At 41.7% G+C, this 105,202-nt stretch overlaps 1 protein-coding gene across 1 annotated transcript; it reads left to right on the top strand.

Moving 5' to 3' along the window:
• The first annotated feature begins 266 nt into the window (after positions 1 to 266).
• On the top strand, positions 267 to 81,848 carry LOC132836032 (sphingosine-1-phosphate transporter MFSD2B-like). Its single transcript, XM_060855238.1, has 14 exons — positions 267 to 368; positions 4,325 to 4,450; positions 28,258 to 28,382; positions 50,256 to 50,379; positions 57,293 to 57,371; positions 62,512 to 62,690; positions 65,404 to 65,494; positions 67,925 to 68,046; positions 70,785 to 70,868; positions 72,240 to 72,323; positions 73,243 to 73,355; positions 79,400 to 79,543; positions 81,297 to 81,473; positions 81,794 to 81,848. The coding sequence occupies exons 1-14, from the start codon at positions 267 to 269 to the stop codon at positions 81,846 to 81,848; spliced, it is 1,605 nt and encodes a 534-aa protein (XP_060711221.1).
• The last annotated feature ends 23,354 nt before the right edge of the window (positions 81,849 to 105,202 follow it).

The raw sequence follows: 105,202 nt of genomic DNA, 5'->3' as shown, positions 1-105,202 counted from the left end.
CCTCCGTTAAGGTGCTGACGGTGGTCTGGAGTTTGTCCTTTGAGTTTGCACATCTGTAGACATCATCCACATACTGTAGCTCAATGGCACTGGTTGAGATGACTTTGGTTTTTGCTTTTGAAGGTGGTGTGAGGTTGAATAATTTCCCACTGGTTCTGTAGATCAGCTCCACTCTAGTGGGGAGCTTGTTGGTGGTGAGCTGAATCACTGCAGTGAGATAGATCAAGAAAAGGGGTGATGCGCAGCCCTGCTTGACACTGGTCCAAATGGCGAATGGGTTGGTGGTTGAGCCACTCACCGTGGAACAGGCGAAGGATGGTAACAGACTTCATGGTGTAACCAAAGCAGATAAGGTCTTCCCTGTTGAGGTATTGAAGTGTGGAATGAAGAGCTCCTGCTGCCCAGAGGAGAACATCCCAGGACAGCTCTGATATGCCACAGTAGCAGAAAGAAACCCCAACTGCTAGCTGAAACCAAGAGAAAAACTGCCTATGACAGCAACTGCTTAAAGCTAAACCTAAAAACTAAAGAAAGAAAGCCTGGTCTGTTAAAGCTGGCAACAACCAGCAAGGCTGCCTCTATTTTTCTAACTTTTAAAAAAATTCTGAGGCTACACAAGCTGTTTACTTTCTTACAGATAGGTTGTTACATCTCATTCAATCTCTTAATAATAAAACCCAGGATAAAATAACCTTTGAAAACTACAGCATCATAATAAGTGGAAGTCTTTTGTAACATGCATGTTTGGTGTTGAAAAACGAAACCACATTCTAGTTGAACCACTTTAATAAGAAAGCTTCTATTCTTTCCGATGTTAACCTAGAAAAATGAACACAAAAATAAAATTATCTCTTTTGCGGGCTGGAGCAATAAGCCGTACAAAATATAAATGGTTGGTGTGTTGCCTCCCAGGTACCAGGGTTCGTGATGTCTCTGATCGTGTTTTTGGGATCCTTGAGGGGAAGGGGGCGCAGCCCCAAGTCATGTCCACATAGGCACCAGTGACATAGGTAGGAAGAGAGATGGGGATTTAAGGCAGAAATTCAGGGAGCTAGCTTGGAAGCTTAGAGCTAGAATAAATAGAGTTGTTATCTCTGGTTTGTTGCCCATGCCACATGCTAGTGAGGCGAGGAATAGGGAGATAGAGGAATTGAACATGTGGCTACAGGGATGGTGTAGGAGGGAGGGTTTTGGATTGCTGGATAATTGAGGCTCTTTCTGGGGTAGATGAGACCTTGACAAACAGGATGGTCTTCATCTGAACCAGAGGAATACCAATGTCCTAGGGAGGATATTTGCTAATGTTGTTCAGGAACCTAAATTGCAGTTCGAGTAGACAGGAGGTTAAAAGTAGCGAGGTCCGAAATAAGGTTTGAAGGTCGCGAGAAGGCACCAGCAAACAAGAAGTTGGCTTGAAGTGTGTCTATTTCAATGGCAGGAGCATCCGGAATAAGATGGGTGAACTTGCAGCATGTGTTAATACCAGGGATTTCAATGTTGTGGCCATTTCGGAGACATGGGAAGAGCAGGGACAGGAATGGTTGTTGCAGGTTCTGAGATTTAGATGTTTCAGTAAGAACAGAGAAAATGGTAAAAGGGGGTGGGGGAGAGTGTGGCATTGTTAGTCAAGGACAGTATTGCTGTTGCAGAAAAGAGATTTGAGGACTCGTCTACTGAGGTAGTTAGAAACAGGAAAGGAGAGGGCATCCTGTTGAGAGTTTGCTATCGGCCTCCGAATCATTCCAAAGATGTAGAGGAAAGGATAGTAAAGATGATCCTCAATAGGAGCAAAAGTGACAGGGTAGTTGTTATGGGAGATGTTAACTTTCCAAATATTGACTGGGAATACTGTAGTTCAAGTACTTTAGGTGGATCAGTTTTTGACCAACGTGTGCAAGAGAGTTTCCTGATACAATATGTAGACAAGTAAACAGTGGGTGAGGCCAAATTAGATTTGGCACTGGGTAATGAACCCGACCAGGTGTTCGATTTGGAGGGAGGTGAGCAGTTTGGTGGTAGTGACCACAATTTGGTTATGTTTACTTTAGTGATAGAAAGGGATAGGTATATACCATAGGGCAAGAGTTATAGCTGGGGAAAAGGTAATTACATTGCAATTAGGCAAGGTTTAGAATGCATAGGATGGGAAAGGAAACTGCAGGGGATAGACACACTTGAAATATGAAACTTATTCAAGGAATAACTATTGCGGATCCTTGATAAGTACATACCGCTTAGGCAGGGAATATGTTGTCAAGCAAGGGAGCTGTGGTTTACTAAGGAAGTTGAATTTCTTGTCAAGAGGAAGAAAATGGCTTATGTTAGTATGAGATGTGATGGTTCAGTTAGGGTGCTTGAGAGTTGCAATTTAGCCAAGAAAGACCTAAAGAGAGAGCTAAGAAGAGCGAGGAGGGGACATGAGAAGTTGTTGGCGGATAGGATCAAGGAAAACCCTGAGGTTTTCTATAGCTATATCAGGAATAAAAAAATGACTAGAGTAAGATTAGGGCCAATCAAGGATAGTTGTAGGAAGTTGTGTGTGGTGTCAGAGGAGATAAAGGAAGCACTAAATGAATATTTTTTGTCAATATGCCCACGAGAAAAAGACAATGTGGTCGAGGGAATACTGAGATACGTTCAACTAGACTAGATGGGATTGAAGTTCACAAGGAGGAGATGTTAGCAATTCTGGGCCGGATAGGATTTATCCTAGGATTCTCTGGGAAGCCAGGGAGGGGATTGCTGAGCCTTTGGCTTTGATTTTTATGCCGTCATTGTCGATAGGAATGGTGCCAGAGGACTGGAGGATAGCAAATATTCCCTTGTTCAAGAAGGGGAGTAGAGACAACCCTGGTAATTATAAGCCAGTGAGCCTTACTTCAGTTGTAAGTAAAGTGTTGGAAAGGGTTATAAGACATAGGATTTATGATCATCTAGAAAGGAATAAGTTGATTAAGGATAGTCAACACAGTTTTGTAAGGGTAGGTCGTGCCTCACAGACCTTATTGAGTTCTTTGAGAAGGTGATCAAACAGGTGGATGAGGGTAAAACGGTTGCTATGATGTGTATGGATTTCATTTAGGCATTTGATAAGGTTCCCCGTGGTAGGCTGTTGCAGAAAATACTGAGGCATGGGGTTGAGGATGATTTAGCGGTTTGGATCAGAAATTAGCTCGCTGAAAAAAGACAGAGGGTGGTGGTTGATGGTAAATATTCATCCTGGAGCTCAGTTATGAGCAGTGTATTGCAAGTATCAGTTTTGGGTCCACTGCTGTTTATCATCTTTATAAATGACCTGGATGAGAGCATAGAAGGATGGGTTAGTAAATTTGCGGCTGACACTAAGGTTGGTAGAGTTGTGGATAGTGACAAAGGATATTGTGGGTTACAGAGGGACATTGATAAGCTGCAGAGTTGGGCTTAGAGTGGCAAATGGAGTTTAATGAGGGAAAGGTAAGGTGATTCACTTTGGAAGGAGTAACAGGAATGCAAAGTACAGGGTGAATGGTAAGATTCTTGGTAGTGTAGATGAGCAGAGAGATCTTGGTGTCCAGGTGCACAGATCCATGAAAGTTGTCACCCAGGTTGATAGGGTTGTTAAGAAGGCATACGGTGTGTTAGCTTTTATTATTAGAAGGATTGAGTTTAAGAGCCATGAGGCCATGCTGCAGCTGTACAAAACTCTGGTGCGGCCGCACTTGGTGTATTGTGTGCAGTTCTGGCCACCACATTATAGGAAGGACATGGAAGCTTCAGAAAGAGTTCAGAGGAGATTTACCAGGATGTTGCCTGGTATGGAGGGAAGGTCTTATGAGGAAAGGACTTGAGGCTGTTTCATTAAGGAGAAGAAGGTTGAGAGGTGACTTAATCGAGACATATAAGATAATCAGAGGGTTAGATAGGATGGACAGTGGGAGCCTTTTTCCTCGGATGGTGATGGCTAGCATGAGGGGACATAGCTTTAAATTGAGGGGTGATAGATATGGGACAGATGTCAGAGGTAGTGTCTTTACTCAGAGTAGTAGGGGTGTGGAACGCACTGCCTGCAGCAATAATATACTCAATCACTTTATGGGCATACAAGTGGTCATTGGATGCTCATATGGACGAGAATGGAATAGTGTAGGTTAAATGGGCTTTACATTGGTTCACAGAGCAGCGCAACATTGAGGGCCAAAGGGCCTGTACTGCACAGTAATGTTCTATGTTCTATAAACAAATGTACAGTACGTTGAACTGAATAATAATTGACTTGCATTGTGTTTCATTTTTTTTTCAAGGTAATAATGGCAAGAATAAGAATAATTACATTTGTCTGCTTTAGGATGAAGAAACAAGTAAATTGACCATATGTAACAAGTTATCCTTTGGAATTGGAGGTGTTCCATATGAGATGGTTAGAAGTATTTTAGGATTCTTCCTGCAATTATTTCTACTTGATGTTGCACAGGTATATATACAGTATTCAATAGTTGTCATAAGTACATTTTTAAAAATCTTTTTGAGAACTGTTATTTATGGTTAACCATATATATTAATTGAGTTGATTGAGTGAGTCTACCAAGCAACATCCTAGTAAATCTCCTCTGAACTCTTTCCAAAGCTCCATGTCCTTCCTATAATGTTGTGACCAGAACTGTACACAGTACTCTAAGTGCGGCCATACCAGAGTTTTGTACAGCTGCAGCACGACCTCATGGCTCTGAAACTCAATCCTTCTAGCAATAAAAGCTAACACACCATATGCCTTCTTAACAACACTATCAACCTGGGTGGCAACTTTCATGGATCTGTGTACCTGGACACCGAGATCTCTCTGCTCATCTACACTACCAAGAATCTTACCATTCACCCAGCATTCTGCATTCCTGTTACTACATGGCTACAATGTACAAATTCTTATCACATGATGAGTTACGTTATCAACGTAAAGGTTTTGCGGGTAATAGCCTAGAATGCATGAGTAAATGGGCATGGTGAGAGGATGGGTAGGTATGCTGACGTAATGGCATGAATCAATAGATGAGTGAGGTGGTTCAGTGGCAGGGTTAGCTTGGTGATGTGGCGAATTGGTGAAGCGGCTGGTGTACAGGATGGCAGATCGGTGAGGTGTTACGTATGTAGGATGATAGGTGTGAAAAGTGTCAGGCAGGGGGGTGTTAGGTGGTTAAGTGGCAAGCAATTAGGGTGGCAGGTGGGTGAGCTGAAATGTTGGTGTTGTGGTAGGCAGATGAGTGGGGAGTGGATCAGGGTAGTCTGGGGAGAACAATAGCACAGCCTTCAGTGTGTGTGTCTCTCTCTCCCTCTCTCTCTGTTTTCTGTGTCTCTGGAACTTGTTTCCAGTTCCAACCTGCTCAGTTGGCTGAGATCCAGTCAATTTCATTTGAAAACAACTCCTCAGCTCCTCCACATCATTTCTTGATGTGAAATTATGCAGTCATCCTTGTAAATCAAAACCAGTTCTTCCTCCTTGACTCCACAGTGTTTTTTTTTATAGATGTTTTTATTGGAAATTTAACATTTTTACAAGTTTACAAAAAGAAAAAAAACTCTCAAGTATAAATATTGATATACTATTAAATCTTAAATAATAATAACCAAAATTTAACAAAAGAAAAATACCGAGGGGGGAAAAGAAACAAAACTCAACTAACTACTAATCTAACCTACAACTAACCAGAGTGTATAATTATGTCTCTTACATTATTCAAATAAAAGAAAGAAATAAAATCAACGGATAACACAGAAATTGGATAGTGAGATACATGCTCGGAATGTGTTAACATCAAATATAACAAAACCTGTATTCGTGTGGGGATTCCTCTCCCAAGGGGCCCCGGACCAGCCAGGTTCGTAATCTCAATTCAATAAAAGCCCTTGTTAGGATAGCTGAAATATCTGTATTTATATAATTCAAGAAGGGCTGCCACATTTTATGAAATAATTTGGTCTTTCGGTGCACCATATTTGTAAGGAGGTCAAGGGGAATACCTTCCATAATTAATCTGAGCGAATTTGAAAGTCCAGGGGGGCCCTCAGCCACCCAGTTTAACAAAATATTTTTCCTTGCACAGAAAGAGAGAATAGAAAATAATCTCTTCCTGTGCATATCCAGGGAGGGTAAGTTCGAAAAGCCCAAAAGGAGAGATACAGGGTCCACTTTCATTTCCGTTGCTAAAATTTCTGTCAGGGTACTTGCTACGTTAGTCCAGTATCTACGGTTCTTATGACAGGTCCATAGGCAATGTACAAGAGTGCCCACCTCTATTTTACATTTGGGACACATTGGAGATGCTCCTGCCTTAAATTTTGCCAATCGATCCGGTGCTATATGGGCCCAGTGAAGTAACTTCAGCTGGATAGCCTGAGTTCTGTTGCAGATGGTGATTCTTCTGGCGTTTTCCCAAATGTCATTCTACGTTTCTATAGAGATTTCTAGTCACAAATCCTGATCCCATGTTTTAAGCAGATTGTCCATATCTCCCGATATGTAATAAATGATAAATAGTACTGACGGAAGATACCCCCATTGGCCGTAGAACTCTACATTCTCTATCTGATTTATAAAGACGATCTAATAACGTAGTCTTCTTCTGTATATAATCTCAAATTTGGAAGTATCAAAAGAGGTCTCCATTAGTTAATCCAAATTTCTGACGCAGCTGTTCAAAAGACATCAGGACCCCTTCTTTAAATCGGTCCCCTAAACATGTGATACCCCTGGATCTCCAGAGTTTAAAAGTAGTATCTGTAAACCCCGGTTGAAATCCCCATGCTCCCACTATCGGAGCATAGGGGGATGTTTTATGTGAGTTGCCCTCATTTTGCCACATTGTATTCCAAACTTTAATTGTGTTTAGTATGATAGGGTTTTTACAGTGATCCGTAATGATTTTTCTCTTGTCTGAAAATAAAAGGTTAATAAGTGGGCATTTTACTTGAGAAGCCTCGATGTCCAGCCAGATTGATTGCGGGTCAAACAAGACCCAATCAGCTATGTAACTTAATAGGGAACTTAACTGATATTTCCTAAAATCTGGGAAGTCCAATCCTCCTCTTGCCTATGGAAGCTGTAGCTTCTTCAGCTTAATGAGGGGCCGTCTATGATTCCACATAAAGGAACCCAACCAGCCATATAATTTATGTAGTGCCAGCCTCGGCAGCATCACCGGAAGCATTCTCATAGGGTATAGGACACGGGGCAGGACATTCATTTTAATTAGTGCTATTCTACCCAGCCAGGAAATTGGAAGGTCTCCCCATCGCTGGAGGTCCTGTCTTATCCTTTCCAGTAAATGCACAAAGTTAGCCTTGTATAACTGACCAAATACTGGGGCAATAAAAATGCCTAAATATAAGAAACCCTGCAGGGACCACCGAAAGGGAAAGTGTGATCCGTCCACTAAGTGGGATATCATAGCAAGGCCACCCATTGGCATAGCCTCCGATTTTGACAAATTAATTTTATAGCCTGAGAATGCACTAAATGTATTAATAACTTGAATTAAATGAGGCATGGACATCAGAGGATTACTGAGGAATAGAAGAACATCATCTGCAGAAAAGGTAATTTTATGTTTACCTGTACCAATCCTCGGGGACATTATATTAGGATCAGCCCATATAGCTTCTGCTAGTGGTTCAATTATTAGCGTAAATAACAATGGCGAGGGAGGACATCCCTGACGGGAGCCCCTGTCCACACTGAAGCTATCCGAACCTAATCCATTGGTAACCACAACTGCTTTGGGATCACTATACAATGTTGAGACCCATTTGGTAAACACCCTTCCAATGTGTAAAACAAATATGACCATTCAACCCTATCGAATGCCTTTTCCACATCTAATGAGATTACTATTCCTGGTATCTTTCCCTGATGGCAGGCTTGAATCATATTCAAAACCCGTCTAATATTATTGGATGATCTACGGCCCTTAATAAACCCCGTCTGATCCTCCTTTATGATATGTGGCAATACCCTTTCTAGTCTCAATGCTAACATTTTAGAAAGGATTTTAAAATCTACATTTAGCAAGGATATTGGTCTGTATGACGCGCAATCTTCTGGGTCCATTCCTTTTTTAAGGATAAGAGAGATATTTGCCTCTTTCAATGAAGGCGTGAGACAGCCCTGACTGTATGCGTAGTCATAAGTGGATCAGCCAATATTCCTGTAAGTTCTTCATAGAATTCAGCTTGAAAGCCATCTGGGCCAGGTGCCTTACCGCTCTGAAGTTGCCTGATTGCGTCAAGTATTTCTTGGACTGTTAGGGGAGCATTTAGGACTGATACCTGTTCCGGAGTTAGGTCCAGAAAGGTCAAATTTTTAAAAAATGATTGCATCTTCCTAGTCCTGTCTTCACAATTCTGCGATTTATATAAATCAGAATAAAATTTTCTAAAGATTACGTTAATCCTTTTATGATCATGAGTCAAAATACCCGTACTTTCCTTGGTAGACGTGATATCAAGGAGGGGCCTTTTTTTTCTTTACAAGAAATGCTAAGTATCTACCCGGTTTTTCGCCAAATTCATATAACCTTAGTTTTGCAAATAATATTTCCCTCTTAGTCGTTTGGGTAAGCGTGGTGTCTCGAGCTGTCCTAAGGGCGGTAATCCTTTGCAATTTGATAATAGAAGGTCTATCAGTGTATGCTGTTTCAGCTGCTTTTAAGCGAGCTTTGAGCAGACGCTGTTGTTCTCCCTTTAAGTTTTTCTGGGTCGCTGAGTATGAGATGTTCAAACCTCGTGCGTTAGCTTTGATTGTCTCCCACATTATTGATGGGTTGCTAGCCGTACCTAAATTATTTCTAAAAAAGTTTTAAATCCTTGAGAGAAGTACTTTAGAAATTTACTATGTTTCGTTAGGAAGGGGTCCATACGCCAATGCCGAGGGGATGTCCCATTGTTCCTCGCCTTGATTTCCATATATACAGCAGCGTGGTCGGAAATTGCTATACTACCTATTTTACAGGATGATATGGAATTTTAAAAAAATCGAGGGGGCAAATAACACATCAATTCTGGTGTGACATTTATGTGGATTGGAGTAAAAAGAAAAATCTCTGCCCTGTGGATGAAGACATCTCCATACATCTACTAATCCTAATTCTTTGTTCAAATCCACCAATTGTCTAGATCTGGGAGATACTCCTGCAGTACTCTTGGGAATCCTATCTATTTCCGGATCCATAATACAATTAAAATCTCCCCCTATAATTGTATGACAAGCACCAAAAGCTATCAGTTTTGAGAAGGCTTCCGTTATAAATTTAAAAGGATGTGCTGGGAGACAATACAAATTTAAAATCCCATATTCCTCTCCATTTATAAGAGTTTAATCAGAATATATCGTCCAGATACGTCTTTTACCTGATTTAGGATTTTGAAAGGGAAATTATTCCGAATAAGAATAACAACTCCCCTGCTTTTTGAGCTAAAAGAAGAAAAAAAGGCCTGATCAAATCCACCCTGTTGTAATTTTAAGTGTTCTTTATCCAACAAGTGTGTCTCCTGTAGGAGAGTGAAATCAACCCTTTCTTTCTTGAGATTTGATAATATTTTCTTCCTTTTGACTTACTCCCCTTGATATTCCAGGTGCACCACTTAACCGACTGATCAACCATAATTGTCCGGGAAAATCCGAGACCCCTCGGGAGGGGAAACCTTATCCAGAACTTCCCGATCATTGAGCATATAAAATTCACAAAAATAAAGGCTCTCTAATACACTCACAACAGTATAATAAAAAACTATATTTCTAAATAAAAAAAAGTATTTAAATGGTGAATTTCCCCCTTGTTCCCAGGGGATATCACTTCCTTTCCAAAGGTCCTCTACCAACCAGTGCCCCACCTTTGACCCAGGCACTCCTCAATGGGATGAGGAAAATTCAAATATACTACAGAGCTAGAGTTAACAGTGAGCACCCTACTCCCACCCCACCCCCCACCCACATCAACACCTGGATATATTTAGTAATGTTAGTACCATGTATAAACATATATAACTATAAAATTATAACCTCAACAAATAATAATTAAATATAATAATACAAAATAACCAAGGAAAACAACCCCGCTCCTAGAGACAGAGGTAAAATAGAATAAGGTAACCACCTCCCCCCACCAACATTAACTAGACTCCCCCCGGCTTATATATATATAGAATAATTTTTAAAAAGCCAAGGGGGGGGGAAGAAAATTATTAAGTAGAGAACAAATAAATAAATCCCTCTCCTCACCCCCCAAGATAACATAAAACAGTAAGATAAAAAAAGGGGGATATAAACCGGAGTGGGGGAAGACAAACCAACATAAATTATCTCTTACAATTTATCTAAGAGAGTCCAAAAATTCCTTGGCCTTTTCCAGCGATCCGAAGTTATACACGGATCCTTCATGGTTAAAGCGTAGCGTTGCTGGGTAGCGTAAGGAGTACTGAATATATAAACACTTAAACACTTCTTCACCTCATCGAATACCTTCCTCTTTCGGACCAGAGCTGGGGGAAAGTCCTGGAATAACATGATCTTGGATCCTTTATAGATCATGGCTTGGGGATCTTTTCCAAAATTTCTAGAAACTTCTCGGAGTATCTGCCTCTCCTTATAGCTCTGCAGCTGGAACAGGACCGGGCGGGGGCGCTGGTTCAAGCCGGGCCCATGTATTGCCAGCCGGTAGGCCCATTCCACCCTTACCTGGCCTGATCCAGCCTCCAGATTTAACAGCTGTGGAAGCCACTGTTCGCGAAACGCTATAAGCTGGCCTTCCTCTTCCCATTCTGGAAGGCCCAGCAAACGAATATGTTTTTGACTCTCGCTGTTCGAGAGTCCGGACCCGATCCACGGCCGATTGCACTGTAGTTTCAGAGATCGCAGCCTTTAGCTCCGCCCCTCCACCTTGGCACTCGATTTCCTTAATGTCTCGGTCGTGCTTTTGCAGTGCGGCTGAGAATGAGTCCCATCGACTTCGGGATTCTTCAATAAAAGCGTCGATCTTCGCATCGAGTTTGGAGATGATTTCCACAAGCCTCGCCACCGTAGGTAAGTCCCCTGGGGCGGCTGCGGATGCCTCTGCTGCAGCTGGAGAGGGTGGGGGAGGGGTTCCTGCTTGCTGAGAGCTGCCATCTCCCTTCCCTTTAGTCATTTTTACTGAAGATTAAGTTGTTTAAATTCAATACCAAATAACTGATTAAATTAAACAGCTATTTTAAATGATTTGGTGAGTGTGGTGGGGGTGGGAGACCCACTTTGCCCAAGTCTTGGGAGGAGCACTCTAGACTCAGACTTGCTGGGTTGCCGCCATTTTGGATCCCCCGACTCCACAGTTTTTAAAGATGCAAAAAAAATTCTTCTACTAACAAGAGTTCAGTATAATTTTGGGATAGCATGTAATCAAAGACAGTTGTGCATTTAACGTATTCCTTTATTTTCCTCGTTTAAATTAAGAAAGACTTTAATGTTAACTATTACCTTATTTCTTTATTTTTCTACTTATTCTATGAAGTAATGCTTAACTTTTTAACTTTGTGTTTCTCTTACTACTTTGTACCTGAGTTTATGTACCTCAGTGTCTTGGTACTTGAGATGACACCTTGTGTGACAACGTTACATCCTTTTTGTATACTCCTGTACTTCTATACTTGAGTACACATGACAACAAAAATAATCTAAATCTAATACACCAAGGCAAGTTTTGAGCTAATTGACATATGTACCTACATTTAGCACCTTCTTGCAGACACAGAAATATGCTTTTCATGTTGCATGAGTATTTTCTAAATAGGTACACTGTCAATGAAAGCTGTTTACTTACTCGCATACTGGGTATTGTTTTTTATTAATGTGCGGAGTGCTTTAACCATCCGTACCTGGTTTTGAGTAATGAGCTGTCTTTTTGAGCCAAGCTGTTCATGTTGTGTCATATACCCAAGTACAGTAGGAACTGAGTTCCTGGATTTTCACCCACTCTTGGAGACAGAGCCAAAATTTGTGGTTTTATGCAAGCTGGTAAGTAGCTTGAACATTTGTGCGATAACTCTCACTGTTCTTTCCAATTCCGATGTAAGTTTATTTGTACCTAACGAAAAGAAAAGGTCACATATAATAGATGGGAACAAATGTGAACCAGATGGAATTCTTTCAGTTACCACCTGTTGACTTCCTGTGAGGAGCGAATTATCCAAATTCTGTGATGGAAAGCTGTACTCTGTTGGAAAAGAAATGAGAATTGGAGGGTTCCTCCCAACTCAGAGACAGTGTTATTTTGCTTATTTTTCCTTCTCTTCTACTCTTGCACTCATGCACTTACATACTCTACAACACAATAACATAACACAGATTGAACTTGATTGTCTTGATAGAATATTTTTTTTCTTTGGCTTATTTGTCATGAAAATGCACTGGGAACACTTTTGCGTTGCATTTTTGTTGACCTGGCATTACCAGGACTGCCATGAAGAGTCTAACTGTGGTGTTTAATTCTAACTTGTTCAATGTTACTTCATAAGGTGGGCTGTTCATCAAGGGATGAATGCAAATTTCTCCAGCTTTCTCATTTCCCCTCCCCCTACCTTATCCCAGTCCCAACCCTCGGACTCAGCACCGCCTTCTTGACCTGCAATCTTCTTCCCAACCTCTCCACCCCCACCCCTCTCCGGCCTATCACTCTCACCTTAACCTCCTTCCACCTATTGCATTCCCAACGCCCCTCCTCCAAGTCCCTCCTCCCTACCTTTTATCTTAGCTAGCTTGGCACAACTTCCTCATTCCTGAAGAAGGGCTTATGCCCAAAACGTCGATTCTCCTGCTCCTTGGATGCTGCCTGAGCTGCTGCGCTTTTCCAGCAACACATTTTTCTGGCATGAATGTTAACTGTGTTATGAAAGCTCATATTTAATAATTTTTGTGGACTTGTGTTTCAGAAGTTGTGGATACTTGGATTGAGTGCTTTTAATTTAAGGATACTGGAACATTTTTGTTTTATTAACGTATTTCTTGGTAGCCAAATGTCTTGCGATATCTGCTTATTTACTGGAGGACACTCTGCCGAGGGGTCAAGTTCCAATGTTTTCTTTGAACACTTTGTGGGGTGGTTGCTAGCGAGCCTGATGAGGGAATGGAGCTTCTCAACCTAGGTTTCTAGAATCTGGAAAAGGAGTTTGGTGCAGCGCCACATTACAGACAGCCGTGAAAAGGTGAACTTCATGGAAATGCAGAGACAGTATAACATGGAGGCAAAACTGTCTGAGTGATCAGAAGCAGAATAATCATTAATTGGTAATTTTTGGGCTTGCAGAGAGTTTATATAGCATTACTCGGGGTCATTATTGGAACCAATGCTTTTCTTAATCAATATTAATGATTTAGATCTTGGTCTACAATGGACAATTATAAAGCTTGCAAATAATATTAAGCTGAGAGGAGATCTGTGTAGAATTTAAAAAGGACAGAGACAAGTTGATGGACTGGACAGACTGATGATGTTCAAGACAGAGAAGTAAGACCATAAGACCATAAGACATAGGAGTGGAAGTAAGGTCATTTGGCCCATTGAATCCACTCCGCCATTCAATCATGGCTGATGGGCATTTCAACTCCACTTACCCACATTCTCCCCGTAGCCCTTAATTCATCGAGACATCAAGAATCTATCAATCTCTGCCTTGAAGACAGTTAGCGTCCCAGCCTCCACTGCACTCTGCGGCAATGAATTCCACAGGCCCACCACTCTCTGGCTGAAGAACTGTCTCCACATTTCTGTTCTGAATTGACCCCCTCTAATTTTAAGGCTGTGTCCACGGGTCCTAGTCTCCTCGCCTAATGGAAAAAATTTCCTAGCGTCCACTCTTTCCAAGCCATGTATTATCTTGTAAGTTTCTATTAACTCTCCCCTTAATCTTCTAAACTCCAATGAATACAATCCCAGGATCCTCAGCCGTTCCTCGTCTGTTAGACCAACCATTCCAGGGATCATCCGTGTGAATCTCTGCTGGACACGCTCCAGTGCCAGTATGTCCTTCCTGAGGTGTGGGGACCAAAACTGGACACAGTACTGCAAATGGGGCCTAACCAGAGCTTTATAAAGTCTCAGTAGCAGAAAGGTGCTTTTATATTCCAACCCTCTTGAGATAAGTGACAACATTGCACTCGCTTTCTTAATCATGGACTCAACCTGCATGTTTACCTTTAGAGAATCCTCGACTAGCACTCCCAGATCCATTTGTACTTTGGCTTTATGAATTTTCTCACCGTTTAGAATGTAGTCTACACTTTTATTCTTTTTGCCAAAGTGCAAGACCTCGCATTTGCTCACATTGAATTCCATCAACCATTTCCTGGACCACTCTCCCAAACTGTCTAGATCCTTCTACAGCCTCCCCACTTCCTCGGTACTACCTGCCTGTCCACCTAACTTCGTATCATTGGCAAACTTCGCTAGAATGCCCCCAGTCCCTTCATCCAGATCATTAATATATAATGTGAACAGCTGTGGCCCCAACACTGAACCCTGCGGGTCACCGCTTGTCACCGGCTGCCATTCTGAAAAAGAACCTTTTATCCCAACTCTCTGCCTTCTGTCAGACAGCCAATCCTCAATCCATGCCAGTAGCTCACCTCGAACACCATGGGCCCTCACCTTGCTCAGCAGCCTCCCGTGTGGCACCTTATCAAAGACCTTTTGGAAGTCTAGATAGACCACATCCACTGGGTTTCCCTGGTCTAACCTACTTGTCACCTCTCCAAAGACTTCCAACAGGTTTTTCAGGCATGCCCTCCCCTTATTAAATCCATGTTAACTTGTTCTAATCAGACTCTGCTCTTCCAAGAATTTAGAAACCTCATCCTTAATGATGGATTCTAGAATTTTACCAACAACCGAGGTTAGGCTAATTGGCCTATAATTTTCCATCTTTTGTCTTGATCCTTTCTTGAACAAGGGGGTTACAACAGCGATCTTCCAATCATCCGGGACTTTCTCTGACTCCAGTGACTCTTGAAAGATCTCAACCAATGCCTCCACTATTTCCTCAGCCACCTCTCTCAGAACTCTAGGATGTATCCCATTGGGGCCAGGAGATTTATCAATTTTAAGACCTTTTAGCTTTTCTAGCACTTTCTCTTTTGTAACGGCAACCAAATTCAACTCAGCCCCCTGACTCCCTTTAATTGTTGGGATATTACTCATGTCTTCCACTGTGAAAACTGAAGCAAAGTACTTGTTAGGTTCTCCTGCTATTTCCTTATCTCCCATCACTAGGCTTCCAGCATCAGTTTGAAGTGGCCCAATGTCTACTTTTGCCTGTCATTTGTTTCTTATGTATTGAAAGAAACTTTTACTATCATTTCTAATATTAATGGCTAGCCTACCTATAAGACCATAAGACATAGGAGTGGAAGTAAGGCCATTCGGCCCATGATGGTGACTACGCAAGTGCTGATTATCATAAAAACCCATATGGCTTACTCGTTTCCTTTGGGCAGCAAATCTGCCACTCTCACCTGACCTCGCACCCATGAGGCTGTAGATCCACAGCAATGCAGTTGACTGTTAACTAGCCTCTGGACAATTAAGGATGGACAATAAATGCTGGCTTAGCCGGAAAAGTCCACCTCATAAAAAATATTTTAAAATAATATACAAGTGTGAGGTGATGCATTTTTTTAGCAAAAATATGAACAAACAACATAAGCTCAGGACACAATGCTAAATGGATTGCTGGAGCAGGGGAATCTCGGTGTGTATACTTTTCTTTTTTTCTTCTTCTGTTCATCCCAAATAACAGCATGATGCTGGAAATTCTTACCCAGGCTTAAAAAAATGACTGTTGCGATCAAATTTATTCAGGAGTGTACTTTTCTGTTGTCACCATTTAAATAACTTCACAGAGGCTGATATTCTTTCACCAAGTTACCCTTCGTTTACATGTGCAAAGACCTTGACACTGATCCAGCTCCCTCGACACTGATCCAGCTCCCTCAGAGCCAGATCTCAGTGTGACACGATGCCTAACACCTCTTCTTTTTGCCTTTTTTAAATTTTTAAAAAATTCCTCGGTGTGTATATGCTGTAATAATGGGATGTGGAAGATTCCCCTGGTATGTCCTGTACACAGGATAAATCGAAACTGGATTACTACCACACGTTGACCTCTATCCTCAGTAGAGTGATGGAAGTTGTCATCAACAGTGCTATCAAGCAAAACCTGTTCAGCAATAAACTGCTCACTGCAGCTCAGTTTGGGTTCACCAGGGCCAATCAGCTCTCGACTTCTTAACAGTCTTGGCGCAAATATGGCCAAAGGAACTGAATTCCAGAGGTGAGCTGCAAGTGACACCCTTGACATTGAGATTGCATTCTAACCAGAGTCTTATCCTCCAATAAGGAAGATGGTCATGGTTGTTGGAGGTCAGTCATCTCAGCTCCAGGATATCTCTGCAGGAGTTCCTCAGTAGTGTCCTAAGCTCAAACGTCTTCAGCTGCATCATCAAAGACCTTCCCTCTAACATTAATTCAGAGGTGGAGATATTTGCTAATGATCAGCACCATGAGTGATTCCTCAGATACAGAAGCTGTCCATATTCAGAAGCAGTAGAACTGAATGATCTCCAGGCTTGGGCTAAAAGAAATGGCAAATAACATATTTGCCACAGAAATGCCAGGTGTTATGAACTAGGCCGGACCACTCAAAACATTCTTAAGCAGGCAGCCCAGACCATAATTTTGCAACTTGTTTCAGTAAGTGTACAGTGAAAATTGCCCGGAGTAAGTTAGTGAGGTTGACTACCAGGTTTTAAAACAGACAAAAATTTATTCACAAAATTACACAATGAAACACAAAGAATAGGATAAAGAATACCTAAAGAACTCAGTCTATCCAATCTAGACTTAATTATGCTGTTCCAAATATACACAACAATCCAAATAAGCAAACCCCTTAAACACAGTAGAAATGAAACAAAGGCTTACAGGTCAAAGTTAGAAAGGCAGAAGGAGAGAGAGTTTAGCAGCTTGCTCCAACACAGCCCACTGCTGAACTCCATAATTCATTCTGGACTGAACTTGTCAACTAGAGCTGGCCACCGCCCCTTGACTTATACAGGTTACTTATAAAAACATAAATGCTTTGGCCTAAGTCTAATCTCTTTACATATAAACGAAAAGTCCTCTAATCTCTGTACCAAACCCAGCCATTTCAGGGCCCGACCTGTTTATGGCCCCTCTGAAAAAACCCAAGGACACAGTATCCTTGAGAAAAGGAACAGCTTTTAGAAAATAGACCAGCTTTGTGACACTGGCAATGATCACTTTATTTAAGAGACAATTTAACTACTGCCCCTTGGTATTCAATGGCATTGCCATCACTCAATCCCTCACCATCAACATCCTGGGGACTATCATTGATCAGAAACTCAACTGGATTTACCACATAAATACAGTGTCTCCAAAGGCAGATCAGTGGTTAGGAATACTGCAGCGAGTAACTCACCTCCTGACTCCCCAAAGCATGTCTACCATCTACAAAGCACAAGGGAATATGATGGAATACTCATACTTGCCTGGGTGGGTGCAGCTCCAACTACACTCAAGAAACTTGACACCATCCAGGACAAAGCAACATGCCTGATTGGCACCACATTCACAGACATTCAGTCAATCAACCATTGATGCATAGAAGTGGCATTGTATATGAGTTGCACTGCAGAAGTTCACCCAACATCCTTAGACAGCACCTTTCAAATTCATGAGTACTACCATCTTGAAGGACAAGGGCATCAGATGTATGGAAACAGCATGACCTGCAAGTTCCCCTTTAAGCCACTCAACATCCTGACTGGGAACTATATCATCATTCCTTCAATGTTGCTGGGTCAAAATTGTGGAATTCCGTCCCTAAGGGCGTTGTGGGTGTACTTACACCAAATGAACTGCACCAGTTCAGGAAGACAGCACACCACCACCTTCTCAGGGGTAATTAGGTATGGGCAATGAATTTTAGCCCAGCCAGCGACACCCAGTTCCATGAGTGAACAAACATAAATAAATAAAGCATACAATATCACAGGATCTATTAATACAGTTATAGATTGCATCAGCAATGACATATTGCTAAACTTGTATATTTGTTTGACTTCAGCTGCAGTATTGTATAAAGTTCCGGGCAGCACATTATAGGAAGGATGTGAGTACATTGGAGAGAGGGCAGAGGAGGTTTGTGAATGTGGTACCAGGGATGAGAAACTTCATTTATGAGTTGGAGATGTCAATGTTGGACTGGGGTATACAAAGTTACAAATCACACATTACCAGGTTATAGTCCAACAGGTTTCATTGGAAGCACTAGCTTTCGGAGCGACGCTCCTTCATCAGGTGGAAGGAGCGGTGCTCCCAAAGCTCGTGCTACCAATTAAACCTGTTGGACTATAACCTGGTAATGTGTGATTTCTGAGGATAGACTGGAGAGGTTGGGACCAGAGAAAAGAAAGCTGAGAGGAGATCTGACAGACATTTTTAAAACCAAGAAATAGAATGGATAAGGAGGAACTGTTGCTGCCTGTAAAAGGATCGAGAACAAGCGGGCATGGATTTAAAGTGATTTGAAAAGACGCAAATTAGATTAGATTAGATTAGATTTACAGTGTGGAAACAGGCCCTTCGGCCCAACAAGTCCACACCGACCCGCCGAAGCGAAACCCACCCATACCCCAACATTTACCCCTTACCTAACACTACGGGCAATTTAGCATGGCCAATTCACCTGACCCGCACATCTTTGGACTGTGGGAGGAAACCGGAGCACCCGGAGGAAACCCACGCTGACACGGGGAGAACGTGCAAACTCCACACAGTCAGTCGCCTGAGTCGGGAATTGAACCCGGGTCTTCAGGCGCTGTGAGGCAGCAGTGCTAACCACTGTGCCACCGTGCCGCAAAAATGTTTTCAGTCAACAAGTGGTTTGGGACTGGAATACACTGTGGAAGTGCGATGCAGGCAGGTGCCATTGAAGCATTCTAGGGATAACTATTTAAAACAACATGCAAGGGTGTGGGGAAAGACAGGAGAGTTGCACAAAGTCATGTTGTCCATTTGGAGACCTGGTCCAGACAGGATAATACAGGTACAGACTGCATCATCCAAACTCCGAAGAACTCTAAAATCCAAAGGTTCCTTGTGAAGTTTTTTTCTCTATAACAAGATTGTTTGGCATGACAATCACCTGATGAAGGAACATCACTCCGAAAGCTAGTGTGCTTCCAATTAAACCTGTTGGACTATAACCTGGTGTTGTGTGATTTTTAACTTTGTACACCCCAGTCCAACACCGGCATCTCCAAATCATGACTGTTTAAGAATGCAGCCTCATCACCCAGAGCTGGGAGTTACTGAACTCCCTCCACCTGGATGCCTAGTAATGGATCTTTCAGACAATAGCTCAGAATTTGCTAGAATTGTGTATTTGGTTCTGAACTCCATAATTGAGACTGAAACACTAGGTGATTTGTCAGTGACAAACTTATGTACACTAGAATATGACACAGCAACAGCGCTTGAGAAACCGCTTGCAATCAGTTCTGATTTTTATCATTACAACATCACTGCAGTATCTGACCATTTTAATTTTCCTGGTTCACAAAAGCATCCATTCAACCTGTGATTCCAATTTTGCAAGCTTACCAAAATTCTGGTAACCAGGTTGTCCATTTTGTTTGCTGAAGTTGTTGAAATACAACTGGTTTAAGCATCGGAGTAAGGATGTCTTGGAGCAGTTATGCAGGGTTTTGGTGAGGCCAGTCCTACTGTATTATGTGGAGTTTTGGTCTCCTAGTCTGAAGAAGAATATTCTTGCTCTTGAGGGAATCCAGTGAAGGTTCACCAGATTGACTTCTGGATGGCAGGACTGACATATGAGGAAAGAGTGGATAGACTGGGCTTGTACTCGCTGGAATTTAGAAGAATAGAAGGGATCTCAGAGAAACACATAAAATCCTTAAACTGGACAGGCTAAATGTGGGAAGAGTGTTCCCAATGTTGGGGAAGTCAAGAACTAGGAGAAAGTGAGGACTGCAGATGCTGGAGATCAGAGTCAAATGTGGTGCAGGTCAGGCAGCATCCAAGGAGCAGGAGAATTGATGTTTCGGGCATAAGCCTTCATCAGGAATGAGACTTATGGGCTGGGGGGCTGAGAGAGAAACAGGAGGGTGGTGGAGATGGTTAGGGAAGGTAGCTGAAAATGTAGTAGGTAGATGCAACAGGAGAGAAGGTGATGGGTTAGAGAGGAGGAATGTCACCCACTGTATTGATTGCTCCCAATGTGGTCTCCTCTACATTGGGGAGACAGGATGCCAACTTACAGATAGTTTCAGAGAACATCTCTGGGACTCCTGCACCAACCAACCCCAACACCCTGTTGCTGAACACTTCAACTCCCCCCCTCACTTCACCAAGGACATGCAGGTCCTCGGCTTCCGCCATCGCTAAACCCTAACCACCCAACCCCTGGAGGAAAAACACCTCATCTTCTGCCTTGGAACTCTACAACCACACGGGATTAATGTGAATTTCACTGGTTTCCCCATTTCTCCTCCCCTCACCTTATCCTAATCCCAAGCCTCCAACTCAGAACTGCCTTCTTGACCTATCCATCGTCTTTCTCATCTATCTGCTCCAGCCTCCTCTCCAACCTATCACTTTCTCCCCCACCTTCATCTACCTATTGCATCCTCAGCAACCTTCCAACACCCCCTTCCCCATTTATCTCAAGCCTCATTCCCACTGAAGGGCTCATGCCTGAAATGTTGATTCTCCTGCTCCTCGGATGCTGTCTGACTCGCTGTGCTTTTCCAGCACCACACTCTCAACCCCAAAGTCTAGAACAAGGGTTGACAGACTACGAATAAGGGATAAACCATTTGGGGCTGAGATGAGAAAGAATTTCTTCATTCAGAGTTGTGAACCTGTTGCATTCTCTCCAGTGGAAAGCTGTTGAGGCTAGTTCATTACATAGATTCAAGAGGGAGCTGTTCGTGGCCCTTGTGGCTAAAGGGATCAAGGGGGATGGAGAGAGGGTGGGAATGGGATACTGTGATTGCATGATCAGCCACAATCACATTGAATAGTGGTGAAGGCTCAAAGGGCCGAATGGTGGAGTGGGAGGGGGAGTTGAAGTGTTCAGCTTCCACAGTGTAGGGATTCTATGATTCTATGAAGTCACTCTTCCTTCATCCTTCACACAGCACCAAGTGTATGGTCAGGTTTTACAATGCATAGAGAAACAGGTCACCTCATTTTGCTCCATTGAAATCAAAGTCAGGTGAAATTACGACAAGGAACACAAGCTTTCAGATATTGCCAATCCACCTTTTTTGGTCAAACCACATCTGTAAAACTTTATTTAAGTTCTTACCATGCTGTCATCTTTTGTGTAAGACAGCGCCCACTCATTTTATGAAAATAATGTATTACTCCATGTCATGTGTATATTCTCAAGGCAATGCAGATGCAATAATATTCTATTTCTATCCCCATGAGTGGACTTTGTTAACAGATAAATTACACTTTGAATTGAGTGATAAATATTATCTCATATTAAATTGAAGCCAACCACACTTGCAAATGCCCAGACATAGAGCATATGACTGGAGCGTACTTTACTGTAGATGCTGGAAATATGAAATATAAAACAGACAATTCTAGAAATACACAGTAGGTCAGGCAGGTAAAAACAATGACTGCAGATGCTGGAAACCAGATTCTGGATCAGTGGTGCTGGAAGAGCACAGCAGTTCAGGCAGCATCCAACGAGCAGCAAAATTGATGTTTCGGGCAAAAGCCCTTCATCAGGAATAAAGGCAGTGAGCTGGAAGCATGGAGAGATAAGCTAGAGGAGGGTGGGGTGGGGAGGGAGTAGCATAGAGTACAATGGGTGAGTGGGGGAGGAGATGAAGGTGATAGGTCAGGGAGGAGAGGGTGGAGTGGATAGGTGGAAAAGAAGATAGGCAGGTCGGACAAGTCCGGACGAGTCATGGGGAGAGTGCTGAACTGGAAGTTTGAAACTAGGATGAGGTGGGGGAAGGGGAAATGAGGAAGCTGTTGAAGTCCACATTAATGCCCTGAGGTTGAAGTGTTCCGAGGCGGAAGATGAGGCGTTCTTCCTCCAGGCGTCTGGTGGTGAGGGAGCGGCGGTGAAGGAGGCCCAGGACCTCCATGTCCTCGGCAGAGTGGGAGGGGGAGTTGAAATGTTGGGCCACAGGGCGGTGTGGTTGATTGGTGCGGGTGTCCCAGAGATGTTTCCTAAAGCGCTCTGCTAGGAGGCGCCCAGTCTCCCCAATGTAGAGGAGACCGCATCGGGAGCAACAGATACAATAAATGACATTAGTGGATGTACAGGTAAAACTTTGATGGATGTGGAAGGCTTCTTTAGGGCCTTGGATAGAGGTGAGGGAGGAGGTATGGGCACAGGTTTTACAGTTCCTGCAGTGGCAGGGGAAAGTGCCAGGATGGGAGGGTGGGTCATAGGGGGGCGTGGACCTGACCAGGTAGTCACGGAGGCAACGGTCTTTGTGGAAGGCGGAAAGGGGTGGGGAGGGAAATATATCCCTGGTGGTGGGGTCTTTTTGGAGGTGGCGGAAATGTCGGCGGATGATTTGGTTTATGCGAATGTTGGTAGGGTGGAAGGTGAGCACCAGGGGCGTTCTGTCCTTGTTACGGTTGGAGGGGTGTGGTCTGAGGGCGGAGGTGCGGGATGTGGACGAGATGCGTTGGAGGGCATCTTTAACCACGTGGGACGGGAAATTGCGGTCTCTAAAAAGGAGGCCATCTGGTGTGTTCCATGGTAAAACTGGTCCTCCTGGGAGCAGATACTACAGAGGCGGAGGAATTGGGAATACGGGATGGCATTTTTGCAAGAAATAGGGTGGGAAGAGGTGTAATCCAGGTAGCTCCACCAGGGATATATTTCCCTCCCCACCCCTTTCCGCCTTCCGCAAAGACCGTTCCCTCCGTGACTACCTGGTCAGGTCCACGCTCCTCTACAACCCACCCTCCCATCCTGACACTTTCCCCTGCCACCACAGGAACTGTAAAACCTGTGCCCATACCTCCTCCCTCACCTCTATCCAAGGCCCTAAAGGAGCCTTCCACATCCATCAAAGTTTTACTTGCACATCCACTAATATCATTTATTGTATCTGTTGCTCCCGATGCGGTCCCCTCTACATTGGGGAGACTGGGCGCCTCCTAGCAGAGCGCTTTAGGGAACATCTCCGTGATACCCGCACCAATCAACCACACCGCCCCGTGGCCCAACATTTCAACTCCCCTTCCCACTCTGCCGAGGACATGGAGGTCCTGGGCCTCCTCCACCGCTGCTCCCTCATCACCAGACGCCTGGAGGAAGAATGCCTCATCTTCTGCCTCGGAACACTTCAACCCCAGGGCATCAATGTGGACTTCAACAGCTTCCTCATTTCCCCTTCCCCCACCTCATCCTAGTTTCAAACTTCCAGTTCAGCACTCTCCCCATGACTCGTCCGGACTTGTCCGACCTGCCTATCTTCTTTTCCACCTATCCACTCCACCCTCTCCTCCCTGACCTATCACCTTCATCTCCTCCCCCACTCACCCATTGTACTCTATGCTACTCCCTCCCCACCCCACCCTCCTCTAGCTTATCTCTCCATGCTTCCAGTTCACTGCCTTTATTCCTGATGAAGGGCTTTTGCCCGAAACGTCGATTTTGCTGCTCGTTGGATGCTGCCTGAACTGCTGTGCTCTTCCAGCACCACTGATCCAGAAGACAGTAGGTCAGGCGGCAACTGTGGACAGAGAGAAGGAGAATCAATGCCTCAGGTTCATAACCTCCCCCTATTCTGATAAAGGGTGACTGAGTTGTGTTTATCACTGCATTTAATTTACCAGATATGCTGAGGATTTCCAAGACATTCTTTTTTTATTGGATCAAAAAAAAATCTATGTTTGTGAAAAGGCAAGTCATGGTTTAACCAAATTATTGGAGTTCTTTGTAGAAGTAACATATGCTGTGGAACGAGGATGCTGTACTGTAATTTAATGTCTAGAAGACATTTGAAAAGCTGCCATATCAAATATTATGGCGGGATATAAAAGCTCAAGGTGCAGGGTAACGCTCAATGATCAGCTGGTGTACTGGAACAGAGGGCTGGTATAAATGGGTCATGTTTTGTTGACAATATGTATTGGCCTCAATGTTTTGCAATTCATAGAAAAGACTTAGATGAAGGGACCAAAGTTATAGTTGCTACGTTTGCTGATGACACAATGATAGACAAGTATTGGTGAAGAGGACACAAGGAACATGAAGAGGATTAGACAGTTTAAGTGAGTGGGTAAAGATCCGGTAAATGGTGTGTAATGTGGGAAAATATGAGATTGTACGCTTTGGCAAGAAGAATAAACAACAATGCATTTTATTTAAATGGTGAGAGATTGCAAGCTCTGAAATGCAGAGGAATCTGGGATTCTCTTGAACGTGCATTATAAAAGGTTTGAAATGTATGCAGTTTGGCAAGTGATTAGAAAAGTTAAGTGAATACTATCCTTTCATGTCAGGGGAATTGAATATAAAAGGTTAGGCTTCAGTTATACAGAGCATTGGTCAGGCTACAACTGGAGTTTGTGCAAAGTACTTGGTCTCCTTATTTAAGGATGGATGTAAATGTATTGAAGAAAAAGTTTACCAGAACAATATTGTGAGTGGGTTGCCTTATGAGGAAACATTTGACAGGTTAAGCTTGTACCTACTGGAATTTAGAACAGTAAAAAGTGACTTCATTGAAATGTAAATATAAGATCCTGAAGAACCTTGTGAGGTTGCATGTGGAAAGAGTACGTTTTCTTGTGAGAGAATTTAAAATTAGAGATAAAATGGGTTCACCCATTTAAGATAGAGATGAGGAGATTTTTTTTTGTTTTCAGAGAGTAATGAGTCTTTGGAACTCTCTTCCACAATAGGAAGGGGAAGCAGGGGCTTTGAATCGTTCTAAGGCAAAGTGAGATGGATTCTTTCCAGAAAGGAGGCAAACAGTTATTGTTGGTGGGTGAAAATATGGAGTAATTAGATTAACCATGATATTACTGAATGATAGAACAGAGAAGGGCCCAAGTCCTGGTCACCAGGGGACAGAAGGGGACCCAGGTCTGAGCTAAGGAGTTGAGTTCGGTGAACGTTGACCTTGCATTCGGCTCTGTTGGCATACATGTGAAGCTGACCTCTGTTCAGAATTCATTTGAAAGTGGTGGCATGCAATGGTAGTTGTGAGCTAAGCTTACTTTATTTTCAGTTAAGTGCTCGTTACATTGAGTTTTTTTTGGAGAAATTTTTATTACATGGTCTAGCAGGTTTTCTCATCGTATCTTATCAGTTACGCCTCATGAACCACTTAACCCACTCCTATGGTGTCGCATTTGTTCAGTTCTAGCCCCATCCCACCAGAGCAACTCATCACTGACAGGAATAGACCAGCATCGCGGGTGTCAACTTTAAAAAGCTGCTGTATACCCAAAACTGCCCTGCACAGTCCTTGACATTATCTGCAGACAATATTGAACGATGGAACTGGCTTGAAGGAGCAAGTGATCCCTTGTTGCTCTTAATTAATACATCAATATGTAGAACCACAGAATCCCTACAGTGTGGAAACAGGCCATTTGGCCTATCAAGTCCACACTGACCTCCAGAGAGCATCCCACCCATCCCATATTTCCTATGGCTAACCCACCTAGCCTGCATTACCCTGGATACTGTGAGCAGTTTACTGTGGACAATCCACCTAACCTACACATCTTTAAACTGTAGGAGGAAACCCATGCAGGCACAGGGAGAATTTGCAAACTCCACTCAGAGGGTGGAATTGAACCTGGGTCCCTGGTGCTATGAGGCAGCAGTACTAACCACTGAACCACCAGGCCACCATATATACATTATTACATGGCCCTAAGTCTATATTAACAGGGAAGGAGAAGGGGTTTGGGTCTGAGGAGCTGACTAACTCTGCGTGCAAGCCCCTTGACTGGTATCAGGGCTTACAATAGCGGGAACACCTCAGTGAAGACTATCCCTCATGACCTCACTGTGGACTGTTGGCAAGCAGGACAAACTTCCCGGTTTGTGCCTATACTAAACAGTACAGTAATATGGCAGGGCAGAGGCACCTGAAGGACCATCAACTCAGTGAAAGATACTCTTCGGTCTGCCCGAAACTTGTTGGCCTTCCAGAGCAAGGAGCTGACCCTGACCAAGTGTTGCAGACTGGCACATTTGGGGCAGCTGCCACCAAGGCACAGTGGGGAAAGACCACTGTCTGAGGTCCTCCTGCTGAAGGTAAATTGGAGTCCATTCAGTTATTGGAACCTCCCACTACTTCAAATATATGTCAATATAATCTTGCATAAGTCAGAAATGCCTTGAGTCTGTTTGTTGCTTAGAGTCATACTCCAATGTTTGTTTGTTCCTTCATATGCTACTGTACAGCACTGAACTGCTTCAGTGACCATGTATGTATGTGAAGATATTTTTATGAATAAAGTATATTTTTGAAATTAAAAAAAAACCTCTGCTGGAGAGGGGAAAGTGCAAGATGGGAAGACAAGGAGGGAATACCATGACCAACCAGGTATGCTCCGAGTGAGTGTGCACTTAGGTAGCAAGTGATTAGACCAGGCCTGCAGATCGGTGCAGTGCATTAGCTGGGAGCATGCCCCTGAGCATGCACTTAAAAATGTGTTGCTGGAAAAGCGCAGCAGGTCAGACAGCATCCAAGGAACAGGAAATTCGACGTTTCGGGCATAAGCCCTTCTTGATTCTCCTGCTCCTTGGATGCTGCCTGACCTGCTGCGCTTTTCCAGCAATATATTTTTAAGCTCTGATCTCCAGCGTCTGCAGTCCTCACTTTCTCCTGCGCATGCACTGTCAAGAATCATTTTACTGATGTTTTGTCTTTGTGGAACAATTTTCAGTGATTGATTCTTTGAAATAAAAAGTAATTTAATTGCAATGACAGTTACTGGTGCTCTTAATGTTGAGATAAGCCTCACTGGATTTCTCACAGAATCGTGCCACAAATCTCGCCTTCACCCATTTCATCCAGACGTGTGTGTGTGTGTGTGTGTGTGTGCATTTGTGTATGACTCAGTATGTATCTGTGTGCGTGTATTTTTGTGTGCTGAGAAATGTGTTTGCATCAGAGTTGATAACTTTGTGAACTCGCATATGTGCATACACACACCTATGCACACAAACATGCAGGCAGAAAGACAGACAGACACACCCATGCACACCTACAGGGGTGAACCACTTCAGTTAGAAAGATAGACTGCAAACAGTGTGACTGTTTTCCTTGGAGAAGACCAGGCAAAGAGGAGACCTAACAGAAGTTTACAAAATCATGAGAAGTCAGGATAGAATAAGTAGGGATAGACATTTCCCACCCTTCTTTAAGGATCAACAAAACGAAGGCAGTTTAAAACAGTTTTGAAAAGAAGCAAACATTAGAAAGCACTTTCAGACATGGGTAGTTAAGGTGTAGAATTCACTGCCTGGACATGTAGTAGAGGCAGGTTCAATTGAGGAATTCAAGAGGCCATCAGGTGATTATTTGAATCAAAATAATATGCAGGTTAATGCAGGAGAATGGCTATGTCATGTTGCTTGTTTGGCGAGACAGAGCAGGTACAGTGGGCTGAATGGCCTCCCCCTGCACCATTGTAGTTCTGTGATTCTTCAATAAACTCTCCAGCTTCATACCTGCAACCTCTTCCCTCCTTCTCCTCTTCCTGGTATAGACGGCTTCTTCCCCCCCACTGCAGACACCTTGATCCCCAACAGACAATCTCTCCCTCAAAGCCTCTCTTGCCCTTTGCAGATTTGTGATGGCCCTCCATGTTAAGGCCTCAGGCTGAATGAAGCCTCTCGCCTTCACACTGTTCTGTGTTCACCCAAATGTAGACTGTTCATAGCGTCGTACAGCATAGAAGCAGACCCTTTGGTCCAACTTGTCCATGCTGATCAAATATTCCCAAACTGAACTAGTCCCATTTGCCTGTGTTTGGCCAACATCCCTCCCATATTTGCTGTTGATAGCAGAAGTTATCATTTCCCCTTCACTGTGATAAAGTGAAAAATGAATGCCCTGCCTAGCCCAATCCTGTATTTCTATTTTGTGAGCTGAAATACTGTATTCTATTTACAGTTAAAGATACCTTTTGTTCTTGTTTTCAGATATCTCCATTTCATACTTCTTTTATATTGTTCTTTGGAAGAGTTTGTGATGCTGTCACTGATCCTGCTATTGGATGGTTAATCAGCAAAAGCAGATGGACAAAGATTGGGAGGTTAATGCCATGGTGAGTAAGCTTTATACACCTCTTGAAACCCTAGCTCCGTGATGAGAACGATTTACTGTTGCCAGACATTTGGAGTGTGTTGTAAAAAAGAGCTTTGAGATCCCACCACTATTTGGAGTGCTACAGTCTTAGAGAAATGAAATTAAATAGACAACCAGGGCGAAAGGAAGACTCAGATTGAACAAGGGTTAGTATTTTCTTTATTATTCGCATTTGATGGGCCATGCACTCCTGAGGTACTTAATTAATACAGAAAGATGGAATCTTGAACACCTATTTTGGGTTGTATTTAAATTGTGAAATGCAGTCTGGGGCCAGACATATATCTTCCATGGTGTGAAACTCATACATGTTTTAGAGTGGGCTCATTATGACCCTGGAATTTGTGCTTTGCAAAACAAAGTCATCTTGATGTATGTGCACTGGGCGGTTACATGTTTTGTGGGTCTACATAATCAGTGGCATCTTTCAAAGTCAAGTCAGTAGTATGGCAGAACTTCACTCTGTCAACATAGAGTCCATTTAAATAAAGCTGTTGAGGTTGATCAAACTGTACCACCACCTTCTGAAAACAACTGTATAATATAGTGTGTGTGGATATATATATATTATATATATATATATGAGTCATACAGCACGGAAACAAATCCTTTGGTCCAACTAGTACATGTGACCATATTCCCAAACTAAACTAATCGCACCTGTCTGCATTTGGTCCAGATCCCTCCAAACCTTTCCTATTCATGAACTTATCCAAATGCCTTTTAACTGTTGTAGCTGTACCCACTTCCATCACTTGCTCAGGAAGTTCATTCCACACATGAACTACTTTGTGTAAAAACTCTGCCTCTTGTGTCTTTTAAATCTTTCTCCTCTCACCTTAAAAATACACCTCCTGGTTTTGAACTCAACAACCCGAGGAACAGATGCTTGCCAATCACTTTACCTAAACTCCTCAAGATTTTATAAACCTCATTAAAGTAACCCTTCAATGTCCTATGCTCCAGTAAACAGAGTTGCAGTCTTTTCAGTCTATTTATAGAACATAGAACATTACAGCACAGTACAGGCCCTTCGACCCTTGGCATTACGCCACCCTGTGAGACCAGTTTGAAGCTCATCTAACCTTCTCGTCCACATGCCAATCCAATGACCATTTAAAAGCCCATAAAGTTGGTGAGATCACAGTTGTTGCAGGCAGGGCGTTTCATGCCCCTACTACTCTCTGAGTAAAGAAATCCACTCTGACATCTGTCCTATGCCTATCACCCCTCAATTTAAAGCTATGTCCCCTTGAGCTAGCCATTGCCATCCAAGGAAGAAGGATTTCACTGTCCACCCAATTGATTATTTTATATGTCTCAATTAAGTCACCTCTCAACCTTCTTCTCTCTAACGAAAACATCCTCAGCTCCTTCAACCTTTTCTCATAAGACCTTCCCTGCATACCAGGCAACATCCTAGTAAATCACCTCTCCACCCTTTTAAAGCTTCCACATCCTTCCTATAATGTGGTGACCAAAACTGCATGCAATACTGTGTTTTGTACAGCTGCAGCATGTCTGCATTCCTGTTACTCCTTCCAAAGTGAATTATCTCTCACTTTTCTGCACTAAACTCCACATGCCACCTCTCAGCCCAGCTCTGCAGCTCATCTATGTCCTTCTGTACCTTCCAGCTGAGCGATCAATGTGGTTTTTACCAATTTCCTCATTTCCCCTCGCCCCCACCTTATCCCAGTTCCAACCTTCCAGCTCAGCACTGTCCTCCTGACCTGTCCCATTTGTCTATCTTCTTTCCCCCCATCCACTCCACCCTTCCCTCCTACCTATCACTTTTACCAGCACCGCCATCCACCTATTGCACTCTCAGCTACCTTACCCCTGCCACACCCGCCCCCCTCCCCTTTCATTTATCTCTCTACACCTGAGGTTCCCAGCCTCATTCCTGATTGAGGGCTTTTGCCCTAAATATTGATTTTGTTTTGTTCCTGGGATGCTGCCTGAGCTGCTGTGTTTTTCCAGCACTACACTCTAGGCTCTAATCTCTAGTATCTGCAGTACTCACTTTCACCTATGTCCCTCTGTAACCTACAACATCATTCGGCACTATCCACAACTGTACTGACCTTAGTGTTTTCTGCAAATTTATTAACTCATCCTTGTATGCCCTCATCCAGGTCGTTTATAAAAATGACAACAGCAGTGAAGCCAAAACAAATCCTTGCAGTTCACCACTAATAACTGAACTCCAGGATGAACATTTACCATCAACCACCACCCTCTGTCTTCTTTCAGCTAGCCAATTTCTGATACAAACCACTAAATCGCCCTCAATTCCATGTCTCCATATTTTGTGCAGTAGTCATGGGGAATCTTATCAAATGCCTTACTGAAATCTATATATACCACATCAACCACTTTACCATCATCCAGCTGTTTTGTCACCTTTTTGAAGGATTCAATAAGATTTGTGAGGCACGACCTACACTTCACAAAACCATGTTGACTATCCCTTATCAACTTATTCCTATTGAGATGATTATAAATCCTGTCTCTTATAATCCTTTCCAACACTTTACCCACAACCAAAGTAAGGCTCCCTGGTCTATAGTTACCAGAGTTGTCTGTACACCACTTCTTGAACAAGGGGACAACATTTGCTATCCTCCAATCTTCTGGTACTATTCCTGTAGACAATGACGACATAAAGATAAAAGCCAAAGGCTCAGCAGTTTCCTCCATGGCTTCCAAGAGAATCCCAGGATAATCCCATCTGGCCCAGGGGATTTATCTATATTCATACTTTTCAGAATTTCAAACACCTTCTCCTTGTGAACCCCAATCCCATCTAGTCTAGGAGTCTGTTTCTCAGTATGCTCCTTGACAACATTGTTTTTTTCCAGTGTGAGTACTGAGGAAATCATCGTCATTTTATTATCATCTAGAAAGGAATAATTTGATTAGGGACAGTCAACCCCTTGTGAAGGGTTGGTCATGCCTCACTAACCTTATTGAGTTCTTCGAGAAGGTGACAAAACAAGTGGATGAAGGTAGGTGGTAGATGTGACATATATGGACTTCAGTAAGGCGTTTGATAAGGTTCCACATGATAGGCTATTGCACAAAATATGGAGTTTCAAGATTGAAGGTGATTTCGTGGTTTGGATCAGAAATTGGCTAACTGAAAGAAGACAGAAGGTGATGGTTGATGGGAAATGTTAATCCTGGAGCTCATTACCAGTGGAGAGCTGCAAGGATCTGTTTTGGCGCCACTGCTGTTTTTCATTTTTATAAATGATCTGGATGTGGGCGTAGAAGGATGGGTTAGTAAATTTGTAGATGACACAAAGGTAGGCAAAGTTGTGGATAGTGCGGAAGGATGTTGTGGGTTACATGGGGACATAGATAAGATACAGAGCTGGGCTGAGAAGTGACAAACAGAGTTTAATGCGGAAAAGTGTGAAGCAGTTCACTTCAGAAGAAGTAACAAGAATTCAGAGTACTGGGCTAATAGTAAAATGCTTGGCAGTGTAGATGATCAGAGATCTCGGTGTCCAGGTGCATAAATCCCTGGAAGTTGCCATCCAGGTTGATAGGGTTCTTAAGAAGGCTTATGGTGTGTTTGCATTTATTGATAGGGGGATTCAGTTTCGGAGCCATGAGGTCATGCTTCAGTTGTACAAGAGATTGGTAAGGCCACACCTGGAGTATTGTGTGCAGTTATGGTCACCGCATTATAGGGAGGATGTGGAAGCTTTGGAAAGGGTTCAGAGGTGACTTATGAGGATGTTGCCTGATATGGAGGGAAGGTCTTACAAGGAAAAGTGGAGGGAACTGAGGCTGTTTTCATTGGAGAGAAGAAGGTTGAGAGATGACTTAATCAAGACATATAAGACAATCAGAGGGTTAGATAGGTTGGACAGTGAGAGCCTTTTTCCTTGGATGATGAAGGCTAACACAAGAGGACATTGGTATAAATTGAGGGGTAATAGATTTACGACAGATATCAGGGGTAGTTTCTTTACTCAGAGAGTAGTAGAGGCATGGATCGGCCTACCTGCAACATTAGCAGACTCGCCGATGTTAAGTGCATTGGACATATGTATGGATAATAATGGAACAGCGTAATTTAGATGGGCTTCAGATTAATTTCACAGGTCAGCACAAAATCAAGGGCTGAAGACATTCTATGAAAAATATTCACTTAGCGCTTCCCCTAACTCCTCTGACTCCACGCACAACTTCCCATGACTGTGCTTGGTTGGTCCTAATCTTAAGTAAAAACAATGGCTGCAGATACTGGAAACCAGACTCTAGATTACAATGGTGCTGGAAAAGCACAGCAGTTCAGGCAGCATCCGAGGATTAGGACCCCTTGGTCCTAATCTTACTCTAGTCGTTCTTTTATTCCTTATATACCTATAGGAGGTTTTAGGGTTTTCCCTGATCCTGTCCTCCAACAATTTCTCATGTCCCCTCCCCGCTTGTCTTTCGGTCTTTCCTAGCTACATTGTAACTCTCAAGTACCCGAACTGAACCATCACATCTCATTCTAACGTAAGCCTTCTTCTTCTTCTTCTTGACAAGAGATTCAACTTCCTTAGTAAACCACGGATCCTGTGCTTGACAACTTGTTCCCTGTCTGTCAGGTACATACTTATCAAGATGCGCAGTAGTTGTTCCTTGAATAAGCTCAATTGTGCCTACCCCTTCCTTCCTCATCCTATGCATCCTAAATCTGGTTTAAACACATTATAATTGCCTTTCCCACAGCTGTAGCTTTTGCCCTCCAGTGTATACCTATCCCTATTCATCACTAACGTAAACATTACTGAAATGTGATCACTATCATTCAAAATGCTCACCTACCTCCAAATCTAGCACCTGGCCAGGTTCATTTCCCAAATCTAATGTGGCCTCACCCCTTGTTCGCCTGTCTACATACTGTGTCAGGAAACCCTCCTGCACACAATGGACAAAAACTGGCCCATCTAAAGTACTTGAACTATAGTATTCCCAGTCACTATTGGGGAAGTTAAAGTCTCCTATAACAACTACCCTGTCTCTCTCACTTTGATCAAGAATCATCTTTGCTACACTTTCCGCTAAATCTCTTGAACCTTTCAGAGGCCTATAGAAAACTCTCAACAGGGTGACCTTTCCTTTCCTATTTCTAATCTCAGCCCATACTGCCTCAGTAGAGGAGTCCTCAAATGTCTTTGCTGCAACCCCGTAATACTGTCCTTGACTAACATAGCCCCACCCCCACCTCCTTTACTATTTTCACTGTTCTTACCAAAACATCTAAATCCCAGAATCTGCAACAACCATTCCTGTCCCTGCTCTTCCCATGTCTCTGAAATGGCCACAACATCGAAATCCCAGGTACAACTCATGCTGCAAGTTCACCCATCTTATTCCAGATGCTCCTGGCATTGAAATAGACACACTTTTTAAACGTACGTTTTGCTTGCTGGTGCCCTCTTGCAATTCTGAAACCTTATTTTGGACCTCCCTACTCTCAACCTCCTCTATACTCCAATTACAATTCAGGTCCCCAACCTCCTGCTGAATTAGTTTAAACCCACCCAAAAAGCATTAGCAAATATCCCCCCAGGACATCGATACCCCTCTGGTTCAGGTGAAGACCATCCTGTTTGTAGAGGTCCCACCTATCCCAGTTATCCAAGAATCCAAAACCCAATTATCCAAGAATCCAAAACCCTCTCTGCTGCACCATCCCTGTAGCCATGTATTCAACTCCTCACTCTCCCTATTCCTTGCCTTGCTAGCAGGTGGCACAGGCAACAAGCCAGAGATAACAACTCTGTTTGTTCTTGCTGTAAGCTTCCACCATAACTCCCTGAATTTCTGCCTTAAATCCCCATTTCTCTTCCTACCTATGTCATTGGGGCTGATGTGGACCACGACTTGGAACTGCTCCCCCTCAAGGATCCCAAAAACATGATCCGAGACATCATGAACCCTGGCACCTGGGAGGCAACACACCAATCAAGAGTCTCTCCCATTCCCACAGAACCTCATGTCTATGCCAGAGACCTGTGGCCCATTGCTTATCCCTGGTAAGTCATCTCTACCCCCCCCCCCCCCAACAGTATCCAAAATAGTATTCTTGTTATTGAGAGCTGGGGAAAAGGTAGCAAATGTACAGTAGGTAAATGGGGTTGGGGGTGGACGTGATAGATCAGAGAGGAAGGTGGGGGAAAGTAGCAAAGAGTACAATGGGTGGATGGACGTGGGGATGAAGATGATGGGTCAAGGGGGAGGGTGGAGCAGACAGGTGGGAAGGGAGATTGGTAGGTAGGACAGGTCATGCGGACAGTGTTGAGCTGGAAGGTTTGAACTAGGGTGAGGTGGGGGAAGGGGAAATGAGGAAACTGTTGAAGTCCACATTGAAGTGTTCCGAGGCGGAAGATGAGACGTTCTTCCTCCAGGCGTCGGGTGGTGAGGGAGCAGCGGTGGAGGAGGCCCAGGACCTGCATGTCCTCAGCAGAGTGGGACGGGGAGTTGAAATGGTGAGCCACGGGGTGGTGGGGTTGATTGGTGCGGGTGTCCCAGAGAATGCGCCTGATGAAGGGTTTTTGCCCGAAACGTTGATTTTTCTGCTCCTTGGATGCTGCCTGACCTGCTGTGCTTTTCCAGCACCACTCTGATCTAGATCTGAAACTACTCTGGTTTATCTTGACTCCATTTATGACAGTAGCTGGATGTCATGATTCACGTTCCCTGGTCATCAAGAACTGTCAGATGAAACTGTCATGTTTGTATGGGATTTTGTTCCCACTCTCACCGAGCACCCTTATGAATAAATCGTCAGGTCCTGAGAAGTTATTCGGTTTCACTTGTTGAAATTGCTTTTGGCGTATTAATCAGTTTACAGGAAGTAAATGTGATAATATCAGCTCTCAACCAGTTAGGTGTTTTTGTTTGACACAAGTGTGGCCACAAATGAGAAGCATGATCAGTCTAAGTTGATTATGCACAGAAAGTAAAGCTCACCTATCTCAATAGTATCATGTCTCTATGGAAACAGTTGTCCCCGAACAACAGACATAAATGTCAATAAGGAAAAATTCCACAGATAATATATGAATTCGATAGAAAGCGAAGCTGAGAGCGTAAACAGGCCATGCAAATTGAAGATTATCAGATAAAGGCCAGCTAACAACTGTTACTATGCTGGGGATGAATAAAAGCATTGGGGAGAACTTTATCAGGGCCTGAACAATGTTGGATATGGTGAGAAGCATGGCAGAATCATGTGAGAAGTCTGATGAGGCCTTTCTCAATAAAGGGAACAACTTCTAAGCAGGTTCCAGGTGTTAAGGTCAGATTCTCACTAGAGGGTTGAGGAGGATTATTGTTTGTCTATGACCTTGTTAACTGCATATCTCCCCTTAATAATAACCAGCTTTCCATTTTACCAGCTGTCCATGAGCAGATGAGACACCGGGAATTCGCAGTGTGGTTATCAGAGCAGCCGTCTAGTGACCCCAGCTCACTGCTTGCACCGAACAGCCCCAAAACAGCATCTCAGGGCACAATACACGGGCGTCAGTTACAGTCCTGTCTGTAGTCACTGGCATCTGATATTTGCCAATGCCTCAGGATCCTCATGGCACCTCTCTCATCCAGTGGAAAAGATAGATGTTGTACATAACTCTTTAAATTGTCTTGCATTGGATCCAGAGAGATCACTGAACCCAGTCTAAAATCCCAAGTCACTGAACTAAAGAATCTGTACATGATTGACTGTATGTATGAATCTTACTAATGGTGTGTGTGTGTGTGTGTGTGTGTGTGTCTCTGAATTGGTGTTTTAGTTTATTATTTTCAAGTAATCAGATAAAGTGTATAATAAATCCCATTCCCTTTTCTCCTGGGACTTCCAAGAAAGCCTGTTTGTGTCTGTCTGTTGGATTCACAGCACCTAAACAGTTAAACACTTGCTAAGTATTAAATGCTTTTGGAATTGCCTGTTGCTGACTATTGAGAGGAGAGCCGGGAAGGCACCAATCCCCTTACCTGGATGTAACAAGGGTGCATTACATTGTGATGCATTACTGTAAATGCCTCTTTCTAACCTGAAATATTTTAACTAACCTTAAGAAACTGGACCAGAGTAGGCCATTTAGCCAAGTGAACTCGCTGACTGTTTGGTAACATTAGACAGACCAGATTGTATTTTCCTTCTCTCTCCACAAGCATCTCAGTGAGTCTGACTCTCACTGCAACCTCCAGGTCATCTCCTCTGCCCTGAAGCTCTTAATCTTCCTTCACACCTATCCGCTCCACCCTCCTCTCTGACCTATACCTTCATCCCCACCCCCATCCACCTATTGTACTCTTTGCTACCTTCCCCTACCCCGCTCTCTGAGCTATCACCTTCATCCCCAACCTATCCACCTTTGTGCTCTTTGCTGCCTTCTCCTTAGCCCCATCCCCCCTCCCATTTATCTCTGCACCCTGGAGGCTCCCTGCCTTCAGTCCTGATGAAGGGCTTTTGCCCCAAACATTAATTTTCCTCCTCTTTGGATGCTGCCTGACCTGCTGTGCTTTTCCAGCACCACTCTAATCTAGACTCTGGTTTCCAGCATCTGCAGTCCTCACTTTTGCCGAGTTGATTTTAACCTTCCTGCAAATCCTCTTGCAAGCCTACCTTGAAGAAGTTCTCCTTCTCTCTCCACAAGAATCTCAGTGAGTCTCTCTCTCTCTCACTGCAACCCCCAGGTCACCTCCTCTGCCCTGAAGCTCTTAATCTTCCTTCCCATCTATCTGCTCCACCCTCTTCTCTGACCTATCACCTACATCCCCATCCACCCATTGTACAGATTGCAGATACTGGATACTGCAAGGACCAATGCCTCCAAACCATTAAGTTGTATTTTTGTCTCAGAACTTATTCTGGATAAACTTAATTTTACACTGTGGTGACATATAATAGGCGATATCAGGGAGTCTGCTCATTATATAATCTCCTGAGGCTCATTCATAATAGAATAAATCTGGTGGGGTGTAGGTACCTGCTGAGATTCCTGAGGCAATGTAGCAGATTTTCTCTTGGCTAGTTTGGCTGATTGTGTCCTGGCTAGGTCCCAGCAGGTAAAAGCAGTCGTTTAAATATGGCATTTATGCATTTGCAGATGGTTCTGTAACAAACATCAAGCAGCCAATTAGGAGATACAAACCATCAAATATGTGCTAAGGTGTGCTTGAATATCACTCAAACCTGTATTATGTCAGACCTAGAGTAATAAACCTGTATTATGTCGGACCTAGAGTCATAGAGCTGTATAGCATAGAAACAAACCCTACAGTTTTATGTAGATGTGACCCACAAAATTGATAGTTCTGGGCATGGAAAATGGACAATATAAGGTGCAATCTCACCTGAAAAATAAACTTCATCTTCTGCCACTGTTCAGTAACTGGTTAAAAACTGAACCTATAACTTAGAATGCACCCAAAAACAGAATAAGGCATCTGACTGTGTCCAAATGCAGACAGACTTCTGCAAGAGCATGTTCGTTTAATGAAGACGTCAGTGATTCAGATTTCTGCATCTTGAGTTATAAGCTTTGATCTGCTTAATGCAGGATGAATGAGCTATTGGTTGTACCGCAGCCCAGGTCTCTGATTCGCTATCATGCTCAGTGTGGCCTATTCAAATGACTTTTCTAGGAAATGTTGGAATGATTTCTGATGGAATCATCTGGGCATGAAACAGCAGAATTGACAGCTTTAATCGCAACATTCCGGGAAATTCTGGGTAAACACTCAGCATTGAGATTGTCTTACCATAATGAGCATTCTGAGGGCAGTAGGTCAAGCTTAATGAAGATTGAGGGAAAATAAAAGGCGAGAAATATCCATCCTACCCATTGGAAAAATAGATTGTGTCAATATGTATAACCACACCCTGCCAATGTGCTAGCCATCTCCCTGGATCTGCCTCAGCCATTTTTCTTATGTATTTATGGCATCACTGGCTAGGCCAGCATTTACTGCCCATCCCTAATTGCCCAGAGGGCATTTAAGAGTCAACCACATTGCCATTGGTCTGGAGTCATATGTAAGCCAGACCAGGTAAGAATAGTGGTTTACTTCCCCAAAGGGCATTAGTGGACTGGATGGGTTTTCCCAACAATTTCCTGGTCATCAGTTCTAGATTTTTATTGGATTCAAATTCCACCATCTACCATGGCATGATTTGAACCTGGGTATCCAGAACAGGTCTCTAGATTAACAGTCCAGCAATAACACCACTAAGCCATCACCTCCCCTGTGAAGGTGTTGGAATAATGAGGAGGATAGCATGGCATTGTGTGACTTCAGTACAGCATCTTGTGAGCAAGGAATTGACAGCTGTTGTATTGTATGCTGTGTAAACATTGTGTCACTGCGTTGTTACTGTTTAATTCATATTCCGGTATGTGTTATTGCAGGATGCCTGAACATATGTTTCAGCTGAATCAGAATAACATGCTGTCCACCACGTGAACTCCTTTTTCCCATCTGGCTATCCTAGATGACTCTTGATTATCTGGAAGAATTACAAGCACTTTGGGATTGCAGGACTGAGAACTATAAATAGATTCCACTGGTCCTACAAACAAAATTGTTTTCAGTTGTTTTTGCAACGTCTCCATGATAGTGTCCTTTAAAGACTTCACTTTACATACATACCTTTTTTTTCAAAGGAGTCACATGATTAAACACATTTTAATTAGTCCACATTACAATGTTTTTTCATTTCCCGAAGTATGTTATTGGCAGGACTCGTTGCAACATAATTTTGCGGCCAAATTGCTCTTGTTAAAAAAGCAAAAATATTGGTGATCAAAATATAGTAAAGTATCAGCATAATTCAAGCAAACAGTTCTGCATGAGAGTTTGATGATGGGAAATTAAAACAATAAAAAGAGAGGAAGGAATATTTGAAAGAAATGATTGAGCTTGAAAAGAACCATATGGGTTAAACTCAAGACAGAATAATTGCTGTGAGTGAAGGAAAAGATCTGATCTCAAATGTGGATGAATTGTTGGGGCTGTAATGGTGCAGTGGTAGTGTCCATGCCTCTGAACCAAAGGGGTTGGGTTCAAGTCCCACCTGCTGCAGAGGTGCGTAATAATATCTCTGAACAGGTTGATTAGGAAAAACATGTTGAGTTTAAAAAAGATCTAGATGAATTGTTGGGGTTCTTATAATGCAATGGTAGTGACCCTACTTCTCAGCCAAGAGGTCTGGCTCATGTCTCACCCGCTCCAGAGGTGTGTAATAATATCCCCGAACAGGCTGATTAGAAAATAACTGGAGATTAATTGTGTGCTGGGACAGATGCTTTGTTCACAATGATAATCAGAAAGGATTAACAGCCCTTGTCAATCATGTGGCATACCATATTCTGCTCATCAGCTCCTTGTGCAGTGGTTGGCACACAACAAGTTTTCATTCTGAATGATTGACAGCTCAAAGGTCAAAATCCTTTTGGCTTAATTAAATCCTGGAGAATATTCTCGAGGTGCTAGTGGAGCAAATTGAAGCTGACCACTGGATGCAAACAGAGGCACGGAGCGAAAATGAACCATGTTAATTAAGGGCCCAGTTGCCGTGATCATGGTTTTTCTTGGCTCAGCGTCAACAAACTCTATCATTAAAAATGCTGTCATCGATGGCCACAGACAACATCGAAAAGATCCCAGTGGAGCAAACCTAGCTCCTGCTTCTCTTTATTGTCAAGCATTTTCACCAGCAGAGCCTAAAACCCTACAGCCTGCATTTATACATGGCAACCTTGATTATCTGAAAGCTATGGATGGGGAGTATTTTGTTCAGATAATCGAATGTTTGGATAACACACTTTACCCAAGCATGAGATCTTGTTCGGATAATCCAAAACTCAGATAATCGATGTTCGGATAACTGAGGTTGTTCTGTACATGAGAACTGCCTGATACCATTATTCCTGCTGAGGTGACAGATTTCTTAAATATACCGCCAACAGATCTGGCTGTAGCTCAAATGCATTTGAGATTACTCACTGTTACATTGTTAAATATTCTGCAAGAGTTAGGAACTATCTTGTTATGCTTATGTATACAGAAGTCTTTTATGTATTGTAACCTCCTGAAGATTGTTAATTTTGGATCAGCACTGAACCATTCAGATGTTCTGTTTATATACCAGTGGTCATCTCTCACAACTGCATCACAGTCAGCACATTAAAACAACTTTACATCACTTCCCAATTTACAACATCAAAAATGGAATATTTCTTTCAACACAGGAGATAGGGTGCCATTATTAATCCTGGCCATTGTGATCCATCTGCACGTGTGCAACTTTACCATGGTCAGATTATCCACTGATGGTTTTCTCAACCGTTAAGGAATAAGTCTTCAGAGGTTTTATAGCAGAAAGGAGAGAATGTTCCCTTGTTTTATTTCCAAACAAATAAAGAGAGGGAGGTTGGACAATACAAACAAAGCATTTCCTATGAAGTTAAAAAAAGTTAATTGAGAAAGTTGAAGGTTTTTTTAACTCACCTCTAGGATGTGGGCATCACTGGCTAATCAGTATTTATTGCTCGTCCCTAGTTGCCCTTGAGAATGAGGTGGTGAACTGTTTTCTTGATCCGCTGCAATCCACGTGCTGTAAAGAAACCGATATTGCATTTAGAGAGAGAATTCAAAAATGTTGACACAGCAAACCTAAAGGAACAGCATTAGATTTTCAAGTCAGGATGGTGAGTGGCTTGGAGGAGAGCTGGCAGGTGGTAGTACTCCCATTTATCTGCTGCCTAGTACTCGTGGGCTTGGAAAGTGAGATCAAAGGATCTTTGGTGAACTTCTGTAGTGCATCTTGCAGATAGTAAATACAGTTGCTACTGAGTGTTGGTGTAGAGGGAGCGGATGTTTTGGATGTGATGCCAATTAAACAGGCTGCTTGGTTCTGGATGGTGTCAAGTTTCTTGAATGTTTTTGGAGCTGTACCCATCCAAGCAAGTGGGAGAGTATTCCATCACGCTCCTGACTTGTGCCTTATAGATGGCTTTGGGAAGCCAGGAAGTGAGTTATGTGCCACAATATTCCCAGCCTCTGGCTTGCTCTTGTAACCACTGTATTTATGTGGTGAGTCCAGTGAGTTTCTGGTCAAAGATGTTGATAGTGGGGCATTCAGTGATGGTCACACCATTGAATGTCAAGGGGTGGTGGGTAGATTGTGTTTGATTGGAGATGGTCATTCCCTGGCATTTGTGTGGCATAAATGCTATTTGCCACACAATTCTTAACACTGTCCAGATTTTGCTGCATTTGAACCTTCATCTACAGTATCTATTGCATCCGATGTCGTCTCCTGTACATTGGGGAGACAGGATGCCTACTTGCGGATCATTTCAGAGAACATCTCTGGGATACCCGCACCAACCAATCCCACCCCCTCCCCACTCCGCCAAGGACATGCAGGTCCTGGACCTCCTCCATCACCAAACCCTTACCATCCGAAACCTGCAGGAAGAACGTCTCATATTCCGCCTTGGGACGCGGCAACCACATGGATTCAATGTGGATTTCACAAGTTTCCTCATTTCCCCTCCCCCCCGCATTATCCCAGTCCCAAGTCTCCAACTCAGCACCGCCCTCCTCACCTGTCCATCACCTTTCCCACCTATCTGCTTCACCCTCCTCTCTGACCTATCTACCTATTGCATTCTCAGCTACCTTCCCCTTAACCCCACACCCCCTCCCATTTACCTCTCAGCCCCCTGGCCCACAACCCTCATTCCTGATGAAGTGCTTATGTCTGAGACATTGATTCTCTTGCTCCTTGGATGCTGCCTGACCTGCTGCGCTTTTCCAGCATCACACTCTCGACTCTGATCTCCAGCATCTGCAGTCCTCTCTTTCTCCTCCGCATTTGAACCTTGACTGCTTCAGTATCTGCTTCACGTTTGCTGTGTCAGCATTTTGGAATTCTCTCTCTGAATGCAATGTTGGTCTATCTATAGCATGTGGATTGCAGCGGGTCAAAAAGGTAGCTCACCACCCCCTTCTTAAGGGCAACTAGGGACAAGCAATATACTGGCCAGCCGGCAATGCCCATGTCCTACAAGTGAATGTACAGTGCGGAGCATTGAGCGATCATCAGTCAACATCCCCACTTATGACTTTCTGATGGAGGGAAAGGCATTGATGAGGCTGCTGAAGATGGTTGAGCCTAGGATACCCCCTGAGGAATTCCTGCAGGAATGTCCTGGAGCTATTATGGTACACCCTGCAATGTTGAATGTTTAATGTGTCCAATGTTTCAAAGTTTCAAATAGATCAGAAACAAATGGAAAAGCTCAGCAGTTGTGGCAGCATCTGTGCAGGGAAATCAGAGTTAACATTTTGGAGGCGCAGTGACCCTCCCTCAGAACTTTCTATCAACCTTAACTAATGGATGAAAAGGTGATAAATCACTGATACTGATCCGTCTGAGGATTTGGTTTATAAATATTCTCCAATATTGTGCATTGGTATGCAGTACTCCATCTAGTGGTGATATTTGGCTACTAATGCAGCCCACCAAAGCTAAGTTTACAAGTTACTTGCATCTTGTTTTTTCTAGAACCTTTGTTCTGTTCAAATTGCTTTCTTGTTTAGATGCTTAACAATAGTGTTTGCACTCTAAAAGTAATATTGGAAAACTGCTGAATGTGCATTGTACTTCATATGCACTCATTCTTTCTGTTATGAGTCACATAGCACCAAGCTATAGTCCAACAGGTTTATTTGGAAGCACTAGCTTTCGGAGCACCACTCCTTCATCACTACATGAAGCTAGTGCTTCCAAATAAACCTGTTGGACTATAACCTGGTGTTGTGTGATTTTTAACTTTGTCCACCCCAGCTCAACACTGGTACCTCCAAGTCATTTCTGTTGATAACATCACAAAGGAGCTATATAAAATACTTTCTTATCCAAAACTCTTGAATACAATAAAAGTGCATGAAAATAAGTGTTCAGAAAATAATGTAATCCCTTGGACTGACTCTATTTTTGTTATTTTCACATATTGTACCCTCAAGTCCCTGGAAATCGTGTCATGGCTGTCTGATGGGAAACAAAAGAAATCTTTGGAGATGATGGGAAAGATAGTTAACAATAGCCATTTGCACCAGCCTTCTGGGGCTTTCATCAAGTTGTGATGGGAAATTGGAAATTCAGGGTCAGTGTCTTCTTGGCATTTTGAGTCTGACTACTTCTATTATTCAACTTGTAAATAAATCTGACCATTACATTTCCCTGTCAGCATTGATCTGCCGGTTTGAATCATGACCTTGTGACATTCCAATGCACATCTTATCAAATAAAATACTTTTGCAAGTACAGTTACTGTTATAATGTTTGGCATTTCCCAGAAAACATAGCAAATGCATATTTAATTAATTCAGTGTCATTGACGCAATTAAAGTGCAGTTCTTAATTCCTCGGGCTCTATCGCATTCCTACAGTGCTAAAGTCTCTAACTTTAGTTCATAGGAGGTTTGTTTTGCAAATAGAACTTTATAGACATGGGAACAAAGCAATTTGTTGAAAGAGCATCAGAATTGTAATTCTTTAGAATACCAGAGTTTGCAATAGATGTAAGGTGCAAAACCATATAAATATTTTTAAACAAACACCATAGTTTGTAATTGATCTGCTGGGAAATCAGTGAAGTTGGGAATGATAGGTAAATGTAGAACTAATTTTGTTCTAAATATCAAAGAAATCTTTATATAAGTGCTTCTAGATAAATTAGCTCCGAACTGACAGGATATTTCCCAGTGATTGTGTAACTCCATTTTCGAGTGTGGTATTTTTAAATCATCAGATACAAGGAGAAAACTGAGCTCATAATGAAATGTTAATTCTGAAAGCTTAAATTTGGCCTGGTTTGGTTTTGCTAAGTTTAAGTCTAGTTAAATTTATACAAGGGGTGCTTTTGTCATGCAAATTGAAAATGGGGATGGACATAACACACAGGGGGCAGAATTAATATGAAATAAAATACTGATATTTTTATAAATTACATTTCGAAAATATCTTGTCCTCACATCTGGTGAATGAATTGAATTATTAAATCATTGCTTCCTTAATTGTGAATTTCTTTTCTGAAATACGCCCATTGTTGTTGTATGGATAAACATTCTATGTTTTGGCCTCAACTACTTTCTGTGGTAGCAAATTCCATAGGCTCACCACAGTCTGGGTGCAGAAATTTCTCCTTATCTTAGTCTTAAATGGCTACCCCATTTCCTTAGACTGTGACTCTTGGTTTTGGACTCCCCTGTCATCAGAAGGACCTTCTTGTGTTTATCTAGTTCTGTTAGAATTTTATAAGATTCTATGAGATCCACTCCCACCACCACTACCACCAGCCCCCACCAGCCACACTGCCCATCATTTTTCTAAACTCCAGTGATTATAGTCTTAACTGATCTAGTCTCCCCTCCTGCCATCCCAAGTGTCAGGGTAAACTTTTGTTGTACTCACTCCACATCTCAAAATTATTTCCTTAGATAATGAGACCAAAAATGGATCACAATACTCCAGGTGTAGTTTCAACATGTCCTTGTACAAATGCAGAAGGACATCCCTAATCCTGTACTTGAATCCTCTCGCTGTGAAAGCCAACATACCACTTGCTTTCTTGACTGCCTGCTGTACTTGCATGCTTACTTTCAGGAACTGGTGTACAAGGACACCCAGGACCCATTACACCTGCCCTTTTCCCAATCTATTATCATTCGGATAAGGATCTGCTTTGCTGTTTTTGCTACCAAACCCCACATTTATCCACATTGTACTGCATCTGCCAGGCATTTTCCCACTCACTCAACTTATCCATGAAGCATCCTCGTCACAGCGCATCCTCGTCACAGCTCATCTTCCTCCTCACTCTGCAAGCCTGGAGATACTACATTTAGTTCCCCCATCTAAATCTTAATATATATTGTGAATAGCTGGCATGCAAACAAAGACATCAGGGTACCCCCACAAATCACTGCCTGTCACTCGGAAATGCACCCCTCTATCCCTACTCCTTGTTTTCTGATCTGTATCCATGTCAGTACACTACTGCCAATCCCATAGGCTTTAATTTTCCATGCTAATCTTTTATCTGGGGCTTTTCAAAAGCCAACTGAATGTCCAAGTAAACTACATTCCCTGGTTCCCCCTTATCAACTCTGCATATTTGAAAAATCCAAGTAGACTTGTCAAGCATGGTTTCCCTTTCGTAAACCCATGCTGACTGTGTCTGATCCTGTCACTGTTTGTCAAGTGCTCTGCTTCATTTTAGTGGACTCTAGCATTTTTTTTTCCCACTGACAGGCTAATAACTCTAGAATTGCTTCTTCTCTATCTATCTCTCTTTTTTTTAACATGGTGTGGTTACAATAACTGCCCTGTAATCCATAGGAACTGTTCCAGCGTCTATAGAATCTTGAAAGATGACCACCAATGCTTCCACTGTATATGGGATCACTGCCTTCAGTACTTAAGAATAAAGAAGAGTGAGATTAATTGATCTGCCCTAACATAGCCATGATAAACTGAATGGCCTCATTAGACCTTTATAATTCTTTTACTCTATGATAATCTTATTTTAAAAAGAAATTTTATTTTAGTATCATCATCTGTTTCTAAAGAAGTAAGATGCTTCTTTTATTCGGTATCCATTAAAATGGATTACTGGAAAAGCGCAGCAGGTTAGGCAGCATCCAAGGAACAGGAGATTCGACGTTTTGGGCATAAGCCCTTCTTCAGGATTCCTGAAGAAGAGCTTATGCCCGAAACGTCGAATCTCCTGTTCCTTGGATGCTGCCTGACCTGCTGCGCTTTTCCAGCAACACATTTTCAGCTCTGATCTCCAGCATCTGCAGACCTCACTTCCTCCCTGTATGGATTACACAGGAATGAAATAAGACATGCTCTAAGTTAAAACGTGCACACACTCTGGGAAGAAGTTCCAAAAGAACACTTATACTTTTCCACCGTAATCTCACCAGAAATCTCGAGTGTGGCATAGTGCTCCATTTGCACCATCTTTAGGGGCATCCACAGCTCTCATGCCGCAGATCCAATGAACAAGTGGGAGAATCCCCAGAACAATTCACTCACCAATTATTTCATCAGTGAGGAATCATTTTGAAAGTTCTTAGCTGTGAAATCCACAGAGCATAAACAAAATGTTCAAACATTTTTAATTTAACACGCCCCCTGATTCATCATTCACACATCTCTGTAATTGACACAGTCACACATCTGTGTTTTGCAAACAGAACATGTAATTTCACCTCTGAGCTATGGACATCTAATAGGATGCTGCATGGGCAAGAACAATTCAAATTCCATAATGTAGCTCAAGAAGAATCAGTTTGTCTGTCAGAACAATTGTTGCAGTCCAAATTTCACCTGGATCTTCAAATCATGGAACTTTTGTTTTCCATTTAAAGTATTTTCACCATGTGAAATTAAAATACTCATGATTCAATGCATGATTCAATGTGCGAAGCTTCAACTCAAAATAAAGATGGTGAGGGATGTAAAGGCTAGTACCTTTGAGCTGAATCCCAAAATATGCTTTAAGCAAGTAATATGATTGTAGCAGCCATTTAGAGTAAAGAGGCCTGATTAGATTTCCAGTAATTTTCTTTGCATTTCTTGTATTCCTATGATCCACTTCAAAGCTATAATCCATCTTCATTTGTGGCAGCCTTTCTGGCATCAACACTGCATGGAATAGCCCCATTAACCAAAGAACAAGCTGAATACCTGTCTCTGCAACATGAGATTTGGGATGGTGTATTGTTAGACAATCATAGTTTCATAGCAGCTTTCAATGTAACTAATATTGGCGTGCAAGTTAAGATAATTAGTATTAAATATTCATAGAATAGCATACTAGTTATAAAATTAAAGCTTTAATTCCATGTGCTTTCCATGAATTATTAGCTTTTTAAAATCTGATTCCTTTGGGATGAATATACATTGTGTTGCACTCTTGAAAAGATCATTGGAAACTTGCTTAATACAGTCATCTGTCTATTGAGGCAAAGATCATTTGATTCTTCTTAGAATCACTTAATGCTAAGAAATTGATGACTTTGAATTATTTTCCTTTTCATTTATGTGGGTGTCGCTGGCGATGTCATCATTTATTGCCTATGTCTAGTTGCCCTTAATCTAGTAGTGAGCTGCCTTCTTGAACAGCTGTAGTCCACGTGCTATAGCTTGACTCAGGATGACATTAGGGGAGGAATTCCAGGATTTGGACCCAGTGACAGTGAAGCAACACCAAGTCAAGGACAGTGAGTACTTGGGGTGAAATTTTAATTGGGTGGTGTTCCCATGTTTCTCCTACCATGTCCTTCTAGATGGTAATGAATATGGGTTTAGAAGGTGCTGACTTAAGAACCTTTTGCAAGTTCCTTCAGTGCATCTTGTAGACAAAACACACTGCTGCTACTGAGCGCTGCAATTCTGTTTTTGTACTATATGGTTAGTCCTGTTCAGTTTCTGGTCAATGGTAACTCCCTGGATGTTGACATTGGGGATTCAGCCATGGCATTGCCTTTGAATGTCAAGGACAATAGTTACATTTTCTACTTTGGAGATGGTCCCTGTCTGGCTTGTATCTAACATGAATGCTACTTGCCACTTGTCAGCCCAAACCTAGATGTAAATGTGTTGCTGGAAAAGCGCAGCAGGTCAGGCAGCATCTAAGGAGCAGGAGATTCGATGTTTCGGGCATCGAATCTCCTGCTCCTTGGATGCTGCCTGACCTGCTGCGTTTTTCCAGCAACACATTTTCAGCTCTGATCTCCAGCATCTGCAGACTTCACTTTCTCCTCAAACCTAGATGTAGTCTGGAGTCCTGATGCATTTGGAAATGGACTGCTTCGTCATCTGAGGAGATGGATATAATTAATGCTGTTTTGATGTTGAATGTAAGTTGCTGATTTTCATCTAGCTGGTGATACATTGCTGCAGTAACTTTTAGGGCAAGATAAAGCATTATGCAACCCTGTAAAACACTGGCAGTCAGGAAATTCTAAAAAGGCCATTTTGATTCTGGTAAATGCATAAGACCACATGTGAACCCTGGTGCTTTTGGATGCTTGACTCCAATCAGTTCCATATCCTTGTCTTCCTCTACAAAATATGAAAATAGAGATGTTTTCATGAGAAATTGATGTTATGTGCAAAGCAGTACTTTCTGCAGAGATGATTGAGACTATCAACAAAAATTCTGACGAAATCCCATGAGAGTTTTCAAGGGATTTTCAGACAAAACAGTATCAGCCTGCAGTGATGCCCTCAAATTATCAATAATTATTTTGAGTGGATTTGAGATGGAATTTAGGTGAAAAGTGTATTAGAAAATTAAGCATGCTGCTTGACCTCATTTATGTGTGACTATGTGAGACAGATTGAACCATCCGTCAATAGAGGAACTAATTGGTGCTTTTGACAGGGAGAGGAGTGCAGAGTATAATCCAGTAGATTTTTTTTTGGTCATTTTCACATTATTGTTTATGGATGAGTGCAAATCAGCAAATACAAATATATTCTGTATTGCAACAGTGACCTGTGAAAATATCAACATCACAAAATAATTGTTATTGATCTGATTCGCTTTACAATATCACATGTACTGAGATACAGAGAAAAATATTGTTTTGTGTGCTAACCCGACAGACCATACCTTCCATAAGTACATCAGGGTAATAGAACAGAATGCAGAATATAATGTAACAGCTACAGAGAAGGTGCAGAGAAAGAACAACTCTAATAAACAAGAGGCCCATTCAAAGGTTTGTTTGATAACAGTGGGGAAGAAGCTCTTCTTGAATTTGTTGGTACATGTTGTTTTGTTATAACACGCATTTCGTCAATGTGAATTCATTGTTACTCGACTGATGAATTGAGGGGGCACTGTTTCTAAAGTGCAGAGTTTTAAAACGTGTGTTGGCTATAACGCAATTACAGCACCATCACTTTAAGTGCTGTTTCTAAAGCGCGACCTTCTGCCCCGATGCGAGAAGCTGGAGAAGAGTATAACCAGGGTGGGAGGGGGCTTTTACTTTCCTGAGGCAGTGGGAAGTGCAGATGGGAGTCAGTAGAAGGAAGGCTAGTTTTCGTAATGGACTGAGCTGCATTCACAATTCTCTGTAATTTCGTGTGGTCTTGGGCGGAGCAGTTGCCATCCCAAGTTGGGATCCATCCGGATAGGATGCTTTCTATGGAGCATCTATAAAAATTGGTAAGAGTCATTGTTATCTGCCTATTATTATATTGTTAACCACAGTCATAATAATAAAGAATAATTGACAGAATATGATACTAGATCATGATGTTGACACCACCAAAGCAGGAATGCTTTAATGTTTTAACAACTAATAGCAAAGCTAAGGTCACCATTTTCCTGATTGCAAACACTAGACATCAATTCCTGCTTGTTATGTTTTGGGCAAGGTAAAGGTTGCTTCTTGTGCATCTGTTATTGAAATACAAATGTATAATAAAACAGTATATTAATTTACTTCATCAGATAATTTGCAGTAAATCTTAATAAATATTGTCTGGACTGACACATGTAGCTGTTTCTTACATTGAACAGTTAAATTGAACCTAGCTGCAGATCATATTCAGTTGGTAGGCTTCCATTGAAAGACATATGAGCCAAATTAACATGGTCATGTCCAAGAAGTGACCTCTGATAAGAGGAATACTGGATGTTAGGTTCCACTGTGATTGTGAATTTTCTTCTAAAAAGTGTTTTTTTAACTAGTTATTAACTTTTGTCCTTTCTTTCAGGATAATTGGGAGTGCCCCTTTTGCAGTTTTATCCTACTTTCTTCTTTGGTATGTGCCACCATTTGGAAGAGGGAGATTTTTGTGGTATATATTCTTCTACGGTCTGTTCTCTACTCTGCTCACAGTAAGTACCCAGAATATTCAGATAATGTTGATTGAGTTATTAAAGTGTGATCTATCAATCGGATTGTTACTAGTTCTTAGGATGTAATGTTCTTCAGAATCTCAAAATATGATGTTTGAGCTAAGTGAACCATGAATTAAGTAAATTTAGAATATAACTTGAGCATTAGTAATTATTCAATTATGATTATTTCTAATTTACTTATAATAATTGCTTAAACTATAATAACTCAAATATTGTGTTGAAACCAACACTGAGAATTAAATGTACAAATTGTGAACATGAAATGTTGCTAAGAGAGACACGAAGTAAAAGCTTTTAGTCTTGCACTTGTCAAGACTAAAGCAAAAGAAAACCAAACTCAGACAATGTGCAATTTTCACAAATTCCTTTTGCACTGGGCCCTGTGCTTGAAAAAATGTAACTTCTAGTGAGCACAAATGAATGACATTGCAAATCTGGCTGACAATCTTAAATTACCTAGCACAGTCTAGATTATTTATTAAATACTGTTCCATTGCAGAATAATCTAATGCTGATTAATATCAACATAGATTATAGTCAAAGGAACTTGGATAATTAAATAGTTGATGGTGATGAATTTTGTGGAGACTAATGTAATGTTGACTGTAATAGAAAATGTAAATTTTGATAAGTTAAACAATTATTGACTTCAATTGAGCTACTTCTAGGTTTATAAACTGATAGTTGTTTTTCAGTACATTGCATTGCTATGTTCTCAGAAGATAGTCTCTTTTCCGAAACTGCTGATTTATTCAAAAGGAAAATACTAATGATGCTGGAAATCTGAAATAGGAATAAAAGGATAAACAACAAGTTAAAAGAAAAGAATTAACATTTTAAGCTTGAGATCTTTCATCACAAGTAGGAAAATTTAGAAAAGTAACAAATTTGAACAAGTCAAAGGGTGTTGGTTGGAAAAATGAACAGAAGGGCAGATTTATGATTGGGGAGAATGGCAGAGAAAATAAATGCCAAAACATTTCATGGTGCAATGCCAAGCCAGTAGAAGTAAAGAAACAAAGACTATATCTTGAGAAAATGTGATTTACAGGATCCTCAATAGCTGCTAAAAGCAAACAATGGAAGAACAATAGACAAAAATATAGAACATAGCAATCGAGGCTGTAATCAAAAGTGATTGAATTTAGTGTTCAGTCCAGAAAGTTGTAAAGCACTCAGCTGTTAGATGTCGACATGTCCCCCCTGAAGTTTCATTAATCTTTGTTTGAACAGGACAGGTAGATCAGGTGAGAAAGGACAGGGTGTGGCAGCAGGGGAAAGAATTAAAACTTGAAGTGACTTGGCCTCACACTTGCAAACTAAACAGATGTTTTCTACAAAATGGTCAAACCCAGCCTGTATTTAGTCCCTCCATTGTGGAGGAGCCCATGCTGTGAGCCAAAAAAAACAATATACTAAATTCTAAAAAGTGCAAGTAAATTGCTATTTCCCTTGAACTGATAATTGGGGTCCTGGACAGTGAGAAGGAAAGAGGTGAAACAGCCATTGTTTCATCTCCTGTGTTTGGATGGAAGGGTTCTGCAGGAATAGGATTTTTTTTTAGAGGTGATGGAGTACTTTGCTCTATGATAGCCAGGTCCATTCCTCAGTAACCATTAACTCCCTTTGCTTTATCCGATATCAGCAATTTGTGCGATGGTGTATGAATAAGAAACTCCTTTGCTGTAAACATGCAGTTGATGCATTGAGAAATGGATTATAGCAAGTTACTGTGAAATAACAGGAAACGTCATATTATCCCTTCATTATTAGCCAGGCTTGCGTGCTTTGTTTGCAGAAGATCCATTTTGACTCGAAAATTGTCATTCATGGGAAAGCATACAAAAAAATGATAAACATATTGTTTAGGCTATCAACTATCACACATATGCAACCTTTTCATTGACATCTTTAGACTGTTTTGACAGAAAGTTGAACTAATTTTTGCTTGCTTCACAAAAGTAGCAGGAATTGAGAATGGTTCCCATCTGCAGACAACATTCCAAAATCATAGAAGAAATTACATCCAATGGAATATTTAATTATCTCTGCCCTTTAGTCTCAATCCTTGCAAGGTGTTGTAGTTGAAAATGGCTGGATGTCAAAGGTTGCTTAATGATGTTCCTATGAAGCACCTTAAGATGTTTTACCGTGGTATAGGCTCTATAGTAGTCCAAGTTGTTGTTATGTAATAAGCTAAATTTTTTGATGTTCAGCAAAAATGAAATGGCAATCAATGATAATTTTTTCATTAAACAGGTAGAAGTTAAACCTTATGGTATCAAACAGTTCGGTATTTTTTTCTCCAAGGTGTAGTTATTTCTATTTTAAACTCTAAAGTCTACCTAAGGTCCCTCCACTGGACTCCATTTCCTAGGTATCTCATTTCCTAACTGTGCTTCTCTCCATGTTCCCTCCTTCATCTTTGATCTGCTCCTCACTTTCTGCAGCTTTGTAAACCTTCTGTCTCTATGCTCTTTACCAACTGTTTCCAAACTGCACCATGTGAAAAAGTGAAAAATCATAGATAAAGTTACCCATGGTTGGGTTGGGTGTGCAGCTCGGAACTATTAAAAATACACACATTGCATTTTCCTGAATCTCTGACTATACTCTGTTCCCTGCCTCCAGCTCAGATAGAACCAAAATAAATATCCAAGTGACATTACAGTCTCAGTTATCCAAGAACTATGCTTGGGAGATCACTTACTTCTGTGGGCACAATTTTGACAGAACATGGTGCCATACAGCAAGATGGCAATTTCCTGGACTGATCTTTACTGGCAGGCAGCCTGGCTTAGTTTCTGTGCTAAAACAGAGCAAGCCAACATAGCAGTTACGTAGCTGATGGACTGACTTGCTAAAAGACACAGTGTGACAAAGCAAGGCAGAGATGCAGTGAACATACAGAGTGGCACTAAGTGAGCGAGCACTGATAGAATATGTTAGCAGCCCTGAGATGGAATCTGGGAACTAGACACCTGTCCTGACCCACCAAGTGTTCATTTCATTGTTGGTCGCCAATATGCCCCAAAGTGCAGTCTCGAAGTGTGAAATCATCCAGTGAGTAAATCAGAGATGTACTTTGAGGAATTAAACAGGCCGACAGGTGTCAGATGAATTTGGAGTTCATACAGTCGCTGCCTATGGAGTGAACCCTTGAGATGTTGGTACCAGATTCCAAGTTGGAGGAGCACAGGAGTAAGTGGTGAGTTGGAGTTGCGAGCTATGAGGTGTGATCTGCATTAGTTAGTCTGACAGCAAGAAATAATCTCTGTTAATAGGCATCATGCTGCTCTCCACAGTGACAATCTCATCTCAGTGCCTGGAGCTCAGCTACAAAATACAAATAGTTCTTCCTGACATTGAGATATGTCTCATTTGACCTTACACATAAATTCTCACCATCCAGATCATTCAAGACTCCTGTAAAGTTCTATCTGAGTTTCAAGATCTTTCAAATTGTGTTAGATACAAATGGTTTGGTTTGTTCTATTTCATGTTCACTTCTTTTGTGTAGTAAACTGCTGTTTTATTATTAAAACCAGCATTGTGTACTTTTGTTTCAGTGAAAGATCAACATGTTAAATAATAGAAAACAAAGTATGATCTATTCAGTCATATTTCAGTTTGGCATCAACCTCGTCCAGTTGCAACACCATCCAGTGGCATGGTGGCTCAGTGTGCAGCACTGCTGCTTCACAGTGCCAGGGACCTGGGTTCGATTCCAGCCTTGAGTGACTATCTGTGTGGAATTTGCACATCCTCCCTGTGTCTGCGTGGGTTTCCCCCAGGTGCTCTGGTTTACTACCATAGTCCAAAGGAATGTAGTTTAGGTGAACTGGCCATGCTAAATTGCTCATAGTGTGCAGGGATGTGTAAGCTAGGTGCATTAGTCAGGGGAAATATAGAGTAATAGGTGGAGGGGAATGGGCCTGGTTTGGATGCTCTTCGGGGGGAGGGAGGGGGGTTGGTGTGTACCTGTTGGGCCAAATGGCCTGTTTCCACACAGCAAGGGTTCTAATCCTAATTCTAATATCAGCTGGGATCAGAATATAGGTCTTCAGGTTATGAAGAGTTTAGGTTGGAGGATGAAAAGGAGATGTCTCATTTTTTATAAAGGATGCCAGAACCAATGAAAACTACAGGGCAAACTAGGTTGCCACTAGAGGGACAAATGGTGGTAAAAGTAAGCGGATGCATGAAGAAGAAAGGCATAAAAAGCTGTGTTGGTGGGATTAGATGAGGAGGTGTGATTGGAGACTCATGTGGAGCTTAAACATTGACACAATTTATTGGGCCTTCCTTGCAGCTCCTGTGCTTTAAACACAATGCAGTGCATTGCCATCACTACCTACCGCTAACAGTTTTGTGAAGAAATGATTGCCTCTCTATAGTATCTGCAGCATCTGCTTTAGTTTGAAATGTAATGTTTATTTCAAACCAAATGCTGGAAGTGAATGTTTTGTTAAACCTGTATGTTATCAGTAAGTGAAAGTCAAATTACTTGAAAATATTTGGACACATGGTTGTGATAGTATGCACAATTTCTGCCTTACACAAACACACACTTTCTTGATAACAGAAATTGCTGGAAAAGCTCAGCAGATCTGGCAGCATCTGTGGAGAGAAATGAGAGTTAACATTTTGGGTCAAGTGACCCTTCCTCAGACCCATTCGGAGGAAAGGTCACTTGGCCGGAAATGTTAACTCTGCTTTCTCTTCACAGATGCTGCTAGTGAAGCAGAGTTAACATTTCCGGCCAAGTGACCTTTCCTCAGAATGGGTCTGAGGAAGGGTCACTTGACCCAAAATGTTAACTCTCATTTCTCTCCACAGATGCTGCCAGATCTGCTGAGCTTTTCCAGCAGTTTCTGTTTTTGTTTCTAATTTATACCATCCACAGTTCTTTCAGTTTCCCTTTATTGAGAATCTGGTTTGTCTGTCTCTTGGTCATCTTATTCTTACTCACTACTGATTAGTTTCTAGAACGCAATTCTTCTTGTCTGTATTCAAATTTCATTCCATCCTAACTCTCTAACACAAGACTTCTTCCTGCTTTTTAGACATAGCCGTTTCACATTGCTTCATCCAGAAAATATTAGCAGTTACTTTCAAAGTTCTTGGGATAATTTTCATGCCAGATTGTAACTTATTCAAAACCTCAGTTTCTATTCCATGGGGCATGGGGTGGGGTGCTCAATGTTCCTGTTATCACCAAGTGAACAGTGAGTGATGATACTGCAGCCTGTTTTAAATCCTGCCCGATACAAGGAAGCTGGGGACTCTATTCTAGAGTAATCACCAGACCTGCGTGTAAATCCTCAATTAAATATTGTAAAGAGAGAAGGAGGTTAACGGTTCCTACTCCAAACTTCATACCCTAGCTACCTACTCCATCCATCCCACTGGCAGCAATCCGAGATTAAAATCTATTCATCCTAGTGTCACATTTCATCCTAAGGTGAGCTCCAGTCTCAATCACTAACCTCTGTAGCATCAAATGGCCTTGTCCCTGCTGCTGATCCTCTCACTTGTGCCTCTGTTATCTGTAGACTTGACTATTCCAATGTGCCTTTGACTGTTTTTACCATCCGTAAACCTGGCCAACCAAAACTTTACTGCTAACTCACAGCAAGTCCTATGCCTCGATCACCCCTGTGCTCACTGCATACATTGGAACCACATTACTTGCATCCTTCATTTTAAACTTCTCCACAGCCTAGCCCTCTCTGTCTCTATAATCTTTTCCAGGCCCCCACACCTCTGAGATATGTTTGCTGCTCATATTTTGACCTCTTTTGAATTCCCAGCATTAATTGCTTCACTGTTGCTGGTTGTACCTTCAATTGTTTAGGTCCCAAGCTCTGGGATATCCTCCCTAAAATGTCCCACGACCTCACTTTCCTCTTTAAGACATTTCTTAAAAGCTACTTCCTTGGTCAAATGTTTGACCAAAGGGTTCAGAAAAGATTTACTAGGATGTTGCCAGGGTTGGAGGGTTTGAGCTATAGGGAGAGGTTGAATAAGCTGGGGCTGTTTTCCCTGGAGCTTTGGAGGCTGAGGGGTGACCTTATAGAGGTTTATATAATCATGAGGGGCATGGACATGATAAATAGGCAAAGTCTTTTCCCTGGGGTGGGATAGTTCAGAACTAGAGGGCATAGGTTTAGGGTGAGAGGGCTATAAAAGATATAAAAGAAACCTAAGGGGCAACGTTTTCATGCAGAGGATGGTGCGTGTATGGAATGAGCTGCCAGAGGAAGTGATGGAGGTTAGTACAATTGCAACATTTAAAAGGCATCTGGATGGGTAAATGAATAGAAAGGATATTGTTTGGAGGGATATTGGCCAGGTGCTGGCAAGTGGGACTAGATTAGGTTGGGATATCTGTTCGGCATGGAGGGGTTGGACCAAAGGATCTGGTTCCATGCTGTACATCTCAATGACTATATGACCATTTGGCCGAATATTTCCTTGTGCCTTTTGGGACCATATTTTGCTTTGTAAGCTTCTATGAAACGCCTTGGGACATTTCAGTAGGCTGGTGGCGCTTTACAAATGTAAATTGTTGCTATTGTTATTGCCATCAGAACTTGCTTTGAATAGGCAAAATACCCACTTTTACACTTAGAACTGATTGAATATCAACTGCTCTGAATGACCTTATGAAAGTATGTATGCTTTCATCTTTAAATATTAAAACAAAATCTATAAAAACGTTTGAAACCAAATAAAAATTTGTTATCAAAGCCACCTGTTAAACAATCTGTGATCTGGGACAAATATGTTTATTATAGTAACATTTCTGCTGGTAGTCGCTTTGGAATAAACTTCACTGGGATATTCTTGGAGAACCATACATGATGAGCTCTGTCTCTTCTTTCAGTGTTACCATGTGCCATACTCAACTCTCACTATGTTTCTGAGCAGTGACCTGAAGGAAAGAAACAGGGCAACTGTCTTCCGTAAGTTAAATTCTTCTGACAGAATTTCCAGTAAAATCAAATAAATTTAAGACAGATTTTCTTGGCCCAACTGAAGCCATCTGCTGGGAATGGTGAGTAGATCTATTCAGATTGTCAGTAGACTCTTAACAAGATACAATGCGGTTTCTACTTGCCTACTGTATTTATGCAAAACATCAGCACTTTGCAACTCTATGAGTTGCATTTTTTTGAATTATAAAAAATAAATCCTGTAAGTTAACACTTTGCATTGTACTTACCAGAAGATAAGCATAATAAAATCAATTGGAACCCTATTAGGTTACAGGCAGACAATGCTGTTGGTTCCAATGTCTTATTTTGAAATTGATTATTTCAGATTTAGCGTACTGCTTCAAAGAAGATAATTGTACAAGAAAAATGAACAGATGGAAAGATAAATGGTTATAATCATTATGATGAAGGCAAGGGGCCTCATTGAGATATTTAAATCAACAACTGGCTTCCCATCTCTGTTAAAACTGGCATTGAGGGAATTAGGATTTGGTTTAGGTTCCAGTTTAGTTATTGTAAGCATCCCTTCTGAACAAATCGCTTCTGAGGACTTAAACTGTACCTTCACCACTGCCCTCTTTTAGAGTCCATGTTCAAACTTATCAGAAATCTGCAAAGTGTCAGTTTTGTTGGGTTTTGAGGAGGGATTCTGTCTGAGGTCTGGCAAGTTTTCCCGTGCTGTCAATCCAAACTCACCTTATTAACTGGAGATACCACATTCCTATGGCGTGACAATTATCCATTGCTAGTCCGATTCTCCTGCTTGTCACAGCTCAAAGTACTGCTGGGATATCCCGGGATCTGAGGCTGCTGTGAAGCAGTGACAGTGCCCCTAACTCTGAGCCAGGAGGCCCAGGTTCAAATCCCACTTGCTCCAGAGGTGTGTAATAACATCCCTGAGCAGGTTGATCAGAAAATGAACATCCTGGGGTCTTCTGGTGCCGCCTGACCATGTAAAAGTACATGGTCAGACATTGGCAGTCTGGAGCTATACGGTCTGTATGGTTTGAGATATTCCTGAAGAAGGGCTCATGCCCGAAACATCGAATCTCCTGTTCCTTGGATGCTGCCTGACCTGCTGCGCTTTTCCAGCAACACATCTTTAGCTCTGATCTCTAGCATCTGCAGTCCTCACTTTCTCCTTGAGACATTGTGTGACAGACAAGGGGAAATGGACACCTTGCTTTCTTGACAGACACCCTGGTGGGTTGGGGTGATGCAAAGGAGAGGACCAGCAGAGGACAGCATGTTCCCAGAATGTGCCCGCCTTGTCTCAGATTGCCTCCCAGGTCCGTGCAGATACAAACATCTGGAAGAGCATCCAGCCTTGCCACACCTCTGCTCTGCCAGGCTAAGTGCCACCATATTCTCTCTACTGCCTCAAACTCAAATCTACCTTTGCTACTGCACCCACCTCTCAGCAAGGATCAAGTTCCACTGCTCTCATTATTGCTAGCGACATCTTCCCTCATTCACTCCATCGGCCCCACCCCAACATTCCCCAATCCACGCACACACACACACACACTGACACACTCACATATACACACACACACACATACACACACTCACTCACACAGAAAAACACACACACACACTCACTCACACATACCCTGTACACAGATATACACACACACTCACTCTAACACAGATATACACACACACTCACTCTAACACATACAGACACATACACACATTACAAACCTCTGCTCCACCTTCTCACTTGCTTTGGGTATCTCCTAATGTCCCATTATCCACATGAGCACTAACAGCTGTGCCACCCAGGTCATCTGATATGATCTGTCCCTTTGTCTCATTCCAGGAGAAGATGGCTCACTGTAGAGCCGAAAGAGGGCCGAAAGGGTGGGCTGTACCTGACCTTTAGCCCCTTGCCCCCCTCGTTTTGACTGTGCTAATGAGGACCAGGACTCATCCAGTGGAGATGCAGAAATGTCCATATTTGGGGCAACCGAGTAAGAAGCATTGTCTTCTGTTCTGCTACTTTTCCATCATCCCCCAGCATGAATGTGCTCTAAATATGACAAAATCTCAAACTCTTGTTCGTGCCACACTCTCTGTCTTTTATCTCCTGCAGCCACAAGCAGCAAGACCGTGGTCTCTGCAGCTAAGAGTGCATCACCGTGAGATATCCCCTTTCTCCAGCTCTGAGCAAGAAGCCACAGATCATTCACGGCACCCCACTCCCCCCAACTAGCTCACATACTGACAACCTTGGAGGTGGGTTTGGGGGAGGGGTACGTTCGATAGATTAGAATCGATCGACCTCCTGCTGAGTACACCACTGCCACATCTGCAAAGTTGACCAGGGAAGAAATTCCCTACGTCGCCGGCACTTGGAGGATTGTCAGAGACTGGGTACCTGCTCTGCCCCAGGCAGGAGAGGTGCCTGCGATGTTAGCAATTCCAAGCTTCGTTGAGAAGGACAAGCAAACACGGGAAGGAGCAATCAGATTTGTCGGGATACCGGATGACCTGACCTGACTGAAGAACTGCAGGCATTACCATTGGGAAGTTGCTGCCTCAGGAACTGGAGGGTCTAGTTGCCTCTTGGTGCTGTCACCGAGAACACATTCAGAGTCTGCTGGAGGGTTTGAGTTAGAAGGAGAGGCTGAATAGGTTAAGACTTTTTTCACTGGAGTTTAGGATATTGAGGGTTGACCATATAGAGGTTTACAAAATCATGAGGGGCGTGGATAACTTGAAAGCCAAGATCTTTTCCCTGGGTTACGTGACTTCAAAACTAGGGGCCATATTTTTCAGGGCAAGAGGAGAAAGATTTAAACGCAGTGGGGGGGGGGGGCGCCTTTTCACACACTCGGTGGTTTGTATTTGGAATAAACTGCCAAAGGAGGTGGTCGGTGCAAGTATTGTTAGAACATTTAAAACACATTTGGACAGGTACATGAATAAGAAAGGTTTAGAGAGATATGAGAGAAAGTGAGATGTTGGAGATCAGAGTCATAAAGTCTGGCACTGGCAAAGCACAGTAGGACTGCGAGCGTCCAAGGAGCAGGAAAGTCACCATTTCGGGCATAATCCCTTCATTCCTGATGGAGGGCTTATGCCCGAAATATTGATTCTCCTTCTCCTCGGATGCTGCCTGACCTGCTGTTCCCTTCCAGCGCCAAAGTTTTTGACTTAAAGGGATATGAGCCAAATACAGGGACATAGGACTAATTTAGTATGGGAAACTTGATCGGTGTGGATGAGTTGGACTGTCCTCATGTTGTCTGACTCTATGACCTGCCCAACATCAATGGCAAGGCGACAGCAGGAAACAACGAACCTTGATCTCAGTCCAGGTCCCATTGCTCACAAAGGGACAGGCTATTGTACAGCAATAGGCCCACCCACCAGAGGGAAGGCAGAGAGACGATGAGTATCCACGTAGGGACAAAGTGAGTTAACGCTACGAGAGAAAGTGAGGATGCTGACAGTGCAGCCTGGACCAATCAAGAGATGGATGTTTGTCCCTGTGCATAGAGGATGACAATGATGGAAGTCTCTTCACTTCACAGTGCAGCATTAAAGTAGGAAACTGCATTGTGAGTGGAGTGGGTTAGGGATAGGCCACGATGAAGCAGTGATGCTGGTACATAATAGAGGCAGAAGTGGGTACTGCAGATGCTGGAGATCAGACTCAAGATGATTCCTGATGAAGGGCTTTTGCCCGAAACATCGATTTTCCTGCTCCTCGGATGCTGCCTCACCTGCTGTGCTTTTCCAGCACCACTCTAATCTTGGTACATAATGGATGCCAGCATCTGTGGAAGGGAGCACAGATGTGTGGGCAAGTGGTCACTGTCCATGGAGTTAGATGTCAGTAGCTGCTGTCTAACATGGAGGCACAGAGGATCGAGCAATGAGCCGGAATCACCACATGCCTGCTATGTTTTTCATATCGAGAATTCTTGCCGCTTGGTTTCTCTCCATCATGGAGGACAATAGCATATCAATGAGGCAAGATGAGGTACAAATCAGCCTCTCACTGCTCAACTGACCCACCAGTGGTCACATCGTTCAGGGACTGGGAAAACTCTGGGAATAGTCTAGATATTCTGATGGCCACACAGTCACTGGAGCAGCACAGCCTGGAGTTGTATGTCAGGATCACAAGAATCCTTGATACAGCAGACTCCATGGGAAATGGCCAGAAAGTTGAAACTTGCAATGGAAAATTCCAATGCATCTGGGACACCCTTGAAGTTGTAACTTTGGGAATGCTGACTTGGCAAAGTTTGATATTTATCCAGGCAAGTTAGTCAATAAAATACCTACTCTAAATCTCTAAATTAAATTGCACCTCTCCCCAATCACTACTATTCTCCAACTATATCCCCCGAATCATAGACACTGCCGAGACCCCTGGTAATCATACTCCGAACAAATTCCACCTTCCTTTGCTAGCCGGAGTTCTCCAACCCAATATCTCCCCACCTACATTAAGGACACATTCACATATGTGGCACCCTGGAATTCCACCCATCCCAACCCAACTCACCCACCTGACACCCTGACTGCCTGACACGCGACCGACTTTACCCACTTGCCATGCTATTTACCTGGAATCCCACTTACCTTTCACACTACTCTCTCATCCACTTGCCATCCTGAACTCTTAACTACCTGCCACCTTAACCTCACCCTTACCTTAACAACCCTGTCAAAGTGACAGGATGTGTGGCTGGTTATAAACGTCACAGAATACAACACATTGACTTCACTGAAGGGGGCATTGTCTCCAATTCCCTCCACTGGTGGATTAATTGTCTCCTGGATGGAACACCTCTTTCCAGGAATCTCCATCACCAAGGACATCTCAAGGTTAGTGCAAAAGCATGAACCAAATCAGGATTGGAAATATGGTTTCCAACCACGATTGGAATCTCGGGGGCAATATGTTTGTTTGTTTCTGTAATAAATATTGTGTGAACTCTGTGAAAAAAAAATCTGTTGGAGAAAAGGTTGCTTGAAAGTAAACTTTTTCTATCAAAGTGTTAGCTTGTCTAGGCGCGAACTGGCAATACTACATTTCATTGTGATGATTAAATGGGACTTTACTTCTATTTTAATCTTTCCTCAACAGGTATGACAATGCAAGCCATCGGAACAGTGATTGGAGTTGCAGTTCAGGGACAGATTGTAGCAGAGAGTCATATCTCCCATCATTGCTTTGAACGTAACATGTCATCATATTTCATTGTTAACTCCACACTCAATGGCAACATTAGTAATCAGCATACACTGGAGTCTATCCTTGAAATGGTAAGCAGTTCATACTAGAATTCCAGATCATTTACGGTGAATTGATATGAGATGTAAAAGTGGAATTTGTGCCTCTAGTGATGGATTGCTGAATAATGACATTGCTCTAAGAGTATGGTGTCAAGTGTACGATTGATGTATCCCAACCAGTAGAGTTTGTTTTTAGTTACCAGTGGTTCGGTGATGGGCATGTTTTGCCCACTCTCATAATTTAAAAATTACCCTGCCTACATTATCCCATTCTTCTTTGTTTCTTCTGCAAACTTGGACAGATGGCTGGCTTATCAGTGTGTTTACCAGGTCATTCCTAAAGGTCATATCGTTACCTGGGGCTACTAGTGTCAGTCAGTAGCAAGCTCTTCTCTGCATCACAGCATCATGGGTTCATATCCCACTCTCGCAATTGACAAAAAGATAATTAAAGTTCGCACTGCAATGTAGGACTAAGTAAGTATTACGTGAAACTTAAACTTTGTAGAACAACACAGGAGTCATCTCCCAAATCCTGGCATTGTTTATCCCTGGATCGACATTGAAGAAATAGGTTCTCTGGTTATTGATAAATCCTTTCCTAGAAATCTAAGTGCAGTACATCCATCAGTTCACCTTTATCTGTTGTTTGTTAGTTCCTCAAAATACTCCAACAAATTAATCCAATATGACTTCTCTTTCACTAAACCATATTGACTCTGCCTGATTGAAGACAGTTTTCTAATTTCCTTGCTATAACCTGCTATGATCGATTCTAGCACTTACCTATCATAGATTTTAGGCTAACTGGCCTGTAGTTTCCTATTATCAGTTTCTGTCCTTTCTCAAATAGAAGTCATGTTCTTTATTTTCCAATCAGATGGGACTTTCCAGAATTTAGGTAAGTTTGAAGAATTAAAATCAATGCACCTACTTTCTCATAGCTACTGCTTTTAGTACCCCAAAATTATATTCATCAGGACCAAGAAACTTGGCAGATTTTAGTTCTTTGTAAGGCTGCCCTGGTGAATGTAATTGTTTTAAATTCCTCAGTCAGAATCTCAAAGTAGTTATGATGTAGAAGGAGACCATTTGATCCATTGTGTCTGCAAATGAACACTCTAGTTTACCTTCTGATTCATGGTTAGTTCTGTGCTGTTATTTGTATCCTCTGCAGTGAATGTTGTCATAAAATCTCTGCTTAATTCATCCGCCATCATTCTATTTTCCTTCAATAATTTCCCAGACACTCTCAAGAGGACTAATACTCACCTTACTCTTTTCTTGGTTAAATACCTTTACAAACTCTTATTTTTTGTTTTAATATTTCCAGCTTTCTGTCATAACTCAACTTTCCCTTTCTTACTAAACATTTAATTATTGACTGTCCTTCATATTCCAACCGATATTTCAAATCGGCTACTTATCTTTAGGGAATGTGTTTATTTTTAATTTGCTATCATCTTAGCTGATGATATTACAAGTCAGATGACAGAGTCAACCCTAGCTTAATAGATCATAAGTTTATTGTTCTCTTTCTGTTTATGGTGGGTATCCATTACTGGATATATACAAAAGAGGCTGCTAATGTTCTTTACATGACATCATTTCTTGAAAATGCTGTCTTTAGTTTACTATTAAAAAATGATTTCTTGACCTCTCAATAAAGGTCAGATCTTCACATAACTGAAGACTAAAACCCATGCCTTCCTCCATCTCATAGGAGAAAGTGAGGACTGCAGATGCTGGAGATCAGAGCGTGGGTTTCCTCCGGGTGCTCCGGTTTCCTCCCACAGTCCAAAGATGTGTGGGTCAGGTGAATTGGCCAGGATAAATTGCCCGTAGTGTTAGGTAAAAGGGGGTAAATGTAGGGGTATGGGTGGGTTGCGCTTCGGCGGGTCGGTGTGGACTTGTTGGGCCGAAGGGCCTGTTTCCACACTGTAAGTAATCTAAAAAAAAAGCGCAGCAGGTCAGGCAGCATCCAAAGAGCAGGAGAATCGACGTTTCGGGCATAAGCCCTTCTTCAGGAAATCTTCAGGAAAGCCTCCATGAAGGCTTTCCTCCATCTCATAACCTCAGTTTACCAAAAATAATGTATTATGAACCTTTATTGCACTTGTCCATAGAAAAGAAATTAAAGCATTTTAGTTCTTCACAGAACTGAAAATAAAAACCCTTTTTTATTTCTCCAACTTGTAACCTAAGTTTTCAAGAAATATATTATGAACCTTCATCACAAATTTCTTTATTTAACTGGAGTTGGTGTGTCCTTCCCTTAGAATCTCTTATTTTCTCTGTCTCACTTTTTCTTTTCTGAGAGTTCTTACATATGTCACTGTATCTCTGCTGACCTATCACTTAAACTCGTTTACCTTTCACTTGACCAACTCCTCATACCATGATAATTGCTGCCTACTTATGTTTTAACCACCTGTGTCCCTTAACCCCCTTTAGTAATTTAGACATTTAACCCCTGGAGGATTTAAAGCTAAAGCATATTGTTTCAGCTTTGTTTGAAACAACAGAGTCATTCCGAATTTTAGTGGTAGTCGATGGCAATTATAATCATGAGAAATACATAATAGCTATTTGATCTGATATTACCCATTTTAAATTACCACCTGAAATAAAATTATCCTTGATGTATATCAGATGCATGTTAGAAAATGTAAATAGCTTTTGAATTCCTTGTTTCTGATGTCTTGATGGAATGGTTTTAATATTATCGTTTCTCCTTTTACAGAGGGAGTTATACATAATTGCGAGTGGTGCTATAGGCAGTATTTATCTCTTTTGTATGATTATTCTGTTGTTTGGTGTGAGAGAGAGAGATGGTGAGTAGCTTAGCGCACGTGTGGAGTACATTCCCACAGCAAAAAGTTTTTTGAAGCACACTAATAATTTAGTTTCAAATGAGGATGCTTTGTAAATATGCATTATTGCCTCAAGATGGAGCTTTTTCAGCAAGTGGGGTTCCTGAAGTAGCATGCTTTGAGATAACTGCTGCAGCTCATTATTTTGATCATGGGACAAAGCATAATCCATGGTTACATACATTCTCCTGTGCAGTCCTAGAAATTTACAGAATAGCCTCCCATGACCAGTTAATTATGGCAGCTTGAAATACCTAAATTCAGAGCTTTAATAATGCACATCCTTTGCTAAACTATAAATAGGATGTTCATGAAGCAATTTCTTCCCATTTATTTTAATAACTGATTAGATAACGGAGAAAGGCAATGACATTTCAATGAGTACAAATTGATAATCCTAGAATTGCACAACGGACTGACATCTCAAATGCAAATTTATTCTTTCTGTTTACAAATATTTTTCATTTAATTCTCTGTTTTATTTCACATTCCCAGCAGTTTTGGGGCAGTACACATGCAGAACAATGGATGAATAAAGGACATATGCAAACAGGAATTCAAAAGAATAGTGTAGATATTCCTATAAGGTGAAACAGATCCACATCCAAATTCAAAGTTCATAGGAAATTTAAATGCCTTTACGCTTCAGCTGTTGCACTCTGGCCCTGATTCGAAAAGATATGTATTCATGTTCCAGTCTAGAGAACTTGATCTAGGCTAATGTGTTGGTACAGAACTGAGGAATGCTGCATTATTACCACACAGTCCTTCAAGGAAGGTGTTAATTTGAGGCCTGTTAATTCCCTTGACAGTGTGACATAAGGGACCCTCTGGTATTCTCATCAATAACAGTAACACGAGTAAAAGGTAAATAAATTGGTCAAAATGAAACTACTCTGCGAAAGGTGCGGTGGCTCAGTGGTTAGCGCTGCTCCCTCACAGCACGAGGGGCCCAAGTTCAATTCCAGCCTGAGGCAACTGTCTGTATGGGGTTTGCACATTCTCTCTGTGTCTGTGTTTCCTCCCACAGTCCAAAGATGTGCAGGTTAGGTGGTTTGGCCATGCTAATTTGTCCCATGGTGTTCAGGGTAGGTGTTTTATCCATGGGAAATGCAGGGTTTCAGGACAGAGTACGAATGTGGCTGCGATGCTCTTTAAACGGTTGGTATAGACTTGATGAGCAGAATGGCCTGTTTTCACACTGTAAGCATTCTCACAAAATATTGATGACATAGTACGTTGAGGTGCTATGTAAATGTAAGTTCTTCCTTTAAAAGGCAGCCAAAAAATCTACTAGGGAAAAGAGCACCATAAAAAATATCATGTATGTGGCTCATTAATGGAATTTGAGGAGTTAAACCTGACACTGGAAATTGAAATATTTTTTCCATTGCTGCAAGTGACTTCAGGCCAAAACGCCAAAAGATTAATGGTTTGGACAAGAGGGAGGAAGTTGAATCTATGATGTCTTCCAGACACTTGCAATTGGTTAAACTCCTGGAAGGATTTATTCAAGGTGGAGTTGAATAGATTTTTTATTGACATGGAAACCAAAAGTGATTGGGGTGAGTGGTTTTAAGACCACAACCAGATGAACTGTGAACTTACTGACTGGTTTGAAGCCAAGTGGCCTCTTCCTGCTGTTGAACATTTGATCTGGTTCTGAAATCTCAGCTTTTGCTCAGAAACAGTAGTATAGGAAGAATTCTTGAGTGGTGCAAAGAAAACAAGGTGAAATTGGAATGGGAAATAAATTCCTACAAGGGAGAAGGATAAACATTAAAGAGGTAACCTGATAAATGGGGACTAATAAGTGAGTCCTCAACACTCACACCCTGAGAATTAATTTGTGAAATTCTACAGTTATTTTTACATTCCCACACTACCCATTGCAAAGTGTAAAATGGGAAACTTGTCGGATGGGAAACTGACAGGATTGTATGAGTCAGCGTGATAAATTTTATCGCAGGAGGAAATGAGTGAACAATTGTATTCTGTCAGTTTCTTGCTGTGTCAGATAAATTAAAATTAGCCCCAAGGACTTGCATTTATATCATATTTCTTGATATTTCTGAACAATGTTTCAAAGTGCATTTTGTTCCTGAACTATTTTGAAGATTTAAATTAATGATTGATAAAAACACAAGGACATTGAAAGAGGACAAAAGATGCATTTTTATTTATTTTAATAATGTCAGTTTCATGTAGCCTTTATCCTTAAACGTTATTCTGAATGCCATACTATCCAATTCAATTTGAAGTCTGATCAATTAATGTAATGTTATCTTTTAATTAATGGGTATTTTGTTTCACTTACTAGTTAATCTGTTAAACAATCTGTTTAATGAAGTGCAAATGGTAAATAGTTTGATGTTCCATTTTCTTGGTTAGACCCCTATACTAAGAAGTCAGAAAAACCAATTCCTTTTCTGAAAGGAACCAAACTTGTGTTGAGATACAGCCCTTATGTGAAGCTGACGGCATCTTTCCTCTTCATATCGATGGCTATTAAGGTAATCCTCCCGAGCATTTAAAGATGTTTCATACGGGAAACATACTGTTCTGACACATTGAAAGTGTAAGGAGTCTCTGGATTTTACACTTTGCAATGGATAGTGTGGTAATGTAAAAATAACTGTAGCATTTCACAAATTAATTCTCAGGGTGTGAGTGTTGAGGACTCACTTATTAGTCCCTATTTATTAGTCATTGCTAATTGTCCCTTGAAAGGAATCTACAGAACTTAGTGACTTACTAGGATTGTTCAAAGGGAATTTAAAAGTTAATTGCATTGTTATGCATCTGCATTGACCCAGACTGAACTATGATGGCAGATTTCCTACTGATGGGTTTCTTTGTCTCATGTATTCATTATAGATATGTGACAATGCTGACTGTTTAACAGGGTTATGTTGTCCTTGTTATTTTCAAGAGGTGCCGAAATGGCTAACAGACACAGCCTAAGTCAACAGTCAGGGGAGGCCTTAAGGTATTTTTAAAAAACAGTTGCACAATGAAAGTGGAGTGGCCAGTTCTTCCAGTTCAGATTTTCTGTAGTTTGGTTTAGTTTTAGCAGTCAAAATGTGTGGCGCTGGAAAAGCACAGCAGATCAGGCAGCACCCGAGGGGCAGGAGAGTCGACGTTTTGGGCACAAACCCTTCATCAGTTTTAGCAGGCACTCAGCCACCTAGAAAAGCAGCGAAAAGAGGTTCCATGCTCCAGCAGAGGTCTTGCCTGAACTTTGTCCCTGAAACCTCTCCTGCCTGTAAGAACCTGTGTTTGAATTTACCTTTTGCCAAGAGGTGCATTTATGGGATGTTGCGGGAATTGGAACAGCTTTGTTGAGTTGCGATTTTAAGTCAGTTGAGTTTTCAAATTAATTTATTCTAAATTCTGTTTCCTTTTGTTCATGTTTCAACAATAGTACGTAAACAAATTCTGTTTTGCTTAAAGCAGAGTGGTTTCATCAGCTGCATCACTCTGGGAATATCCATGTTACACCTGCCTTTTAAAAAATAAAATTAATATCTGGGCTACCTTCTTAAAATATTTTGAGGGGGTCTGGCCTGGTCCATAACAGATACGGTTTTTTTTAAATCAGATTTTTGAATTATTTGAATTTAAAATTCACAACTGCAGCATTTGAACTTAAGCATCACCAATCAAAAGAGCAGGCCTCTGAATTACTGCTCCCATAATATAATCACTATGTTACTGCACTGTAGTGAAAGTATTACAAAGCAGATCTCTGAAATTGCTGAAGATTTGAAAGAAAAATAGAGAACCTTAGCAGGTCTGGCAGTATCTATGGAGAGAAAGAGGGGCGGCACGGTGGCGCAGTGGTTAGCACTGCTGCCTCACAGCGCCTGTAGACCCGGGTTCAATTCCCGACTCAGGCAACTGACTGTGTGGAGTTTGCACGTTCTCCCCGTGTCTGCGTGGGTTTCCTCCGGGTGCTCCGGTTTCCTCCCACAGTCCAAAGATGTGCGGGTCAGGTGAATTGGCCAAGCTAAATTGCCCGTAGTGTTAGGTAAGGGGTATGGGTGTGTTGCGCTTCGGCGGGTCGGTGTGGACTTGTTGGGCCGAAGGGCCTGTTTCCACACTGTAAGTCTAAGTCTAAAAGCAGAGTTAAAGTCAAGTCCAGTAACCCTTCTTCAGAACTGATAGTATGAAAATTAAGAAGTCTTACTATATTTGTGCAGAGTTTTGGTGAGAGCACATCTAAAGTACTGTGTGCTTGCAGCCTTGGTCTCCACATTTATAAAAGGGTATACTTGCATTTATAGCAAATGCTCATGAGGCTGGTCCCTGGGATGAGGGTGTTGTCCCCTGATGCGAGACAATGTTTTCTGGAGGTTAGAAGAATGAGAGGTGACCTTCTTGAGACATTGAAGATTTGTGAAGAAGCTTGATAAGGTAGATACCGAGAGACTGTTTCCAATGATTGGGGAACTTAAAACATGAGGCACAGACTCAGCATAAATGGCTGATCATTTAGGACTGAGATCGCAAGAAATTAGTTCACTCAAGGAGTTGGAAATCTGTATAATTCTCCATGCCAAAGGGTTGTAGAATTTCAATCATTGGATACATTTCAGGCTGAGATGGATTTTGTTTTATCTCTCAGGGAATCTAATAAAATGAAGAATAAGCAGGAATATGGAACTGAAATCCCAGCTCAGCCATAATTAGCTTGATGGACCATATCCTGCTCCTATTTCTTGTGTTCTTAAGCAGTTAAGTGTGAAAATCAGCAAGTTGCTATCAGTCAACCTACTCCTCCAGAAGCTTCACTATGTTGGTACCTCACTGCGAGAAATTACTATCACTTATTCGTTAGATACACACTGGACCTGTTGGAAAATGTTACAGGGTTTGTCCTTTCAAAGTAGGTGGTCCTGTAAGACTCCTTATCCATTCCTCAGTTTGACTGGTGAAGGAAATACATTGTTGCTTTCCCAGATCACGTAGGCTCCAAAATCCCTGTGGAGATTGTACCCAAATGGATTTCTAATTATTGTAAATGGTGGTGCAAAAGTGCAGTGTTTTGTGCAATAGTGCCAGTACACTGAATTGTGATTGCCATCAGTTCACTTTTGACTCCAACATCTGTGTAGATTTTTTAATTCCGCTCATTTTAATATTTTTAGTGTTGAAGATTTTTTGTATAACTATTAATTAATGAACAAGACGAATCTCTGTATGAACAGATCCAGTGTTTATTATAATAGATTTATTTTCTCACACTCAGGTTTTAGAGGGGAACTTTGCTCTGTTTTGCACTTATGCTGCTGATCTTCAATACCATTATCAAAACATCGTACTTATAATTCTGGTATGTTTATTTTTAACATTTTGTTTTCCTTTCCATGCGAACACATACACTTAGCGCTGTCACATGTTTGAAGATGAAGGTATTTATTGAAGTAGCAATGCAATAAAAAAAAATTCAATCCCGAAACATTTTAGTCAGAATCTAGGTTTTGTCTGCATTTGGAATTAATCATTAATAGAAAGCTGGCTCAGGACATGGTGAAGTGTGATCATGGAATTTGGCAGAACTACAGTCTCAGACACGAAAATTTTGAAATTGATAGTAGAATAGCAAACGTCTTTGAAATTGGTTGTATTGTAGTGAGAATTGTGAAGTTTATACCGTATTGAGTATTTTCAAAGAGTCATAGAGTCACACAGCATGGAAATAGACCCTTTGTCCTCCACCTCGACTAGTCCATGCCAACCAAGTTCCCAAACTAAACTAGTCTCACCTGCCTGCATTTGGCCCATTTCCAGCTAAACCTTTCCTATTCACATACTTATCCAAATGTTTTTTAAATGTTGTAATTGGACTTCCATACACGAGTTCCTCTAGCAGTTCATTCCACACACTAACCACTCTGTGTGTAAAAACGTTGCCCCTCATCCCAGGCTTGACCTATGAAGGCTGTGCTAATTGCTTTGTCAACGGCCTGTCTACCTGTGACACAATTTAAAGAACCCCTAGGTCTCTCTGTTCTACAACTTTGCCCAGGGCCCTACTATTAATTGTATAAATTATTCCATTATTTGTTTTACCAAAATGCAATAACTCACATTTATCCAAATTAAACTCCATCTGCCACCTGTCAACCCATTGACTCAATTGATCAAGATCTCTTTGTAATCTTAGATAGCCTTTTTCACTGTCCACCCATTACCAATGTTGGCGTCATCTGCAAATTTACTAACCATACCTCCTATATTGTCAGCCAAATCATTTATATTAATGACAAACAAATGTAGACTCAATACTGATCCCTGTGGAACACCATTGGTCACAGACCTCCTGTCTGAGAAAACCCCTTTACCACCACCCTCTGACTCCCAGTGTAAAGCCAAGTTTACATCCAATTGGCAAGCTCACCCAGAATCCTCTGTGATCTAATTTTACTAGTTGGTCTACCAATTTGTAGACATAGGAACTTAAAGGTTATAAATGACAATTACAGTGAGATAATTCATTTAGTGAATACACAGTGTTCTGAATATTTATGATGTTGAAAGTTTTTGGTTAAATATAAAATTGAAAACACAATTAGTAGTTTCTGCAAACAATATTTTTCTGAATTGTGGATTTTATTGTGGAGTGCTTTATTCATGTTTCTCAAATAACAGACCGTTGTTGGATCTGGATTAATCAAGTCAATCATTTTGTTTCCCATTACAGGTAACTGCTGTAATGATTGTTCCCTTTTGGCAGTTTTTTCTGCAAAGGTTTGGAAAGAAAATTGCTGTTTACTTGGGTACTATTGTACGTATCGTTTTTTTTTTCCATATCAACTTTGTACTTTGGGATATTGATTTCCTTTATTGAAGTGTACTAATTCCTCACTGAAGGAATACTATCGATAAAAAGACAGCATCCCCAATACCTATGGGGGGAGCAGCATTTGTATAGATTTCAACTCAGTTTCATTCTGTGCTGTTGGCAGTTCTCAGGCTAGGTTATGCCTCAGTTCCTCACCTAACTGGTGAGCATCAACAGGTAACAATATAGTATATACGAATGGGAATGGGAAACTGTGTCCCAATGACATGACCCCCTGTGCATCCAATAAATGGCAGAGAGGAACAGCAGACAAGTGCCCAGGTGATCAACCTGGATGAGATCAAATATTTCAGGTGTTAACCAAGGATTGAAATTGCGACTTTCATGGTCGTTCTGTAATTGTTCACTTAATCCATTAAGGGCTAAAATACGATTGGCCACGGAGGATACTGGTCTTAGGCCCAGTAGTGGGTGTAACGCTGGATCTGCTTGATGTCTGTTCCATGTACAATAGGGTGCAGAATTCAATTGAGGAAAGCATTGAGGCTGCCAACGTTGAATCAGTGTACATGAAAACTTAGACTTTAGCATTCACAGAGAGAAGTGACCACTGTCGTATGGATATACAAACTTTCTGTGCTGCGTAAACTGCTGCTCATGATGAAACGTGCAGCAAATACCCTCCTTCAGTCGAGAGACCTACAGGGCCTGCTAGTTCCAGTCTGGTCTTTCCTGTTCTCTATTTTGTCTGGAATGCATTAAAGGTATGAATAAGTCTTGAGCACTAAAAGACACAGGGAAACAACACTCTTAACTTACTGTGTATTAAAAACTAGAAGTTGGATCCTAAAACAAATTACAGATTTCTCTTTTATTTTGTTGTATTTTTCTCTGTTTATAGTGGTTAATTCCATTTTTATTCTTGATGGTTTCGCTTCCAAACAATCTAATTGTGGCCTATCTGGCAGGAGCTTCCTCTGGTCTGAGTTTTGCTTCATTTTTTCTGTTACCATGGTAAGTGACATTGACTTATTTCCTTGCTTTGAATTTATACATCCAATAGTTGATATTGTACCATTACCATTCACACCCTCAAATCCAAGACACATTACAACTGAGACAGGAGGAGTGCACTTTCTCTCCCTCTGATCTCATTACTCTACAGGTGACAACATAAATTTTATTGTTTAACTTAGTTCCTGATATTGCCACTTATATGGCTTCTTTGTATTGAAGTTAGAACAAAAATAGCTATCAATCAAATCTCTTAAAAAAAAGGAAAATTATAAAATCACAGAGTTTACAGCACGGAAACAGACCCTTTGGTCCAACTCCTCCATGCCGACCAGATATCCTTAATTAATCTTGTTCCATTTACCAGCATTTGGCCCACATCCCTCTAAACCCTCCCTTTTCATGTACCTATCTAGATGTTTTTTAAATATTGTATTTATACCAGCCTCCACCACCTCCCCTGGCAGCTCATTCCGTACATGCACCATCTCTGGCACGGATGGGTGCCATGAAAAATAACCACCAGGTGTTGCTGGGATCTTAGCAACCTGCAGTTTGCATTGGAAAAGTGGTATTGAAAGGTCTTCCAGTTTCTCTTCAAGAGATGATATGGAGGAAGGCGGTATTGGACTGGGGTGTGCAAAGTTAAAAATCAGACAACATCAGATTATAATCCAACAGGTGATGAAGGAGCAACGCTCTAAAAGCTAGTGATTCCAAATAAACCTGTTGGACTATAACCTGGTGTTGTGTGACTTTTAACCCTCTTCAAGAGGGCAATGATTTTCACGCTGGATTCACAAGGACATTTTTCAGAAACACAAGACCTGAGCTTGGAGCATCTTCACTTTGGCTGACTGGTCACTATATATATTCCAAATAATTTCCAAATAGTGAACTGCAGCTCAACGGTCATAAAGCAAGGCAGGGGTTCTTCAGTAAACAAACAACTATCACAAGAGTCCTGAAGAAGTGTTCATTCCCATAAAGGTTGATTTCTCCACCTCCTGACGCTGCCTGGCTTTCCGTGATCTTCTAGCCTCCTGCTCGTCTATATTACAGGAGATTTGACTACCTAGAAATGGCTAGTTATCAAAGTCCTTTCATCAATCTCTTTAAAAGGCGATTCCAGGTATTCACAATCCTTCAAAGACACCTATAAAAATGAAGTCTCCATTATAGGAAATAGGTGCAGAAGTAGGCCATTCGGCCCATTGAGCCATTACCATTCTGTAAATCACAAAGTTATTGCCTGTTGATTAATGTACTTCTCTGCAGAACTTCCTTTTATACAGAATTAATTACGATAACTGTTTTTCTATGTCTCATACCAACATGAATGAGTTATTTCACTGTAATAGATTTTACCCAAATATGGTAATTTATTTTGATCTGTTTGTAAAGAAGGCTTTAACTGCCTTGACTATAAATTTCCAACCTGGAAAGATGAGGAATTTATTCAAACAAAACCAGAAATTGCTGGAGAAACTCAGCAGGTCTTTCAGCATCTGTTGGAAGAAAGCAGAGTTAACTTTTCGAGCCCGGTGACTCTTTATCAGAATGTTCTTAAGTAGAGTTACCAGACTCAAAGCAATAATTCTGCTTTCTTCCCACAGATGCTGTCAGACCTGATGACCTTCTCCAGCGATTTCATTTTCCGTTTCAGATCTCCAGCATCTACAGTTCTTTGATTTATTTCTGTGGAATTTACTCCTGTCTTTTCTTTCCAATCATTTTTCACTCCTTCTCCTGTGTCAAAAGTGTGCGTCTTGCAGCGTTTCTAGTTCCCTGCAGGCGTTTGACCCTTTAAGCCCTCCAAGAGGGCTCAGCAGCACATGCCAGCTGAGAGGTGATCTCAGTCCAACTGATGGTAACAAAAATGTCGTTAGGAAAAGGTAACATGTACTTCAGAAGTGATTGATGGCCCTGTCAAAATCTTCCAGCTGGTGTACTGAGAGCAGAGGAACAGAAGAAGACCTGCCCTCTACCATCAAATTGGAGAGGTGCCAATCTTCATGTAGTTTGAGACAGATGTCACTTGCTGCGACTACCTCAGCCATACATTTGGGAAGGTCTGTCTGCTCTGGTCTAAGGCTGGTGGAGATTAAACTCTACAGCGTTCATGAAGCAGACACCCTGGAAATCTGTAAGCCTGAACTTTTCGTAATGTTAATTTAGTTATTTTTTAAAATCCCTCATTATTTCAGTGGGTCATTAACGTGCTCCTGTGGAACAGGTGCTATGAGCACTTGTGCACGCATGCACTGATCCTGCTCAATAACTCAATGTCAGCTGAATTGAATATTTCTTTGGCACTGGTGCTGTTTTACCCTTGACACACTGCAAATCTTGGGGGAGGGAGGATTAGTGTGGAGTTTTGGATTCTGGCCATTGAAAGCCTGCAGCTTTTCTGATATTGAGGGAGCTCTTGGTGGGGAACAGAGAAAGGAAGAATTAGGCGGAAAGCATCACTTAGAGAGATCCCTCCTTCTGCATCTATTCCAGAAAATCTGCATATTATCAGAAAGCTACATGAATGTTTCACTTCATTAAAATGTCTTGCATAGATTCTAAGCTGCAACAAACAGCTTTAAAATACTATGAAAAGTCTAATGTGAGTATCATAGAATCTCTGCAGTGTGGAAACAGGCCCTTCAGCCCAACAAGTCCACACAGACCCTCTGAAGAGTAACCCACCCAAACCGATTTCCCTATTACTCTCACATTTAGACCAGACTGATGCACATAACTGACACATCCCTGAACACTATGGATAATTTAGCATGGCCAGTTCACCTAACCTGCATGTCTTTGGGCTGTGGGAGGAAACTGGAGCATCCAGAGGAAATCCATGCATGACACTGTGAGAAAGTGCAAACTCCATACAGACAGTTGCCTGATGTTGGAATTGAACTCAGATCCCTGGCACTGTGGCAGATCCATCGTGCTGTCCCTGGATAGACTACAAACTAGACACAGGACAGGATAAAGACAAACCCAGCCCATTCTACCCTGCAGATACCTTTTCACTAACGTCATGGAGTCTGTGCCAAAATTGGGAGATCTGCCCCATGGCCATATATAGTCAAGTTCACCGAATACTCATGTCTGTGCCTGTGTTTATTGTTTCTTACTGACACAACAGGCCCTACCAGGTTGCACAGTGGGCTGTACAGTTACGAGGGAGTGACCTTTGGAGTTCTAAGCATTAATTTTAGACCCAGTGAACTCTCACTGCATTTGGTCAAACATAAGCAAGGAAACCTCATGCTGATCACCACATCCCACCTCTCTCAACTGATGATCACTATTCCTCAATTTAGAACACCACTTCAAAAAAACATCAGGGTACAAACAGCACAGAATGTCATCTGGGTGAGGCAATTCCATGTCCATGACCAAGAACAGCTTGGTAACACCACAATGACCAAACTGACCAAGATCTGAAGGACTTACCTGACGGACTGAGCCTGAGGCAGATGGTAAGAGAAACAACAAAGGAATAAATCTATTTTACCTTGTCCTCACTAATCTATTGCTTACAGATCCATTTGTCCATGACATTGTTAGTAGAAGTGATCATCGGAGGAGAAAGTCCCATCTTCACACCAGGGACACCAGTGTTATATTTCAAACACCATTATGCTAAATGGCATGAATTCAGAACAGTTCTGGCAGCCCAGAACTGGACATCTACGAGGGTTTGTGAGCTGTCGACAGCAGCAGAATTTTACTCAACCAGAATCTGTGATGCCATGTCCCATCATATCCCTCAACTTACCATTAACATCAAACCCCACAGTCAACTCTGGATGAATGAACATGTTGGAGTGCATGCCAGGTGCAATATCAAATGCCAGCCTGGGAAAGCAACGACACAAAACTACAGTAATGTGAAATAGCAGATGCAGCTTGCTACAAACAGAGCAAAGCAAACCCACAACCAATGGATCTGATCTAACCTCTACAGATCCACTCATGAATGATAATGAAAACTTAAACAATTGCTAGAGGAGGAACCTGCTACATAAACAATCCATCTTGAATAATGTTGGAGACTAGAACTTAATTGCAAAGCACAAAGTTGATGTATTTGAAACCATTTGTACAGAAGTGCTGATTGAGATGATCTAGTTTGACCACCTTCTGAGGACTCCAACATCATTGTGGCATATGAAATGTCAAAGGTACTGAAAACTGCAAGGATGTTGGGTGCTGACAATATTTCAGCTGTAGTGATGAAGGTGTGTTCTCTAAAACTAGCTTTGCCTCTGTAGCAATATAGTTACAATGCTGACATCTAATAAGCAAAGTTGGAAATTGTCCCAGATATGTCCTGTCCAAACAAAAGGACAAACCCAACCTGGACATGAACCTAAAAATCTAGTATGTTCATCCTGCAATATTTCAGTTTCTTTTCCCTCCACCTGTTTGTTCCACCACCTGTAGTGAAGCCAGTATTCTTGAAACTGTCCTGTTATGTCTGAAATGAAATCAATTTATTCTGTTGAGATTTGTTTCACTTCTCCCACTACAACTTCTCCATTTACTGAGTAACTCTTTAATCCAAGTCTGTATAGTGAGATTGGTTTGTAACCTCCATGTGTACATCCAAATAATAACTTTCTCCTTCATAGCATCACCAGCTAGCATTTATATCTCTCAATATCTTAATTGGTTTACCTTCATGATTTAAATCACAAAGAAATATCTCACTTTTGAGATAAAATATTTAGGATTTCTAATGGTCTGATTCTCCTTTGTCAATATTTGAATCAGAGCCTTCATGAATCACCTGAGCCATTGCTCCCTTCCATTTACATTCTAAGGAAACATGTTCTTTTGCTCTTCTGCTGGAGTATTAATACTTATTTCCTTTTGCCTTTTCTGAAGATTCCTTAGGCATTCCTATAACTGCAATCTACCTTGCAGCATTTGGCTTTGATATGTTGTCTTATTTCAATTGTATGTTAATTTTTTTGATTCACGTTTTGGTTTTAACCTTGCTTCATTATGACTTTAGAATCCTTCAGTCTGTTTCTTTAAAACTAGTAACTCTTCCATCTGCAAAATTTCTCTTTCTCCATTGGGGATCTGTAATTGTCTGTGTAAGAATATCATATATCTGTGTCAGAACTGCTGTTTCTCTAGTTTTTAAAAATTAGTTTTTAAAAGAGTAAAGAAACTACTTCCGACCCCTCAACTTAAAGCTATGTCCCTCATGATAGCCATCGCCATTAAAGCTTTTAAATTTGCTGGAAGACTTTTTCTGATTTTTTTTCCCATGGTATAATTTCCCTAACATTCTCATTTTTCTTCTTCAGCTTTTTCCTAATCAACTGATCTTACAGCATTTCCTTTTCCATTGTAAATTCTACAAATGTCTGATTAGGTTTCTTCCTTCTGTCCCTGCATCTACAATGAAATTTGAGTATGGTGGAAAACTCACCTGGATGAGTGCAGCTCCACCAACACTCAAGAATCATCACAGCCAAAGCGACCCACCTGATGGACTCCCCATCCACACTGACTCCCTACATCTCCTGTCATCCATTGTCAACATTATACATCATCAACATGATGCACCTCAGGTACCTGCCAAAGCTTCTCTGAAGACACTTTCCAAATGTACTGCCTGATTGCTTCACAGGATGAGATGAACAGATACATTCTCACACCAAGTTGATTGTGTTTCCTGAACAAAAACAACAGGAATCCTTCCCAAAAAATGATCACTAAAGTAATTTTTAAGTTGCTGTATTACCAAGGTCAGTTAGGACTTGTTTCTATCTGAACTAGAGCAAAATCTTGGGTCTGTTTCACACACAGCAATCCTGCCAGGTGGGATCTGAAACAGCATGACCACCTTGTGAATTTTATTGGCGCTGTAGTCATGACATTAGAGAAAATTTATTTACTACGGTTGGCATCTACACTAAAAAGATAAGTTCTAAGATTCTGTTTAGCATTCCTAATATCATGTACATCAGAGGTGACTTTATAGACTTCATTGTCAAGTTAGACCTGTTTATTTCTCATTACAGGTCTATGCTGCCTGATGTTATTGATGCTTATAGACTTGAAAAGCCACAAATAAAGGGACTGGAAACCATATTCTGCTCATTCTATGTCTTCTTCACCAAGTTGGCTAATGGAATTTCTATGGGATTGTCTGCACTTAGCCTTCAGTAAGTGACTCAAACACATTTGCTAAACGTATGTGATTTCTTTCCTTGAAACAATTGCATTATCTTACTAAGTAATGATATGGAATGTAAATAGTGCCACCTGCTTAAAGGAACACACTCTTTTAAAAAGAGATTTTGTGTATTGTGCTTATGTGTCAGTATAAATGAGTGTCACATTCAACTTTAAATAGTCAAGAATCAGGTTTAGCATGTTTGGATGAAGAATGAAACTCTTAACTTTCTGTCACTCACCATATCTGAATTCCACTTCCTCAGAAACTTTTCTTTCCAGCATCACTGACATACAGGCCAGCCTAGATACCCTCTTGACAGTAGTTGCTTGATAATCGTCTCAGTTGTTCTCCTTAGCTCCTGAGTTAGACAAATTATTAATCTGTAAGAGGAAAAGGCACAAGAATGGAACTGACGAATTATCAGATCAACCATGATTTCTTTGAATGGCAGGGCAGATTCTATTTTTGTCCCTACATCTTATCGTCAATCCAATGTATACTATGTAAAATGATTGAAAAGACAGGCGCATGTTAAAGTCTCACTCAGAAACTAATTGTTGGGAGATGCAGGAAGTCAACATCCTTATGGTTTTTTTGTAAAACTTGAGCAATGTAGGAAACTTCATGTACTGTTACATTACCTGGGATTCTAGTTCAATTTATAGTTGACTGGAACTAAATCACGTAGATTATTCTGAGTTGAGACTTAATGGTTGTTTTGACTGTAAGTTCATCCATTTATGATTTGAACCATCCTCTAAGGTGGACTTCGGGACAGGCAGCAGAGGAAAGTGGCTGAGCAGAGGCTGATAGCTAAGTTCGGTACCCATAGGGAGGGTCTCAACCGGAACCTTGGGTTCATGTCACATCAGGTGATCACCATTACACTACACACATACACACACTGACGCGCACACAGGCACCCACACACACCCTTATAGACACACACACTCCCACGTTCACACATGCACCCCCTCCCAGACTTAAGACACTCTGCTCCCACCACACACACACACACACACACATTTTCTCACACTCACAACCCCCACCCCAGACAGACAGACAAAGACCCACATGCACACATATATTTTGTGCGGTGAATTAATATTGCAGAGTTTCATTGCACTTTGCTCAAAAACTGCATATATTCATGTAGAACTCTGAGCTCAAAACTACAGGAATTTATGTAAAACACTGTTATCTCACTTATTAGATTAGAATCAATCTAAACATCAGGTCATAGACAGAGAACACAGGGGGCTAACACCTTCAACATATTGTCCAGCTATCACCATTGTTAGCCGCTAACCCGAAAATGCAACTTTAAAAAGAAGGGTTTTGTGATTTACACATGAAAGAAGTGAAACTATCACTGTATTCTAACAGATGAAAGGCTTAACAGACAATCAATTTTTCAATGTATAATTTCAGTTACATCGCACTGCAAATGTTTGCTATAAATTCTGTGTTACGATCGAGCCCTCCACAATCACCTGATGAAGGGGCGTTGCTCCGAAAGCTAGTGTGCTTCCAATTAAACCTGTTGGACTTTAACCTGGTGTTGCGTGATTTTTAACTTCATCCATCTAACTAGTGTTAGAACTTTTACACAATACAAACAGTACAAATTACCTGTAATTAGAACTGTAAGATCATAAAATCTAGGGGATAAGATAGCATAAGAAAAAAACAGATGGATTCGATGTCAGAAATAAAGTTTCATGATGTTTGTGTTCTAGTTTTGCAGGCTATAAAACTGGAGCATGTGTCCAGCCCCAGTCTGTGGCTTTCGCCCTAAAACTACTAGTGGCAGCTGTGCCTGTGGGACTGATTATGATTGGGTTAATAATATTCCGGTTGTATCCAATAACAGAAGACATCCGAGTGAGAAATGAACTGGCACTTGAAGAGCTAAGGTAGATATTTCTTGAATAATGGACTTCAGTAATGTTTGTTCAAATCAAAGAAACAGTACAGCTCAATGGGCAAACAGCTCTGCTCAGAGTTAGAAATTCATTTTTAGGAGTAGCTGGAGGAATCTCAGGGATGTAGTCTAAATAAAATTTTAATACTGAACTTTCATTTGGCATACCTGGAAAAAAATCATTACATATTCTTCAAACATTTGGTAAATGCAAATACAATGTTTTAAAAAATACAATGTGATTTTGTTTTATTTAACTTGAATTGCTATTTCTACCAAATTAATACTGGAGTGTCTTTTTTTGTTTTACAGGCAAAATGTCCACATCAGTGGTCAGTCACTGACAAATGTGGACAACGCATCATAATAAATAGCGGGACTGAGGTATGACAATCACCTACAAGCCATAGATTTCAGAGTATGCAGGGATCATTACTGCGGCAACGCTTATGTATATTATACTAACCACACTGGAATTTGCATCTGTTTATATTTTAATGCAACTTCTGGATATGTTTTGTTAACCTGAAGTAATGAATTTATCTCAAATAAAAATAGGAGTAGTTGCTATGTGGAAAACTGATTTAATAAATTGTAAAAGATTGCATTTATGCATTTCCTTTTATTTACTAGCTTTTCCAGAGTTTAATTTATTGCATGCTGTTAACCTTTCCTTTTCAGACTCTAAAGTAACGTATCAGTGAATAGAATTTATAATTTTGATGCATACTCATTGCAGGTAATGACTTCCAAATTGAAGTAGACAAAAGATGGAAAACTACTGGCCTGAACCACTCTATTATATGACATTCCCACAAGCCACTGAATGCTGAGAATCATTAGCTGCGAAGATGCTTAAAAAAAATTCCAGGGAATGTGAACATCACTGCCAAAGCCATAAAGCCATTATATACTGCCTGTGTGTGATTTCCCTTGAGAAGGTAGCGCTGAGTTGATTTCTTGAACTGCATGATATCTTGAACATACAGAGTAGAGGACTGGAGTTAATGGAAAGTGAAATTAATTGGATAATATAATGGTCAGTCAACTCACTACTGATTGTTTTATTCCACCTCCATAAGTTAAAAATCAATCTTCATATGTCTCATAAGAGATTAATGGATGAAAAGTCATTGGACATAATTATATTTTGTTCAGGGTACTGAACGTAACTCACAAGTGACTTAAGTGTTTCCAGGTGCTTAAGGTGTCATTACAAGGTTGTCCACTTGGGTTTCTGTCTGTCAGCCGCACTCCATTCTATCAACAAGCCCAGATTCTAGGAAACAACACATTGTAGATACATGAAAATTGGCTTTACACTCTTAGCTTTTCTATTAACAGCAAAGTATAGTGTGTTTCTCAACTGAGTGCAAGATCAAGAAAATGTTGTGATTGCATTGTGCTCTCCAAAAAGAGGAGTCAGTGGTCAGCTGGAAAAGAAAAGTACTCTCTTCAGTCGCCATGTCCAGGTGAACAGTCTTTCAGGAATGCCCACACTGACATCCATGTTCTGACTGTCCATATTCAGTCCTCCTGGTCCAGGACAGATCTAATTAATTACTCCTAACATAGGAAGAGATTAACAACGAGCTAGGGTAGAAGATATCAAAGAGATATATCTTACATTACATTGTGATAGATCTCACGTTCTCAGGTAGGAATTTATTTAGTCTCTAAGTACAATTTCTGAGTTGTTTTTTATATTCAAACATAATCAAAAAGGTGGCGAAAGAGCAATTGTTCCTGTTCAGGAGCAATTATTCCCTGTTGTTTTATTGTTCCCAAAAATAACAATCTAGGCTAAGAATCATGAGAAACTAGAATAAGTTCTTGAAAGATAAAGTTTTCAAACCCTTATTGTGCAGGATCTAAGTCTGCAATCCTGACACATCCAGTGGTGAATGGCGGTGGATGATTAAACAACTCACTGGAGGAGGAAGCTCCAATTCTCCAATGATTAGAGTCATACCTGACACATTGGAAAATGGTTGTGGTTGTTGGAAGTCAGTCATCTCAGCTCCAGATCATCTCTACAGGAGTTCCTCAGGATAGTATCCAAGACCCAACTATCTTCAGCTGTTTCATCAATGACCTTCCCTCCATCATAAGGTCAGAAGTGGGGATATTCATCCTCAATGATGGAAGAACCCAGCACATCAGTACAAAAGATAAGACAGCAATCATCAGCCAGAAGTGTTGAGTGAATGATGCAACTTGGCCTCCTCTAGTGGTCCCCAATATTACAGATACCAGTCTTCAGCCATTTCAATGCAGTCCACGTGATATCAAGAAATTGTTTGAGGCACTGGATACTGCAAAGGCTACAAGCCCTGACAACATTCTGGCAAAAGTACTGAAGACTGGTGCTCCAGAACGTGCCATTCCCCTAGCCAAGCTGTTCCAATACAGATACAACACTGGCATCTACACGACAATGTGGAAAATTGCCCAAGTATGTCCTGCATATTACAAGCAGATGAATCCAACCCAGCCAATTACTGCCGCATCAGTCTACCCTCAATCATCAGTAAAGTGATGGAAGGTGTCATCAAGCAGCATCTGCTCAGCGATGTCCAGTTTGGACTCTACCAGAGTCACTCAACTCCAGACGTCATTCTAGCCTTAGTTCAGACATGGACAAAAGAGCTGAATTCCAGACATGAGGGGACAGTGACAGCCCCTGACATTAAGACTGCATTAGATCGAATGTGGCATCAAGGAGCCTTTGCAAAACTGGAGTCAATGGGTATCGGGGGCAATTCTCCAATGATTAGAGTCATACCTGACACATTGGAAAATGGTTGTGGTTGTTGGAAGTCAGTCATCTCAGCTCCAGATCATCTCTACAGGAGTTCCTCAGGATAGTATCCAAGACCCAACTATCTTCAGCTGTTTCATCAATGACCTTCCCTCCATCATAAGGTCAGAAGTGGGGATATTCATCAATGATTGCAAAATGTTCAGCACCATTCATGACTCTTCAGATACTGAAGCAGTCCATGTTCAAATGCAACATGAGGTGGACAATATCCAAGCTTGGGCTGACAAGTGGCAAGTAACATTTGCACCACAAAATGACAGACAATGACCATCACCAACACGAGACAATCTAACCACGGCCCCTTGACATTCAATGGTGTTACCATCACTGATTCCCCCCATTATCAACATCCTGGGAATTATCGTTGATCAGAAACTAAACTGGACTCACCACATAAAACACAGTAGCTGCGAGAATAGGTCAGAGGCTCGGAATACCGTGGCAAGTAACTCACCTCCTGACTCCCGAAAGCCTGTCCATCATCTTCAAGGCACAAGTTAGGACTGTGATGGAATACTCCCCACTTGCCTGGTTGAGTGCAGTTCTAACAACACTAAAGAAGCTTGATACCATCCAGGGCATAGCAGCCCACTTGATTAGTATTACATCTGCAAGCATCTTCTCCCTCCACCACCGATGCTCAGTAGCAGTAGTGAGTACTATCTACAGGATACTCTGCAGGAATTCACCAAAGATCCTCAGACAGCATTTTCTAAATCCAAGTCCACGTCCATCTCAAGTTCTTCTCCAAGCCACTCACCACCCTGACTTGGAAATATATCGCTATTTCTTCACTGTCGTTGGGCCAAATCCTGGAATTCCTGCCCCCTCCACCACCTCTCCCCACCCCCACCCCCATTGCATTTTGGGTCAACTAACAGCAGATAAGACTGCAGCAGTTCAAGAAGGCAGCTCACCACCACCTTCTCATGGGCAACTAGGGATGGGTAATAAATGTTCGCCCAACGAGTGATGCCCACATCCCATAAAAAATGAATAAATGAGGTATTACTATATTAGATGGATTGGTTTCCAACTGCAAGAATGTAAGCTCCCACACCATCGTCCAGAGAGGCTCATGTTTTGGAAAGACAACAATAAATATTTGCTTGCCCAAAACTAGGAAAATCAGCTGCTGTAAATCAAGCAGGAGCAGAATATTGGGCAACAGGAATCTATTTGGAGAGTTTACAGGCACAACTCCAAGTATTCAGCCGAGTAGCTCCCTCTCCTCCCTGCCTCCAATAATAATCAATAACGTTCAAACAAGGACCTTCCTGAGCATTTGCTTATTTTGGGTTACTCTTTTGACTAGGTTCACTTGGCAGGAAAGCAACAATAACTTTGCTGCAAAACCTTCTGATTAAAACAGGAGTCTTGCCCTGATGACATTATCTAACTGTAATTTGCATCTTTAAAGAGCCAGCCAGTTTCCCTCAAAGTCCCCCTTCTTTGCTCAGGAGATCATGGTGGCTTAGTGGTTAGCACTGCTGCCTCACAGTTCCAGAGACCTAGGTTCGATTCCAGCCTCGGGCAATTATCTGTGTGGATTTTGCACATTCTCCCCATTTCTGCATGGGTTTCCTCTGGGTGATCCTGTTTCTTCCCACAATCCAAAGATATGCAGGTTAGGTGGATTGGTTGTGCTAAGTTGCCCATAGTGTTCATGGATGTGTAGGTTAGGTGCATTAGTCAGGGATAAACATAAGATAATGGGGTCTGGGTGGGTTACCCTTCGGAGGGTCGGTGTGGACTTGTTGGCTGAAGGGCCTGCTTCCATATGTAGAGATTCTATGATTCTAAAGTAGCACTGGAACCTGCCAGAAGAGAACACGCAACTCAAAGCGTTAACTCTGATTTCTCTCCACGGGTGCTGCTAGACCTGCTGAGCTCTTCCAGCAATTTCTATTTTTGGAAGAGAGAAAGATGTTGGATGCTAATGCCCAGGCTGACCTTAACTGCTTATCCACCTAGTTTCTGCCCACATGCACAGTTAAAATCGCCTCTTTAGAGTTCAAAATGTAAATGAGATGGATGATTAAACCATAATAAGTGCAACAGTATTTTGCGTTTTATAAATGGGCTTTAGAATATAGGAGTGAAGAGGAAATAATCACTTTGTATCATTTTGGCCATAGATACTGTGTACAGCTTTGGACTATTCATTATAGAAAAGTTGTTAAAACTATGGAAACCATCCATCGGAGAATTACCAAAACAATAACAGTAGTCATAACGTGGGAAAACTTGAGACGCTGAGATGATATTAGCTGGAAATTTGTTCTGTTCCATCTAAAGTCTATTGACACTCATCTTTAACCTCAAATACAAACAGACCAGATGAGAGCAAAAGAGGGATTGAAGATAATAAGAGATGTGCAGATATTTATAACTAAATACTCTGCTGTTGATGAATATGGAAATAAATCTGAAAATATCATTCATAAAATGATATTGGTCAGCTGAAATCACAAATATCCATCAATTTTAAGCATCGGAAAATGAAGAGCTCTACAAATTGCCTTCTATTGTCAATTTTTCCAGTCCAACCTTGTAGAGCTCCTATGAGTCTGGATGTTTTTTTTTCCTTACACTTTAGATTGGAGAATATTTTTGCAGCAGACTGTCTGAGGGAGATTACTTTTTTTTTTAATTCATTCATGGGAATGAAGGTGTCGCTGGCTCGGCCAGCATTTATTGCCCATCCCAGAGGACAGTCAAGAGTCAATCACATTGCTGTGGGTCAACCTTTTCATGGAGGGTGGAGCTTGTATGAAATGAGCTGCCAGAGGAAGTGGGGGAGGCTGGTACAATTATGACATTTAAAAGGCATCTGGATGGGTGTATGAATAGGAAAGGTTGAGAGGGGCCACATGCTGACAAATGGAATTAGATTAATTTAGGTCAAGTCAGCATGGATGAGTTGGACCAAAGGGTATGTTTCCGTGCTATACATCTCTATGGCTCGATGACTCTGTGGAGTCACATATAGGCCAGACCAGGGAAGGTTGGCAGTTTTCTTCTCTAAAGGACATTCATGGTCATCATTAGACTCTTAATTCCAGATTTTATTGATTGATTGATTGCCACATGGACCAAAGTACAGTGAGAAGCTTTGTTTATGGGCAGCGCAGGCAGATTATAGTAAGCAAGAATGTACAGATCAAAAGGACTTAGACAGGGGTATACAGGTTACATTGCACAGGACATGCACTGGGTGGGATCAACATTAGCAAGGTCAGCATTATTTGAGGCTAGAGAGTCCATTCATCAATCCAAAAACCACCAGGAAGAAACTGTTCCTGAACCTACAGGTGAAAATATTCAGGCTTCTATATTTTCTGCTTGAGGAAGGAGCTGTAGGAGATCAGTGTGGGATGCAGTGGATCTTTGATGATGTCAGCAACTTTCCACACAATAAGACGTCAGCGTTTGCTGTGGTGGGATTCAAAGCAAGGACATTACCTGGGTCTCTGGATTAATAGCGATATCACTGTGATGATGTCACTTGTAAACACTTCCTTCAGAAACAGTGCTGATAGAAACCAGTCCAAATTGAATTGCTCTGATTGAAGATTCTACATCCAATAACACGATGGCTCAGTGGTTAGCACTGCTGTCTCACAGCACCAGGGTCCCAGGTTCGATTCCAGCCTTGGGCAACTGTCTGTGTGGAGTTTGCACATTCTCCCTGTGTCTGCGTGGGTTTCCTTCAGGTGCTCCGGTTTCCTCCCACAGTCCAAAGACCTACAGTTTAGGTGAATTGGCCATGCTAAATTGCCCATAGTGTTAGGTGCATCAGTCAGAGGGAAATGGGTCTGGGTGGGTTACTCTTTGGAGGGTTGGTGTGGACTTGTTGGGCTGAAGGGCCTGTTTGCACACTGTGGAGAATCTAATCAAAAAGAAACTCTTGCATTTGATCATCGAGTCAGAAGAATTCCCAGTTCCATGAACTGGACCTTGAAAATTATTGCCACATTTCTAGGTGGACAAGAGCAGGTCAGGCAACATCTGAGGAGCATGATGAAAGCCTCCAAGCCCTCCATTTTTTCCTCCCATGCCATCCCAATCAGTACTCTTCCACTAACACCCTCATCTGCCTGGCTGAACTGGTCCTCACCCTCAACAACTTCTCCTTCCAAACCTTCTACTTCCTCCAAACCAAAAGGGTAGCCATGGGCACCCGCATTGGCCCCTGGTATGCCTGTCTCTTTGTCGGGTACATGGAACAGTCCATTTTCCATAGCTACGCCAGCAGCATCCCCCACCATTTCCTCCTCTACGTCGATGACGGTATTGGTGCTACCTCGTGCTCCTAGGTTGAACAGTTCATCAACTTCACTAACACCTTTCATCATGACATCAAATTCACCTGGACCATCTCAGACACCTCCCTCCTCTTCCTGGACTATCTCTGGTGACTGACTAACCACAGACATCGGCTACAAACCCATTGCCTCCCACAGCTTCCTGGTCAGCACCTCCTCTCACCCTACCTCCTGTAAAAATGCCATCCCTTATTCTCAATTCCGCCTCTGCTATGTCTGTTCCCAGAAGGACCAGTACCGCCATCGAACTTCAAGGACCATAATTTCGCCTCCTATGTGGTCAACGACGCCCTCCAGCGCATCTCCTCCACTTCCTGTACCTCTGCCCTTGAACCCTACCAATGCAACAAGGACAGAACCCCCCCCCCCCCCACACACACCCCGGTCCTCACCTTGCACCCCACTAACCAACATATACATCATATCATCCTTTGCCACTTCTGACACCTACAAACGGACCCCACCACTAGGGACATATTTCCCTCCTCACCTCCATCAGCATTTTAGAAAGAACATTCCCTCTCCGACTCTCTTGTCATGTCCACACACCACCCACCCTCCCCAAAATCAGCCCACGCCCCAGACCTTCCCTTGCTACCGCAGGAAGTGCAAAACCTGTGCCCACACCTCACTCCCTCACCGTCATCCAAAGCCCAAAGGATCCTTCCACATCCGACAGAAATTTACCTGTACTTCCACAAATGTCATCCACTGTATCTATTGCACCTGATGTGGTCTCCTCTACATCGGGAGGCAGGACACCAACTTGCAAATCATTTCAGAGAACATCTCTGGACACACACCAACCAACCCTACCGCCCTGTGGCTGAACACTTTAATTCCCCTTCTCACTCCACCAAGGACATGCAGGTCCTGGGCTTCCTCCATCACAAACCCTAACCACCCGACGCCTGAAGGAAGAACGCCTCATATTCCGCCTTGGGACCCTGCAACCACACGGGATTTCACCAGTTTTCCCATTTCCCCTTCCCCACCGGAGCACAGTCCCAAACCTCCAACTCAGCACTGCCCTCTTGACCTGTCCATTGTCCTTCCCATCTATCCGCTCCTACCTGTCACCTTCTCCTCCAACTTCATCTCACTATTGCATTCTCATCTACCTTCTACCCAGCCCCATCCCCACCTCCCATATATCTCTCAACTCTCCGGCCCACAAGCCTCATTCCTGATGAAGGGCTTATGCTCAAAAAGTTGATTCTCCTGCTCCTCGGATGCTGCCTGACCTGCTGTGCTTTTCCAGCTCAACTCTGATCTCCAGATCTGCCGTGCTCACTTTCTCCTAGGACTATATTAGAGATCAATCCTGGTGACCTCAAAAGTATTGGAATGGTTGCTGGGAACAGAGGCGGGTTGTGCAGGTGGCCTGTCTCTAAGCTCCAAAACTATCTTGGAGATTTTATTTTACAGAAAGCAAGAAAACAAGAACATGCCTCCAGCCTTTACAATCACCCTTCCAATCAAATCTATATACCTGTACTCCACTCCGAGTCAACCTTTGTTCTGGAACTCATCCCCACAGCCCCTCACGCCCTCCATATCACCCTGTGCCCCTGTACCCGCTCTCACAATCCTTTATATCCCTTATACAAATTTATCTTCAACTCTTCCCAATCCGTGGCACTCACCCATAACCCTTTCCTCATAACCTGACAATTCATCTTAGACACATCTGAGAATCCATGCAAAGATGAGATAAAATAAAGTTGCAGGAAATAAGGTTCTAAGTGTGTATTGCAGACTTAACTACATTGAAATAAATAAATTAGTTGATGTTTTGAATTCGACTGGGCATGTTTTCACTAGAGTTTAGAAAGTTACGAGGGGATCTGATTGAAATGTATAAAGTTCCAACAGGACTGGACAGTCTACATGCAGGGAAAATGTTTCTCTGGTTGGAGGTTTAAAACCAGGAGTCTCAATTTTAGGATATGGTAGGCCTTTTAGTGCTGAGATGAGGAAACATTTCTTAACTCAATGCATGATGGTTCTGTGCAGTTCTCTACCACAGAAGGCTGTGGAGGCCAAGTCACTGAATATATTCAACAGAAAGTTTTTATTTATTTTAATGGTATCAAGGGGTAAGGGCAGAAAGCAGGAATATGTCATCGAGGTAGGAGATCAACTATATCATGTTGAATGAGAAAGCAGGCTTGAAGTGCTGAATGGCCTACTCTTGTTCCTAGCTTCTATGTTTGGGTAGAAATCCAATTATTACATTTACATTCAAGTAATACCTTACAATGACAAAACATTTCATTAAAGTCCACAATCCTGTAATAGCATGCATTGAAATTCATTTCAAACTATCCACAAATCCATGTAGCTGTCAATCAAACTGTGAACTGGCACTCGACTGTGAAAATGAATGACTGTGAAATCAAACATGCACTACTAATCAAAAGTGGAAAATCTCAAGATTATGTCAACAGATTCAAAAAGCAAGAAAAAAATCTCTTTTGGCTCTGAACAATTTCTTTCTAAAATTTAAAGAACAAGAAGTTTAAAAGCCTTGATGGATCACTGTCACAGATGCCTTGACAGGTCTTCTTGACACATTTGACAGTGTCTATTGACAGGTTCTCTTCACTGGTTCAATTGACAGTTGTTTGGACCTATTTTGAAAGCTGGTTTTGTCAGGTATGTTGATAATTCCCATTACCTTGATAGTGGGTTTATGCCTACTTTTAACAATTCTAAAGGTACCTGATCACCTCCAGAGAAGTCCCAAAACTAGATAGAGTCATTGTCATCGAGATGTACCAGCATGGAAACAGACCCTTCAGTCCAACCCGTCCATGCCGACCAGATATCCCAACCCAATCTAATCCCACCTGCCAGCACCCGGCCCATATCCCTCCAAACCCTTCCTATTCATATACCCATCCAAATGCCTTTTAAATGTTGCAACTGTACCAGCCTCCACCACTTCCTCTGGCAGCTCATTCCATACATGTGCCACCCTCTGTGTGAAAAAGTTGCCCCTTAGGTCTCTTTTATATTTTTCCCCTCTCACCCTAAACCCATGCCCTTTAGTTCTGGACTCCCCCGCCCAGGAAAAAGACTTTGTCTACTTATCGTATCCATGCCCCTCATAATCTTGTAAACCTCTATAAGGTCACCCCTCAGCCTCTGATGCTTCAGGGAAAACAGCCCCAGCCTGTTCAATCTCTTTATATAGCTCAAATCCTCCAACCCTGGCAACATCTTTGCAGATCTTTTCTGAACCCTTTCAAGTTTCACAAAACCTTTCCGATAGGAAGGAGACCAGAATTGCACACAATATCCCAACATTGGCCTAACCAATGTCCTGTACAGCCATAACATGGCCTCCCAACTCCTGTACTCAATACTCTGACCAATAAAGGAAAGCATACCAAACACCTTCTTCACTATCCTATCTACCTGTGACTCCACTTTCAAGGTGCACTCCGAGGTCTCTTTGTTCAGCAACACTCCCTAGGAATCTAAAGTCCCAGAACCATATCTAACCATATCAAACCATACCTTACCTTGGCCATCCTAAAGAAATGCACAAATATCAGAACAGCTCCTTCCAGGTCTACTTTGCATCAAAGTCTGACGTGAGTGGAGGCAGCAGATAACTTAAATCTCCAGCTGCCTCGGTGAAGCACACACACCCAATATATAACCAGTACTCGCCCCCACCTCATTCCTGCACCAGCAAAATTGGAAAATGCCATGTCCACTGGCACGATCTGAGATTTCGAGGCTCACCTGCCATTTTTGCCATTGGTATGCAGCAAATTATGTTTATTGCACTGATGTACAGAAGGTATTTTTCTTATGCATTATGATGTGAAGTTTTCCGTTTCCCTAATTTTCATTGTCATGAACTTCCATGTTGTACATCTCTATGACTATGACTCTATTAGAAAAAAACACAGCTTTTAATTTGTGCTTGATTCCGGAGATGCGAAACATGAAAACATATGCGCTATTCTTTTAAATAAAATCCTAGTTTTCACTCCTATGTTAGACAGATTATTTTTCCTGCAACCTAGTTTGCAAGAAATGTGCATTTGGGGCTACACTAATGTCAAGTTTAGAATAATCTACGTGATAATTTCTGCTTTTTAGCTAGTACTGCAGCCATTATTTGATAGTTGCGACAAAGCTTGAATTCCAATCAGAACTAGGGTCGGGTGGAATTGTCTGCCAGCTTGGAAGATGAGAAAAATAGCAGATGTGTGTGTCTCTTTTATCTTTTTTTTTAAGCCACAAAAGCAAATTATAGTATTCACAGCATCTCCCACTGCCACCCATTCTCACTGCACATACATCCTGCAAAGACTGAAATGGAAGGCAATTACTTTTACTGTCTGTCAAATTGTCAGTTTGACAGCTGGAGGCTTTAGATGTTGAAGATTTTGGGATAGCTTATATAACCAACTTAGCTGTGCAAGCTGAGACTGAATTGGCAAAAGCTAAAAATGCCCAGCGTGAAATCTGATTGTAATTCACAGTATAAGGCACAGGATTTGGAAGCTTGAGGAAAACACTATGCAGGATTTAACTACAAATACTCAAACTGTCTACAAAATTTCAGATCAATTGGCTTTATAGTTTTCGTCGCTACATTTTTCAAGCAGTGTCCTGATAATTGCTTCCAGTCAAGGCCGCAGTACCTTTAAGGGAATTTCTCTAAAATAAATACCCTCCATTTCTGAACTTCACATCTCTAAAAAGAGTTCAGAATTTTCTACAGGCTCACAAAGCTCAACCCAGCTGGAATCAGAATTCTCTAGGACTGGTGGTGCATCTATTTCACTCCATGTTGGGTGGCCATTTAACAGAAATTCAATTACACCAGTTACAAAACTGATGAAGGGCTTTTGCCCAAAACATTGATTCTCCTGCTCCTCGGATGCTGCCTGACCTCTTGTGCTTTTCCAGCACCACACTCTCGACTAAAAAACCCCTGTGGCGGTTACGGTAATTAGAGATTAGCTATTCCACAATACGTGAAGCACTTTGTGACTCCTTGAAGCTTTGCCATCATCGACAAAGCGTAAGTCAGGAGGGTGATTGAGTACTGACTATGGCCTGGTCGAGTGCAATTGCAATAATACCAAGAAGTAAACGACCACAGCTTTTTAGATTTTAATGTTTTCAGGACTAAGGATTGAAAAGCTGAAAAATTGACACTGACTTTAAAAAGGAGAGAATACACAGAGTTACTTGCAGCTTTAGACAAACATGTGAAACTCATTATTGTATTTGAAGTCATACCTGGTGCATAGAAAGATAGTTGTGGTTGTTGGAGATCAGTCACCTCAACTCCAGGGCTTCTCTGCAGGAGTTCCTCAGGTAGTGACATCAGCCCAAACATCTTCAACTGCTTCATCAATGACCTTCCATCCATCATAAGATCAAAAGTGCGGATGTTTGTCGATGATTGCACAATGTTCAGTACCATTCTCAGCTCCTCAGATGCTGAAGCAGTCCATGTTCAAATGCAACAAGATCTGGGCAATATCCAAACTTGAGCTGACAACTGTCAATTAACGTTTGCCCCAAACAAATCGCAGGCTATGACCATCACCAATAAGTGACAATCTAACCATCACCACTTGACATTCAATGGTGTTATCATCACTGGATGCCCCATTATCAATATCCTGGTGTTACCATTGACAAGAAACTCAACTGGACTCACCACATAAACACAGTGGCTAAAGAGCAGGTCAGAGGCGAGAAACACTCCTGACTCCACAAAGCCTATCCACCATCTGAAAAGCAACAGTCAGGAGTCTGCTGAAATACTCCCCACTTGCCTGGATGAATGTAGCTCCAACAACACTCATCAGGCTTGACATTATCCAGGACAAAGCAGCCAACTTGATTGGCACTACATCCACAAACCTCCACTCAGTAGCAGCAATGTCATATCTATAAGATGCACTGCAGAAATTCACCAAAGGTCCTCAGAAAGCACCTTCCAAACCCCACAAACTTCCATCTAGAAGGACAAGGACAGCAAATATGTGGGAACACCACCACCTTCAGGTTTCCCTCCAAGCCACTCACCATCCTGACTTGGAAACATATTACCGTTCTTTCACTGTCATTGGGTCAAAATCCTGGAATTCCCTCCCTAATGGCATTGTAAGTCAACCGACAGCAGGTGGATTGCAACAGTTCAAGAAGGCAGTTTACCACTTGGGACAGGCAATAAATGCAGGGCCAGCCAGCAATATCTACATTCTGTGAATGAGTTAAAAGATGAAACAATGTTGCTTCTGTAGCACCAGGTCCTGACAAATTAGCACGACCTAGAAGCACTCAGGATACCTTTACCCAGATGCAGCTTTTAGATTGGCTTTCAGTTTGCATCAGTTGTGGGTTCAGGAGAGCTCAGCATTGCAACAAGCCTCTGATTGATTGGGTTTCAGTTTAAGACAGATTCTGGGGGGAGAGTGAACTACAACAAAGTCCAAGAAGATAATTGTATCAATCTTTCTCTATTCCTTTCTTTGTAAGGTTGCTTTCTCAAATTGTCCACCAAAAGAACAGGCGAAAATACATTCAGAAATACTGAAAGAAATAGCTAAAACCCAAAGACAACCAAAAAGACCCCAGATCCCAGTACTGTAAATCAAACACTATGTTGGGGCATCATTGAAGAAAAGAAAAGGACTGAAGAACAAATCCATCTAGTTTGGTGATTTTTGATTGCAGCAATGTTTTTCTGAAAATTACTTTTCTTCCTCCAATCACAATAATTGTGTTTTTTTCCCGCACTGTGTGTCTCTGATTTTTCCATGAGTGGTAGGTTAAAAGAGATAAAGTTTAAGTTACGCAAATTAAAACTCCTATTTTGTTACTGTACCTTTTAAAGAGTACTTTTATGTAACCGAGGACAACCTGGTATGCCTTGCTGTTATCCAAAGGAGCAAACACACAGAGGATCTTCAGGAATTTCAATAACATTTAATGCTTGTGGAGATGCTGGGAATTAATGGGTCTTAATTTCCAGTGCACTACCCAATGGGTTGTGAAACGAAGAAGTAAATACCACCAGGATGAGACCTGCCAATCCACAAACATAAATATCTATCCACTCCATCAATGACACAATGCAGCTGCAATGCACATTATCAAAAGGATGCAGAACAGGTTCTCAATAGTTCCTCTCAAATCTGCAACTCTCACCACCAAGAAGAGAAGAAATTTCATAGGAGCAATTGCTTCACCTCCAAATTCTCTTGCAAGACACACACTAGCCTGACTTCAGGCAGTGTATTGTCATTCCTTCAACATCACTTGGTCGATATCCTGGAACTCCCACTTAACAAGCTCATGGAACAACTCCCACCTCAGGGGCAGCAACAATCCAGAATGAAAGCTCACAACCTCCTACTTAATGCAAACAAGAAAGGGATATTAAATGCTGATCTCTCGAGCAACATGCAAATCCCAAGAACGTTATTTGTGAACTGGCACCAGATGCAAAATTGAATTTAATTCATCAAATTCACACCCATTACATTTTCTTTCCTGGAGGTTTGCTAGATTTGATGAGACTGTACTTCAGACAAGCTCAAACATCACTTAAATGTATTCATTTTATTAATTAGATTGCTTGTTGAATTTCACAAGTTGTTTTAAAAGTGTAATCCTCAAAGCATTTAGCAGTCTTATACTTTTATTCTAGGATTACCCATCAAACTAAGAAAGCTGTTGCAAATCTGAAACCAATTCCACGTGGAAGACATTAATTGGCAAGCAAATAACCAAAGCACTCAAACATGAGCTAATGAAGACTTGCACCAGACATTGGTTTCAGTCAGTTAATTACTACTAAAGCTATGATCAAAAATACTTCAGCCTATTTACAACTTGTTCCATTCTTGTTGTGCCCTGTCATGACTAGACACATGAGAAAATGATGGTTAAAGCACAGCAGGTTAGGCAGCATCCAAGGAATAGGAAATTCGACGTTTCGGGCATAAGCCCTTCATCAGGAATTATGCCCGAAACGTCGAATTTCCTATTCCTGAGATGCTGCCTAACCTGCTGTGCTTTAACCAGCAACACATTTTCAGCTGTGATCTCCAGCATCTGCAGACCTCATTTTTTACATGAGAAAATGATCTCCAGATAATTTGTCGCCAAACAATGGACACAAAATGTAAGCTTCTTTAGAGCGGTCAGTTGGAGACCAGAGTTAGGTGACTACAAACTGAAGGAAACCAAGAAAATAATGGAGAAGCAGCCTTTAGTTCCATCAAAGGTTGCAAAAATAGTCATCAGTCAAATGATACTGCATTTAATGTCCAATGAGTGAAGAATATGATAATTTAACGAAAGAGTGGGAAAAAGCCTTAGTCATCTGGAGTGTATTTTCCAGCTTTAAATTTGGCCATAGGATACCTATTTCATTTGAGGTTGATTAACACCCAACATAAATGCCTCTGTGACAACAACCAAAACAATTTCAGTGGATGCCTCTGGTGTCCAAAGAGACGAGGTCAGAATTTCGAAGGAAAATGTATCCTTTGGGCTCTGATCTCTCAGGGACTCATTATGAAAAACAAAAGAAAGGATGCAAAAATATTCTTCAACATAACAAGCTCATCCTTTTACATATCTTGCATTATGTTCCATGTGTATCTGTGTACAAAAGAACTGATTTTACTGAACAGTAAGAGATTCTGTATTTCCAGTGCAAAGAAATAAATTATCTACTTTTAAATTATCCATGATTCTGGGTAATGTAAAGATCTTTCATGCTTCATTACCATTCCTCAAACTTATTACTCGAAAATGTGTTCATCTCTGGAAGTCTGGCTAACGTAGTAAAGCTCTAACTCCTGAAAGTTTGATTAGATTAGATTCCCTACAGTGTGGAAACAGGCCCTTTGGCCCAACAAGTCCACACTGATCCTCTGAAGGGTAACCCACACAGACCCATTTCCCTCTAATTAATGCACCTAACACTACAGGCAATTTAGCATGGCCAATTCACCCGGCCTGCACATCTTTGCGATAATGAGAGGAAACTGGAGCACCCGGAGGAAACCCGCACAGACATGGGGAGAATATACAAACTCCACACAGACAGTCACCCGAGGCTGGAATTGAACCTGGGACCCTGGTGCTGTGAGGCAGCAGTGCTAACCACGGAGCCACCATGCCACCCTTCTTCTGGTTATTTCCTGAACACTTTCTGCAGAGTGGCGAAGATAGTATCGAAAACTCTGAATAATAACCTTAGCTTAAACTTACAAATGTCCTTGAGATAGATCATTTTACTTCATAGCTTTGTTTTCAGCTTTCCATAAACAGGAAACTTTCAGTGAATGATCAATAGCGTAATAAGTGAGAGTTGAATATTATAGATTGTAATGTTAGATTAATATCTTGCATGGTCACTGACCTTAGCTGAGACAAGCAGCACCTGACAAAGGAAATAACATTATGCAGCTACCACAAAACTATTATGTTGCTTTAGGGGGGCACCTATATTTGCAATTATTGAGAATGGTCAGGATGGTCTCATTCTAGTTACAATACTATTTCCAGTACATAATACTGAACACTGACTGATGGATAGCTACAGTGGCTGTGGCTGGCACAGATCCAAGTAAGCTATGTTAATTCTGGTCTCCCTGCTACAGAAAGGATGTGTGAAACATGAAAGGATTTGGAAAAAAAATGCCAGTGTTGGTGGGTCTGAGCTAGACGGAAGGCTGAATAGCATGGGGCCATTTTCCCTAGAGCATTTGAGGCTGAGGGGTGACCTTACAGAAGTTTGTAAAATAATGAGGGGCATGGATAGAATGAATAGTCAAGGACTTTTTCTCAGGGCAAGGGAGTTCAAAACTTGAGGATATACGTTTAAGGTGAGAGGGGAAAGATTTAAAAGAGGCAAGTTATTCACGCAGAGTAATTGGTGGAAGCTGATACAATGACATTTAAAAGGGATCTGGATGTGTATGTGAATAGTAAGGGTTCAGAGGAGTATTGGACAAATGCTGGCAAATTTGACCAGATTAATTTAGGATATTTGTCGGCATAGATGAGTTGGACCAAAAGGTCTGTTTCTGTGCTGTAAAGTCCTATGACTCTATGAGTCAATTGCGTGCCTAATTTAAAATATTCACTCAAATTGCAATTAAGGATCCTGACATTCACCACTACTGACCTACAAATAGACATTTTTGGGTTTTACTCGCTGCCAAGAATGCCAATTGATCATTGACAAGACGAGATTTGCCTTGGAATTTCCTCCTTAAACCTTTCTATCTCTGCCTCCTCCTTCAAACCCCTTTTAGTAGATTTTTGATCACTTGATTTTATACCCAGTTTGGTTTGGTATCAACATTTGTCTGATTACTTTTATGTGAAGTGCCTTACAGAAGGTTATGGTGTTAAAGATGCTGCATAAATGTAGCTTATTTTTAATCTGCTATTAGATATGGGAAAATGTTTCCGTGACCAGAGTCCAGTGTTGCTAAAGTGGTACAATGGAAAATATGTGACACAAGGTCATTCAGTTGTAATCGTTCTATTTGTACTTGGCTGCCTGTATTTATAAGCTCACCACCTCCTTGTTTTTTAAGGGCAATTGGGGATGATCAACAAAAATTGTCATTGCTACCAATGCCCACATCCCATGAATTTTTTTTTAAATTTTTAAGCAGAAGTAATGCCAGATGATTATATGGGAATTAATGAGCAGACACTGGTTACACAGAGCCTTGCACAAGTTCCTATTTTTTGTCACCATAACTCTAGTGCTTCCTTTTGAATTCTTCTGGTTTCCTGTCACAGTTGTGTTGGGACTCTGGAAGAAATCTCATTGTAATATGTCAGCTGTAAAATGCAAAGTAAACCACAAAATACAATGAATGGATGAGGACTATGAATCAAGGTTGAACTGCAAATAAAAATTGTGTGAGTTTTCTAACCAGTTTACCAACTAGGCGATGAAGTAAAAATTATCGCAAAACATTCAAAGCTTTCCCTTCCTGACATTAGCATCCAATGCTCTCATAACACGATGGAATGCTAGGTTAAATGACTCGCTTTCTAGAATTCTTCAAAAAAGTTCCTGGTCCTGTCAAAACCAAAGACATAATGGGCTGAATGTTGTCATATTTTGGCTGCGTCAATTTTGGCGAACTTCCCCAAAGGGTTTTTTCCACCAGGCCCAATAAGATTTCTCGCTATATTGTGTCAAACTTACCTCATTAAATAGCTACCCTGCCTCATGGCATGCTTTCATCTTGTACTGGCACGCTTCTACCATTTACTGTTCGCCACTGCCAGGTTACTCCAGAACAGACTGGCATCCCTGGCACTAGCACGGTGTCAGCCTGGAGGTGTCCTGCATGTGATTGCTGTTCACCCTGCACATCATGGTACAGAAGGGAATTGATGCCTCACTTTGTGGCAAGGGACAGTGAAGTCCTGAGAGACAGGTTGAGGAGGACTATTGCCTTTCTCAAGGATCAGCAGGGGGTACACAACACCCGATTAAGCCAAGGCTGCCATCCAGTTGGAGCACTCTCATCCATCTAGAGGAATGCCCAGCACTGCAGGAAGAAGACCATTCCCTCTCTGCCAAGGTAAGAGCCACTATATCCTCTCTGATACCTCATGCTCGTGTGCTCTCTCTCTCTCTCTCTGCTATTGTACCCATCTCTCATCAAGACTCAAAATTCTACCATCCTATTATCTGCATTTTCTCTTATTTACTATCGCCCACTTCCAAACCTCGCACTATTAAACATCTGTGCTGCCTATTCACTCATCAGGAATACCTCACCATTTTCCCCCAGCCTGCACCAACACTAGGAGCTGTGCCAACCACTTTGATCCCACTCCCACTTATTTAAGGACAAAACAGTCCACAACAGCAGAAAAAGAAAAGATGGGCAATGGGCTGCCCAGCATTCAGCTGCTCACTCCTTGCAAGAAAAGGATTTCTGACTGGAACTGTTCTAAGTGGTCGACTGAGCAGATCCATACCCTGGACTGGTTTGAAGGCTGCCCTTGACTTATTGAGCAGGACCCCTGACTGAAGGCTGCCTCCTTTGAGGTGACTGAAGCCTCTTGAGAACCACAGCAAGCTTTCTGGCTTTGCGCCTGAGCTACATGGCAAGGCAAGGATGCTGTGACTATCCAGATAGGATCAAGGTGAATGAGCACTCAGAGCGTGAGTAAGTTGCTCTGAAATGCAGCGTGGCCCAATCTGTGAGGTTTATAAAATCATGAGGGGCACGGATAGAAAGAGTAGCCAAGTTTTTTTCCCCCGGGGTGAGGGACTCCAAAACTACAAGGCATAGGTTTAAAGTGAGAGGGGAAAGATTTAAAAGGCACCTAAGGGGAAATGTTTTCACGCAGAGAGTAGTGTGTGTATAGAATGAGCTGCCAGAGGAAGTGATGGAGGCTGGTACAATTACAGTAATTAAAAGGCATGTGGATGGTATATGACAAGGAAGGGTTTTGAGGGACATGGGCCAAATGCTGGCAAATGGGACTAGATTAATTTTGGATAACTGGTCAGCGTGGATGAGTTGGACCAAAAGGGTCTATTTCTGTGCTGTACATCTATCTATGATTCTTGGAATGTTATAAGCTATGAGCACCACATGAGTGACACCCACATATCGCAACTTGTACTTGAGTAAATGAACACATTATGGAGTGAGACAATGTTGTAATCTTGCTTTTCTAGACTCACCTTTCAATTTCTAAATGTAACACTCATTTCAGTTGCATTGTGTCAGGTTGAAGGAAATTCCAACCTGACTAGTTTTATCATGGCAGACTGAATGGCATTACTATGTATATTGGATATCTGCTCCCTTGCCCACTGTGCATTGGCACAGCATTATTCTACAGAATCTGCTCTTTGCAAATTGTGTACATGTCTGGTGGAGTGTACCCTGCAGAGTCAAAGAGGGCAACTATTTAGCTTCTGCAAAACAACCTCAAAATCAGGAGTTTCAAATCTAGCAGCACTTTCACCAATGTTTTGTGTCTTGCACCATTTCTTTAAGTAGGTCACACAGGACCAGGACTAGCCCATTCAGCCTACCCTGCCATTCTAGATCATCTACCTCAGCACTATTTTCCCATATTATCCCAGTGGGCTAAGAATTGGCAAATGGAGTTTAATTTAGAGATATGTGAGGTGTTGAATTTTGGTAAGGCAATTCAGCACTGGACTTAATGGTAGGGCCCTGGGGAGTGTTGCCATACAAAAAGACCTAGATATGCAGGTGCATTGGGTCATGAATAAGGCATTTGGTAAGGCTGCCTTCATGGTTCAGTACACTGAACATAGGGGTTGGGACATGATGTTGCAGCTATACAGGACGTTGGTGAGGCCACTTTTAGAATGCTCCATTCAATTCTGGTCTCCCTGCTATAGGAAAGATGTTGTCAAACTTTAAAAGATTCATAAGAGATTTCCAAGGATGTTGGAAGGTTTGAACTATAGGGAGAAGCTGAAAAGGCTGTTTTTTTTTACCTGGAGAGACAGAGGCTGACTGAGGGGAGACCTTATAGAAGTTTATAAAATCATGAGGGGCAAGGATAGAGTGAATAGTTATGGTCATTTTCCCTAGGGTAGGCGAGTCCAAAACTAGAGAGCACAGGTGAGTGGGGAAATATTTAAAAGAGATCAGAAGGGCAACTTTTTTTATGCAGAAAACCGGTTATGGAAAGACCTGTTAGAGGAGATTGTGGAGGCTGATAAAATTACAACATCTAAAAGACATCTGGTTGGTTATATGGATAAAAGGGTATGGGCCAAATGCTGGCAACGGTATTCCATCAGTTACGGATATCTGGTCAGCACAGACAAATTGGACTGAAGAGTCTGTTTCTGTGCTGTATGACTCCATGACTCTTATATCTCTTGATGTTATTAGTGATTAGTGATACATAAATCTCTATCTTGACTTGCTAATGATGGAGCTTCCACAGCCCTCTGTCCTGCCCCTTGGATGAAGAAATTCTTCTTCCTCTCAGTCATAAATAGCTTGTTTTTTATTCCAAGATTTTGTCCTCTGGTTCAAAACCACAAAGGTACAGAAAATCCTTTCTGCATCCAGTCTCCATTCATTCAAGAATTTTGTAAGTTTCAATGAGATCACCCCTCATTCTTCTAAACTTCAGGGAATGTAGGCCTATTTCCTCAATCTCTCCCTACCAGAGAGTGTTACCATCAAGGAATCACTCTGGTGAAACAAAACCAAAAAGTACTGGAGAAACAAAGCAGGTGTGGCAGCATCTGAGGAGAGACAAAGAGTTAATGCCCAATGACTTTTCTTCAGAAGCAGAGACCATAGCTGCTAAGTTTCCCCCACTTTCTTTTTTTATTTCACAATCCCAGCATCCACAGTAACTTTTATATCAATCTGCCTGCTATATTAAAGACCATAAGACATAGGAGTAGAAGTAAGGGCATTTGGCTCATCGAGTCCACTCCATCATTTAATCATGGCTGACAGGCATATCAACCCCACTTACCCGCACCCTCCCCGTATCCCTTAATTTCATGCAAGATCAAGAATTTATCAATCTTTGCCTTGAAGACACCCAATGTCCCAGCCTCCACTGTGCTCTGTGGCAATGAATTCTACAGGCCCACCACTCTCTGGCTGAAGAAAAGTGTCCTCGTTTCCATTCTAAATTGACCCCCTCCACTTCTAAGGCTGTGCCCATGGGTCCTAGTCTCCCTGCCTAACGGAGACAAATTCCTAGTGTCTACCCTAAGTCATGCATTGTCTTCTATTAGATCTCCCCACAACCTTCTAAACTCTAATGAATGCAATTCCATGATCTCAGCCATTCATCATGTGTTGGGCCTACCATTGCAGGGATCATCCGTGTGAATTTCCGCTGGACACACTCCAGTGCCAGTACGTCCTTCCTGAGGTGTCGGACCCAAAATTGGACACAGTATTCTGCTCTATGACAAGTACATCTCTCCTTAGGCAAGGGGACCAGAAATGCACACAATACTCCAGATGCAGTTTCACCAGTGTCCTATATAATTGAAGCAGGAGTTTTTTGCTCCTGTACACAAGTCCTCTTGCTATAAAGGATAACATACTGTTGACCTTCCAAAATTCCTGCTGCGCCTCCATGCTGGCAAAGATTAACAAAGTTGTCTTTGTGTGAAACCTAAGGAGGTGGAAGAGATACTAAAAACATTAACCTTGTATTAACTGTGGAGAAAGACATTGAGTCTAGAGAACTTATGGAAATAAATATTGATGTCTTCAAAACTGTTTGTATTACAGAAGAGGAAGTGTTAGGGGTCTTAAAAACATAAAGGTGGATAAAGCTATGGGGCCTAATCAAGTGTATCCCAGAACCTTGTGGGAAGTTAGGGAAGAAATCGTAGGGCCCCCATCAGAGATATTTGTATCATCTGCAAATCATCATCAGCCACAAATGATGTGCTAGAAAACTGGAGGGTGGCTAATATTGCGCCTTTATTTAAGAAAGGCTATAAGGCGAAGCCTATACACCTGAGAGTCTAAAGTCTGGGTAGTTAAGAAGGCATTTAGCATGCTTGTCTTCATTGCTCAACCATTCAGTACAGAAGTTGGGACGTCGTGTTGCAGTTGTACAGGGTGTTGGCTGCCACTTTTGAAGTACTGTATACAGCTCTGGTCATTCTGCTATAGGGAGGATATTATTAAATTTGAGAGGGTTCAGAAAATATTTACAAGGATATTGCCAGGATTGGAGATTTGAAATATAAAGAGAGGCTGGATGGGCTGGGACTTTTTTTCAATGGAGCGCAGGAGGTTGAGGGGTGGGGTTATAGAGGTTTATAAAATCTTGGTGGACATAGATCAGGCAAATAGCCAAGATCATTTCCCCAGGGTAGAGAGGTCCAAACTAGACAGTCTGTTTTTAAGATGAGAAGAGAAAGATTTAAAGGGGACAAGGGGTAACTTTTTCACACAGAGAGTGGTTCTATGTGGAATAAATTATTAGATGAAGTGGTAGATGCAGGTACAATTACAACATTTAAAAGGTGTTTGGATAGGAAGAAGAATAGAAAAGGTTTAGAGGGATATGGGCCAATTGCAGGCAAGGGAGACTGGTTTAATTTGGGAAATTTGGTCAGCATGGATGAGTTGGACTGAAGGGTCTGTTTCTGTTCTGTATGACTCTATGAGGAAGGACACCTTGGTTACTTTGAATATCAATGCTTTATAATCTCTCACCATTTAAAATATACTCTGAATCTCTGTTTCTCCTACCAAATTGGACAACCTCACACTTATCCACGTTATATTCCATTGACCAATCTCTTGCCAATCATTCAACTTGTATAAACTTGTCTTAACTTGTCTAAACTCCTCGAAGCCTCTTTACATTCTCTTCACAACTCACATTCCCCTCAATAATCACATTTCCAAGAAGTTTTATGTCACCTGCAAATATGGAAATGTTACATTTGGCCCCATGTCATTAGCATAGATTATGAATATTTGGGGTCAGACACTGATCCTCACAGTACCCCGTTGCCTATTTATCATGAAACTTATT

This window comes from Hemiscyllium ocellatum, chromosome 3, assembly GCF_020745735.1.
Source record: "Hemiscyllium ocellatum isolate sHemOce1 chromosome 3, sHemOce1.pat.X.cur, whole genome shotgun sequence".
Lineage (NCBI taxonomy): Eukaryota > Metazoa > Chordata > Chondrichthyes > Orectolobiformes > Hemiscylliidae > Hemiscyllium > Hemiscyllium ocellatum.
The sequence above is the reverse complement of the archived record's forward strand: the minus strand, read 5'-3'. Positions and strand labels throughout refer to the sequence as shown.

Excerpts from the sequence above, each read along its gene's own strand:
- LOC132836032 (XM_060855238.1), top strand. The coding sequence starts at position 267 with ATGGCGAATGGGTTGGTGGTTGAGCCACTCACCGTGGAACAGGCGAAG. Across the intron at positions 70,869-72,239 it reads ACATCGTACTTATAATTCTG|GTAACTGCTGTAATGATTGT; the intron begins GTATGTTTATTT and ends TTCCCATTACAG. Across the intron at positions 79,544-81,296 it reads TTGTCTGCACTTAGCCTTCA|TTTTGCAGGCTATAAAACTG; the intron begins GTAAGTGACTCA and ends TTTGTGTTCTAG.